Source organism: Amblyomma americanum, chromosome 4, assembly GCF_052857255.1.
Source record: "Amblyomma americanum isolate KBUSLIRL-KWMA chromosome 4, ASM5285725v1, whole genome shotgun sequence".
NCBI lineage: Eukaryota > Metazoa > Arthropoda > Arachnida > Ixodida > Ixodidae > Amblyomma > Amblyomma americanum.
In genome coordinates this window covers 37,580,030-37,724,208 of record NC_135500.1, presented here as the reverse complement: position 1 = coordinate 37,724,208, position 144,179 = coordinate 37,580,030, and the positions used below count along the sequence as shown (strand labels likewise).

The following is a 144,179-nucleotide window of genomic DNA, read 5'->3' as shown; positions in this document are numbered from 1 at the left end:
AGGGATTCCGCAATTACATAAAGAACCAGAACGTGCAAAAGATCCATGACTCTAGAGATAGACTATACAACGAGCGCCGCTTCGGCGGGAACGCAGAATCCCCAGGAATAGCTAACGCTAATATTCACAATAATACCAACGCCCCAATATGGCCGGAGGCAACAAATTAGAAATTTGGCAATGGAACTGCAGGGGCTACAGGCATAAACAGGGGCTCCTGCAACAATTCATCAATCACAAAGGTACGATGCCAGACCTAATACTATTACAAGAAACCTTCACCACTCCGACACTTAGGGGCTACACGTGTTTGGAGAGAGGCAAGGTCGCAACCCTCATAAGCAACAAGATAGTCACCATAGCACACGACGAGATTAAGGACACAAACATCGAACACACAATAACGGAGATCATTCCGAAGAAGAAGAGGAAAGCGAAAAGCACTTTCGTAATTAACGTATATAGTTCACCAAAACAGAGGAACGGAGAGTTTATAAAGCTCTTCGCCGAAGCTAAAAAACTAGTGGGACAAAACACGCTAGTCGTAGCAGGAGACTTCAATGCCAAGAGTCCACAGTGGGGTTACGCGAAAGACGACAAAAAGGGCAGAGAGATTAGCACTGCGGCAGAAAACGTAGGATGCGAGCTCCTAACCGATGAAGCCCAACCAACCAGAATAGGAAACAGCGTCAGTGTAGACACCTGCCCTGACCTAACCTTCGTAAAGAATGCCAGAAACGTGGAATGGGAAAATACGCTCGAGAATCTTGGGAGCGATCACTACATTCTACGCCTGCAACTGGAGGCAGAACATACGAAAAGGAAGATCGGCACAGCCAAGCTAACGGACTGGGACGCTTTTCGAGAACACTGCAGAGGGATGAGCGGCGACATAACCTCCCCGGAGGAATGGAGCCACCAGCTAAAACAGATCCAAGAGATGTACACCCGAGAAGTGGACAGGACCGAGGAAGCACCGGAGGTAGATAGGCGGCTGCTTAGTCTATGGGAAGCAAGGCGCGGTCTCACCAAACGATGGAAAAAACAGAAACTCAATAAGAAACTCAAGAGGAAGATTGCGGAGATCAGTAAGAAGGCGGAAGAGTACGCTACACAACTGGCTAGACAGGGGTGGCAACAATTCACAGACTCGCTGAAGGGCACCCTCAGTACAGCCAGAACGTGGCAAATACTCAGAAGCCTGATGGATCCCAGAAAGAGCAAACGGGAAAGCAGCAATTCTATCCAAAGATTCATACACCAGTATCAAGGAACGGACGAGCAGATGCTCGAAGAGGTTCGCAAGAAATGCTACGGAACGGGAGAACCGGAGGGATACCACGGTGAATACCGAGGCGAAGAAAACCCGAACATGGATCGACCCATCTCTAGGGAAGAGGTCATTGAGGCAATTAGATCAGCCACCAAGAACACAGCAGCGGGAGCAGATCGAGTACGGAACTCCCTCATTAGAAACCTCAGCGACGAAGCGATAGACCAGCTAGTCCGCTACTTAAACAAATTATGGCAAGAAGGGAGAGTCCCGGCGGCATGGAAACACGCCGTCGTAGTGATGATCCCCAAACACGGCAAGAAAATCCAAATCGATAACCTGAGGCCGATCTCTCTCACATCGTGCCTGGGCAAACTCTACGAGAAGATAGTCACCAAACGCATCCAACAACACCTGGAGAGCGAAAAGTACTACCCAAACTCAATGTTCGGGTTCAGAGCCAACCTCTCGACGCAAGATGTCCTGCTACAGCTCGAGAAGGAGGTCTTAGAAACTATGCCAAGAAAAGGCGAAAACGTGGTCATGGCGCTCGATGTCAAAGGAGCCTTCGACAACGTAAGCCACGAGGCCATCATGGAAGGTCTCATCAACGCGAACTGCGGGAAGAGAACACACGATTACGTGAAGGACTTCCTTTCAAACAGAACGGCAACAGTAGGCCTAGGAGAACTAAGGAGCGATATCTTTGCAACGCCTAGCAGAGGTACGCCCCAAGGCTCCGTAATCTCGCCCGTATTATTCAACCTGGCGATGATTGGCCTAGCAAGAAAACTCGAGCAAATCCAGGGAGTCCGACACGCGATGTACGCGGACGACATCACGGTCTGGGCTACCGGAGGGACCTTAGAAGAAAAGCAAGCCGCACTGCAAGAAGCGGCAAGATGCGTAGAAGACTACGTGACAGCTAGAGGCCTCAACTGTTCTACAGAAAAGTCTGAACTCCTGAGAGTGGGCCGACACCAGACTGAGGCGAAACTGGAAGTCTCTCTCGAAGGACAACTCATACCGGAATGCAAAATGATCCGCATCCTCGGCATGTGGCTGCAGGGTAGTAGGAAATGCGACCACACGATTTCCCTACTCAAGAAATCAACAGAAAGTGTCAGCAGAATGATAAGCAGAGTCTCTCAAAGAAGACATGGGATGAAAGAAGAAGACACCCTAAGATTGGTCAACAGCCTCATTGTAAGCAGAGTTACGTACTCGCTTCCCTTCCACGTAAGGACCAAAACGTCTAATGAAGAAATCGAAACCATTCTAAGGAAAGCATACAAGACAGCATTACACCTGTCAAGAAACACACCCAACGAAAAGCTCATGCAGCTTGGCGTCAACAACACCTTCCTAGAACTGGTGGAAGCGCAACGAAAATCGCAAATTAAAAGACTAGGAGGGACCTACACTGGGAGAGCACTGCTCGACAGAATAGGCTGCGAATACATCGACACAAAGCGGTACGAAGACATGCCTACCGAAATAAGGAAAACATTTTATGTCAGACCCATACCAAAGAACATGGACACCAGGCTCCACGAAGGCAGAAGGAAGGCCAGGGCAGAACACATTGAAAGAACACTAGCGGGGAAGGATAACACCTTCTACACGGACGCAACCGCTATGGAAGTAGCGAGCGGCAGAAGCAAATACATAGGTACGGCAGTGGTAGTAAACAAAGATGGGGAACTAACCTCCGGGGCATCCACGGAAATCTGGAGTATAACGGACGCCGAGGAGTTAGCCGTGGCGCTGGCGGCAGCAAAAGGATATAGGGAGAACAAATCATTGAATATTCTCACGGACTCAAAAGAGACCTGTCGAAATTATACGAAGGGCAGAATTAGCAAAGCTGCTCTTAAGGTGCTCAGAGAGTGCAACCTCTCAGAGAGCATAACAGTCCAACATAATTTAATCTGGATACCTGCGCACGAGGGCATAAGGGGCAATGAGGCGGCGGATGGTCTAGCTCGAGCTTTTTGTTTCCGAGTCGGACAGCAGCAGGAGAGCCGTGGTCTGAGCGCCATGATCCTCGGGGAGAGCTATTCAGAACTACTCCAACATCACAGAGGGGTGAGATATAAATATCCGCCCCCGCATAAAGCACTAACAAAGGAGGAGGCAACAGATTGGCGTAGATTACAAACAGGTTCCTTCCCCAACCTCTTTATATACAACAAGATGTTCCCAACGGAATATAGGGGCACATGCCCGTGGTGCGGGGCCACACCCACACTATTTCACATAACATGGGAATGCGAACGAAACAACGCATTCCGAGAACACAAACCCCCGAGTGCGGAGCACTGGGAGAGCCGGCTCGTCAGCTGCGAGCTCGCCGTCCAAAAGAGGATGGTAGAGCACGCACGGGATGCAGCCAAACTCAGTGGAGCCTTGGACTGAGGGACCACCCTTTGCTGAAGAAGCTTTCCCTGCAGCGCAGCGTGAAGACAGCGACACGCGAAGCAAGCAAGAAGACTTCTGATCGCCTAAATACTTATGATTCAATAAAAGTTTTCCTATCCTATCCTATCCTATCGCTCTGCAGAACCGGCGCGCACGTGAAAAACACGTGCTACTGTTTCGTGCGCGCATCGTGTTCATCGAAAATGGAGAAAGCAGTATTCAACGAGGCCCTTATCACGGAAGTGGAGAGGCGTCGCGTCCTGTGGGATATACGCGACCGCCTCTTCTGCTCTGTAGTAAGCGCCCGACACTCCATTTTCTATGTCGAGTTGTAAACAAGCAGCGGCCTCTTGACATGCAGAAAGTACATAGTCGCAGTTTCGCACACACTCTTCCTGCTTGAAATTAAGCTTGATAAATATACTTCGGAAAAAAAATGTCGTCGTGTAATTACACTTAGATTATTTCTATTGCAGTGTTGTGTAAGTTTAAGGGCATATTACATATGCGGTAGCAGGGACAATTCATGTCGTTGGGAGTTACGTTGTCTGGCGACCCGGAAAACGCGCCGCGAAGGCGCCGCTCCCCTTTTTACGTGCGGGTGCTCGCGCGTTGACGGCAACGCGGGCGTCCACCGCGCGTCGCGTTTTTCGCTGGCGGAAAACGCGCCATGCGGTTCCGCCTTTACGTTTCGGCTACGACGCGCGGTATAGCCGGCGCGGATGCAACGGACGCCGGGGCTTCGTTCAAAGCGGCGGTCATCTGGACCCGTTCAGTGCTGCCGTAACGCCTCCCGCCAAGCGCGTCCAGGCAGGTTTCAATGCCACGTGTCGTCGTGTGTGCGTGTGTGTGTGTGTGCATGTTGGTGCCCACCCTTGTCAAAGCGCGGCAGCCGGGGAGAGGAGCTCCCCAACTGGGAGGCGAGGAGGTCTGACCGGCGCCGGCCCGGCAGACGCGCACGTCACGTCTGAACATGTTCGAGCGTCGCCGTATCGGACGCCTCATCCCAAGCCGTTCCTTCTTGCCCTCGACTCCGTGGGTATAAAGGGAGCTGCCCCGGACGCCAACGAGAGACTTCGATTTCTTCCTTCGAGTAACGTGGTCGCCCTGACCGGCTGCTCTTTTGCGATGCCAGAATAAACAAGTTGTTCTGTTGCCAGTCGACTCATCCTTTGCCGGGACCTTCGGATGTTTCCAGCTTTGCCCCAGGCCGCCAGGCCAACGCTACCCTTGGGGCTTGCAACCCATTTGCAAGTTTGCTTCCCTTTACATATTGGGCAATGCAGCCGTATTTTTTATTTATTGATACTGTCAGCCGTAAGGCCGTTACAGGGTGGATGCATACAATTGAATACGTACACACAGCCATGCAACACATGTCGTAGGCATTTCCAAATGCGTCGCACTGAACGCCAGACGGCTGCAGCAACGCACCCCGCGTAGGAAGCCGGTTTGTTTACACTTCCACGGCCGGTCTCGAGTGGCGCGCGACCCTTTCAATATGTTTCGCGACACCGCCGCCAGGGGATGGGCGCATGCGCAGTCGCGTCGTGAAAAGGGCGGATTCCCGCTACGACGTCGGTTATTCTTCATGTTTCCCCATCTCGCCACTACGTGACGGTAGCAAAGGTAGCGCGAGTCGAGTTTCGTTTTCGAAAGCAGCACTCTTGTTGAAGCTACATGTCATGATATTTGAAGCATTAAAGAATAGAGCTTCAGTTATTTAGAAACTCTATGTATTAAACCCAAGTTTAAATATTCCTGAGTGCCAGAAGGCCAAATATTTCACGACATGTTGCACTAGATGTGCCGATCGCATCGCTACATGTAGGCTATCATCGTCTCTCGAAGAATTCTTCGGTGAATTCCACGGGTACCACGGGGGTGCAGCTTCGTCCTGCCACTTGAACGATAAGCCGCGCACTGGATTCGAAAGGCGCAGCGATGACCGTGAGGTGCGGACGCGTGTATCGACCAGGTAGCGGGGACATTAATTCAGGCGAATCTTCCTCAGGAACAAAGGCCTCAGAGAACACTGCCTAATATAAGGCTGGTTCGTGCCTTCATCAGAAGGATAGCTATGCCACTTTCTCAATCCTGGCGAAGCAAAAAAGTTCGAGATAATGATAAGAACGTCATTCAGAAGGGCTTTAGGCATCCCCCCCCCCAACTCCTCGACAGAGAAGCTTCTAGCTATGGGAATGCATAATACCTGGGAAGAGATTGCCAAAGCGGTCGGGGGGGGGGGGGGGGGGGGGGGGGCAGATCTGGCGGCTCAACTCCACTGTAGCGGGTCGAAAAATACTACAACAACAACGGCTTATGTCAGGAGGTTCTTCCTATCTCGCTGAACCCCTAGAGCTTGAGTCGCGGGAACTATTCATAATTGCACCGATTCATCATCACCATCATCATCATTATATTGGGGGAGGGGGGGGGGGGGGCTTTGAGCGTGGGGCTGGGCAAATACTATCTGCAATTGCAATATACGGCTGGTTGGGACTTTCGTGGCTTTAAGTACTTCGGCAGATATGCTATCAGGACCGGGGCTAGTTGGTAATTTCAGCTTGTCGACAAGCTTTTCTATACCTTCCGCAGTGACTGTAATGGGCGGCAGCCGTGAAAAACTGGTACCAGGAAAGTTCGAAATATTATCTTTCGGCTCACGGGTAAAACCTGACGAAAAATACGAGTTCATTACATCGGATCGTTCGTCTGGCAGCACATTTGAACCATTCTAGTTAGAAAGGGATATGTTGTGCGTATGATTACTGACCGAGGAAAGAAGATTCCAAAACTTTTGGGGTTTTTTGTTCATTATGTGCAGAAGATCCTAGTGGAAGAAGTTTCTTTTGGACTGCTTCAGTAGGCGTGCATAATCTTTGAGACACGTGAAATATTTTTCCCACCTGACGGCTGAGTTGGATTGTTCAGCAATGCGAAAAAGGCGTTTTTTTTCTTACGTGAAAGCCTCTTTAGGGTACCACTGAACCATGGCTTCAGTCGCCACGAATGGAAATGACTGGGACACGGGTTTCAATTAATGTCGAAAGTTTCTGCTTGAATAATAACCAATTTTGGTTGACAGTTCTTGAAGAAGCAATCTGTTGGAAAGTGTGGAAGTTGTCCAGTTCGGCGTTTATAAGAGGGAAATTTGCCCTCTTTTAATCGCGGATAACTTTAGTGGAAGGATAGCGAAGCGGCTTCGGCACTGCTACATTAAATCACATTAGGCTGTGATCGCTGAGACCGTTTGTAGAAGACATGGAGTGGTTCATTTCTGGATTCGAAACAAAGACCAGGTCAAGCGTGTTGCTGATCCTAGTTGGCATGTTAACGTTAAACAAAAGTGCAAGATCAATTAATTCTTTGGATTGGCGAGAAGTGGCGGTTAAATTATCCCAAACAATGTCTGGGTAATTATTGAAATCGCCACAAAATATAGAATTTGCTCTGGGAAAGCGGTTGTTTAAGTCGAGAAGTACCGAGTGCAGTTCATTGACGAAGGAAAGACCACAATCAAGTGTTCGATACCACGCGAGGAGTATGATAGAGCTTCCAGGAAGGGATATGTTTACGCTGAGGATTTCATGATAACTTTCAATATCAATAGTAAATGAAGGCATGGCTCGATTAACGAAAACTAGGATGCCACCGCATTTGCGTCCCACCCTGTCACGCCTGTGTATTGTCAAAGACACATTATTAAGCAGCTCTTCGAATGAGATATCAGGGGTTCGTCAAGTTTCCGTAAAAATAGCAATATCAGTGAGGTTATCTTCTAGGATGGCTTCGACGCAGTCCGTTTTGGGTAAGTGTAGCAACGGATGTTTGTGAGAACAGCTGATATTTCGTGGTGCGCAGCTGCGCGGGCGCGGTATTGTACCGGCTGATACGATGCAGATTCAGAGGCCTTGAACTATTCAGTGAACGTTAAGATTTTAACTCGTGGACAGATTCCTTAGAATATGCACCCGATTTATGACAAGGAACAAAGAGGGCATGGAGGAAAATTTATTCAAAATAAACTAATGAAAGACCCTCCTGAAGAATCCGCCTATTGAGATGCTGCCTCAGGGCTAGAAGGGGCCGCGGTCATAGCACTGGTAGATGGGAACCACTCCCAGAAGGTAACTGGATCGTTACTACGCGCAACGCTTAAATAACTTAAGAGGCTGCGATAGCATGTGCAAGTACTATAGAGCCAAAACTATTCTCTCAGACAATAAGGCGGCTGTTAGGAACTTCGGCAAAGGCCTAATTTCTAAGCAGGCGGCCAGTCTACTGAGGAAGCACCCGTTCAACCGGGAATTTTCTGTCATCTGGGTTCCAGCTCATAAGGGTCTACCAGACAATGAGGCTGCCCATCGCCTCGCCTTACTCGAGATGTATACACCCGAGCGGCCGTAGAGACCCCGCTACCCGGAGACAACAATCTATGAAACACAAGAAGGGCTGTATACGCAACGTGCAAGAAACGTCTACAAAAGTATACGGTAATGTCTAGAAGATACCTATTTTCAGATGTTCTGCAGACAATGAGGCAAAACGAGGTGTCATATGCCTGCTAATGCTCCGCCAAAAATTTGGAAATGGCTACTTATATGAAGTCTATAGACTCAAGATCAGTATGCTATATACTTAAAACCCTCTAAAACAAACAGTGGGATTTAATTAGGTTTAGTGCTCATGCTTTTAAGAGCGTGAGCTCTTACTCATCAAGATTCGAGATTTCGTGGGGTTTGCTACCACCCTGATATCACGCCGCCATCTGTGGCAGCAACTATCATCATGTTTCGAGATTTCGTGGGGTACGCTATCGATGGATGGATGGAAGGTAGGAGCGTCCCCTTTCAAACGGGGCGGTGGAAGCTGCCACCATGCTCAGTTTTTTCCTTTATTTTTGTTTAACTCTGCTGTAAGTTGTTAATAAAATTCGCCATTTTCTTTAAAATACGTCTTCCTACACTTTTAAACTTATGTCACCTAGCTCTCTGCTTTTGAGCCACCAATCCTCCAATCGCTTTTTTGCTAATTTCCACCGCAGATTTATTTATATGACTATTGTTATCTCTAAACCCTAGGGCCTCAGGAAGAGTGAGTGTGCCTGCATCGACAGCGGGATGGATGCCATCACATCTTAGAACGAGGTGTTCGATTGTTTGTACAGATTTACCACACACAGCACGTACATACATGTGTCATCACCTTCGTTGAATTTCTTTCTGTAGCTGCGCGTTTTAAGGCACCCTGACCTAGCTTCAAAGAGGAGGGCACTGCCTCTTGAGTTGTCATAAAACGTTTCCTTCCTGATCTGCCTTTTCCAGCATTGATATAGTTCTACACTATGCTTCTTTTTCATTGACTCTATTCAATTTTTACCTTCGACGTTTTTAACCTGTCGTTTAATGCTCTTTCTTTCTCCTTCCTCGTCTCTGGCAAACTTACTGGCCAGCTTTCTAGTTCGTTTCCGCCACTGTGAGTCAACGCTGTTTCTGTATAGGTATTTAAATATCTTAGCTGCCCACCTGCTATCGTCCAATTTCCTCAGGCGTTCCTCGCATAGTACTTTACTCTGAGCTTCCCGTGCTTCGAACGTTGTCCAGCCCATATCCTCCTGTACTGCCTCGTTTGTGGTTTTCCCGTGGGCACCTAGTGCCAATCTTTTAACAGTTCTCTGATTTACTTCTAATCGCGACTGAACATCAGCCCTTAAACATAGAACCGCATTCCCGAAAGTAAGCCCCGGCACCATTATTCCTTTCCAAATACCTCTGAGGACTTCATACCTGTTGTACTCCTACAATGCCCTATGTTTCATTATCCCGGCATCTCTTCGCACTTTTGCTATGACAGACTGTTCGTGCTTTTCCGAGTACATATGCCCTTTGTTTACCCATACCGCGAGATATTTATATTCGGCCACTCGGGGCATTTCACGGCGTTGTATTGTAAGCTCCTGGTCAGTTGTATCGTAGAAAATCATTATACCCGACTTAGTTGCGCTAAAACTGAAACCTAGACTGTATCCTTCGTCTCCACAGCAATTCACCAAAGTTTGCAAACCTTCCTGACTATCTCGCCTTCTTTCCATACTTATCATATAAAGCATGAACAGCAGCGGTGATAGAGGACAACCTTGCCTTAATCCTATGTGTACCTCAACAGTTGTTGTACTTCCTTCCCATGTTATTTCAGCTTCATTTTCTTGATACATTTCCTGTAGAAAACCAATTACCTCATGACCGACACCTTCCTCTTTCCTATCCAGTGGTTTACTCCTTTTACTTTTTATTTTTGTACTAATGAGTAGATATAACTGATTATAATCGCACTTTTCCATGGGATGTGTCTCTATTGCTTCCTCTATGCCGGCCGCTATTTGCGCTATTTGTTCGTCATTTAATTTTGCGTACTCTTTTTGACTCCCCTTCATTTCTCTTTTGAGCAGGGCTCCAAACTGTAGACTAATACGCTTATGATCACTACCGAGGCTGTACTTCCCCTCATCGTATATTCCCATTATTGCGAGCTTGCTATACATCCCCTGCGAGATTAGGCAGTAGTCAATGGCCGTTTGCCTGTTATGGGATTCATACGTGATTTGTCCCTCACACTTACCCCCGTATTCACAAACCGACCTTTACCTTCCCTTTCGAGGTCCTTACCTTTACGGCTCCTTTCCGGGTTTCAGAAACCAACCTTACTCTTAACCAGCCGTCCTTTCGGCCTCGGAAAGAGCGTGTCGCAAAGGTAGCCCCTGGCCTACCTTTAGCAGCTCCTTTCGTCAATTCAACATGGAAACCGAGTACGGTCGACGACCGCTTTTCTGATTTATCAAGTTCACAGAGTTAATGGAAGAAATCGATCAGGTGCCCCATCGCGCGAAGCCAGCACGGCGAGTGCTGAGGGATCGCCAGTGCCCGATGGAGCTGTCCGACGATGAGCTTCTCGCGAGGTGCCGCCTTTCGAGGCCTGCCGTGCTGGAACTCTTGTCTGTGCTGCCGCTGCACCGCTGCCCTAACGGACGAGGTTGCCCTGTGCCGCTGCGACTGCTTACCACCCTTCGCTTTTACGATGCGGGAACTTTCCAAGTTGTTGCCGGCTACCCTGTCGATGTATCTTTACCGGTGGTATCGATTGTATCCGCCGTAATCGTAGCAACATTGTTTCCGGCAATGGTCAAGTTTCCCTAAACCGAAGATATGCAAAAACTAAAGCAGGAGAGACATGTGCGAAAACTTCGGCGGTGCGCCGCGCTGGTCGCCGCTTGCGAACTGCCGCCCCACTGCAAGCAGGGAAACACCGATCGGCAAGCATCGATGCGCAGCTCGGCTCAAGCGCCGCCCACGGCCGGTGTCACGCTTTGAAGTTCGCACCAGAAAAGACAAAACATCTATATTATCAGAAAGACTGCCTGCTATCGTCGAGCAGCGACAAAGCATGCCTGAGCAAGTAGCCAGCTTTCGGCTACAGCACCACCCGCGCGCACACCGCGCTACGAACTGCGTCCGGCTGCCCTGATCGCCGCTTCGCATCAATGCAGCAGCGCACAGCGCTTCGGAAGTCGCCTGCGCTGTAATAATGGCGCACTATTTATATCACTGTGCTGTGAACAGCTACATCTCGCAATAAACTAAAAATATGGTCGATTTGCACGACGCCTTCGGCACCGGAGCTGGCGGACGCCAAGCGAGCCGGACCGCAACAGCGGGCCAACGGAAGCTGCGAGGCGGTTCTCGCAAGAAATTTACTCGCATCTCAGTTGACACTTTTACCAGCAACTCAGTAGTGGCCAGTACTCCACAAAAATGATACATTGTTGACATTTTTCTATTCCATGTTTTATTATTTACGTCAAGATCAGTTCATTTTTTGACGCCGGCGCACGGGATTCAGCTAGGCCGGCCGGCCAGCCGGCTTGGTGTACCTCACGTTCGCACCAGAAAAAACAAAACAGCCATGCTATCGGAAAGTCTGTCTGCAATATTCGAGCAATGACAGCATGCCTGCGCAAGAGACCACCTTCCGGCAGCGACACCGCCTGCGGGCGTGCCGGGCGACGGACTACGCTGCTTCCTGACTGCCTTGCTCGTCGCTAAGCCTAGCTAGTTTCGCATCGATGCCGCAGCTAAGGTGGCTAGAGGGGGCAGGTGTGAAAACCTGCCGGGGAAGCATGGCCCCGCAGCGCGCCGATGCCGTGTGGCGGCGCTGACGGCAGAGGCGCGGTAAGGCGCGCAGCCGAAATGAGCGCATCGCGTAGGCTAAATTTTTGCCACTGAGGCGAAAATGAGCCCGTTTCGCTTACCGCAAGTTTTCTGCGAGTGTCAAAGGATGAATCTTTACCATAAATTAATGTTTTGTGAACTCACATAATTATTCCCGTGAAATATGCTGCTTCACAAGCGCAGTTTGCATTGCGTAGCTGGACTGAAGCGCGTATTGTGCGTGCTCATTTCGAGACGATGCCCAGGATGTGAGCGACGCCGTAGTGGAAGCTTTCGGAATGTTTTCAACCACCTGGGTTTATTTAACGTGCACTGACTCTGTGCGTTGCGCCGCTATCGAAACGCAGCCACTACGGCGAGAAGAGCACGTTGTAACGCGTGCCGTAGGACCTCGCAACTGCAGTCGCATTGGCTGGAAGCGCCCCAATAATAATAATAATAATAATAATAATCTTTATTAAGCACCCAAAAATCAGTACAGAAAAAAACGGGCCCATCTAAGCCAATGATGGCTTGTGTGACGTGGCCCGGCATCGTCAGCTAAGCGATGTGGTTACAGTATATATGTACATATTTAAAACCAGCAAAGAAAAGAAAATAAGAGCGATAAGCACAGATCAAGTCTCCAGGCATCGAAACAAAAGCATGATCACTACAAACTGCAACAAGCAAAAGGAAAATAAGAGCATACATATGCATTACAACATGCGTACCAAACTCTTCAATTGAGACCGAGAGTCCACAGAAAAATAATCGTCTGACAAATTATTAAATATCCTGGGGACATACACGCAGCATCTTCCTGCTCCGTATCTAGTAGATACGCGTGGTACCACCAAGCGCGTTTCTTTGCGCAGCAGTCGCGGGGAGACGTGCGGATGCTTGAATTCATCCGTCCAGAAATGACGCAGCACAACCGTAGAAATGAGTAAAGATTGAAAGGACGGGAAACCGAGAACATGAAAAATGTCTTTGTTTGATGGTGTCACGCGATTATACGCCACACTTTTTAATGTATTTTTAAGAGGTTATCAAATCTGTCCTGCCAACGCTGGGAGCAGAAAGCGAAAACCGTTATACCATACCTTAAGGTGCTGTATGCAAGGGAATGTACTATCATTTCTTTAGTCTGAAACGGCACCAAACTTTTAATGTTAAAGAGTAAACATGCGACAGATCTTAGTTTGGAGCAAACATGCGCACCATGATTATGCCACGACAAGTCACTATCGAAATGAATACCGAGATACTTAACTGAGTTTGTATTTTCGACAGGCGTACACTTACAGGATAGGCAGTCTTGGGTATGAAGGTATACTGGAATGACCGTGGTTCCAATCTTCAAGGGATTTTTGAAGCATACAATTTTTGTCTTTTTTTGATGGACGGTGAATTTGTTTTTAAAAAGCCAAACCATACCTTCATGCACCGATTGCTGCAGATATTCAATTGCCTTTTTGTAGTTAATATGCTTCGTTAGAAGGACGATATCGTCCGCATACTGGTACACTTTACCATTTGGGATTACTGAAATGAAATCGTTCACAAATATGTTAAAGAGAAGAGGCGATAAAATTGACCCTTGAGGGACACCGGCACCAAGGGATAATTTGCTGCTATAGTATTTGGTACCTACAACAACCATTTGTGACCTATCAGTGAGATGCTTTTGAAGTATAGTATAGAACGGGCCCCTAAAACCAGTAAGATATAATTTGCGAAATAATATGTCCTGGCAAACTGAGTCGAAGGCTTTGGAAACGTCTAGAAACAAGGCACAGCTAAATAGATTGTGTTCAAAAGCAGAATACAAATCATCTGCAAATTCTTCCAGGAGCGAAATTGTACCCCTGCCTTGCACGAAACCAAATTGTCGGTCAGACAAAACTGAAAACTTTTGAATGAAAGAAGTCATAACCTCAAGCAAAAATTTTTCTATAACCTGAGATAATGCGGGCAAAATAGATATGGGCCGATAGTTCTCAACAATAGATTTCTTTCCTGCCTTATGCAGTGGTCTAACTAAAGCAGTTTTTAGATTTTGTGGAAAAGTTCCAGTATCTAGGAAGCCATTTAGCATGAAAAGCAGAATATCTGAAAGCGCCTCAAAGTTCCTTCTCAGCAAGCTTACAGATATGCCATCTACTCCAGGTGGTTTATTCGTTGGAAAACTGAAAATGATCCGGGCAAGGTCAGGTTTCGAAAACCGCGGTAAAAATGCAGATGCTGCCAAAGAATCACCGAGCGTCACATCTTGCCGAGGCTTAGATAAAGCCTCTGTTGAAGCCTGACTGAAGAAATGATTGAACAAGTCAGCTGTTTCGACAGGGTTTCCTGGAAAATGTTCTATCACAGATTTTGCAGTCTCGGATTTCCCTCTGAGATGGTTTATCAGCGACCAGGTTTTGCTAGCACTTTTGGACGATTGATTAAATTTGTGTAAGAAAAAGCGACGTTTTGGAGCGCGGAGAAGAGCAACTACTTTATTTCTTGCAATCTTATATTCTAATTGGAGGTCCTTATTGTTAAGTGTGCGTTTACTTTTTTTCCAAAGCCAATCTCTGTGAGATATGGCGTTCATAATATCGGAATTAATCCATGCATAACTTTTCCTGCACTTTTTATTCCTGAAAAGAGTGCAGGACCGTTCAAAATGTGCTAGACGCTCACAAAAACTATCGTACATTTGGTCTGGGGGGCCTACCGTCAATCAACGAAGACCAGGTGAAATTCACAATGAGACTGTCAAGTTTCTTTTGATCCACAAACGTAATCTGAAATTCTGACGTGGTTCTGACCTTATCACTTGAATACTGCGTGCCGACGAACGATACACTTAGGGATACACGGCAAGCGACAACATAGTGGTCAGATAATCTATGAGTGATAACACAAGACGTGAGCGAATTATTAGGTGCTCGAACCGCAATATGGTCTAAGCAAGATGTCACAAAACGGCCATTCAACATTTCCTCTCTTGTCGGGGCAATCACAGTTGACGTGAAACCATAAGATGCCAAAACGGATAAATAATCTGATGCTAAGGTATTTGTTGGTCATAGGATGTTAATATTGAAATCCCCTGCCAGGCAAACTTGATCCACTGATGACCAGCTCTTCAATGCTTCTTCCAGTTCCAACACAAAACGAGTAGCGCTATTACTTGGGGGCCGGTATACCGCTAACAATAACAGTTCATAATTTACGCAATGAACCTTTACGGCGAGGCATTCTGCATGCCTGAACGCAAAGTCTACCGATGATGTGTCATATTTTGAATTAATGAATATAGCAATGCCGCCGCCTCTACGGTTAGTCCGTGTTATGCTGCAACACCTGTACCCATTTAACGAGAACGTATGTAGGAAATATTCTGACATATTGATTTCTGTGACCACAAAAGCATCTACAAAATCATGCAAAGATTCAGCTAGCGCTTTAAATTCATCCCCGTATTTACGTAGACTCCTAATGTTTATGTTCACAAGTATAAAATCACGTGGTGACGTGCGTCCAAAAGATTTCTTGAATGAGGTGAAATCAGATAATTACTGAAAGTAGCTGCCATTCTGCTTAAGCAATTCTTTTAATGTCAGCTTCCCGGATCACACGAATGAGAGAGGCATTTGAATCCTTTTTTGCGTAGATTTTTCCGCCTTTCACCCAGCAGTACTTGAATCATTTTTCTTTCGCTGCCATGCGCGTGCGCCAGAACAGGTCCCGATTCATCTTGGCTAGATTGTCGTTGAAGAAAAGGTTCAGGTCTGAATCAGTCACACATAACTGTCGCAGTTTCTTACGCGCATCGAACCACGCCTCTTTCGCTGATACTGTCGAGAAACGGATAAGCACGGTTTGGTTTTCTTTTTTGCTAGGCAGCAATAATTGGTTTTGGGGGAAAGGAAATGGCGCAGTATCTGTCTCATATATCGTTGTACACCTTAACCGCGCCGTAAGGGAAGGGATAAAAAAGTGAGTGAAAGAAGAAGAGGTGCCGTAGTGGAGGGCTCCGCAATAATTTCGACCACCTGGGGATCTTTAACGTGCACTTACATCGCACAGCACACGGGCACCTTAGCGTTTTGCCTCCATAAAAACACAGCCGCCGCGGTCAGGTTCGAACCCGGGAACTCCGGATCAGTAGCCGAGCGCCGCCCCAACACACAAACCAGTTTTTGTCGCCGCTTGCGAGCCTGTAGCATGTATGCCATCTTGACGCTCATGTAGGCTGTAAGCAATCTCCGACGATTCTAGACAGCGAAGCAACACATCTGGCCATGAAATTGTTGATTTACAACTGAAGGCCCCATTTCAACAAGCTGCATACCAGAATTGGCTCCCTTCTGGAACCAGCAGACCCCAGCTCAAAACTAGAAGGCTTAGACCAGTAGAAGAAGAAAGGGAATTTTAATGAAAGAAAGGCGGAGAGGTCGGCCGGTGGTAACAGGGCCCTGGCCTGCTACTCCACACAGGGGAAAGGGAAGAGGAGGAAAAGGAAAGTGTGAATGAAGGCTGATGATGGCATAATACAATGAGTTTCACGGGTGATGTCTATGCACACGCACACACACACACACACAACACTGGCTGGCGCTCGCATCGCGGTTACTGGACACACATAAAACTCAAAACTGGTGTCTGCAACACAACACCGACACATGTCATTAACCATGTAGGTTGTGCACAGGCGGTCACAAACGAGTATCCAGGCCTGTTTCACACAAAAAGTTGAGCAGGGCTTTTGTCACACGCCACCAATCAGAACGTCTCGTCCTTGCGCCCAGAAGAGTTTCCTCAGAGAGAGGGCGAGAGTCCAGGTTTTTCACGGTCGCCTCCAATGTTGTTCTCTCAGAAGTATACTTCGGGCACACGCAAAGAAGGTGTCCAATAGTCTCTGGTGTGTTGCACTGTGCGCAATTTGGGTTACTTTCGATGCCGATCTTGTGAAGATAGTGTTTGGTGTAGGCAACGCCAAGCCGTAGCCGATGGAGTAAAGTCCCATGACGTCGCACCACCACAGATGGGAAATGTAATCGTGAGCCAGCGTCAAGCTTACACACGCGGTCCTGTTGATGACTCGGATCATGCCAGTGCGACTGCATTGCCGCCTGCATTAAATGCGCCAACAAGGCTCCAATGTCTGATCTTGAAAAGGCTATCTCAATGAAAACACCATCACTATGTGCCATCCGAGCCTCGGCGTCAGCACGCTCGTTTCCCGCTATGCCGCAATGGCTCGGTATCCATTGAAACTTTATGATATGGCCGCGGTGGAAAGCCTCGGCTAACAAAAGCACAATCTGTTGAACCAGCTGCTCGCATGCTCTTGGTTTTAGATAAGTTTGTACGACCTGTAATGCCGATCTCGAGTCGCAGAATATAGTCCATTGCTGCGCTGGCTGGTGACCAATATAAAGGACGGCTTCTCGTATGGCTGCCAATTCGGTTGCCGTAGAGGACGTTTTGTGCATGAGCCTGAAACGGTGACATGAGGCATTTCCTGGCACTATCACCGCTGCAGCTGAAGAAGTGGTCGTAACGGATCCGTCCACGAAAACATGCTGGGTGTTAGTATACATAGATGTAATGTATGACAGCGCCAGCTGTTTCAGTCCGACTGTTGGAATGTGCGTTTTCTTTGTTATCCCTGGGATTGTTGTCCGTATAGATGGTTTTGGTACTGCCCAAAGTGGCACCATTGGGTGCCCTAGCTACAGTGATCATTTCAACCAGCAGCAAACCAGGTCTACGGCTTCCTCCTGGGACCAGATGAAACCATTAGAAAGCAGAACCCTATTAACAAATTTTCACCGGGGGGGGGGGGGGGACTTTTGCAGAATTTGATCTACAACACACAAGGTTTCAGTGTTTTCCGTTTCTTCTCACTATCCTCATACTCTTAAGCAAGAACTGAATCCTTGTGAGGCAATAAAAACGTACACCTGATGCTGTCGGCGCAACAGAATGCTCAGAACAACCAATTTTTGGCACATCACCAATTGACTGTAGAATATCTGCCGCAGCTTCGGCATGCAAGAGCGTTCGGCTGAACGAAAGTTTGTTTTCCAGGACGTCGACAAGATCTTAAAATGAGTCTGACGAATGTAAAAGGCCCCCAAGGTCCAACTCGTTATAGTTGCCTCAGCTGGAAGTTGTTTAGGTATGTTGCCTTTACCACAGAGACATGCTGTTCTGCTGGGACTCCGGAAGTTTCTTTTTTCGAGTGGTGGGCAGGTCTTCGAGTTTTTAGTTGTTTGTCTGTTTATTCCATCTTTTATTTAAATTTTTAATTATTTTATTTCGTTTTTGTTAATATTATCATATTTCGCTGTTCAAAAGCATATTTGTAATGCGTATAAAACCTGAATTGAAATGGGCAACTTTACATATATATAGAAATGTACAGATGAGGAGTGATCGACTGCATTAAAAAAGTTTGTTCATACTTTTTCAATGCTAGTAATCATGCTCATGAACAGAGCTCAGTCAATTAACTATTTCTGCTGGGACATGACTGGTTTAGGTTACTGATATTAAACGTTTTAAGGCTGGGTATGAAGCGAACGAGCTCAGCCTCATTGTGCTTTACATTGAAAACGTCCTGAAATTGAAGCGTTTTTCAGAAATCTGATTTGAGTGCAAGAAGTTGGGGACTTGGGGAAGGAGGGGGGCTGCTGCCCCCTCTGGAGAAATGCTGCGGGGCAACCGCCCCCCCCCCTTTCCTGTTCCGGAGTCCCTGGAGCTTCTGCAGGCTTCACAATGAGTTGTCAAAACACCCTTCTGAGCCACATAGCCTGCAATGTAATATATCAGCCGCGCATCGCTGTGTCGCTCAGCATAGCTGTGATGGCCTACAGCCACTTCCACTTTTTCCGCGGCCACTTTTGCTGTTGAAGGCATCTCGCCCTCGCATAAAAAAAACGCTGCTATAGACACTCCAATACAGGCGACAAAACGAACTGAACTGACTAAAACTGCAACGACGTGTGCAAGGCCGACGCGGCTGAGCGGCGGAGCTTACATCGCCGCTAGTTGCAGCACCGCATTCCCCCTGGCGGCATCGGTGCACAGAAGGAACACTCGCGGCCGAGGGAAAGCGCCGCGATCTTCACACCATCCACTCTAGCCCCCCTACCGCAGCTGAGGGCGCTTCGGAACAGGCCAGCGCTATAATAAAAATACTCTCGTGACCCCTTCACTGTGAACCCGTCCCATAATAAAATAAAGATATGCACGATTTCCGCGACGCCTTCAGCAGTGGATCGTGCAGAAGCCAAGGCCGAGCCGCACAAGGCAGCAGCAGCAGCAAAGCGGCTTTGGGATGAAATTTCCTCGTATCGTAGTTGTCACTTCTACCAGCATCTCCGTATTGGCCAACAATCCTCAGAAAAGGTACATTTCTGAAGCTCAGCTCAAAACAACAAACGCGCACAAGCACAAGACACCACGATCGAGGCACACGAAAATAAACAAACACCGACGTCGACTCAACAAAGCTTCTTGTATCGACGGCTGCCTATCACTGTGGCTAGACCAAGAGGAAACATGCGTAAAAATTTGAGTCAGGCTAGTTAATATCGTCTACTGAATTATTATGACCGCTCCAGTATATGTTTAACTGCTTTCTATAGTATACAAAACAAGTTATCAGTACATCCACTGGTGCGACAAGCATTATTATTTCTTTAGCCTCGTTACCATACCTCTTACTTCTGGGGGTAAGGGCACTTTCTGTAAGCTGCCGAAAGGTGGCTTTCTGAGACACAGCTTGGCCTTTCCCTTACCTTTCACTTTCAGTAACTTTTGTGAAAGGCGCCCTTCGCGTTAAGGTAAGGTAAAGGTAAGGCCAGTTTGTGAATACGGGGGTTAGTTTCTCTATTTACAATAGCTGGGTTGTGTCGCTTACAGAAGTCTAGCGTCCACTTCCCGTTACAATCGGTGTATCCATCCATATCCTCGAAGTGACCATTCATGTCCCCCAGCTGAATAACATCGGCGCCTTCTCCAAACTGCTTTATATCGTCATTGAGACACTACTAGATCCGTGTTCTCTTGCCTGCATTATGTGCCCTGTCCCTAAACAAACTACTCCTAGCCATGTCCTTTTACCGGCAATTGTATCTGATACCCAGACATGTTCTTTGCCAGCTGACTTTATTCTTTGCCAATATGTTCCTTGATGTATCAGCATACCTACTCCTCCTCCTCCCTTCCTCTCCGTTGTTATGTTGCTCCCTTCCGAGACTTAGCCATGAATAAATGGTGGGTCTTCTAGATCCCCGAGATTTGTCTCGCATAGCGCGTATACACCTACTTCTTCTACCATTAACTGCTGTTCTATCTCTAACCACTTCGCTCTCTTACCACCGCCTTGCATGTTTATGTACCTGATCCTGGTGTTAAATTAGCTTTTGTGTATAAAGCACATATTCGTTCCGCTATATATACTCTGACAAGGGGCACCCATCCGTGGACAGTTGTGTACCTAATTCGGTAGGCAAATAAAACCCTACGGGTGTTGGTATAGAAATAAAAACACAATTAAATAATAGGTAAACATTGCACACATGCAATTACTAATTGAAGCGTTCCATATCGCACCGCAAGCCGAATATTCTAGGCCCACCTTGACCCCCCTCACGAACCAAATTCCGTTTGAGACGTATCCTAAGGGGGTGTAACTCGACAATGGTAGACGTGCATCGTAATTTCTCTGACAGATTGCGCTAGGCGTCGATCACTCCGCTAAGTGGAAAAGTTATGTTACTTTTCCGAACCGCTCAGGGTTTGCTTCACTGGTCCCGCTGGATGCGGAAAGACTTTCTTTTTACGCATGGCCAATAAAGCTGACGCTCGTTACATCAACGTCTTCCAGACGGTGGCGGCCTTTTATTTTAGAACTGTAGATTTTGTTGGCTCAGATATGTGAAGTACAGCTCGAACTGCAAAGGGCGGGCAGCTGCCCTTTGCAGCATAAATACACATGCAAATGAGGCAAGAAAACCAGCTTCATCAGTTTCTGCCATAGTTTCAACAGTTCATCAGTTTCTGCCAGCGGTGTGCGTGGAGCTTGGAACCATGCAGCATAGTCGTAGAAATTGTCTCGCGCTGTACTACGTACGGTACGTCCTACGTGTACTCTATAGTGCTCTTATTACTCTTATTGTATACTGACTTCGAAGAAGAATGCTATTTGCAACGTTCGTTGCGTGGACATTCCTGCTGCCCTAATGGCCGTGCGCAATTATCCTATGTTAATTGGCGCTGAGTCATGTACATGACCAGCTCGGTCGTCATTGTAATCACCGAAATAAAAGATGTATAAAAATACATATTGGACTTAGGTTCACTGCGGCGTTAGTTCACATCTACAGACTGTTTGTGTTAAGTACTTGGACATACATACAAAGATAAGTTCAGAACAATTGCTGTTAAAAAAACTCGCTAAAACGTTCCCAAGTAAACTTCTCTTCAGAGAAATTTTTCAAACGTTGCGTGGAAAACTTATATTAAGAGAAGTTTTTAAAATGTTTGTGAATAAACCTCTTTTGTCAGTAGGTTTTTAAAACATTTGTGGAGAAACCTCGATTGCTGAGATGTTTTTAAACGTTTCAATCTAGAGTTACACGTTGCTAGATGTTTGAAGCTATTTGAAGACGTTTTATAGAAGTTATGTGTTTCGGTGGAAAGACCCCTTCATCACATACAAGAAGCTCTCTGAGACTCCCAGACTATGCCGAAGGATATATCAACCACCAGATAGGTCCCTAATTCCCTCAGAATGTAGGGCATGGCGAAAAATTCAGGCCAGTCGCCTCTTCCCTTATGGTACTCTGCATAATGAGCTTACAGGCGACTCAGAGTGTTGATATCTCTGCAACGTACCTCTGAGTCAAAATCATCTAATCTGGCAATGCCCCGAATCTGCAGGAGCCAAACAGGCATTATCCCCTTGATCAAGTTGCCTGGGAGTCCTACATCCGCAGCCCAAATGCGGATGTACAAAAGATTGTCCTACGCCTGGCGGAGGCGGCTTACTCCAAGACATTTGCGGTCACGGCGCAGAAGGGCCGGCAGGAGGGAGGCCCTCCCTCCGGCGGAGCCCCTGCCCCGATGTGCATGTCGGTGTAAATAAAGTCTTCTCTCTCTCTCGCTCGGACGCACAGCTTCTAGCGCTACGCTTTAGGCACTTGTCTAACTGCGTTTTAGAGCGAAAGCTCTACGGTTCCATTTCTTGAAGGTCATGTCAGGATGCAAACAACCTTGGGCGGCAGTGGAGCGCAAAATAAAAAAACGAGAATAATAAATTGAAATAAAATAACCACTAAATAGAACAACAATAAAACAAAACAAATGAACAATATTATACAAAAATAAAAATGAATAAGAGAACAAAACTAAATAACAACATAAATACAAGTAAATATTTTTAGAAAGAAATGTGTAAAGAATTCCAGACAGAATTGCCGAGAAGCAGCTTTCACTCTGCGTTAAATGATCCCCGAAAAGGGTATTTGAGGTTGCCTATAATACGCTTGCATTAAGTAGAGTAAAAGCCACCGAGTGTTCATGCTGCGTAAAGCACCTCAAATGCGAACCGATCATTTACAATTTTTTTTAGCCGTCGCGGTGGCTCAGTGGTTATAGCGTTAGGCTGCTGACCGAACTAGGGCTCGATCCCGGCCGCGGTGGTCGAATTTCGATGGAGGCGAAATTCTTGAGCCCTGTGTACTGCGCGATGACTGCGCGAGGCGGTCGAAATTTCCGGAACTCTTCATTACAGCGTCCCTCATAGCCTGAGTCGCTTTGGGACGTTAAACCCTCCATGGACCATAAACAATGTACTTTTCAAAATTCGCAATTCCACGCCTCGCGGCGGCCTGCGGTGCCGAGCTTTCGTCTCAATCCTCGCGCAACGCGTCACGCAGCGCTCGTTACATCGGCAATGGGTCTAGCAACGCTGACGTGAGCAGCGGACGGCTGTCATTGGTTCGCCGCGACGTCCCTTTCTGACGTCACGCAGATACCATGGCAGCGGCTGGAAGCTGTGTCCCCCCCCCCTCTCCAGCCCCTGCCAGCGACCGGCGGAGGGAGGGTACCGAATAGGTGGGCAAAATTGAAAACTTGTTTTTTCGGGAAAGAAAATGGCGCAGTATCTGTCTGGCATCTCGGCGGACACCTGAACCACGCTGTAAGGGAAGGACGGAATGAGGGAGGGACTGAGAGAAGAATGAAAAAAAGACGTGCCATAGTGGAGGTCTCCAGAGTCATTTCGACCACCTAGGGATCTTAAACATGTACTGACATCACACAGCACACCGGCGCCTTTGCGTTTCGCCCCCATCGAAACGCTGCCGCTGCGGTCGGGTTCGAACCCGGGTACTCCGGATCAGCAGCCGAGTGCCCTCACCACTGAGCCACCGCGGCGGGTTACAGAGTGGGCGGGGCCGGCGGACAGTTTAGCGTGCGAAAAGTTACAAGAGAAAAAGGCGTGAAGACGCGTAAATTCAAATTTTCACCACATATAACTCAGTTTCAACAAAACGCATTAAAAAGAATTCTTGCTGGAGGATATTTGTGAAGCGGCGTCCTTCAAAATCTTAAAGATAGTAGGATACAACATAAAAAAAACAGCAGTTGTTAACACTGGGCCACGATCCGCGGCGTACTGTATCACTCCTAGCCAGTCACAAAAGTAAACGAAATCAGCTGTTCAATGTTTGACTTTATTAAACAAGCCAGCTACCAAATTCTAGAGCTCATAACTTTTTTCTCGTAATCAGCTTCTTGTTTAGGTGACAAAAAGGTTTTAACAACGGACTATTTTTTTTTTGTCGTGGAGGAATTCTGTGCGCCGGTCCTGATTGTGGGCGGAGCTTCAATGCAGACTAAATTAAGTTGTATCCGACCATAGGCATACCGGAACTTTATTCGGAGCTCAGTGAATTAAAACTCGCTTGTAAATGTTTTCAATGCTTTAAAATGGTGCCAAGAAGCAATCCCACTAAGTATGAGCCTTCGAAACTGGGCAAGAAATTTATTATGAATTTTTAAAAACTGTATTTATTAAAATTCGCGAGCTGATTGGTGTGATTGTAATGACCGATTTTGGAACTCATATCGTGAAAATAGACGTCACTAGTTCAGTGACGTCGGCAGGCCACCACACGCACAACATATGGGCGACCACCGGAGTCACGGCAGTAGCGAGGTAGAGCAAGCAGCGTGTCCCCAACACTGGGTAGAGGGAAATGTCATGGTAGGCGCCGTTGTGCCATTCGAACCCTTCAGCACCGCAGAATCTTACGGGGAGGCGTTGTTGGGAGCGCGCAAGAAGTGCCCGGCTCCGGCGTACAACCTCAACGGAGAGCAGGCCACCACGCTCAGACGACTGCAAACAGACACCTACCCAAGCAGAGCCATATATCAAACAGTGAGGCCGAATGGATACCTGAAAGAGTGCGTGTGGTGTGGGGGCTACTCCACGACGTACGTTGATCGTCCCCTGGGGCTGTGAAAAAAGCCCTTTACTACCGAGATAACTAGCCCTAGTCTGGAGCATTGGGAGTTCTTCCTAACGGTGGTGAAGAGAGCGAAAGAGAGTAAAAAGGGAGACGTACAGGACAGGTGCTGACTCGCAACTGAAATTTTATTAGGTGGAAAGGATCAAAGAAACACAAAAACGCTTTTTCTGCGCATACCCAGGCGTCATACACTCACAAAAACGAGAACACACACCCTCACATGGGAATGACACAACTCAAGTGACACGCTGGCAGAGAAACGTGATTTCCTTCTCATGCAGCAAAACAGAAGGCTTACTCAAACACTGGTGGTCTAACTTGTGGGGACCTGCCCTGCCGCCCCCTGTGTTTGCTTTCCCGCGAGGCACCGCGCAGCGGCAGTCTCACCTCGATAATGAACGCATTCCCTTTTCAGTTACATTAACTGGCAAGAGAGGGCGTAAGCATCGCTGCGCGGGAGACTGCCAAAGCCCGCGCGCGGGAGAGGGGGCATGGGGCACTTCGGCTGGGATCGTCGGCGCGAGCGGACGTGTCGCTCGCGGCTCCGCTCTTCTAGTGTTCCTACGCTCTTCGCCGGAGGGGCGAGGAAGCGACGGGGAGACAGGCTCCCGTACTCGTCCCGTCCGGCCTTCGGAGTATATATCCCTTGCCCTAGCGCGGGCGAACATTCGCTCGGAACCTTGCTGGTGAGTCGGACGACCTTGATCCATTAGCGTACCTTGTTGCTAGCTGGCGTTATTGTTGCTGTAGCAATAAACGCCTGTTTGTGTCAGCCAGAGTGTCGTTCCATCGTTCTCTCAGAGCAAGATCCGCCGTGGTTGGCGTGCGCTCGGTAGCGTACGCGATCACGGGGTGGGGTCCGGGCGGCTTTGAACCGTGTCAGCCGCGATTGAATGGGGAAAACGTACTTATCTCCCAAAGTCAACCCCACAAACTTCGCGATGTGAAAAGCTTCCAGTTTCGCGGGACACCTTGTCGCGGTGCTTGAAAACAATACGCGTGTCTTGCAGTATTGGTGAGCAGTCTCTCTTCACTTCATATCCTCGACAGTGTCCTACCACGGTTTTGACCCATACGAATTCTACATTTAGTAGAGTGGAGAGCTGGGCGAGTCGGTACATGATTGAAGAAGGGAACCAGTGCAAAAGACGAAGACACGATCACATTTATACCCTTCAGTTATCAACCAAGCTTGCGCACACATGACAGATTAACAAGACAAGGTAAATAGCAGCATCACATACAACCGCGTGAGTTCATAAATCTAATTTCTTTATCAAATAGACTAACCGTCGTGTCACTGTCACACATAGATGTCTTTGATTAACGATATGGTATGCCTCTAGAATTTCACGTTGGCTCTTAGTTTTACTGCGTCCAAAAATCGTAGTCTTCTTGAAGAGCGGAATGCATTTGTGCCTTCTGCAATGTTTTGACAAATTCGCCCCGTCATCTGTGCGTCATCGCCCCGTCATTCTCCATGCACCTCTTGTGCTCTCGTAAACGCACATGCAATCACCGGCCTGTTTGGCCCACGTAAACCCTGTTGTAAGACAACGGAATGATGTACACAGCGCCAACCTTGCACTCGACAAGCTTGCATTTGTGCCGTGCACCACAACCAGATTTTATGGCGCCCCCATCTTGCGCTTTCCTTTGTGCAATCGAGCAAACACGTTACAATTTATTAGGAGCACTGAAAAGGACCTTAACATCAAACCTAGAGGCAACATTCTTAAGCTCATGCGCGAACTTACGTACGCATACGGAAGAACACCCAATTTCCGTTCCTGAGCAACTTGCTGCCTGTCCACGTGATGCTTCTTACATTTACTTGGCAAGGAATGACGCACAGAAAGTAGCATCAGAGAATCCAGCTTGGCGGAGACGATATTCTGGCATGCATGATAAAACTGTTCTTCAATTCATGTGAGCAAGCGGCCAGACAGGACGTTGCTATTGCCCTCTTCATCATTTGTAATGGCCGGACTCAAAGCTTAACAATGGCTTAACTGACCTGGAATTGTAACGCCAGCAGATGTGGATATTCTGGAACAACCGACTGACGTCGAGGTACTGAAGCGCACCGGCCTCTGGAAATTCCGTAGTGAACGTCATCAATTCCGTAGTGTCACCTCCTAACGGAGTCCGACCCAAGCACGCAGGTTATGCTGGTGACGAGGGCCAGGGTGGCGGCGGAAGACCAACGGGATCCTGGAATAGGGAAGAAGACCAACCACTGAAGATGCAAATCTATCTCTGCCACACCCCCTGTGCCCTAATTCCTCGAATCCGAAATAAATGTCTGTGTTACTACTTTCCTATTTTTCTTTTACTGCATGATAATGCGGCATGGATTTACGTTGCTGCTGGCTGTCGTGAATGGTTTCTGAGCATATACTATAAGCAAATGACAAACAACGGTCGGTTCATGCGTTGCATTCAGTTGTGCTAAAGACGTGAGCAGTGGCGCAAATCGCGGGCGGGACAGGAGGGTCCTGATCACCCCTTCTCTCAGGGGGGGTCACAGCATGCGGGCGTCCCCCTGAGATTCGTCTTAGGGCTGCTCGGTCAGCATCGATGATACAAGCAACACACGCAATAAGGGAAAGCCGCGGGAGTGAGGCCTCTTCCCTTGCACTGAATGGCTCAAGAGAATCAGGCGTTCAAAAAACAATGGTGTCATAACTGTATATGCCCACAGTGAACGGACTTGCCATGACTACGTGTGATTGTGTTTAGTTTAGCTTCAAACCTTTTCTGGCATCTGGTCAGTCTGTGATTGAGACAGAAATGTTAAAGGGTAGGTCTGCGCGTTCGTGGGTTAGCACCGCACAGGCCCTAGATGCTTTTGTTCGGATTTGGCGAGTGTTTTAACAGTGCGCGAGACAGGCGCTGATAGACGCAACTCTTGCCTGCGGCATACCTAAATCTACCTCGTATACCAGCTGGCCATCTTTATTTAAAGAAAGGAAATAAGTAAAATACATTGAGCAATGCCTGTCGCCGTCCCTTTCAGTTTCTTAAAACGTCCGGTCCGATTAGAAAATTGCGAATGTTCCTTCCATCACCTCGCGACCACGCGTCCTATGCGCCAGAAATGAAGGAACATGGAGGCTGTGATTGTTGAACGAGAGCGATGCATGGCTGAATGCTGAAGAAATAGCACAGCCGCTGAACTCGAACGCTTAAACAGCCCAACACAGGCTTTAGATTCGAGGAAAGCTGCAAAATATAACTTTACGCTCGGCGCTAGAGGTCTGCACAGGTCAGTATGTAGACCAGGCGTGGACCTACTCGTCGCTACTTCGGACCAGACTCTGAGCCCGACCGCAGCCCGCTATCAGTCTCAATGACCGGACCGGCCCTGCGCTCATTCGGCCGTGCCCGTGCATAATAATAATAATTGGTTTTGGGGGAAAGGAAATGGCGCAGTATCTGTCTCATATATCGGCTGACACCTGAACCGCGCCGTATGGGAAGGGATAAAGGAGGGAGGGAAAGCAGAAAGGAAGGAAGAGGTGCCGTAGTGGAGGGCTCCGGAATAATTTCGACCACCTGGGGATCTTTAACGTGCACTGACATCGCACAGCACACGGGCGCCTTAGCGTTTTTCCTCCATAAAAACGCAGCCGCCGCGGACGGGTTCGAACCCGGGTGCCCGTGCAAGCCCGTTTGCTTTTCATGACGAAACTTCGCTCTTAAAAAAAGATAAATGCATTAGCAAAATAAAAAGAAAATGAGAATCGGTTTTGGGGGGAAAGGAAATGGCGTAGTATCTGTCTCACATATCGGCGGACACCTGAACCGTGCCGTAAGGGAAGGGATAAAGGAGGAACTGATAGAAGAGAGGAAGAAAGAGGTGCCGTAGTGGAGGGCTCCGGAATAATTTCGACCACCTGGGGATCTTTAATAATAATAATTGGTTTTGGGGAAAGGAAAATGGCGCAGTATCTGTCTCATATATCGTTGGACACCTGAACCGCGCCGTCAGGGAGGGAGTGAAAGACGAAAGGAAGAAGGAGATGCCATAGTGGAGGGATCCGGAATAATCCGTCTTTCATTTTCCTGTGCTGCCACCTCGCGTTCAACGCTGGAAGGTCACTGGCAGGGGACTGCGCGCCCAACCCGGCCGGACTGAGTGCCGCTGTGGAGCACGTTTTGTTGGAATCTGTCAACGATGGCGTGTCCTGGGCAGCACCTGGTACCTGGAGAATTTCTAGGGTTGACTGATGGCTTGGTGCGAAGTAAGAGGCAGGCTGTAGTGCCCACCGAAGAGCAAATTCTTCAGTATCTCCGATCATCCGGCATGCGATGCGAACACCAGCAAGCAAGGACCGCCGCTTCAGAGATGAAGGCTACATTCGGAACATAATTTTCAATGAAATACCCCCGATCAGTGACGTTGGCGTTTTCCGATGTATATGCCTGGCATTCATGAAAGGTGGATACTACATCGTGCACGCCGTAGTACAGAAAACGACTGGGCACAACAGTCTTCACAAGCAATCGTTGTGCTCAAGCGCTGCAGAATAGCTACACGAGCAATCAAAGCACAAGCGTTCTCTCAACAAAGCAGCTCTGCTAGCATTTCACTGTATTTTCCCACAACACACCGCTGCATATGTTAAACAAACATGCGCGTCCATAAGACGAGCGCGAGAGGCGCACATTAATCCATTCCGGCGATACCACGCAGAGCTCTTCATCATGGATATGATTCGAACACACGCATAACGCACCTTCTTCTTCTGCCTCTTAATACATGGCACATACCCACACGGGGGGATTGGCCAGGGTGTAGTGGCATTAACAAGGAAATTTCCATAGGAGATTATGACAAAATTTTAGCACCATGCGCAAATGCTCTCGTAGCTTCTTTTTCGTTGCTCGCTCCATCGCGCGTTGAAAGCGGCTCACAACACTTGCCCATTTGGCCTTCTTGCTTGAGAAAGCAAAAAGCGTCGGAACGAAGCCTGGGTGCCGCGGTGACATTCGAGGCCTTCCTGCCCATGAATAAAACACTTCGTGATAGACTGCACACGCATTTAAACACAGTACCTCGTCCGTACCTGTCACAAAGAGATTCCCGCACAGTCTTGACGTGCTTGACGGTGCCCAAGGGCGGCACGATCGTCGAGCCGGCGAACTGCTTTTATCCACGCTTCGCGTCGAAGGCTCTCCCGGGAAGCGCTCGGAAAGCGAAAAAATCCGAGTTTACTACCCTTTAAATATTGGGCATTGCAACACATTTCGTAGGTATCGCCAAATGCGTAGCGCTGAACGCCCGATGGCTGAAGCAACGCACCCCGCGTAGGAAGTTGGTTTGTTTACACTTCCACGACCGGTCTCGAGTGGAGCGAGCGACCCTTCCAATATGTTTCGCGACACCGCCGCCAGGGGATGGGCGCATGCGCAGTCGCGTCGTGAAAAAGGCGGATTTCGACCACCTGGGGATCTTTAACTTGCACTGACTTCGCACAGCACACGAGCGCCTTAGCGTTTTTCCTCCATAAAAACGCAGCCGCCGTGGTCGGGTTCGAACCCAGCACTGACATCGCACAGCCCACGGGCGCCTTAGCGTTTTTCCTCCATAAAAACGCAGCCGCCGCGGTCGGGTTCGAACAAGGGAACTCCAGATCAGTAGTAGCCGAGCGCCCTAACCACTGAGCCACCGCGGCGGGTGCCTTTGCGTTTCTCCTCCATCGAAACGCTGCCGCCGCGGTTGGGTTCGAACTCATTAACAAGCAGTAAACAGACATCTGTGCAGCAGCTGAAAAAAATTGCAGAAAGCAAGAATCGCAACATCGGGTTCATACCAGCAACGATTGTCTGCTGGGCACAACCGAAACAAAAAAAAACCGTGTTATAAAAATAGCACTGGATGCCATCCTTTTCAGTGGCTCGTAAGAACTTATACTTTAGGAGCGAAATTTAAAAAAACATAACGGATTTAGCGCAAGTGTCACCTGTTCTCCTCGTACGCGCACTAGGACGCTTAGCGTCCAAACGCACTATGAGCGCATTGTTCCGGATTTAGCTTTAATTTAAGCTTTAAGCAGTCAAAACAGTCAAGCAGCGCAGAAATATATGGCGGGTCCAGACGTGCAGATTGACGATGGAGGTTGTTTTTCGCGAAGCCGCGCGTTTAGTTCGCGCCGTCGGGCGAAAATCACAGACTTGCCGCCGTAAAAACGCTCCACGTATTCCGTCCGTGGACAGGTATATATCCAGAAGGTGGGTCCCTGACTGGTCCGCGGACCGGTCACGAGGGGTTGACCGCGCGTGGCCGGGCCTGCTGGCCGGCGACAGCATCCACACGATGGACCAAAAGAGCAGGCTACAATGCGGGCCAAGTGATATGCTCCCAACGCCAAAGCTCTGTGCTCCGCTTGCAGCAGTGCTCTTCTCATGGCCCGTTCACTCTTCGGCACTAGGCAGAGTACATGACACAAGCTTATGGTCCGACAATCATCCTAGTATTTCAATATCTGCTGATGCAGAAGGAAAAGGTCAATAACAAAAACTAGATCAAGTATTGACCTGGAGTGACATTGAAGCGAGTGGTTGGGCGGACGAGCTGGTTAAGGTTAAGTCTGAATATAATGCCTGACAGAGCGTTAGCATAAAGTGTTCTCGAGATTTTGGATTTCCAGTCTAGCTCCAGAAAATTTAAGTCGTCGGCCATAATAATTTTGTTACTTTATATGTGCCTCAGAGTTTGGAGGCCCATAGAAAGCACCTACGTGTGCGATGCATCAATTTATATTTATTTTGCACCAAACGCTTTAGACATTAGACACATCAGGCAAAACCGCGAAGGATATCTTAAAATTCAAGAGAATAGTGACACCACCGCCTCTCGACGCTCTGTCTTTGCGCAGAATTGCGAGCCTGCGAGACAACTTCATTATCTAATACGTGTGGGTCAAGCCACGTTTCAGAAATAGTGAGACATCTGGACTTAATGCAAGCAAAAAAGCTTCCAGGCAATCTACTTTATTCACAAGGCTTAGTGCGTTGTTGAAGGTGGGTATCGGGGTCGCTGCTCGACGAAACCGCGGTCAAGACGACGCCCGCTCTGAGCAAGATAGGAGTGCCGCTAAGTGAAGGGGTTCGTTAGTGGTGAAAGAAGACTGCATTTTTTTACATATTTACAAGCGTCAAGATCAAAAGTGAGCTGATTCAACTGCACTCGCCGTCGAATTTTATAGCGTTCTTCTTCCCTAAATTCCCAAGGGTGAGGGCGCCATCGCCGGGGCGGGAGTGGCCTGAAACTTTCACGCACGCACAAACTCGCACCCCCGCACATGTGGACACGACCCCGTCACATGTTGAGCCCGAGAGAGGGAGGATGCCGTCGGGTTCACGTCGACTGCGGTAGGTGATGTTATCTGGCCAGTCGAATGTTCTCACGTTCCACCGGCACCTGTTTTTCATTACATGGCAACCGACGCCCAAGGCCGGATCGCAAGGTCGGGAAAAGAGGCCGAAAGTGGTCCATTGTCCTTACAGATGCTTGCGATGGTTGGGGATGATGACCGCCAGCCCACCGCGGTGCTCGGCACGCCTAAGAACCACCGGAAACGAGGCCCTTTTGTCACCCGACTTAGTCACGGCGACTGGGGAAGATAATGTCCGCTTGCTTGCAGCGGCGGCATTGGATACTTCAGAAACGGGTTGTGTCCAAACTTCAGCCCTCTGCTCCTTCGGATCCCACATCACGACCGGGCAAAGCTCGGTGATTGAAACCAGCTCACACCTGGGTCCTCTCCGTGTGGTCCTTGACGACGGGCCTGGGAGCGATCACCATCGAGTTGCTCGGAGCCGCCCAGTAGAAACATGTGCTGGCTGCCAAAAGCGAGACTTGCTGCCGCCGTTGCTAATAGCAAGACTTGCTGTCGCTGTGCCTATATAATAGCGTTTAAACAGAGAAGGGTTATTTTTGGTGTGATAGCGTAACTCTGCGTTATGGGCTGGATTCTTCGTCGTTTTTTGGTTTTACCTCAAATATGTCTTCGCGTTGGGTATTCCTCTCAAAAAGGCGGCCGGCTACGCGAACTTTAGCGTAAGTCATAATTACTTCTTCTTTCCGGTCACGTCTTTCTTTTGTTCTATTCCGTAGTTTTTTCTGATGTCTGGATTGATCATCACGTGAGAAATCTTCTCCACTTGAGTATTCAGAATTTCTAAATTTTTTGCAGTTTTTAAGCATTTTTTTTATCCCTGTGTCATGCAGCTTAGAAATCACTGGTCTGGTATAAGTCTGGTCGTCTCGTTTCGGTCTACCAATGCGATGAATTCTTTCTAACCCTACAACGTCAACTTCAAAATGTCATTCAGGATTCCATTTGCATCTGCGTCATGAGGAGTTTCAGAGAACTCTGATTCAGGTTCACTCACACCGTAAATATAATCAGGTAAGACCAACGACTCCTATTTTCGAGTTCATCAACTTTTTTTGCCATAACTTCGTACCTCTCGATTTCGGCCACCTTCTTCACACACTTTGATACTTGTTTCTCAAGCACGCCAATTTTGTCAAATTTTTGTCTATCGCGGACAGCTTTTGGTTGGTTACTGTTCCCCCTTTTAATTCTTCTATGCAAGCTGCCATTGCCTTCAGTTGGGCTTCAAGGGAAAGGTCTGGACCCGGGTTTGATCAAATATCTCCACTGAGAAGCAGTAAAAATCGTAAGTTGGCAAGCATTTCATGGAAACTTGAAGTCACTATGCAAAGTCACAGCGTTCCGCAAGGTCACAGCCTATTGTGCACGCCAGAAGTTTTCAAGAAGTGGAGCAGTACCTTGAAGGCCATCTTCACCGCCGACGATCGCCGCGGCCAGTGACCGAGAATCTTCATTTCTGTCAGATGGGCTCCCTGGATCTAGACGCTCCGTCGCACGGAAGAGAGACTACCTTTAGGCACTGTATGCAGGTCATTCGCAAAGAATGTGGGCTGTAGTCTCGTCGCACCTGCAGATGGCACATGCAGGGCAATCAGCCATACCGATTAAGAAAGAGTAGTGCCTTTTGATAGGTACACAAAGCCACAGGCGACACAGCAATGTTTATTCACGTCGTGGTAGGCCGAATGAAAGCCGGAGCTTCAGATCTGGGTCCAAGGTTTTTCAACGCTCGACGATGGTTCGATGATGTCTTTATCGAGCATCTTGTCAACCTACTGCTGTATGACGTGTCGTTCTGCGATGGACACTCTATAGGGATGTCTGTGAAGAGGAGCGGCATCACCGGTGTTTATGCGATGCTTCACGACAAAGGTTCGAGACAACAGGCGACCATCAGTCGAAGACGTCGCGAAAAAAAGATAGTAGTCAGCGCAGGTCTTGGGTTTGCACAGGTGACAGGTCAGAAGCGATAATTTTGCCTTGCTCGTCGGTTGGGGTGACGTAGACAAGGGGCGGTGAGTAGAGGGTGAGACGCATGCAGTAGAGAACGACATTAAAGGGGCTGCGAAACACCGCTTGAACGGATGCCGGTTACACTTCAGGTAGATTCTTTATGTCGCACAGATGCTGACTTAAAAAGAATTACGAGAATGGATGCATAGGAACGGGAGTTATTCAATGAAGAAATTTCAAAATACAAGCAAACAAAATGCTCCCTCAACTCTATTTTCGCGCAGCTTCCCATTCCCATTGACGACACACTGTGCGACCAATCAAAACAGCCTATCTTAGCACGTGGCGGAAGTTTACACTCCATTGTTCCCTGTTCTCTATAACTCGTTCATGCCAAGGCTGGCGGCGCCGTTTGCATGGTCACAACAACCATGTGAACGCCCAGCTGACCCAGCGATGCTTCCCCGTCACATCGACGGCGCAGAAGGGAACCCTGATCAGTGACGTTCCATTACTTATAGATCCCAACTCGAGCGCGAGATACTGCGACGGTGTGACAGCCTACGCAAAATATAAGACACATTTCGCATAGCGCGTACCGCTACTGCTTACCGCCAGCCATCGCCCCTAGCACGCTGGTTGGTCACGGCGAGCAAAGAGCCCGCGCTGTTGACGGGAACGTGGCGCCATCTGGCGCCGCCGCCCGGTGATCCTCCACAAGCTGATGATGCGCACTGTCTGCTAAATGTGAACTGAACGCATCATTCCTTGGGACCGAAACGAACGCTTATAGAGTGCAACGGCTCGATCGGATCAACTCCGCAAAGCCGCCCTCAGATACATAGAGTACCCATAAGTGTTAGTGCTAGGTCGTAGGGTGTTTACAGAGAGGCGCAAAGTCCGTCGATGCAAAAAGTAGCCAGAGCCTCTAGTGGTGTATTTTGTTTTACTTGCTTTACACTGCTTTTATCTAGGGCAAACAAGTTGGGTTTGTTAATGTAATATAGAACACAAAAACTCGACAAAACGTATGTCTAGTTATTAACACAATTTCTAGTATATTTACTCTTTGTCCAATCATAAAGCTCGCCCTCCGTGATGTCACATCCGATGCTAAAAACCGCCACTGTATGGTGACACCGTCAGCGCCAAGAATTTGTTTTTGCTAGCTAATTAAAATTTTAAAAACAGGAGTATACGCGGTACGACCGATGCTAATAGCATCACTATAACTCATTCTATGCAAGCAGCGGGGAAAACAATGCACTGAAAATGTGTTTTGGGGCCCCTCTAAGAGGCGGCGCCGGGGGTCGGACGCGCAAACTCGACTGTAAAGAGACGGGGCACAAGTGCAGGCAGCGACTCTGCAGGAAGAGGAAGGCCAAGCTCAACCACACTTGTGGCGCTGTCACAGGCACGTAGCCAGGATTTTTTTCCGGACGGGAGGGGAGCAACCTAAGGTAATTTTTTTAAGTGGACGGGGTGTTGGGGGGGGGGGGGGGGGGGGGATGAGATCATGACAAGTATGGGACTCACGAGTGAATAACGCCCAGTGGTCGCCACAGAGGCGCGTACGCCTACAAACAGAAATGAAGTAATGTGCAGCTGACGTGTGTGCCTTTCAGACACACCTCTCCTTTTGGCCAACAAAAAACCACACCAAATGAAACCGCCTAGGAAAGAAACGTAGCAAGCACATTGCCAAGAACATGTACACCGCAAACGAAAATGCAAAATAAAATTTTTATTACTGTTTTGTTTAAATAGTTTTGAATGATTTAACAGAAAGCTATATTTGCAGAATGGGTATCACAGCTCTTCTGGATCTCTCGTTTATTTTTCGACAAAGTTGAGGGCCAAAACCGAGTCGTATTGCTCTTTCTGAAGTTGTTTAACGATGCGTGGCCGCGGGTACTGTAAAACCGCGTATGGCGCTGGACGCTGCGGTCCTAGACGTACTGCACCCAGCGCGGGAGGTTAGAAAAACACCCACATAAGCACAAAACGTTCTGCGCCAACCACAAAAGGTTAGAAAACAGCCACATAAGCACAGCAGAGAAGTGGCTGTTTTGGGCAGCTCGACTGACAACTGCAGAAGCGTAATTAAAAGCACATATGGAATCATTCTCTCACTTCGGCGGAGTTTTCACTGCTTTCTTTTTAAACTAGAAGATTCTGGTCCACAAATAATTTCACATGTAAAGATTAAATTTATCCATTCTTGATTTTCCTTGCGCATTGGCTGTGGCTTCGGCTAACTCTGTTGGTCGATCGCTTAATGTCTGAACACCTTGCGACTCTTGTTTACCATGGCTAATTTGCACGAGAAGGTGTGTAAAATTACGAAAAAAAACAGACGAGGTACGAGCGATATATTTTAGTGCTCATGCATTTGACGGTTTTTGTACGACTTCATGACAGATGGTGAACTGCACGTTCCTATTTTCCAGCTTGTTCAACCTATATCAAGGCTACAACCCGAGGGTGCGGAAGCGCCACTGTGGGCCGCCACTCGAGGAAATAATTAAACGAAAGGAAAGTTAAACGCAAGTGTCATGGAGCTGTATCTCACCGGTACTCACCTATGGGGCAGAAACATCGAGGCTATATAAATGAGTTAAGCTCAAGTTAAGGACAACGCAGCGAGCTATGGGAAGTAAACTGATAGGTGGGTGTAGCGTTAAGAGACCGGAAGGGGACAGAGTGGGTGAGGGAACAAACGCGGATTGATGACGTCCTAATCGAAATGAAGAGGAAGAAAAGGGCTTGGGCTGGGCATGTAATGCGAAGGCAAGATAACCACTGGTCCTTAAAGGGCCACAGAAAGGGGTGTTTGAGCTTGGCTTTAAAATGCGTGCACTATGTAGAGTACAGGCCACCGAGCGTCCATGCCGTGTACGAGACATTAAAAGCGAGCGGGAAATTTACATTACATTTCTAAAAATTCCCGCTTTCGCACTTCGCCGCGACGCGTGGTGCCGGACTTCCGCGCGAAAACCTGGAAGACGACAACACGTCTTGCAAATGACGTCAGCAGCCGGGGGTTATCATTGGTTCACAGTTCCAAATTCTTTCAGACGTCACGCGCTACCGCGGCCGCAGCCACTCCGCGCGCTCCGCATCCGGCGGAGATAAGGGAGGGGCCGAGCAATACCACCTAGACTAGCTCAAGGCCTCCGCACGCGTCCGTGACGTCACACACAGCAGATGGGCCTGGAAGTCAGCTTCACCCCACGCGGTTTTTCCGGCTGCCCCTCGGGCACCCATTTCTCAAAATACTGCGTGTTTTGTGCCAGCGCAATATTAGTATTTAACGGTTTCTGATTAGAATAGGTATTCTTCAGGAACAGGCGGGAACGCGAAATAATCGACGCCTTCGCTATGCATGTTGCTCCAGATAAGCAATGTGTCAGCTCCGCTTCGGTGCTGTTAGGGAGAACTGAATTAAACTACCTCAAGATAAGTTCGGCTGTTGTAAAGGCACGTGTTGTTCGTTTCTATTTTATTCTATTTCTTTCTTTATATCGCTCTTGTCAGTGCGGTGCGGTCTTCCCTCTTCTGCGCATGATTTGACGTTAACATGTGTATATATATTCATGTTTCTTCATAGAATAAACAGTTGCTAGAAAGCGCTTTGTCCTGTTTGTTCGTCCCTTCTGGTATTTTGACAGCGCTTATCATCCCCCTCAAGAATGCATTTCCAACTAGCCCCAGTTGTAGCTCCTTTGACTTTTTTTTAATTCTTCCTAGTCAGTTGTCTTGCATCCATAAAATGATTACACTATTCACTTCCCACTCATAACCACTTCAGTAAAAATCGAACATTCCCCTATGCTTTCCTTGGTTGCATTGACTGTCAGCTTCCTTCATATGTTATTCTATACTACTTCACGTTGCACGGATGTTTCACAACAAACCAGCAAGATTTCTAAATAAAGTTGCAACGAATACAGTGAATAAAGAGTTTATTTAAGCACTTCACACTCACACGCACATACACAAAGAATATAGCTGTCACCAAGTTGTGTGATTTGGTGAGATGCGCACACAAGAATCCAGTACAATTTGTTCAGTGCCATACTGTATGAAACAGGAACAAACATACCCATTTGCATTTACATGTCCATCATACAGAAGGGAAAAAAATTTGGTACACAAGTTACCACTCACTACAGTTCTATCAAATGTTCTATAGCTGCAGTTGCTAAGTATGAAAAGAACATGTACAGATTATAAAGTGCCTAATACAAAGCTATCTTTATAATGTAATCAGGTGTGCAAGAAAGGTCCGCATCTCAGAAACACTTGCCATTAAACGATACAGTCATCAATCCTCAACTCTTTAGAGTTTGCATTTTTCGCTGCCCCTTCGACACTGTTGTGTTGTTTTTCGTTTTGCACAGATTATTTAACAGCGTGTTGGCAGCAGCAATCAAAATATGGTGCATGACTTTTTATGGCGATTGACCAGAATCACACGTATCAAGGTCTCCAGAATCGTGGAGAATGGTTGACACAAGAGAAACAAGGGCCTCCTTCTGATTTGGAAGAGCCAGAAATTTGGATGCATACTGCTCACTCCTCAATTTGTCAAGGACTATTTCTGTATAAAGTACAGCGTTCACTACAACATCTCGTGGAAACTTTAATCCTCCTCTTGTCATGCCTGAAATGAGCAGTGTGTCATCATAGTCCAAACTGGTGTTATCCAGGACGAGATTGTCGTTGCACGACATACACATGAGCTTTTTCAGTGTTGCATGGGCACAGTATCCCGCAACATACGTAACAGCGGGAATCATCGACGATTTTTTTGCTACATCAGCATTGGTCACTGCTATACTGAACTGTGCACAAAGTGATTCAACACTTATGACGGAGATCGGTTCTGCAATAATGTCAAGATCAGGCATGTCCAGTACTTTTTGAAGCCTTAGCTTGTTCTCAGATTCATAAATCTGCCTGATCGAGACATGGTATTGGGCTCCGGATAGCTGGCGATACTTCCCGAATCTATCCTCAAGGCAATCTGTTTGAAATTTTTCAAGGAGCACATACCGAAATCCCAGCTCTTCCAGGCAGTATAAAGCGATCTCATGCAGAGCGTGGCTCGTGTGGCCAAAAGCCATGCGAGTTTCTTTCGTCAGGTGGCCAGCATCGTGTCTGAGGCTAGCCCAGTAGTCTAGGCACTCTGGTATTTTCCTCAAAAATTCAAGCTACCACTCACTACAGTTCTATCAAATGTTCTATAGCTGCAGTTGCTAAGTATGAAAAGAACATGTACAGATTATAAAGTGCCTTAATACAAAGCTATCTTTATAATGTAATCAGGTGTGCAAGAAAGGTCCGCTATCTCAGAAACACTTGCCATTAAACGATACAGTCATCAATCCTCAACTCAACTCCTTCTTGGCGTCTTTACATTCACTATTCGCCACCATGTCAAAATGGTGTTTATGAAATCTGCTGTTCCTTTAGCATGTTGTACAGCGGAACATTGCAGTGCAGCTGCTGTCGATTCATTAAAAATCCTGAGAGCAAGCTTAACGCTCTGGCGCTCCATAGTTGATGGGTTCAGTGCTTTCAGTGAGAGTGTTGGTGCCAGCTTTAAAAGGTTATTTTGCTCAGCCTCATGCAGATCACACAAAGATTTAAATGATGCCGTAAGAATAGGTGGCTTTGGGTCATTGCTGCTTGGATCAGGGTAATATATACACTTTCCACTGTTTCTCTGGTTTAGCCAATTGTTCCTAATTGACTTCAAAAGGTGCACATGGTCCAAAATGAAAAACAGTGGACGAGGGGAACCAGCTGGGTGTGTGTAAACTATACTGGCTTTGGGGGGGCTAGCAAAAAATGTCATGGCTTTCCGATTGATAGCATTGTTGTCTGAAACAACAGCTAGTACCTTAAATCCAAATGACTCAAGGTCAGTAATGAGCTTGTGCAAAAATAGATGCAGTGCTTTTGCATCTATCTGTGCGACTGGCAAAATGTGAACAACATTCTTGTTGCTTGACAAAAGGCTTTGTAGCATGAACACATATGCTGTTTTAGCCGGATCGGAACTATTGGCTGCGGCACCTGTAACGAAGCCTGCTTTGTACTCAAAATAGGTTTGAAGATGGATCTCATCCATCATTAATGTCACCGTGCGCTCATGCTCGGCCATTGCTTGCAATACAGTTTTAGCATAGTTCAAGAAACAAGGATCTTGCTGTTCAAGTGCTGGATTCATGTGATATGACGAACACAGTCGTCGAATAGTGTCTGGGTGCGGCAGCTTAATTTTAAGCGAGCTTCTGATGAACCTGTATGCATGTGGAGAAATGGTATACAGCAGACCTGAAAACACGAGTACATCTGGTGGATATCGAGGCACATTTTTCAAAACAAGCTCGACTTGGCTTCGCACAAATTTCAGTACCTGTAAGCTCCACCCATGATGTTCTTGGAGCTCATAATCCTTGTTCACCTCATCCAGGAGCATTAGTACAGTTGCGAGAAGCTGGTGTTCCTTTTTGCTGCCACTAGCACAACTCTGCAGCTTTTCAACAGACTGCAGCACTTTATCAAGCTCCCTTAAATCCTTCATTTGTGACGGCACACATTCGTCTCCAAGATTGTGGAGACGGGACCCTCCAAGAAACACCTGAACAGACAGGTCGTCTAAAACCACCACTGATGAACGCACTGCGGGAGCTTGGTCGAGGGAGAGCTCCAGGAACAAAACCTTTGCCTGCGTAGTGACCACAGTCCAGAAGTCAGAAGTCCTAAGCTTCGGAAGGGCAGAACACAGCTCCCCAAAACTGCAAATTTTGTTCCTGCGATCTTCTTCCTCTTGAGCAGCAACAGAAAGCTCTATCGCTTTTCTCAGTGACGCTGCCTCGAGTCGGGCCTTCTTTTCTGCAGGAGCTTCTCGCGAAGATGGTGGCTGAGAGAGATATTTCGGGCAGCCGGGAAACACACTCGGGACAGCAGCTGGCTTCAGGCGGACACGCTGCAGCGGAACTTCGATAACGTTTCCAGTGTTCTCGTCCGTGTACGTTGCAATCCTGACGAAGTCACTCGTTTGAAAGTGTTTTTCACACACCTAAAAACAAAGTAAAACCACAAGTCCATTAGGTTTGGGCGACAGGCTTACAAAATTCGGCAAGCGAAATAACTGGGAAATAAAACTCCGCAAGCGAAGTAATAAGAAAGTGAAGAAAAAGTCCCCTCTCCGAAGCAAGCCATAAAAAAAATGTCGTGTGAAGCACAATACCAAGGAAAAGGAGCAGCGCAAAAGCATGCAACCACAAGAGAAGAAAGGACAAGACACGGCACAAAACGCGAAAACAGCGCTCGTGTCTTGTCCTTTCTTGCGTGGTTGCATGCTTTTGCGCTGCTCCTTTTCCTTGGTTCAAAATGCACTAACTAGGCTAAAAAGAAGTTTTACTGAAGCAAAAAGCTTAAGGCAAGCATCCTGAAAAACAGCACCAAAAGCGACGCTTACCACAGTGTGCTTGGTTGGCACAAAATCTTCGCGAGAAATAGCCTTTGTCCATGCTGCCCTTTGCGTCTCGTTGGCAGGAAACTTGTAGACGCGGACACTCGGACCACCATCATAATTTGATCTGCAACCTGGGGTGCAGCAGCAGCCAGGCATTTCAGAACTGAGGCTACGCAGGTTCAAACACGCAAACGAAGCCTCTGCAGTTGAAAAAGCTTGCACAGTTCTTGAGCTCTTCCGTGAAAACGCGACACATTCAAGTCAGCTAGCACCATGACCATGGCTGCGTTCCAATAGTCCCAAGTAGACGGCTACTTAGACGTCTAGCCGGACAGCCGCCATCTTGAGACGCGTTCCATTTCTCGGCGAAGCAGTCTCATAAGACTGCTTCGCCGAAGTCCACATCGATGCAGGCTAACTTGCTGTCTAAAGATGGCGGAGCTGATGTACGCGGATGAGCGAGTCGTGCTCTTGCGGGCGTCGGACTGTACACGGAGTATAGGAAAGGAAAAATGTGAGTCATTCCATTATGTTATTTGGTACGCAAACTTGTGGCTAATTAATCTTCGTGGACGTGCGATTCCTAGCAGTGAATCGCGCAGGAGAAAATCGTGCACTTGAGAGCTTTGCTACAGCAGCGGACGCTGTAGGTCTGTTTACGTGATCCGGCATCTGACGATGCCGGATCCTAATACCTTGATTTTAGAGAATACTCGTCGCTGTCGTTGGTTTCCTCGACGGGCGTTAAGACTGCTGGCGTGACGGTTAACAAATGTGTTCTTCTCTTGCTGTGTTAGTGGCATCAACTCTTTAGCGTGCATTATTTTTTATCTCTACACTCTCAGAACAAATACACCGGCATGTTGCGAATTGATTTTAGTCTTTGCAGGATTAAAGATCGCTGCTGTATTTAGGTCTCTCGCTGTCTCCGAGTGCCACGTACGGCAGACAGCAGGTTTAATGTCACGTATGTGTTTTCCTGTTGCAGTGTATATTAGCCGTATCGCATTTCGCGCATATTGATTACAGTCTTTCGTATTCTTTCTTATGTTTACAGGGCCGTTTGGACGAGCACGTTCGAGGAGCATGTACAGTTTAGCATCAATGATAAAAGAATAATCGCATAACTCTTTAGCGTCGTCTTTGGAGAGCGGCCCCGTCTGCTACAAGTAGACTAACCGATAGGCACATCCACCAGTCCGGTTTACGCGCAAAGTCATTGCAGAAGAAATGTGTAAACTTGTTGAAAACACGTTTTTAATTATCGTTATTGCTCAGTTTGTGAAAAATAGTAGTACAACTGTTCATAAGCTTTAGTTGCATTATTATGCCGCGAGGCGGCGTGAGCAGTAGACAAGTTCCAATACATGGACATGTAGACTGCTTCCTAGACGTCACACTAGACGTCTAGAGTATTGGAACGCAGCCCATGTGCGTACTGGTTGTCTCAGTGTTCGCAACCAACTTAGGATGCGGACTGGCATTAGCTTTCAAGCGCAAGTAGAGTTTGATATTAAACATTGTTAAAGCCGCAGTTGACAGCAAGAATGCAAGGCTTAACACATTTATTTTTGCAATATTTCAAACTATAAACTCGTTAATATAAGCGTGGCAAAAATAAGAAAAGAGCTTTCTTGAGTTTTATTTGAAGCGACAAGAAAATAGCCAAGTTCGAGCCAAGCCAGGATAATTCCAAATCCGATCGAGGGAACAGAATTTTTCCGCTTAGTCAGTTTTCTCCCAGATGGCGCCACGTCAACCTGCTGCGCGCTGCATCTCTTAGCAGTGACGTAGACGCTTGGCGAGGAGGTCATGCGGGGGCCTTGTAAAGTTATCTAGGTGGTATTGGGCCGAGCGAGTGGGGCCGGCGGAGGAGCGCCGCCGTTTTGTCGTGCGAGAGAGGGAAAGGCGCGAAGACGCGGAAGTTCAAATTTCCTCTGCGTACAACTCAGCTTCCACAAAATGCATTAAAATATATCTGGCTGGAGGATAATTATGAACCGTCGTCTTATAACATCCAAGACATATCGCACCTGTATTGAGGTCCCCTTTCTGGGCCTTTGAGAGTAACGGAGGGGGGTCCAAAAGAATTAAGGCAAGGGTAGCAGGGAGCGGCAGAAAGTTGGGTGGGTGGATGAGACCAAGATGACTGCGGGGATAGGCTGGCCGCAGCTGGCGAAGGACAGGGTTAATTGAAGAGACACGGGAGAGGTCTTTGCCCTTCAGTGGGCGCAGTCAGGCTGATGATGATGATGATGATGATGATGATTTTTTTACGGGCTGTAACATTTGTGCTCTAATGAACCATGACAAGCGTCAGCCCTTACCTTCGGCATTTTGGTAAAGAAGCTTGTTATTTTCCAGAGATGCACCTTGGCGCTTCCTTGCCTTCAAACCGTGCTCTTCTCTCGTCAAGAAAGCGTACCAGCGACAAGAAAGGCCCGTGCAAACGACGAACCATGCCGTTGTCGCATAAACACCTTCTCTTCATAGGCGGCGCGCACGCCGCTCTCATCAGACCTATAAATCATTATTAGCTGCTTGAAAATTCATCGTCATGTTTCTCACATAGCCAGCTGTGATGAGCTTGGCGAACAGTTCAGGCAGCAAAACTGGTATTTAAACACATGGTAGTTTTTCGGGCTAACAGGCGAAAAATCTTCGCTCCACTCCATTTCTAAAAACATAAATGGGATGTTCTCCTCCTCTGTCATAACATATTAGCAAACGCACGTTTCCACCTAGGAAACAACAATAAAAGAACAAAACAAGCGCACCTGAACTGCTGAACGCGGCCTTGCGCAAGTTTGCTCGAGAACCACTTTCCAATCAAAAGGTCCGGCGGTGCTTCACTTTTTGCTAGACAAGTGGCGCTCCCTTTTCCGTGCAAATCAGAGGGTACAGGGTCATATGGGATGGGCGTCGTTCGAAAGCAGAGAAGCTAGCAGTAAGATAGCATTTCAGGAGCGATTGAAAAAATGGGGGAAGAGCAGTGGGCTAGGAAAGTTTTCAGATGCCTGTACATAAGGAATGTTGACACGAAATAGAGAAAGCGAACTAGAAAATTGACAAGCAAATATCTGGACTGTAGTAGGGGGGGGCGCAACTCAGAAATTACTGGTTAAGAAAAAAGTTGAAGAAACAGAGAGAGCTCTGTGGAAAACGGATGCTGACGAAATCGGCACTGGGAACATACAAGATCTTTAAGCCGGAAAATGCCAAAGAAAATATCTATGATAATTGTAGGGGAAGTTCTTTGTTGTTTGAGGCCAGGACGGGAGTTTTGCGGAGTAGGATATATAGAGTCAGGTACCACGTAATAGACACGTTGTGCGTTGCGTGCGGAGAGGAGGAGGAAACGGCTGAACACTTGATAGTTTCCTGTAAAGGGCTTCCCCCTACAGCGGAAAGCAGTGGGGCTGATTTATCCCAGGCATTGGGGTTAAGGACAGTGAAGGGAAAGTAGATTTTAAGCGGGTAGAAGTAATCAAGCGAAGGTTGTCTGATTGATGGCTAAAATCAAGACAAGAGAAAAATTTCATAAGTCATGGCTAGGTGGCTTGAGCCACCACCCGATTCAAAGGGTTCAGGCTTATCCATCCATCCATCCATCCATCCATCAATCCGTCCGTCCGTCCGTCCGTCCGTCCGTCCGTCCGTCCGTCCGTCCGTCCGTCCGTCCGTCCGTCCGTCCGTCCGTCCGTCCGTCCATCCATCCATCCATCCATCCATCCATCCATCCATCCATCGGTGCGGACGATTGTTTCGGGGCTCTTCGGATTACGCGTGGTGGCCGGAACAGGACGGACGGACGACTGTGAGAGCGCCGTAACTACGACAAATAGATGAGTTTTTTCCTTTAATATTTTGAGAGTTTATATTTAGGCTAGTTTAAACGTAGGCTAGTTAGGTGAAGTGCGAGCGAAATAGCAGGTCAGAGACCTGACGGCCGGGTCTATTTTGGCTGGCAGCTATAGATTTGCAGGGCTCATTTGTGAGTTAACTAGTTTAGACAGGTAGTTAGCATTCCATTTATAGGTGACCAGCTTTTGCGGTAGGCAGAATTTTATTTGAGCACGTGGTTGCAAGTGTTTTTTTCTAGCATTTTTTGGTAGCACTAATAGAGTACTGCTAACACGGTAAAGCAACTGAAGGTTAAATGCAAGGAGTGTGAGGCGTCGATGATTTTGAAGAAAACGCGGTTCTAATCTGTAGAGGATGCCGAAGGCGCGGATTTTATGTGCAAATGCTGCGTATTAAGTGCACGGCGGGACAGGGCTGACGAAACGAACACCAGCCTAGCGTTACGTATCGATGCTCTAGAAGAGCTACAGGTAGAGAGGGCAGAGGAGCGCAAACTCCAAGAGCAGCTTAGTGATTTGTTGGACGCAAAAATGGCTGGCACCGTCATGCGAGGTCACATTGGCGGACATTAGAGAGCCAGCCACGTGGATGGGACTTGCACTGGCATGGACAGCAATAAAAAAGTAGGTCAGGCGGGTTCAGACAGGAACAGCTAGCACACGTGGCAGCTAGGAAGTCTGGAGGAGATGCAGAGGAGGGAAACACGCTGCCGCAAGGAATGAAGTCATAGTCACTGATAAGAGGCAGCATAATCTGGAAGTTAGGAGGGAGTACGAGAATACCCTAGTACTTATCAGTGGAGACTCAAACATGAGGAGATGCAAAAAAACCGTAATGGAGGGTGTAAAGGGAGATTTTGGGGCATTCCCAGGCAGGACAATGGACGCAGTACTGAGAGAGACAAAAAGCGAACGTTCTGAGAATGTTGCAGAGCGTAATTTGGTAGTGGTAGCGGTGGAGCTAAATGATGTCCTGAATGGTGAAGCCGCAAAAGTAGTGCAAAAATTAGCGGAGGGAATTGACGATTTAAGGGCGATAGCACAGCAAGTGCAGATCGTGGTGTGCACAGTGCCGGAGGTGCAAGGAAAGAACAGAGAAGTTGCCAGCGACGTTGAGGCTGTTAATCGACAGATATGGAAGTTAAGCCAAGAGAAAGGCTTTTAAGTGGCAGGCATAAACAAGAAAGTGCATAGAGCAGGCTTTGGCGGAGTCTTTACACGATATGGCATACATTTGAATGGAAGGCTAGGTGCCGAGACCGGCTGGCGCCTGGCAGGCCGGGCAGTAGGTTTTTTGGGGGATCCACTGCGGCCCAGGGCGCAGGGGTAGGTAGAAGCAAAGTGGAATGTGGCTAGAAATAGAACAGCAGTTAAAGGACGAGGCAGTAGGTGTACACGCGCTGTGCGGGACACATCTCAGGGATCTAGAAGATCCACCATTGTTTATCGATGGCTACTTCTGCGAAGGGAGCAACAGAACAACAACGGAGAGGAAGGGAGGAGGGCTAGGTATGCTGATACATCAAGGAACAAATTGGCAAAGAATAAAGTCAACTTGCGTAGAACATGTCTGGGTATCGGGTACAATTGCCGGTAAAACGACATGGCTAGGAGTAGGTTATTTAGGGACAGGGGACAAATGCTTGCAAGAAAACAAGGATCTTTTTAAGAGTCTCAATGACGACATAAAGCAGTTTGGAGAAGGCGCCAACATTATTCGGCTGGGTGCAGTGGCGTGTCAGAAATTTTGTTTCGGGGGGTCTCATGTTGCAGCGCGGCCTCCTCATAGAATTTGTGGAAGGATCAAACGCAACAATAGTAACTGCATGGCCATTGCCATTTACAATGTCATTGTGTATCAGATAACGCTACGCATTATCTAGACAAGTAAAATATGTATTTTTAAAAATAAAAGAATATATTCGTATGTCTTAAAAAACGTGGCAGACATGATTAAAAAACATAAAACTGAGCAGGGGACAAGACACAGGAGAGAAGCAAACAGGACGAGCTCGTCCTATTTGCTTCTCTTCTGTGTCTTGTCGCCTGCTCAGTTTTATGTCTTGTAATTATGTCATACGAACTACCCTCTTATCGTTCACTCGCGGCAGACATAAGTGATACCAGTGCTTCCGTGTTCTTGCGTATTTAATAAGTAAAGAAAATATCACACGAAGTCTAGCACTACATCGGTCCGGAACCAGCAAAGCAGTGCATGCCACTGATATGAAAAACGTAAAGGACATGAAATGAGCAAGTAGAGGACAAATATTTTAATGAATGTTTGTCGTTCAAGAACCTTTACATTTTTGTACATATGCAACAGCCAGGGAGAAATCTAAATGGCACTGTCCTTCGTTCCAGTGTACTGCGCAGCAGCAGCTGTCACCGGTCATTTATTGCGAGTAATTGCACCGAAATTTTAGTCGCAACAGCGACCCATCGATAGGCCCTTGAAAGTTTGTGCTCGGATGGGAGCCCTTACGCTGCATTACTCCAGGTGCATGGGCGTTGCCACGAAATCCAACACGAGTTAGCAATGTTCGCGCCAAAATGTCTTTTCTAGTCTGAAAAAGACACCGTAGGTGACAAAACCCAGAATAACTTCCGGCGTCGGTGGGTTTTTTTTTTTTTTGCTCAGCGTTGCGTGACAGTTCGCAAAAATTTCGGGGGGGGGGGGAGGCTGAAGCCCCATAAGCCCCCCCCCCCCCCCGGCTACACCCCTGGTTGGGTGACAGGAATGGCCCCATCGAGGATCTGGATGGATACACAGATTGTAAAGGGAAGTTGATGCTAGACTTCTGCGAGCGACACCACCTAGCTATTATAAATAGAGGAACTAAGTGTGAGGGATAAATCACGTGGGAATCCCGTAACAGGCAAACGACCATTGACTACTGCTTAATGTCGCAGGGAATGTATATCAACCTCGCAATAATGGAAATAGACGAAGAGGGGAAGTACAGCCTTGGAAGTGATCATAAGCGTATTAGAATACAGTTGGGAGCCCTGCTCAAAAAAGTAATGCGGGGAAGTATAAATGAGTACGGAAAATTAAATGACGAACAGGTAGTGCAAATAGCGGCCGGCATAGAGGAAGCAATAAACATCCCATGAAAAGTGGGATATAATCAGTTAGATCTACTAATTAGAACAAAATAAAAGAAGTAAACGGAGTAAACTGCTGGAGAGGAAACAGGAAGCCACGAAGTTGGTGGAATAAGGAAATTCGTGATGTAATAAGAACACAGCACACTACTAATACAGCACACACAGCACAGCACAGCGCAGCACAGTAATAAGAGCACAGCACAGTAATAAGCACAGCGTCACGAACAACCAGCGGAACCATCCAGGCACAGATCAGAGACCGCGTTCGGTCAAGAGCACGCACGAGCGAACGAGCGTTCGGCGCTCGAGCTTCGCAGTGTTCGGCGCTTCTCGTCGTCTTCTTCGTTGAGCGCCAGCCTCTGAAGATTCTAAAGCCTGTGTCCAGTCTTACAATTCCCCCCGGGCGAAAGGGCGCCAACCTGGCGGCCTAGGGTGATGTGACGACGGCGAGGTCGTAGTAAGGTTTGAGGCGGGTCGTGTGGACAACTTCGCGGCCTCGGCGGCGATGATCAGGGGATGGCGTAAGAGGTTCGATGAGGTAATCGACGGGGGATGTCTGCTGAAGAATACGGTAGGGTCCCTGGTACTTGCTAACAAGTTTGGAGGAAAGGCCGGGACCCGAGGAGGGTACCCAGAGCCAGACCAAAGAGTCAGGAAGGTAAGCGGGAGGAAGTGCAGGGGGATCACGGGTGCTTTTCTGCTGCTGCTGGGCGTGAGAAGTGAAGGACCGGGCAAGCTGTCGGCATTCTTCGGCATAAGTTGTGGCTTGAGAAAGAGTTGTAAATTCGGAAGCATCAGGGCGGTAAGGTAGAATGGTGTTCATTGTGCAAGAAGGCTCATGGCCGTACAGCAGAAAGTACGGAGAGAAGCCGGTGGTGGCTTGAGCAGCGGAGATATAAGCGTATGTGACAAAAGGGAGAACGCGGTCCCAGTTACAATAATCGGAAGCAACATACATGGCCAGCATGTCGCCGAGGGTGCGATTAAAACGCTAAACCATGCCATTTGTCTGGGGATGGTAGGCGGAGCTGGTGCGTTGAACAATGTTGCATCCCTGAAGGAAAGCTTCTACAACTTCTGAGAGGAAGGCCGGACCTCTATCACTGAGCAGCTCTTTGGGTGCACCATGGCGAAGAATGATGCGATGAAGAGTGAAGGATGCAATGTCGTGGGCTGCAGCGGATGGTAAAGGCGATGTTTCAGCGTAATGTGTAAGGTGGTCGATGGCAACGATGATCCAGCGGTTCCCGTTTGATGTGCTGGGAAGAGGGCCGTAGAGGTCGATGCCAACACGCTCGAAGGGCTGTACTGGGCAAGGCAGCGGCTGCATAGGAGCGGCGGGTCGGCGAGGTGGATGTTTTCGTCGCTGGCATGCGGTGCAGGACTGAACGAACTGGCGCACGTAACGGGACATCCCACGCCAGTAGTTCCGCTGTCGTAGACGGGTGAAAGCCTTAAAGAATCCGGCATGGGCACACTGGGGATCATCGTGGTAGGAAGAGCAAATCAAGGAGCGCAGATGTGTCGGAATGACGAGAAGCCACTTGCGACCATCCGGGAGATAGTTGCGGCGGTAAAGGAGCTCGTCTCGGATGGCGAAATGGTGGGACTGACGACGGAGAGCACGGGAAGGAGGTCGAGACGATTGGCCAGATAGGAGATCAAAAAGGCAAGTGATCCACGGGTCTTTGCGTTGCTCGGAAGCCATATCAGCGAACTCAAACTTCAAAGAAGGCAGGGCGGATATACAAGGCGCTGCTTCAGATGGTACAGGGGAACGTGAGAGGGCGTCAGCATCGGCATGTTTGCGGCTGGAACAATAGATAACGCGAATGTCATACTCTTGGAGTCGCAGAGCCCATCGCGCCAGTCGACCAGAGGGATCTTTCAAAGAGGACAGCCAGCAGAGGGCGTGGTGATCGGTGACAACGTCAAAAGGGCGCCCGTACAGGTAGGGGCGAAATTTGACGATCGCGCAAAGGATGGCTAAACACTCCTTCTCGGTGACAGAAAAGTTGGATTCAACTTTAGTGAGTGTCCGGCTAGCGTAAGCAACAACGTATTCGTCAAAGCCTTGTTTGCGTTGAGCGAGTACTGCAATGAGGCCGACGCCGCTGGCATCGGTGTGGAGTTCCGTCGGAGAACGAGGGCCGAAGTGACGCAGAATTGGTGGAGTGGTGAGGAGGCGACGGAGTGTCGTAAACGCTTCATCACAGGCTGGCGACCAGGCCGAAAGGTCGTGGCTGGAAAGGAGCTTGTTCAGGGGGTCGACGATAGTGGCAAAATTTGCGGACAAAGCGGCGGAAGTAGGAGCAGAGGCCTACGAAGCTGCGGAGGTCTTTTACAGAAGTGGCTTTGGAAATTCGACCACAGCTCGCAACTTGGCCGGATCCGGGAGAACGCCATCCTTCGACACGACATGTCCGAGAATGGTGAGATGCCGAGCTCCGAAGCGGCACTTTTTCAAATTAAGTTGGAGGCCAGCGGCGGCCAGGCAGCGAAGAACAGTCTCGAGGCGCTGGAGGTGAGACGGAAAGTCCGGGGAAAAGATTACAACGTCGTCTAGATAACAAAGGCATGTGTGCCATTTGAGCCCTCGTAGTATGTTGTCCATCATGCGCTCGAATGTGGCGGGTGCATTGCAGAGGCCGAAGGGCATGACATTAAATTCATAGATCCCGTCGGGTATGACGAATGCAGTTTTTGGGCGATCGGCCTCCGCCATCGGCACCTGCCCTTTACCGGAGCGCAAGTCCAATGAAGAAAAGAACTCAGAGCCCTGCAGGCAGTCAAGGGCATCGTCGATACGGGGGAGAGGGTAAACGTCCTTGCGTGTAATCTTATTCAGACGACGGCAGTCCACGCAGAAACGGATGAAACCGTCTTTTTTCTTGACCAGAACCACTGGCGATGCCCACGGGCTGTGCGACGGTTGTCACACGTGACGCTAGAGCATGTCGGCCACCTGGGCGTCAATGATGCTGCGCTCAGCGGCTGACACGCGGTACGGACGTTGGCGCAAAAGGGGCATGGGTTCCAGTGTCAATACAGTGGGTAACGGTGGTGGTGCGCCCCAAGGAAGGTTGCTGGTAGTCAAACGAAGCTTGAAAACACTCCAGAACGGCGACAAGCTGGTCTCGTTGGGTAGGCGTCAGGGCGGCGTCGACGGAACGGTGAAAAATATCTACATACGACTGATTCGTGATGGGAAAAGCCGTAATGGCGCTGACGTGAAGGCCGGCCGCGCTATCGACGAGGGGGTATGCGGAGGCGGGATCGAGAACGGCAACGCTACCAAGCGATTGGCCACGGAGTAAAGTGGTAGGGCAGGAGAACGGGTTGGCCACATAAATAGCGCTGGAGCCACGAACAATTGTCAGCACAGCATGAGGCAGCAAAACAGACTTCTTATCAGCGCATCGTAAAGAGGGGGTATAAGTCACAGTTGTATCTGAGAGCACAGCACAAGAAAGAGGGACCAGCACTGAAGAGAAAGGTGGAACGTCTGTGTCCTCTGAGACGACCACAGTAGCGGCAGCAGCACCGGTTACGTCCAAGGGGGCGTCACTGTAGGGCGACAGGTCAAGCTGAGCACGGGCGCAGTCAATAACGGCGTGATGTGAGGAGAGGAAGTCCCAACCAAGGATAACGTCGTGAGAGGAGCAGGCGAGGACGATGAACTCGATTGTGTAGGGAACGTTCCCGATGAGCAGGCGGGCGGTTCAGGCGGCTAACGGTTGAATGCCCTGAGCGCTGGCCGTGCGGAGAGAAACGGAAGGAAGGGGCGTCGTCACTTTTTTGAGTGCGACAGAGGGTGTGACTGAGAACCGAAACGGCTGAGCCAGTGTCAACAAGTGCTTCGACGGCGACTCCCTCAACGAAAACGGTAATAATCTTGGCAGGCGCAGAAACAGGTCTTGAGTGAGCCGGTGGTGACGCAGTTCTTGCCTCCGGAACTGCGGTGGTTAGTTTTCCACGTGGACGGCGGGTTGGCGACGGAGCATTGGAGAATGGGAACGACGGCCAGGAGACGGCGAGCGGTGGGAGCGGGGATGATAACTAGGAGAAGAATCCGGAGGCGGCAAGTGTGACGAAGGCGAGGAAGACGGCGGAAGGTCGTACGTCGGCTAACGCCTATAATCGTAGGGACGGTAGTCACGACTGTGACACAAACGAGCCACGTGATCAGCGACGCCATAGGCATAGCAAATAGGGCGGTTGTCTTGTGTGCGCCAGGGGTTGAGTGGCTGCGGCTGTGATCGGGGGCGGGCAACCGGACGGTAAGGTCGGGTTGCAGGTCACTGGGGTTCTAACTGCCGGGTAGGTGGCCTGTGACAGGGGCAGCAGGTGAGGGCCGCGACCGCACCACGGTATCGGCGTACGTCAGAGGAGCCGCGATCAGGGGTGGCTGAGAAGGAGGTGGCAGGACTTCAGCGACCTGCTCATCGATAACACGCTGTAGGTTGGGAGCGAGGGACGGCGCAGGCGTAGGTGGGCAGGTAGACAAGGATAGCTGGCGTGTTACTTCCTCACGTACAAACTGCTGGATGCTCTGGAGGAGCGACTGTTGGTCCAGAGGACCGTCCCCTGGGAGAGCCAAGTTGCAAAGTGCGGCGTCCTGAAAGCCTGCACGCCGGGTAGAAAGGCGCTGTTTGCGCAGCTCATCGAAGCTTTGGCAGTAGCCGATGACACCGGAGACAGTCTGGGGATCTTTGGCGACGAGCATCTGGAAGGCATCATCCTCAATGCCTTTCATAATGTGTCTGATCTTGTCGGCCTCGCTCATAGAAGGGTTGACACGCTTGCAGAGGTCGACGACATCTTCTATACAACTGGTGAAGTTTTCACCGGTTTGCTGGGCCCGACTTCTCAAGCGTTGCTCGGCGCGAAGCTTTCGCACTGCGGGACGGCCAAAGACTTCTGTCAGACTGGTTTTTAGAGCTGCCCAGCTTGAGATGTCAGCCTCGTGGTTTCGAAACCAGAGATTGGCTAGGTCGCTCAGATAAAAGATAACATTGGTGAGCTTGACGCCATCGTCCCACTTGTTGTATGCGCTTACGCGTTCATAGGAGGCCAACCAATCCTCCACATCCGTGCCATCTGTGCCGCTGAAGATGGTCGGGTCACGCTGCCGCGCGGCGCCGGAACAGAAGACAGCCGACGGAAGCGGTGAAGCGGTTTGGGTGACGGTCTCAGGCATTGCAGAGGTGGTAGGCAATGCGTGGGTGCGAAGCTCCAGGGCGAGGGATCGTTGGCACCTCCACCACTTGTAATAAGAACACAGCACACACAGCACAGCACAGTAATAAGAGCACAGCACAGTAATAAGCACAGTGTCACGAACAACCAGCGGAACCGTCCAGGCACAGATCAGAGACCGCGTTCGGTCCAGAGCACGCACGAGCGACAGAGCGTTCGGCGCTCGAGCTTCGCAGTGTTCGGCGCTTCTCGTCGTCTTCTTCGTTGAGCGCAAGCCTCTGAAGATTCTAAAGCCCGTGTCCAGTCTTACAGGGAGGCCATCGAACGACGGTTGGCATCACAGGAACACAGAGAAGCAAAGAGGGCGCAGTTATCTGAAGAGGAAATAGGCCAAAAATGGGAATCATATCGATAAAAGAAACAGTAAGTGAAGGTCCTCGTCCAGGCTAAAATAAGCAGGCCTCTGATCGCTGGCTAGCTTAAGTTTGCGATGCAACAAAAGGTGGGCCAAGAAAATTCTGGAACCATATATAATCCTTCTGAGTAAAGCGAATCACAGAAAGCAGGAACAGATTAACGATGCTGAGGGAAAATGTTTAGAGCGAGATGACGCTGTGAACTACATTTCATCAGTTATTGCTGAGTCATATAAGAAAGACGATAGGATAATCGCCCCAAATGAGGGAGCAACACAGGATTGCACAATAGTAAACAGCTTAGAACATAGCAATCTTAACTGGAAAAAGGCGGCAGCAAATATTCCAGAATGCATGTCCGCAGCGATAGACGAAATTCCAATAAAGTTAATCCTTGAACTTGGCCCAATAGGCAAGGAAACACTGATAAAGAATTGGAGGCAGCTATAACAAATAAGCAAATTCCGCACAGCTGGAAACAGAGTAAAATGAATTTGTTTTATAAAGGGAAAGGCGATAAGACGAACATAAAATCCTTCCGACCGATTACGATACCATCGCTTATATACAGGCAGGCGATACAGGCGGTGAAATTAAAAATGCATTCATGGCTAGAAAGTAATAGAGTACTCGGAGAACTTCAGAACGGGTTAAGAAGGGGTAGGTACTTAGATGATGCACTGTTCGTGCTTACCCACTGCATAGAAATAGCTAAGGCGGAAAACAGACCTCTGTATTTGGCCTTCCTGGACATAAGCGGGGCATACGAGAACACGAGCAGGGAACTCCATTGGAACATATTAAAAGATGAAGGTATCGGTCATGAGGTAATTGATTTTCTAGAGGAAATATATCGAGAAAATGAAGTTGAAACAACATGGGAAGAAATAATGAGTACAATAACTGTCGAGGTACATAAAGGATTAAGGCAAGGTTGTCCTCTATCACCTCTGCTGTTCATGCTTTTTTATGATAAGTATGGAAAGAAGACTACAAGGAAACAATCTAGGTTATAATCTGTCGTAAAGATTAGGTGGAAACGTTGCTGAGCAACGACTACCGGGTTTAATGTATGTGGACGACATTGTACTGTTAGCAGATAGCCAGGAAGATTTGCAAACTACGGTTAATTGCTGTGGAGACGAAGGAGACACTCTAGGTTGTAGTGTTAGTGCAAGTAAGTCAGGTGTGATGATTTCCTACATTACAACTGATCAGGAGATTACAATACAAGGTCATGAAATACCGCGAGTGGCCGAATAGAAATATCTGGGGGTGTGGGCAGACGACGAGCAGATATGTACGCGGAAAAGCACGAGCAGTCTCTTATAGCAAAAGGGCGAACAGATGCTGGGATAACGAAACATAGAGCACTGTGGGGGTACAAGAGGTATGAAGTACAGAGGTATTTGGAAACGAATAACGGTGCCGGGGCTTACTTTTCGGAATGCGGTTCTGTGCTTAAGGGCAGAAGTTCAGTCGTGATTAGAAGTAAATCAGTGAACTGTTGGAAGATTAGCACAAGGTGCCCACGGGAAAACCACAAACGAGGCAGTACAGGGGGATATGGGTTGGGCATCGTTCTAAGCCCGGGAAGCTCAGCGTAAAATTCTATATGAAGAACGACTGAGGAAATTGGGCGATAACAGGTGGGCAGCTAAGGTATTTAAATACCTATACAGAAAGAGCGTTGACTAACACTAGCGGAAAAGAACTCGGACACGGAAGGTAAAAATTGGATAAATTCAATAGAAAAGAAACACTGTAGAACTATATCGGTACTGGAAAAGTCAGATGAAGAAGAAAGCGTTTTATGATAACTCAAGAGGCAGTGCCCTACTCTTTGAAGCTAGGTGAGGGTGTCTTAGAACGCGCCGCTACAAAAAGAAATTTAACAAAGATGAAATACATGACAGTATAACTTCATAGCAGACATCCAATCTGTTCGCAGCTCTCCAGTGGGATGACGATGAGTAGCCGGAGCTCCCTGAGCACACCTGGCATGATCCTTCAGCTCAGCAGCCTTCTAACGATACTGTGCGAAAAGAACGCCTCGGAAAACAGCCAACAAAGCAGCGCAGTGTGCGCGAACTACCGCAGGACGATATGGCCGCAGTCGACGAACAAATCGCAAGTCTTTTAGCGGAGGTCACCAAGCTCCGGCAACACCGTGAACTGCTCGCTCGACGTAGTCGTGCAGCGGAAGCATCCGCCACATCTATAAATAGCGCAGCAACATCGCCTTCCTGCCGCCCACCAGTGTCATTTCCTGCCGCCTCTTTCCAGATTACCGCAATGCCACTGGACAACTCGGCGACTTCTTTGCTCCGGTTCATGGTCAACCAGTTGTTCAACCTGACGTCTGTGATTCTCAGCGCTTGGGCTAGTAAGCAGAAATGGGAAGTTCCAGTCGTGCTGGTGTGCTGCAGTGGAACTGCTGAGGCAATTCCACGAAGGTGGGAGAGCTCAAGACCCGACTACAAATTCGCAAGCTCCAGGTATGGGCTATGTTGCTACAGGAAACAAACGCCTTGCCATCGATTCAAGGCTTCAGTGCCTACATGTCTCCTTCAATGATAGAACGTCGTGTACAAACTGCTGCTCCCCTGGGAAAGGCGGCGGTGTATGTGGACTCACGTTTTTCGCATGTACGCATTGCTCTCGAAAACTGGTACACATCGTACCAAGAAGTAGTGGCAGTGGCTGCGAAATTTAAGAAGGGAACCGTTGTGGTCGTTTCATTTTATGTTAGACCAGCCGGTGGTGCTTCCTCCTGTATTGATCTTGGCTGGTTAATAAGTGATAAGTGTGCGCCGGCAGTATTCCGGGTGTCCGACTTTAGTCGGAGGTGACTTTAACGCCCCTCACCAGGATTGGGGTACCCCACTTCGAGCCCTCGTGGCAGGCGTGTGCGCGACACCTTCACGGATGCCCAATTTGTGCTGCTTGACCATCCTGCGACAGTAACATGGCCAGTGCGTCAAAGTCGCCGTGCTTCCTATACTTGACGTGGTGGTCGGGTCCGGGTACTACCTCCTGGCACATGGAGCCAGACTGCTGGGGAAGTGATCATCACCCTATCATCATCGGTCTTCACACCTCACATTTCCGACCTTTACGCTACAAATGTTCTGTGATCAACTGGGACAGTTTTCGCTCCTGTCTTGACCATCTCTCCTCAGATTCTTCGCCAATTCTTGTTGAGCGCATACAAACAGCGCTCAACGGTGCTACGGCTACCACCTGGACTGATGTTGGTCGATCGGCTCCAGACCTCGCCCTTCTTAACTTGTGGGCGGCACGCCGTTAAGCCGAGCTGGCTGCTACTCGAGACCCTACTTCGTCGCAGGCATGTGCGCGACTGCACTATCTTATAGCTAAGGCACGCAAATATGAACGCGACCTCTCTCGACGGCAGTGGCTTGCGTAGTGCGAACAACTTTCTGCAAAATCCTCGACTTCCTCTCTCTGGAGAGCATTCCGTACAATGGAACACGGTCGCCGTTCGACTGACGCAGCAGCAACCGCATGCTTCGCGGCTAACTTGCCGCCAGATTTTACCAAAGAAGCAGCGCGAAAGTTTTTCCCAAAATACGATGCTGTGCCTTCTTCAGTCGCTAGTTTAAATATGGCAGGCATCCCAGCGCATGTATATCAAATGGCGTCTGGTGTCGACACAGATGGAATTGCGTGTCCGCTCTCTATGCCTGAGTTGCTGGCTGCAATAGATGATACGAAACGGAAAACAGCGCCCGGCCCGGACAATATTCAGTACGAGGTGTACAAGAACCTGAGTAGCGCTGCACTCCCTCAACTACTAGACACCATAAACAAAGTATAGCTGGATAGCGTCGTACCCGAGAGCTGGAAATTCGCTGTCGTGATTCCTATCCCGTAACCAGGAAAGCCTCCGACAGGCCTTGCAAACTTGCGACCTTTCTCTTACTCCTACGCTGTGCAAGCTGGAGGAGAAAACGCTAGCCACACGATTGTCGTGGTGGCTAGAGCAGCACAGTTTTTATCACCCCGTACAAATTGGCTTTCGTCCATATATTGGTACAGAGGATGGGTTGGCTGTCTTGGCATCTGCAGTTTTGTCATCTACTCGCAGCCGCAATGTGCGAACCGTTTTAGCAATGGACGTTGAAAAGGCATATGACAACATCAGTCATGCAGCCATTCTGAACTCCATTGACATGCTTCGTCTCCCTCTGAGAGTGCGTAGTTTTGTCGAATCATTTTTGGAAGCAGAAAATTTGCAATACTCCTCAGCGGCGAAGCGGTCGGATCATTCATTCCGCTCTGCAGCATGCCCCAGGGATCAGTATTGTCGCCGACGTTATTTAATATTGCTTTCATCCCACTGGCTTGGCGCTTACATGACATCCGTGGCATAAAATTTCTTCAGTACGCTGATGACATCACGGTGTGGAGTACTCACCAAGATCTCCGTACTCAGGAGCATGCCCTTCAATCTGCCTTGGATGTTACCTCTAATTACTCATCATCCATCGGACTTCAGCTATTGGTGCGTAAAACAACATACACGTCAGTCGCCAGCCGCTGGGGATGCCGTAAACTTGCCGCAAGTCCAATCCGTCTTAGTCTATCAGGCACCCCACTACAGGAAAGTCCGAGTGAAACAATCCTTGGCTTAATGATTCACCAATTAGGATCACCGACTGCATCGCTGTTTTGTCGTCGTGCTGTTTTTTTTTTCCTGCGCTCTTCTGTCGTCGTGCTGTTTTGTCGCTGTGCCGTTCTGCCGCTGTGCCGTTTTGTCCGGCGTTCCGTTTTGACGCGTGCTGTTTTTTCCCTGCGCTGTTTTGCCGCCATGCTGTTTTTTCCCTGCGCTATTTAGTCGCTGCGCTGTTTTTGCCCTGCGCTATTTTGTCACTGCGCTGTTTTTTGTGCGCTATTTTGTCGCACGCTGTTCTGTCGTGTGCTGTTCTTTCGTGTCCCCCTCAATACCATTGATGAGATGGTGCAGCAGCGCCATGATGCGCGCAGCCTTAAGGCCAGTCTATCGCACTCCACGCATGCACTGAGGACTTATGCAAAGTCACACTCCATTCCTAGCCGCCAACGCCAGTTCTTCCCCCATGGAAGTTTTGTACTGCTCAGCGACAACAATCCAACAGATAATCGCCGACCAACATCTGCTAATTCGACATCGTTGCTTCACCAGAAATTTGAGGAACAAGATGCTTGCCTGCCTGAAGGATCCATTGTTGTCTACGTAGACGCAACCATACAAGACTGCAAAGCAACAACACCTATCTACTGCCCGTGCAGACCTGCCCTGAATCAAACCTCTTGGTTTCAGCTTACGGAGCCCCCTTCGTCCTTTTGCGCTGAGCTCGTTGCAGTTCAAGAAGCACTCTGCTCCATGGCCGACATAAGTATGCTCCCTGCGGCCCGCGTTGTCATCCGCACTGACGCCCTTCAAGTTGTCCGGTTGCTACGCTGTGTTAGCCGCTGTCCAACGATATGCCAGGACATCCACCGGCACGCGGCCCGCATCCCGCAGCCAGTATGTATTGAGTGGGTCCCACCGGTTCTGCTGACCGCTCAAAGTCAGGCAGACGTAGCGACCCGCATTGCGAATCCAGACTCATCACTGCCTCGGCTCCTTCATTTCGACAATTTTACCCTCCTTTCATCAAGAAAGAACTACTCCGGCGCCGCACACGTGCTCTCATCCCTCCGTGTGCGGTAACCCTTCCCCGCGGTCTTACCCGTGCAGAGGAGGTTGCGCTTAGGAGGATCCGGGTCGGGGTTGCCCTCATACCAGCCGTCACTCGGAAGTGGCCTCAGTACCGAGATTTGTTTCCTCGACCAGGGTGTCCGATTGAAGCCGACATTCATCACTTGCCGTGGGACTGCCCAGCTCTCAAGCCTACAAGGATCCGGCACCTGAATGTAGCGGGTGTTTCACCAAGCAACCCTGCTTCATACATTGCCTGGACGCAGGGACCGTACCATCGTTCTCTACTGGAGTTCATCAAATCAGCCAGCCTTTTTCCATTCATTTAATCACTACTACATATTTCATCACACCTTCACCCATTATTGATGCCCTGCGGTCATAAATTTCGCTATAAAAAAACAAAGAAGATGACTCATGTGCTGTGTGTGGTAAATCTGTAGAAGCAATCGAACACCTCATACTAAAATCTGATGGTATCCATCTCGATGTCAATGCAGGCACAGTCACTCTTCCTGAAGCCCGAGGGTTTAGAGATAACAATAGTCATGTAAATAAATCTGCGGTGGAAATTAGCAAAAAGCGATTGGAAGATTGGTGGCTCAAAAGCAGAGAGGAGACGTAAGGCTTAAGGTTAAAAGTGCACGAAGACGTATCTAAATAATATGGCGAATTTTAATAACTTACAACACAGTTAAACAAAAATAAAGGAGAAAAAAGCTGGGCGTGGTGGCAACTGCCATCACCCCATTGCAGAGGGGACGCTCCGTCCGTCCGTCCGTCCGTCCGTCCGTCCGTCCGTCCGTCCGTCCGTCCGTCCATCCGTCCGTCCGTCCGTCCGTCCGTCCATCCATCCATCCATCCATCCATCCATCCATCCATCCATCCATCCATCCATCCATCCATCCATCCATTCCGAGCACGTGCCGGCTGTGAGAGCTGAAGAAGCAGACGAAGAGCGACCTGCAAGCTGCTTGCTGCCTGGCGTTGCCTTTCGACTTCCGTCCGCGGTGAGACATGAGCCGCACGGGCCTTTAGCGGTGAGTTCTGAACGCACGGTAGAGCGCGCATCGTCAATGTAATCAGTGAGTCTTGTCCTGCAGCACTTCTGAAAAATAAGGAACGCCTCTCCGTGGCTTCGTTTAGTGCCCTGCGTGGGCCGGGGGAAAGGAACACATGACTCACAATACCTGCCCAAACCTTGTTCGGGATGTATTGCCGCAGACGATCCAGCGTTGTATTTTGTTGGCTGCTGTTGTACAGCATGCATTCCTGTGGAGCTTCGCGGCAGCTCGAGTAAAAGGCCTTCACAAAATCCTGCTCGGAGACCGATAGCTCTAACAGCTTCAAACACATGACGCGATGAACTTTTTTATTTATGGTTTATGTGGGTTTAACGTCCAAAAGCAACTCGGGCTATAAAGGGACGCCGCAGTGAAGACTTCCGGTAATTTCCACCACTTCCGGCCCTTTCCGTGCAATGACATCGCACGGAACACGGACCGCTAGAATTTCCCCTCCATTGAAATTCGGTGGGGTTCGAAGCCGCGTCTTTCTGGCCAGCAGCCGAGCACCATAACCACTGAGCCACCGCAGCGGCGCGAGGAGCTGTTACATGAGGCGTACGGTGCAGCGCATATTGAAACGCGAGCCCAATCATGAGGCTGCTATAATGAAACCAAGAGTACTGCACAGTCTGCAACCACCGAAGTGCGTTTCTCCCGTCCTTTATGATCCTTTCCGACGTCTGCATGCAATGTTGCAAAGCGTTGGTCCCATAAAATACTGCTTTACTTTTTTTATGAGGATAGCGCGCTTAGCTTTCCCGCATTGGTTTCACAATGCGCCCTAGCAACACTATTCCCGCAGTTAAGAACACGGGATTGGCAGTGTACTTCTCTTCTGTTTGCTGCATATTTAAGACCCATTTTCGCAGGAAGTACAAAACGTACCACATTCAAGCCTTTTTTATAAACACGATAACAAAACTCACGTTCTGGAGAGAATCCGGCGTCAGCGTTGTGAGTGAAAAGGCAGGTGGCCCCCTTTTCACCTAGGTCACATGACTTTGTATGCCGTCATCACAACCTGCCTACCTTGGCAGGTAAATCAATGACTGGTCGCGAGAAGTCGCTCCCTCCATGGGTCTCACAAGCCCCGCCGGTGGCTGTGGGCAGCGGGGCATCGCTTAACCGCTGCACCACTGCACCATGAGTGGTATGAGAACTCCCCGCAATCTATGAATGCAAAGCAGAGAATAACCGTGGCTACCAAATGATACGCAAAAAGGGCCCCATGCCTCTGAAGGGACCCACCCTTAACGCTATCGTCATCCCCTTAACCCGGGCTCTGAAACACCTTCTGAGGAGAGCACATCAAGTAGCTAAATCGCTTAATAGTGTTGTCGTGAGCAACTGAGCCAAATAATACACTTCTAGACACAGCGGAGAACCCACAATCACGCTCGAAAGTTGGATAGCCCCTTCTGGTGACTTATTCATTTTCGAACCCTCCTCCATCGCACGCTCCTGCGTAAGCCAGTCAGGAGATGGCTATTGGTCCGATTCTTTTTGACGTCAGGCAGCTACCGTGGCCGCGACGAGTCAGCCTCGTCGGTCCGGTGGGTCAGGAGCTCCGGGGGGATTTCCTGCACGCATCGGATGTGAGGCAGGCTGAGGAGCGCTGACTTTCCAGTGTGCAAAAAAAAAAGTGACGAGAGGAAGACGTTAACTCGGGCCTCAAGCCATGATGCTATCACTGAATGGGAGCGCTGCACGTAATCTGTTAATTGGGAAATGTGTATTATAAGCAAGGCCTTCTTTTGTGCGCGCTCCCAGAAAGCGTGGTTCTGTTTATTGTTGGCACTGGATTCGCCGTGGAGGCACTTCTTAAGAAGCTTTAGTTGTGTTAGCCGCTCGAAAACTGTCTATACCGTGAATGAACTGATTTGGATAGCATTCGTGCACTAAAGGCTCTTTATAGTCATCTGCCTCCTGCACGTCTTGTCGGGGTGTTTCGAACAGAGCCCGTGGCAGTGGTCGTGGTCCATATACGGCATGTGAAAACGTGTGGCCCATTCAGCCTTACGCATCTTTTCTATGCCTGCAACCGAAAACAACCTAAAAGCTTTCAAAATACCCACATAGGGATGACGAAATCACGCGCCGCTCCTGACACGAGATGGAAAAGCACAGAGCCAAACGTGTCAGCGTCTAATGTAACATAATAAAAAAAACAATAGCGCTATACGGACGAGGACGAAGAGAGACTGGCGCGCTTCCTTTCTTATCTCGTTCTTTTTTACAACGCAAGGAAACCAGCCAGCCCAACTTTCCGCCCTGACTTCGACGTATATCGATCGTTCCAATACGAATGGGAACAGCCTGTTTGCCCAAAAAGACGATTTTTTGCTGTTTTTCCGGTACAGATGAAAATGACTTTTGGAAAACAAGAAAGTGCGCCATTGTCACGCATAATTATGGAGTGATCACTGAGTGCTCGAATTTTGTCCCCTTTTATTTTGGAGGGACCTGTAGCTTCTTTTTACGCCTCACTGCCTTTTGCTGGGCTTAGAAACACCACCAATTTCGCTTTTGACAGAAAACTTAAGCAGAAATTCAAGCAAAGGCAAGCTCCAAAGCTAACAGGCAAACCGGGCAGTTCTGGCTCAACTATGGGACATAAAATGCGTGCGGATCATTGGCTGGTGTAAGGTAGGTTTCGGCACGCGATATTGATAGAAAATTGGGGTTTTTTTTCAGTTTTGTCTTACCCAGCGTCCTTAATTGAAAGGAGACCTGCGCAGCGATTACGGCAGCATTTTTTAAGACTGTTTTTTGTGAACTTTTACGGCTAATAATCATGCTACATAAAGAGCATTCGGTTTCTCTTCCTACTCTGCATAATCCCTCTCTCTCTGCCACAGCCGTCATTGAGCTGCGAAGACAATGAGAAGGCGTGCCCTCCTGTTCTGGCCCTCCTGGTGTGCGCCACCGCGACCGCGCGTGGCGCCGTGGTGATCGTCGCAGTGTTCGTGCTGTCTTACATGCTGTCCTCGGGAGCAGGCGCTTCCACACGACCTCAGTACATCGTCAATCTCGCCTGTTTGAACCAGGACTACTTTCAGATCGAAGGGCTGCTCACTGCAACCCTAAACACCAGCGTCGATCCGTGCCACGACTTCAAGGCCTGCGTCACTTCGCGCTCTTTGCCCGACCAGTCTGGCCCGGTGTCGAGCAGTGGAGGTACAAGTGGCACGTCAAGTACCTCTGGATGCGCAGCATCGCCGACGAGATTCGGCAGGGCCACCGCCTCCCTGCTCCGCTTGGCAGCCTGGTCACCTCGTCGTTCCGGGCCTGCGCAAAGAGGAGCCAGGAGAACGCTGACGAGACGCGCCGGTTGTTCAGGCAGCTCATGTGCAACCTGAGCGTGCCGTGGCCCGAGGTGCCGCCCAGAGACGTGGACCCATTCGAAGTCCACCTCAATCTGTGCGTCCGCTGGAACATGACACTCCGGTTCGACGTGCAGCTCCTTGCTAGCAACCTGATCGGGGGCCGAAAGACGGTTTACATCGGCCCCAGCGTGTACGCCAAGTTCTGGGCCAGTCAGTACCGCTTGATGCACAGCGCCTCCGCGGTGCAGAGGTACATTGTCCATTACTTGGCGTACTTCTACGACGATAATGCATGCAGCAAGGCCGACATTATCGATTACAACGCAGTATTCAACTTCACAAAGCGCGTGGTGTTCTTGCTGGCGAACGTCTACAAGGGCCCGGCCTCGACATTCTTCACGTTTGATTCGACTGCGAAGGCGCTTGGTCAACCAACGGATCGGTCGCTGTCGTTGATCAACGGACACTTCTACCCGGAGGTCATGTTCCTGCACGAACACATAGTCATCGAGAAGAAAAGGGGCACGACTGCCACTTCGCGCAACATCGTCGCCAACCACGACCCCACAGTGGTCCTCAGTCACCTCGGCTGGCGGTGCTCCAGATATACGCACCCATAGCGGATGCAGTTTTTTAACCAGAGGTACGGCAGCGAGGAAGTGGCGGATCTTCTGCGGCCGGCTCTTCTGCGAGACCAAGGTGGAGAGCTCTTTCAAGATCTTCCTCCTCTCCAGCTTCGCCTCGCTGTTCTTTCCGCAGCAGGTGCGGCAACGCATCGACGAACTCTTCGACAACGTCCGTAACATGACGGCCATCTAGTACGAAGAGTCGCACTTACCGCTACAGGCGAAGGCTCGAGTGATGGAGGTGATCCGAGGAATGCGTATCAACCTGTGGCCGAGCGCCAAGTACCGGTCACCCGCGGAACTCGAACTTGTCTACACCTCGTACTTCACCAACAAGACGACCACTCTGGACCATTCAATCACCGAACGCCGGGCCAACGCCGAACTAATCGGAAGCGATGCGTACTTCGAGGACAAGCAGCTTCCGCACTCGCTCGCCAAGGACTCGGTCTACTACGACAGCCTGTTGAACACCGTCTCCATGTCGCTGCTGGTCGCTCGCAGGCTGTTCTACTACCACAATGGTATCCGGGCGGTAAACTACGGGGGTTTGGGAGCTGCCTTCGCCAAGTCCGTGCTCTAAGGGCTCACCAACGAGCCCTAATTATGAAACGTGGGCGCCACAGAGGAGAATGGCACAAGTGACGGGACTTCACGACCATGTGGCCTCCACCTTGGCAACCCGAGTTTCCTGCCAGCCTTTCGGGCGTTTCAGACGCACAGGCGCGACGCGCCCAGTGTCCGCGGCCTCTCGCCTAAGAGCTGTTCTTCATCAGCTACTGCCACACGCAGAGTCGCCTTCTGCCGGCCTTCGACTGCAACGCGGTGGTGCGCGGAGCGCTGAGTTTTGCGTCCGCGTTTCGCTGTAAGCATTGGGTCCCGCATGAATCCCTGACGCAGTGGACTGGTCGCCTACACCGCTGGCGGTCTTGCTTTGGATTGGTTTTAGTCCGTGCGATAATTACCAGTGACACCCACATTTGCCCCTCGTTACTGGCACCGGCGCTTAGGGCATACTACGAGGATCGTTCTTTTTATTTATTTTAAGTAGACATCCCCAGATGTGTGTTTACGTATGAAACTAAACTGCGATTTTCATGCCGCACACTCTGCTCCAATTTGTTTTCTGTTGAAAGCGCAGCCATAGAATTGGAATCGGTAAATGGGGTATGGAACGTAATATTCCACAGATATAGCTGAAAATGGCTTTCTGCTGATATACGTAATCAGGAGCTGCCGTCCGTTGCATATACCGCATGCTCAAGTTCCGCAGTCCTGCAAAAGTTGCGAAAAATGCCATTTTCGCTCTTCGCTTCGCTGCTTTGCCTTCGTCGACACATATGCACTTCAATGGTTTTACGGAAGCTGACTGAAACGAAACTGCCTCTGCTAACGCCAAACATTTAGTGACTTTCACCATTTGGCAAACAAAGACTGCTGGTTTAAATGCGTTGATTGTTAGCGGCTCATCTGAACTCGAGATAACGTCTTTGCTTGTATTATGCTTTTTTCTCTACAACCCTGGAGGCGGGAAAAGTTTTGTCGATCTTTGGACGAGCTAATCGTTTACCTCTCGTGGCGACTTCCACGTAGATGGGTTCTACTGAAGTCATCGACAAGTTTTTAAAATGGAAAAAATGAACATTGTTTTCTTGCTGACTTGAGACCATCGTCTGCCTCATATCAGTTCACCTGCATCACGATTGCATGGAAACTGAACTTAGAACGTATTTTTTAACCCGAGAGCGTTAGTACCGCCACGTCGGAAAAAAATTGTCCTGCGTTGGCACCGGCGTGTGCGACCGTTTAAAGCCGGAGCAACCGGCCGCTCCAGCAACCTAGGTCGGCCACGTAGGTCACGTGACCTTGTGGCGTCATCACAACCTGCCCACCAGATTGTAAGCAAAGTAACCACCGTGGCAGTCAAATGACTGACCGCGGGTCGCACAAGCGCCCCGGTGGCAGCACCCGCCATCGCAAGGCAGTAGCGCATCGCTTAACCGCTGCACCATTGTGGCAAGTGTGGTATGAGGATTCCCGGGGATCTGTGATGTAAAGTCGGGAATTCCCAATTCCGCATATGTGGGCATTAAACCATGATTGATATCGCGTCATAGCGGAGCTTACATATGTCCTCCTTAGTTTTTTTTTATTTGTTCCTTGCCGAGCGATGGTGAAAGTTTCAAACATGACAATTCAGTTTAAATATTTTCGCCGATTAAGAAAAACCAGAGAGGCTGACATGCGCTTTTTTCACCTGCAAATAAGTGTTACGTCGGCAATTACCTAGGACCACGGGGGAAGTGTCTTTAAACTTCATCGTTTAAAGACACTTCCCCCGTGGTCCTATTGCCAGCTCACGGACCATCGCCCCACTGTTTCCCCGTCGGTATCCGCAGCGTATCTGCCTGATGGGTGCATATTATACACGGATGCATCACATGCTGCAGAGAGGGAAGTTACTGCTGTGTATAGTCCATCTCATCCGCATCTCAACTCTCGCGCGACGTATACTGCGGATACGTGCACTCCCCTGGCATTGGAACTTCAAGCCATTTACAATGCCATTGCTTCCCTTCCGCTCGTTCCAACATTCAATACAGTTCACATTTACACCGACTCCCGCGCCGCCCTTAAACAGCTTAAGGCTGTTCGACGAACGTTCCAGATCTCACAATCTATTCATGTGCTCTGCGCAAAGTATCCATGTCCTGTGCGCATACACTGGATTCGCGGCCATGCCTAGGATCCACATAACATTCAAGCGGATGCTATCACTTATCTTCATACATTAGACGATCCGCCACCTTCCCCTCTTCCCCCAGATCCGTTCCTGTCCCACGTTTCCGATTCCGAAGTTCTGCGCCAGCGAACACGCGCTCTAATTCCTCTGTGTTCGCACCCTCTCCCCCGTAGTCTTACTCGGCAGGAGGAGGTATCCGTGCGCCGGATTCGGGCAGGGGCGGCTCTGACACCATCTGCCCGTCATCGGTGGCGTGCCAAAGATCTGCCACTACCTGACAGGTGCCCTCACTGTGGCGCTGCACCGGACATATGTGATATGCGGCACTTGTGGACGTGCCCAGCGACGGCTGCTATCAGAAAACGGCTCCTCAGGGAGGTGGGCCTGCGGTGGAACCGCGAAAGTGACTTCGTGAAGTGGACAATGGACAACCGTTTCATTAGCAACCTCTGCGACTACCTCAGCGCAACGGTTCTTCACTCCTTCTTTTAACTTTCAATCCCGTGCATTCCTTTCCCCCCTTTCCTTTTTCAACTTATGCCTCATGGCACACTTCTCGAATAAAAAAAAAATTACCTAGCGCCGCCATGCAAACGATGTGGGCCGTCAGGTGGCGGGCGGCTACAGTGGCTGGATGGCAATGATTGGGGATGGCAAAGCCCCCAATGCATGGCGATTAAGCAGAATGAAGATGATATTGTAACCTGCAACGCAAAGGAGAATCACCAGAGCAGAGACGAAAAACTGCGGCGTTCCCTAAGTGGTTCTAGCGCGTGAGCGACAGGCAACCAACTTCTGACTCTACTAATGCATGCGCTAGTTCTGCTTCTACAGTGGTACGTATCACAGCCCCCTCTTCTGCAGCATCGACACGATGCGGCTAGGAGGAGCGAAAGGGTAGGACACAGCTGCAGTGAACCGCTGTTCAGTCAGGTAGGCCTGTCGTGGTAAGGCTTCTTGCGAACAACGTGCACGACTTCGGTTCGGTGCGACCGGCGCGATGAGCAAGCCGCGGGGCGGGAAAGGGGGACAAAGCTGACATAAACAACTGCCGTCCCATAACAGGGTGGTGATGCAGATTATAAACCACAGACTGCAGGCTTGAATGGAGAACGAGGGGGTGCTAAGGGAGCTACAGAATGGGTTCCGGAAACAAAGGATGTTGGAGGACAATCTATTTTCATTGACTCAGTGTATAGAGATTGCTGAAAAGGAACACCGGAGGCCCCTATGGCTGGCATTTCTGTATATCAGGGGAGCCTACGAGAACGTTATTCAAGAGGATTTGTGGGATATACTGGGGAAAATTGAATATGGAAGATGGAGTAATTAATCTTTTAAAAGATATATATGAAGGTAACAGGGTGCTTATAAAATGGGGAAAATGTATCAGGGCCTATAGAGATACAGCGGGGGCTTAGGCAAGGATGTCCTCTGTCTCCTTTCTTGTTCATGTTGTTCCATCCATTCATCCATCCGTCCGTCCGTCCATCCGTTATCCGTCCGTCCGTTATCCGTCCGTCCGTCCGTCCGTCCATGCATACATCCATCCATCCGTCCGTCCATCCGCCCGTCCACGGATAAGCAGCTTGGCCGGAACTGCCAATGTTCATGATTCGGTCATTTTGGCACCGTGTATCCGTGTCTATAAAATTAGTTTGGCATTTGTAACAGCTGGCGACGCGGATGGGATCTACACTCCGCACCTGAGAATGTCGGGGTAATTGCGGCGGCACCGGCTTCACCTGACAGCCAGTAGTTGCAGAGCTTCCTCGGATTGCTTAATTCTTACCAGAGTTTTCTGCCGATTTTGTCGAACGGTGCTACACGCATTCCACATTTTAATCAAGAAATGAATCTCATGGCACTAGCAACAAGAAGTAGCATTTGCGAAAAGTAAGCAGTCAATGACACCTGCAGGCGTGTTGATTTATTAGAACACCAAGTTACCCCTGTCAGTTATGACCCCAGTTACGATCCCAAGTTACTGCCGTATGACATTAGAAATGTGCTGAGACATCGGTTGAAGTCGGTGGGGTTTTTTTTTTTTTGGACGTCCCCTAAATGCCAATTACGGGCAGTGCATAGGGGGTTGAAAAAAATCCTATAAAGCTATCCTAACACATAGCATTGTGAACCACAAAACAAGAAAACTTGTGCAAAACGCGTTCCGATTAACTAAGTACAGAAGTGAATAAAGAGGAGGGTTGAAACGTGCACTCAACAAGGTATTCTAGAATCCTTGGTACAAGTAGAAAAGAACACAATTCTGACACAGTCTGTTAAAAGAGTGTAGACACCTAATTTTGGTGACACGTTTACATCCTTACACAGGTGTGCAAGACATTACTATGCATGGATCACCACGTAGTATTTGCCTATGATGGGTAAATAATTTGCATTCAAATTTTTTTCTCTTATGCTCTTTTGGTTTCAGTTTCAGCCTCTCTGCGACGTCAGGGTTGCGTTTAGGTCTCGTGAGGCAAACAAAAATTTCAATATAATCGCTGCTTCTTCATTCATTGTCATTCCAGCTATCGCGGCAGGCTGGATTTAGCGTCTTAGCGAATTAAATCGACGAAGCAGCGACTATATCGCAGTTTCTTCATGGCTCGCGTGATCCGAACGAAACTTTGACGTCACAGCTGCGTTCGGCTGTTGAAACCGAAACAACATGAGAGAGAAATTCCATTATAAATTTTTGAGCTGTAGTAGGCGACTACCACGTGGTAATCCATATATGCTAATGCCTTACGCGTCACTACAACGAAGAACACACTCAAGAAAAAATTAGGCCTCTGTACTCCTTTAAGAGTGAGCACGCGATGAGCACCTCGTTTGCTTGCAAAAGCGCCGCAATGGTACTCGAACACACTTCCTGCTGGTAGCTTATTCCAATGGTAAACGGCAAATGACGTACATACATGTCTGGTACCATCGAGCGATCTTGGGCTGTACCTTAAAGGTCTAAACGGGGAGACATGCGATGGGCCAGTTTGATATCGGATTCTGTGTATGGCGAAGGATTGTTATAAAATCTGCAAAAGTGAGATAGCAGAGAAACAAGTCTTCGCTTTTCAAGTAAGCATACATTTAAAGAAGATTTAATATTTTAATGCTGGAGTAGCGACAGTACTTCCTCGTGGTAAACCTAGCGACCTTATTCTGCAGGGATCCGAGCTTTCCGGTGAGGTATGCTTGATGCGGGTTCCACATGATATCGGCGCCGAAAATACTATATGCTGAGTGTTTGGTCGCCTGACTGAAAGTTACGTCTAAATAAACGTATAGGGTCTTAGACGCTTTGGTGGTTATGCAGTCAATGTGTTTTTGTCATGTCAAGTCTGAATAAATGTGAACTCCTAGCTATCTTACTTCAGGAATGGCCACGTTATTGATAGAATAAGAGGAGGGCTCAGTGACTCCAGTCGTTGTAAATGGCATAGCTCACTATGTTGGAAGCGTTTATCTTCATTTGCAATCATTCGCACCACTTAGAGGTTTCGGCAAGGTCCAACTACAAAGTATAATTAGTATCATGAGAGTCAGTGATCTTTCTGTAAACTACACAGTCTTCGGCAAAGAGTGCAATAGTAGAAGTAGGTTTGTTGTTGCTTATATATGATTGTTGTTGCTTAATATAAAGATGACCGGACAAAGCAATCTTGAGGTAGGCCTTACATGGGTTAGCGCGGAGCAAGATCCATTGGCAGGAACCAAATTCTGTCCACTAGTTAAAAAGTTTACAGTCCTGTTCAAAACATTCCTGTTTATGCTAAGATTAGTCTGTTTCACTGCAAGACGAGTGCGAGCAACATTTTCGAACGTTTTCGCCAATACGACATCAATTCTTGTTAGGTGATGTACACCGTTGTGAAAGTCGGCTATGGGTTCAAATAACTGTGACTCGCAGCAACAATCACGCAAGAACCCGTGCTCGTTTTGAAAAATGAGGTTGTGGTGATGCAGGTACAGTCGTGCCCCGTTAATATGGACATTTTGGCTCCCAAGGGAAACTACACATAAATCGAGTCGTCCTTATATTACGAAAAACAAAAAATGTTAAAGAACACTTTCTGATAAGATATGCTTCTGCGAGTACTGGCCGGTAGTGAAGTGGAAATTAGATTACTTTTTTTAAGGTCGAAGTGCGCATTATCCTAGTAGCCATTATATTTTAACATATAACCAACAATTCTGGACAAAAGCATTTTTGTACGGGAAAGAGTTTATGAACAATTTTTTTCATATGGTATAAAATTTCACTATAAGAATCAATATATCCGTAGATTGCCCGACGACAGTCTTGCATTTTTTTCTGTCAGAAGATCGTAAAAAGCTTTCCCAATTTGTTTGCTATGGCATATATGTCCTAATTGTTCGAGGAGATCGATGGAAATTAACACTTTGAAAGATTTTGCTGCATATCTGAAGAATGGGTCATTAGCTTCAATATTTCCAGAACAGTATCTTACAATTTCCCAATTTTCAATTTTTTTTTTACATGTAGTGTGCTGCCGTGTGGTGCACTATAGTCGTCGATGAGACGCGTAATGGTGGATCATGGTGTGATGGCGTATCTCTATACTGGATGGTTCTACGTAAGATGGAACAAAGGGTGGGTGGTCGACCTCTTAAATTAACTTCAAGTATTTATATATTGTTTTCTCATGTCTCGAAGCAAGAGTTTCGCAATTGGTTTTGCCCCGCAAATTTTTTTCCCTATACTGAAAATTATTATTGACGAAGCGGTGGAGTTCCACGTTTACATGTTGTGCCATTTCGGCTAGCTTTGGCTGTGAATTGTATAAAATATATTAATGTTAGGTACGTGAAAATTGTGTGAGTAAAGATGTGGATGGTTTTATTCGTGCTCAGTTATTTTTATCCGTCTGAAAGGTATAGATTTTTTAACTTAAAATTTGTCGAATTCCGCCTTGGTAATGTTTTTCTCTCTATTTTGCAGGTATTTACCTCAAAAAGGGCTCGCGGCAGAGCGACAGTAATTATTCGTTATGTTCTATGCAAACTGATCTATCAAACTGATGAAGTTCATATTTATGTGGCTTTTCAATAAAGAGATATGATGACGCTAACTTCAAGAAGGCACGCAACAATGGAAACTTTTGACGGCAATACAATGAAATAAATATTTTTTTTAACTTTTTCCGCAAATGTCAGCTTTAACAATCATTAAAAATATGCTGCATAATTTTGTTTCTTTGGTATTTACGGCCCCTCTAATGAGACCCTTGCGCAAGGATTGGCAAACCATAATAATAGAGGAGCGCGTATCTAAACAGGACAACAGGAGGAACACAGAACGACATGAGCGCTAACCACAGCATGAAATGGGAAAGAGCGTTCAGGTCAGCTGATACAGGCTATACACTCAGCCTTTCGCTGGTTGCCATAGATTTAGATAGGTGAGCTCTTTTTCTGAAAGTGCCAGTGATGCCACGCTCACACACTTGTTGCTCGCACGTGAAATATTCAGAACTTCAATAATATTTCTGACAAGCTTATCATTGTGGCGGTTGATAATTTGGCTCCTTTTAAAAAGGGGCATGCACGGCATTGGAAGGCCCCGTTTCTTAGACTGGATCTTCCATTGGCGGCAGTGCTGGCTCAGGTGGCCCGATTTGCTCTCATTAACATTGTAGTCATGTTCTTTTAACCTGCTATTTACACATCTACCTGTTTGCCTAATATACTAATGACCACAAGACAACAGTACACGATAGATAACACCATCTTCACAAGTGACAAACTGTTTCTGATGGTCAATTAAACATCTTTTTTTTTTCTTTCGTTACCGCACGGATTTGTCTTCTTGCAAAGCATAGACAGTTTTATAGGCGCTGAAAATACAACTTCAACGCCTGCTCGTTTTCCTATTTTCTTAAGGTTGTGGGAGGTCTGATGAATGTAAGGGACGACAGCTACTTTCTGTGAAACGGGATACACAGGAAAACTTGTTCCAGTTGTCGTTTTGTTAGTGTGTAGCGCGTTATTCACACCAAATGTACAACCAACTAGCGCGCATTGCTGCCTTGCTTAATTAACCGTGTCCGACAGGAGCCGGCCCCCTTAGGAAAGAGCTTGCCGCAGGTGTAGCCCGCGGTGCCGCACGAATCGCCTATGTGCCGCTTGCAATACGTACTGTTGCACCACAGTGCGGAATAACAGCGGACTTGCGTTTCCTCCCAGCCAGTTCCCACGGGTGGACACTGCAACGAGTGCCTCCACTTGTTACGTGCTGTACAACTTTTCCCATCTTTAATAAATGTGCCACGTATTGCGATGGCCACCGTCTGGTGAAGGGACGGACCTTAGGGGATTTAAGGAGCGTGCTGAGTGAGAATGAACGCTCTGGGCCTTGGCGACAGGGCTCATCCAATCGCTGGACGCATGAGCGCTTAATTTTTTGACTGTTCGGTTTTCTGCATAATGTAAATAAGTTTCTTCAATGTGCCAGTAAACCAGCTTGTTTTCGTTTCCCAAACTTCAAGTTCCATCTTTCCTCAGCCCGAAGGCTCCGACACGCCACCCAACGGAGCCAGGGTTCGAGGTAGCCCCGGCGTCCACGACACTTGCAAGGGGCTGTGTAGCGCCGGTGCTCCGCCATCGGTGATGTGTTTGAATGTAAGGGCCAGATATTCAGATTGGAAGTAGGCTTCCAAGAAGAGGAAGATAGCCCGGGAGAGAGTGCGCGGGCGGCCTGATCTGCGTGTTCGTTTGCCTGGAGTCCCTGGTGGCCGTGGGCACAAATCAGGTTACGTTGAGTTGGATCTAAGGATTGACAGCTAGACTGCAGTATGCGCTAGCCAAGCGGTGGAGCCCATCTCAGCTCATATTTCCGACAGGCCCCTCGCGGGTGATGTGTTTCGACTTGGGATTAGTTAGAGCCAGAGCAATGGCAATTTCCTCCGCGTGTGTTGCGTCGTAGGCTTGGAAAGTGAACCCGTTAACTGTGTTTTTGTTGTGTACAACTGCGGCCGTGTACAGCCCCCGTGGTGTGGGCCGGCAACGTCCACGTAATACACGTGCTTTTGGTGACCATAGTACAGAATCCACGTTCTAAATCAGTTAGGCTGGAGGGGAGCCCGGTGGGCACAATACTCCATAGCGGTTGTCGGATATTCACTTCCGACGGAAATTAGCCAGAACGGTACACAGTAAAAAAAAATTTTCCATCCTTAAAGGTATAACGCTAATGACTGCACCTTTTCCACACCCTTATTTTTTATTATTTTTTAAGGATGCGCTGAGCACGTTAGCACCTTTAGTGCACCCTTCAAAGGTGCACGGGTGCAAGAGCGTTGTAGCTCCTTCGGGTGCAAGGATACGGAAGGGTGTACTAGTGTTCTTTGACTTGTCGAACAACATTACAGTAGTTCAATAAAGCGCGCATTTAAAATGATGTGAGCTATTCGAGCTTTCCATCAAATGACGGCTGCAGCCTTAATGCGAGCAGCCATGACTGCGATTTGCGCTCCCATAATGTAATAATTAACTGAATCCTTTCAGCTAAAGTACAAAGCATCACTGAATCCAGAGTCCAAATAGGGACTCGCTGAAATGGCGTATATAAACTATAGGAGAAAGTATGCGCGTCATAACAAGTAAGTATTGCGAGCATCAGTGCATGGTGTCTTCTGTGTTGAACTCTGTCACCTCATAGCTTTGTATGAGTCATTCCAGGGACGCTTGTGCTTGTTTATGTTCCTCTGGCAAAGATACATGGCATATTATAGCATCGTGTTACTGTGCGAGCAGGTTTGCTGAAAGTTGGCCTCCTTTAGCATGCTTTCTTTTCTCTTTCTTGAATGTATTCAGAAAAAACACGCCGTGAACATCATGCGAACAACATAAATGTGTCTTCACAGCAAAAAGGTTCAGAAATGGCGTGAAAGACACATCTGGTATTATAATTATAGTTGGGGATTCCGTAGCTTTAGTGCACAGTTAGACATGTCATCGGCAATTTTTCGTAGAGAATGTCTTCCAACCAAGAGTGCACCCCTCCCCCTCCCGCCCCCCCCCCAAAAAAAAAAAACCATCAGCGTCTTTTAAAGCAGTCAAAACCTATGAAGCTCTAAAGCAGTCGGAAAAAGGGCGCAAGTTTAATGATTAATATGGGTGTGACAAGCATACTTTGCACCCTTTTGGGAGGGTGCAAGGGTGCGAGTTATATACACGGAAATGCACACCTAAAGGTGCAATTTTTTTTTACAGTGTACTAGTGTTTCGCTCTTACTTTGTTGCTCACGTGCGTCTCATGACGACAAGGTATACAGCCCTGAGCGAGTGTTTTGTGCTGATTACCTTTCCAAGCACAATGCGCTCATTGCAAAGAAGTCAAATTTTTGCAGTGTTACCGACCTAGACATGAACGTTCTGAAGCAACTTCTAATATCCGAAAGATCTGCGAGTGTTAGTTAAGAAGGACGACTTGTGCTACCCGTGCCTTCTCAACTTTTGCAATGAAATATCTTCACGGAACGCACAATTGAGCAATGACATTTTTACGCCCCCTGAAGAAGAAATCGACGCCATCAACCGGAGCATTGCGACCATCAACGTGTCCCCGTTGAAACCATCCGCCTTGTTGAAACCGCCAGTGCATATGAGGGACAGGCCTGATTACATCAACAGGAAACAAAGTGTGGGTAGAAGGTGGTAACTGAAAACATTCGCTGCAAGACACGCCTGGCGTACAGCAAATATGACGCATTCGGAAATTCAGCCAAAGTGCTCCTTGGGCGCGCAGTGGACTGAAAGCTTTCAGCTAGGGAACCTGCCCTGCTCAGGGGGCGTGCCTAAGTCTAAAACCCCTCAATGAAGCTAAAGTAACGCAAAGCTTTGAACTTTCCGGCTTCCCTGCTCAGGGGGCGTGCCTAAGTCTAAAACCCCTCAATGAAGCAAAAGTAACGCAAAGCTTTGAACTTTCCGGCTTCCCTCCTCTCCTAGCGCGCCACCGGATAATCGAGCCTCCCATTGGCCGAGGCGCCGTGGTCACGTGTTAGCACGCGCTTTTTTGCTCCGCAGCAGACGCCGGCGCCATTGTCGGGGGAAGGAATCGCGCTTCGTTGACTTTCTGTGTAACAGTTTTGGCGGGAAATGTTTTTCCATCTTTGACGGCGTCAACGCGTTGCGGCGATGCTGAGCTTCTGTTGCGCGTATGGATTCAACAACGAAGGAGGCAGTGGGAAAAGATTTTCTGTAATTCCGTCCGGAAAAGGCAACGCGGCTCGCCGAAAGGTTTGGCTGCACAGGATCGGCCGGGCAAACTTCGATAATGTGCTGTAAATACGGGGGAACCACAATGCGCATTTCCCAAAAATAAACAACCTTGGTTCACCGACAACCCCAGTCTTTTTGAAACGAATGGTTTCATCTCTTCATAAGCCACCCGCTCGGGCCATTGTCCCGTTACCACGTGAAGAACTCCCCGTAAGGTGTGGTCACGTGATATTTCTCGCGCAATATTCGAGTTTGTTACTGGAAAAGTCTCGCACCGAAGTGCGTAGCAAGCGGTTACTTCGTCGTCCTCTTCCTTCTCGCCACTCCCGGGCAGCGGTAGACGCGACAGACAGTCTGCCTCTACGTTGCTTTCCCCTGAACGATAGACTACATCGTAACGGTAGGCTGACAGCGTAATTGCCCACCTCTGCCAACGCGCAGCGGCAATGCTTGGTATTGCTGTTTTGGGACCGTGTATCGTCTGTAAGGGCTTGTGATCTGTTACCAAGCTGAACTGTCTGCCATAAATATAGTAATGGAACTTCTTAATTCCGAAGACTAAGGCTAGCGCTTCCCACTCTAACTGGCTATAGTTCCGTTCACTGGGCGATAATGTGCGTGATGCAAACATGATCGGCCGCCTGGAACCATCTTGTTCCACTTTCGATAAGACGGCACCCAGCCCATAGGATGAGGCATCGCACACTACCTGAAGCTGGGCTTCTGAATCGCAATGCACCGGCGCTTTTGTTAGGGCCTTTTTATCTTTTTAAACGCTATGTCGCACTGTTCATTCCGCACCCACGGCGCATTCTTGCACAGCAGCCGATTCAGTAGGAGTATGACTGTTGACAACTCTGGCAAACATTTTCCGTAGTATGTTACCATGCCCGTAAATGTTCTCAGCTGTTTTTTATCGGCTGGGAAGGGGGCTTCTAATACGGCCTTTACCTTCTCTGGTGATGCTGCAATTCCTTGTTTACTGGCCACATGACCCAGGAACTGCAATTCTGGTTTCAAAAATCCACACTTCTCTAGCATAATTCACACTCCCCTTTCGTGCAACCGGTTTAGTAACGCATCCAGGTTCACTAGGTGCTCTTTTTCGTTCCGGACAGTGACGAGAATATCATCTAGGTAGCATATTACACCTTTCAATCCCTTTAACATGTCCATTATCTTTCGAAAAATCGCCGGTGCACATGCCACAACAAAAGCTAAGCGATTTACTGCATACAGTCCTTTGTGCGTATTGAGGGTGAGGTACTCGCGCGAAACCTTATCCATCACGACTTGCTGATACGCTCTACTCAGGTCAATCTTCGAGAACACCTGCCCTTCCGAAAGTGTGGCCAATATTTCTGCGGTCTTGGGTAAGGGGTAGTTGTCAATGTTTAAGCAAGGGTTCAAAGAGCAAGCTTGCAATAATGGAAATAGACGAAGAGGGGAAGTACAGCCTGGGAAGTGATCGTAAGCGTATTAGTATACAGTTGGGATTCCTGCTTAAAAGACAAATGCGGGGAAGTCAAAAAGAAAACGCAAAATTAAATTACTAACAAATAGCTCTAATAGCGGCTGGCATAGAGGAAGCAATAGAGAAACGTCGCATGGAAAAGTGGGATTATCCTCAGAACTACTCATTAGTAAAAAATAAAAGAAGTAAAAGGAGTAAACCGCTGCAGAGTAAAGATAAAGCCCCGAAGTTGGTGGAATAAGGAAATTAGGGAGGCCACCGAACAACGACGGTTGGCATCACGGGAACACAGAGAAGCAAAGAGGGCGCAGTTATCTGAAGAGGAAATAGGCCAAAAATGGGATCTTATCGAAAAAAAGAAACAGCAAGTGCAGGTCCTCGTCCAGGCTAAAATAAAGCAGTCTTCTGATCGCTGGCTGGCTGAAGTTGGCGATGCAACTAAAGGAAAGGGGGGGGGGGGGGGGGGGGAAGAAAATTTTTTAACCATGTAAGCTGTCTGGGTAAAGCGAATCAAAGAAAGCAGGAACAGATTCACGATGCTTAGGCAAAATGTTTAGGGGAGATGATGCTGTGAACCACATTGCATCAGTTATAGCTGAGTCATTTAGGAAAGCCAATAGGATAATCGCCCCAAATGAGGGGGCAACACAGGATAGCACAATAGAAAACACCTTAGAACTGACAAATCTTAACTGGGAAAAGGCGGCAGCAAATATTCCAGAATGCATGTCCGCAGCGATAGACGAAATTCTAATAAAGTTAATCCTTGAACTTCCAACGAACCACTAAGAGCACTGAACTCGCACAGTACGCGGGCCTCTAGAATTTCTTCTCCATCGAAATTCGACCGCCGCAGACGGGATCGAACCTGCGTCTTTCGGGTCAGCAGCTGAGTGCCATAACCACTGAGCCACCGGGGCGGCTTGCATACTGTGAGGAAAATAAACGTACCGTGAACTGTGGACGTTTCAGCCTTTCGTCACTTTCGGAACCTTCGCAGTGCGGCGAAAAAAAAACAACAACAGATATGTGTAATGACCGACGCGTTAAACTAGTTCAAACGCGCGTTAAACCGATTGCCGCGCATAAACAGAACAGCCGGTATACGCTTGCATGTTAATTACAGTTAGTACCAGTTGATGCAAGCAAAAAACCAGTTGGTGCCTTAAAGTACAAAACAGTCTTGCTATTGTTACTTTCTACGCTCAGGACGCGTTCATACGCAGCCCGCACTGATCTTGTGGTGATGCTGTGCAACAAGCGATGTCGCAGCGCAAATGAGTGAACAAACGATGCAGGCATGCATGGCAAAAGTGTGTGTGTGTGTGGGGGGGGGGGGGGGGAGAGGAATTTGGAACCGGAAGTAGCTGGCAGACGATTTTCCCGTGGTTCTTTGTGCTCACTTCGGCAACGCACCTCACATGGCACCTCACCTAATTTGTTCACTTTAAATCAAAACTCTTCATAAGATTGCTATACAAAGCTCATAAATTTTATAAAAACGTCCTTTATGTTCTTTATTCGATCACGTGACTGCCATGTGACGAGCTGGCTAGCTTGTATTTCGCTGACGCAGATTTGAATCGGTCCGAGCGGAGAGACCGGCGAGGCGCTGTTGTCCCTGTCACGCTATCAACGCCTGAACGCTGTCCTGCGTGCCTGCTCTTTTCTGCGAGCGCTGCTTCCGTATTATTTTGTAGCTGTTGCGCCAATTGGTGTGCTGTAAAGTAATTTCATTGTCTTGTTTTGGCGTCGTTGCGCATTCTGACTGGTTGACCGCTGCTACTGCTCATTGTATTCGCGTGCTCTCTTCTCGTGCGGTCGCGCCGTTGTGCGTCCTTTGCTTTAAGTTCTTGTTTTAAGTTTGTTTTCATTGCTGTGATCTTTGTATCTGTCGCTGTCGTGCCCTCATTTGAATGGAAGGATCAAGTTCACCGCCTGCTGAATCACCAGCAGAAGATAAGCATCTGTGCCCTGTGTGCCATGCTAAATTTGCTTTTGAGAAATCCCAAAGAAGGCATGTGCGAAATAAGCATCCCGAAGCTGCGAGCTCATCGAATCGTGAGAAAACTTATGCGTGTGATCTCTGTTCTAATGTTTTTCTCCACCGTCGTGAATTGTTGCAGCATCACGAGCAGGAGCATGGGTTCGTGACGAGACGCAGCACTCTTGAGTTCTCTTCCAGGGCAGGTGAGAAAGGTGCACGTGTTCTTGGCGTTTTTGTTTGTGCACGCACGCTCAAAGGAATATATGTTAGCTTGTGTACAGACGAGCAGGTTTGCCTCGACCGCTCGCGCTGGGTTCTGCAGAGCATAAAGGTGTGGTTTTTGTAGAAAATTGGTTTAAAAAGGAAGCGTGAAGCATTTGTAACTGTTCAATGGCATCAAGCGGCGTCCTAAAGGGGCACACTGTTTGAGGCACAGCCTGTTTGCATGAGATTGTGGCTGCAGCTTTTAGCGGCGTTGCATATCTGGCTCTCGCTGTTTCAGGGAATCTCTGGTCATCTTATGATGACATGCATTCATAAGTTCATAAAATTTTCTCTTATGTCTTATTTATAACTCTTTGCTTTCTGGTTTGTGCTTGCTTGCATATAAAACTTGTACCAGCTTTTAGCAACGCTGTTCTTGTCACACTTATTGCAAGGTAACTATTACATTAGCAAGTGTACTCTACATAAGGTTCTAGGACCTGCATTTCCGGCAAAAGGAAGAGCAGTGCCATTGGCTCGCTTCGGTGCTAATGGCTCTAGTGTGCCACATTGCCACTTCACTGGCCATACTGGTGCCAGGTTTGAATGTCTTCTTTGTGATGGTGTGTGCGCTGACAGACGGACAAAAATATGTAGACAGGTCAAAAAAAGGTTGCTAAAGGCATTCCTGCATTAAAATGGGTTAGACAGCCACCTGCATAGCTTGGTTCGTACAGAAATATATGCGACATATGGAGGTCAAGGGTTTGGATTGCACAGGAAGCCTGTGACAGAGCCACCACTGTTGCTCATTGCTTCCCCAAAAGCCCAAAAGACACTGGTTTGATCCCAGCCGCAGCGGTCAATGGAGGCGAAATGCTAGAGGCCCTTGTAATGTGCAATACCATTGCACATTAAAGAACCCCATGTGGTCGAAGTTATCCGAGCCCTCTACTACAGCATCCCTCGTACACTAAGTCGCTTTGGGACGTTAGACCACGTAAAACCAGACCCAGCATATTGTTCTATTTTCTCTTTTTGTTGAATCATCTTTCATTCAGAAAATGATTGCACTTGTAATATACACGAGTATCTGTACCCATCTTCAGAGTAATAGCTTTGTTGATTATCAGCACGGCTTTAGATCCTGCATGTCTTGTGTTATGCAACCTAATGAATTCTCCGAAGGCGTATTCAGTTCAAATGATAAGTCCGCAGGGGGAATGCATTCTGCTTTATTTTCAGAATGCATTCGTTAAAGCTTGCTATGCTGCCTCTATTATAAATTATCACCTCTTCGCTTACCGCGTAATCTATACTTCTTTGGCTCTAAAACTGGTACACTGACTATCCGCAGAAAGCGGTGATAAAGGGTGTCAAAGCAGCCACCGTGCTCTTGTCCTCTGGAGTACCTCAGGGCTCTATTCTAGGCCCCCACTTTAATCAGTGATATTGTTTCTGGTATAGCATAAAAAATTAGACTGTACATGGATGACTGTGTTCATATAGAGAGATAGTTGATTCAGACACCTTACCCTTACAAACTGACCTTGGTAACACGTGCTTTTGGAGTCAGAAGTGGGTCATATCCCTGAGTTTCTTTAGGTTTTGTTATAGCTGTTTACCTGAAAGTGGCACCCTGTGCAGTCAGCAGTATTGCAATCAAGGGAAAACCTGGGGGTTTTCCTAACATTTTGAGAATTAGTGACTGCACCACATCTCCAGCGCAACAAAATGTTCAGAATACCAAGGGGAATTATTTTAAATCAGCAAAATGCGACCGAAACTTGGCACAAGGCCAGGAACAAGGCTGTGGATGGCGTTGCAGACACTTGTACGCATTCTGAAGGGCAGAAATAGCGACTGGAAGTGCAGACTCAGTTTATAAAATGCCGAAGATGACCTAATAAAAGCCTCATAAGTACTTGCTCATGCTGGGAGCAGGCAGTAATGTGCAATTAATGGTTGTGAAAGTGAAATGCAGTGTTGTCTGCAGAAACTGCTTGAACCAAGGCTATGAAATCTGCAGACCTTAAAATCAATTTGTGCAGGAATGAACTGCGTGTCACGTCAGCTCCCATACTAGGTGGAAATCATCAGGGTGGGGAGGAAGGCCAGTAGTAAATGTTTCATCGGAATACCTGAATCTCAAAAAACCCCTCAAACTGCCCTTTAAAGGACTAAGACACATAAGTTTTGCTTGCATGCTTTCTTTCAAATGAAGCGATAGACATTAGAATACATGGATCACTGCATAGCATTCGCCTACAACCACTAAGCAATTTATAGTTGATTTTCTTTTCTCGTGCTGTTTCAGTTTCATTACATGAGCCGAACAATGACTGTGACATGACATTAGGTCATATGAGGCATGAGAAAAGGCATTATACTGTATTTACTTGCATAATTTGTGCACTCTTTTTTGTAATGTAAGGCCACAAAAAAGGCGTGTGCAAATTGCACGGAGATTTCGCTGACACATCCTAAAACACTTCACAAAAGTCGTAATGCGCAATGTGTACCCTATATTGCTGCATATATGTCAACCCCATAGCTTGCGCTTCTTGCTAGAAAAAAAAGAAAAGTTGATTGAAAATACAGGTCGACGCCTAATACCCCTTCCCCTGAGATGGCATGACGGCGCATGGGCAGCTCGAAGTAATAAATGCCCGACAGTACACTCACAAAGCCAGCAGTCAGAGGCAAATGGATATAAAAGGCACTAAAACGGCACCCTTGTGTGTGCCCAACGTGTGGAGTGCCTTTAAGTCAGTTCAGTGGCGGCTTCGCTTTCACTTTTATTTAGTTTTTTTAGGTTTCTGGAAATAAACAGTTTCAGTCACAGACAATATAGCCACAAATTAGGCCCGCAGACATAAAAATACACGTGGACTCTTTGATCTATATATCACTCCATTGATGGCAGAGTGGCAAGCCGCCACGTGACTGGCTGATGCGTTGGTTCACTCTTCCTACCTACAAGTTAAAAAAAAAAAAGCGGGAGACGGAACGCTTAATCTGATTTAATTAGGGCAATCGGCCGCTCAGGACAATAATTTGAAGTTTCTAAGCATGCCCGGGATGTGTAGATATAGTTCCTGTAGTAAAAATTCAAGTTCAGATGCCTCTTTAGTGCACCTTTAAATGTTGACCTACGGTTGAACTCATCCATGAATGCCATCGACCAAGTGTGAGCGCTGCAGTGATGACTGCAAGCCTGCTCGTACAAGCGGGGTGCCGGGGTCATCCGATGAGCAGCAAGGTCACCGGGCATCCGTCCTTGTCCCGTGGCAGGCACCCAAAATTAGCGTGCCGGGAGGGTGTTGTTCGTACTGACGCGCCTTTGTTGGAAGGTAGGGGGCTGCAAACTGCTCGCCGGAGACTCCGCAGCTCGATGACTCACGGCCGCAAGGCAGCTGGCAGGAACCCATACAATGGCAGCAGGCCGGGGCAGCTTCTCTCGAACTCTGCATATCGCTCCTATAATCTCCAAAAGTATTAATCAAAGGCAATCGAGACTGCACAAACTGACCATTTAGTAAAATGCGGAGCAATGCGAGTGCCAAACAATTCTATCCGGCACCGCCTAAATGCTCGGTTCATTTGAACATAGCTGGCTCTCTTCGGTCGAAGCACATTAGCGGTTCGCTTTCCGGCATGGTGATGTTAAGCTCACTTGAACTGCATTAGCGTCTCTTGTTCCAAGAAATTATCAATTCGCTTCACAGCTGAAAAAAATACCAAGTTCGTTTGAACAAAGTCAGCTTTCTATAGTTGAGCGAGGCTTCTCGGTTCTAGTGAGTTCTATATGAAACAAGCAAACCTGTTCGCGCGTGCTTGTGCCACGGTACGACTGTGTCCTCCCAAAAGCGACAGGCAGCTCCTGAAGAGTCTCAGGCCTACCTGCTGTGACACTTGCCGGTGCCAACAAATGGCCAAGGACAGTAGCTAGAACACAACGCCATGAGGAGATACATTTATGCCAAAGTGATCCTACTCGCTCACTGCCATACCAGCAACTTCTGAGCGAACGACGCCCACCACTTCTCGTAGTGTTGGTGTGCCCCGGTGTTTTTCCGGAAAACACGGCTGCAATGCAGATAGCAGATTACGGCACCCGGCTCCCATAGCCAAAGAGACAGAACAGGGAATATTTACAACTATAAATAAGAGAAATCAGGCCACCCCTCAGGCTTCCGCATTCACTCGCTTCTGGCTTGCTGTTCTCTGTGGACGGCTCGGTCTCACTCTCCATGTGTGGACCTTGCAGGTTCACCTTCCACAGGTGTATAAATGAAGTGCTCATCAAAAGCGTAGCATGCACGGCAATTCTCTCATGCTGCTATTCCGCTCATCTCGCTATCAAGAAAGCATCTTAGTCTTACTAGCAACTCCGAACTCTGGTCAGGCCTAGCGCTGTTCCAAATCCAGGCGGGCACTCCATGAACCAAACTGACAGTTGTCCCTCGTCTCCAGAGCTTGCCATTTGTTGGGTTGCCATTGTGGAAATATTGGGGGGAGGTCAGCCTTCTGCCCTCGCACTAACACTTTGCGGATGTGGCGTTTCCGCTCACTAACCGCGGAGAGGTTCGTGCTCGAGGGAACTAATGGAAGGGACAACGAAGCGTGAACGCTCATGTGCTATTTATTACACTTGCAATTAATAGACAGAGCGAGCCAGCTAGCTATAGAACATCAACAAGGCATCCCTCAGAAATAGAAGGCTACGTAAGAAGGGCTTTCGACTTAACCGGCTGGGGCAGGGGCACGACTTCGAAGGCATTGGCGGCAAACATTTGTATGCACCGACAATGGTGGCCAGGTGTTGCCATGTGCGCCGCATTCTTGGGGCAGCGCCATTCCCGAGCATTTGCTGGGGAAGGTGACGAGAGCACGCGTTTGCTGCGCTCACTTCGCTGCCTGGAACCAGAAGTCTAGTGGCAAGGCACAACAGATCGTGCGCCTGCCACGGAAGGTGACGAGAGCGTGCGGCTGCAACCGCTCGTGACGCTGGCCGGATCCCAAAGAGACTCTCACCGGCTCCGCGGAGTTCTGCTTAGCCTTCGAGGTGGCGCTCCCGTCGCTGTTTCCGCTTCCCCCAAGAACATAGGCTCCATAGGCTTCAGCACTGAAGTGAACTAAAGCGAACCAGCAATTACATGTTTTTTCATGCCTTGCATTATATATAACCATACTTTGACATCACAGCCATCGTTTGGCTGCTGAAACCAAAACAGCATGACAGAAAAATTCGATTATAAATTATTTAGCGGTCACAGGCGAATACCACTTGGTGATTCATGTATATCAGTGCGTTCTGTATCACTGTAGAGAAGAAAATGTGCCACAGAAATTAGACGTTCATACTCCTCTATACTTGTCTCATGCCGCTGCGGTGGCTGGGTGGTTATGGCGCTCGGCTGCTGGCCCGAAAGATGCGGCTTCGATTCTGGCCGCGGTGGTCGAATTTCGATGGAGGCGAAATTCTAGAGGCCAGTGTACTGTGCGATGTCAGTGCACGTTAAAGAACCCCAGGTGGTCAAAATTCTCGGAGCCCTTCACTACGGCGTCTCATAGCCTGAGTCGCTTTGGGATGTTAAACCCCCATAAACCAACCAAACCTATACTCTTCTCGTCACTTTTGTGCGCTGAAGTGTCGGCGCTCCTTTGCCGGCCCCACCCGCTCTGCCTCTCCAACAGCTGCCAACCCGTGCGGGAGTTCCTGGGGGGGGGGGGGGGGGGGGGGGGGGGGGGGGAGTGCTTCCGGTTGCGGCCGTGATAGCTATGTGACATCAAAAAGAGTTGGCACGGCAAGCCAATGATATCCATTTGCTGCTGACGTAATAAGTACTGTTCCTTGACACGCAGCGCTGGTCGCCCAAGGCGTAGAAGTGCGAATTTTTTTGTTATATTGTAAATGATCGGCTCGCTTTTGAGGTGTTGAATATGGCATGAACGCTCAGTGGTCTATACTGTACATAATGCAAGCATATTATAGCCAGCCTCGAAACACCTTTTTTAAGGACTGTTTAAGGTAGTCTGAGCAATTGTTCAGCAGGTGTGTGCCGCGCAGAGAGAGTGATTAACTTCTGCTTTTTGCTCAGAGCCTACAGCTGGCTACCTTAAGTCTTGAACGTCAAATATATCGTTGTAAACATAGCCAATCAAATGCACTCACTGTAGTATCTCGGCATTAAATATGTGCATTTTTTTTTGTAGAATTTCAAGCCTGGAAGGAAAAGACTGAAAGGGAGGAGCAAGTACAGTTCATCGCAACCAGAGGGGCGACGCGTTTGTCCTCGGGTGCGACAAAGAGGTACCTAGAGTGCCACCGTTCAGGAGTATCGGTGCAGTCTGGACAAGGTAAACGGCAGCCAAAGGCAGTGGGCAGTGTAAAATGCAACAAACATTGCTTTGCAACTATGGTTGTTACTCAAGATGGCGACAAGGTAAACGTTGAGTACCAGGCCGAGCACTATGGCCACGAGAAAAGTGTGGCACACCTGCGCTTGTCCGCCACTGAAGTGGATGCCATAGCACAAAAGCTCAGTATAGGAGTTCCCATTAGAAGGATTCTTGCAGATGCACACTCATCTGAATTGGACAGGCTCCGTACTTTGACCACGAAAGATATATATAACATTAAGTACAAATACCGAATTGGAAGTGAGCAAAGAGACCCCGAAGAGACCCAGGCACTTCTCGACAGCATCCAGGCTGATGTAATCCCTGAGCCGCAAATTAGCGGTCTTGAAAACATCCGTACTCTGCTTGGAGCTGCTTTACAAGACTTAGCAAATAAGGAATCAGGTGATCCAGCACTGCTAGAGCTTGCAGTAAAGAAAGCCTATGAGATAAGACTGCTGGTAAAGCAATTTCCGGACAAGCAACCGTCTGTAGCAAAGCCCATTGCTGCCAACAAAACTCTGGAAAAGCAGCCAGGTTATTAGCGCAAGAGGCACCGTACCTCTCCTTCCGCATGCTTTCCAGCTCGTGCACTTTTGCAGCAGGAGTTAAAAACGCCAGTTGCTGGAAGATGTAGAGATTCCTGTCATTCACACTGGCAGTGACCATGAATTCCTACAACAAGGTATACAGTTCAGAGAGTCATAGCTCTCGTGTAATTATCAGGCACAGTGAAGGAAGCAGATATGGTGTTGGTCTCCATCATTACTCAACTGGATGCGACTTGTACTGTAGCATAATATTTTTCAGAGTTCCTTGTACTATATGCAATCAAATCGCGAGCCTACAAAAGCAATTTTTGAGCACCATTTCTGAATGTTTGGATTTCCTCGTGCATAAAACTTGCAGTCCAATTAGTTTTTTCTGAAACTACTGCATAATGCACTTCATTCAGGGTTGCTGGCAACAATGATGGTTTGTCATCAGTGTGATGGATGCCATATTGTGAAATGGGACCTGAGACGCATTTCTGGCCCACCATAAGTAGACTGGATGGTGTACATGCGATGTGCCTCCATTGTTTCCTGTATGGGTTGCCAGGGTGGATCACGTATTGTGCAGAAGCACAGTAATGATGCATTGCAGCTCTGGATTTTACATGGTGGTCTGCTCTGAATGGTAACTATTGCCACAGTGTTAGCCATTTACTGGTGCCGCCATGCGGTGGGACAGCACCCACTGGTCTTCTTGGTCTCCCCCGGCTCGTGCGTTCGTTCGCTGAGTGTGTCTGCCTGGCTAGTCCTGGTGTGCCCTTCTGCCCCTTCTGCCGGCTTTCAGTGACATTTTGGTGGAGGTGCAGGGTAATTTCCCAATGCACGAAGAGCTCCCGGGACCCTCCGACTGTGCTTCCACTGCGGTGAAGCCGGCCACATATTGCGCCACTGCCCATATCCTCAGGTGGGCCTGCGAAGGTTTTCACCAGACGCACCCCAGCCACGCTTTGGTGAATGACCCCGTGACATCGAGCAGTACCTGTCAGCCAGCGTCCCCCCTGCGCCTTCGCCACAGCGCCCGTCCAGGTCGCCATCGCCCCGTCGGTTCTCTTCCCCAGGTCGCCAGCCGTCCATCCGGCAGTCCCGTAGTCCACGCCAGGAAAACTGAAGACAGCGACCTCTGGGGGTAGGGCCGCCGTTGCTCCGCAATTCGAACAAGATCCTCTGCTTGCCGACTTGACCCTTCAACCCGATCTTCCAGCTGCTCCAACCCCCTTCCGACGCCCAGAACAGCCTCTGCTCGACGCCCCATTTCTACGAACACCTCGACCCTCCTCTCTGGAACCTTCCACTGCGCGTGTTCCAAAAAATGAGGTTGTTTCAGCCGAATACCAGTCCTCGCTGACAACCACCATGTGACTGCCCTCGTCGATACCGGCGCAGATTTCTCAGTTATGAGTCGTGGTCTTGCTACTCTCTTGCGAAAAGTGCTGACACCCTGGCACGGAACTCAAATTCGGACCGCTGGCGGTCACGTGGTGATGCCGCTCGGCGTCTGCACCGCTAGGATTGAGATTCGCGGTATCATCTTGACTGGTTGCTTCGCTGTGCTGACTGAGTGCTCCAAGGACCTGATCCTCGGTCTCGATTTTCTTCGCGAAAATGGGGCTGTCATCGACCTCCGCGAACTCATGGTGACATTCTCCACCCCATGCACCGTAGCCGACGACAGTGCGCCAGGAAGACCCGTTTTTCGCGTGTCCAGCTACCACGTCACTCTACCACCGCGTGCCAGCTTATTTGTTACAGTGGACTGCGACAACCCCCGCGCGTCCAACGGCATCGCAGAAGCAAACCTGTCTTTACTGCTTAGCCAACAAGTCTGCATCGCACGGGGCGTCGTTGCCCTGCAGAACCAGCGAACTGAGCTTCTGGTTACGAACTTTAGCGCCGAATACCGCCACTTGGCGAACAATATAGCCATCGCCTATTTCGATGAAATTAGCGAGCCCGCCACCCACTGCGCGTTGTCAACGTCCAGGGACACCCCTCCAGGAGGACCTAGTCGGACAGTTAAGGCTGACGTGAACCTGATTTGAACACTGATCAGCATCGCCGCTTGCAAACCATCCTTGACTCTTTTCATGACTGCTTTGCGACCACCTCTAATGTCAGGCAGACGTCCATAACGAAATATCGCATCATAGTTGATGACAGTGAGCGGCCTATTCGTCAACACCCCTATCTAGTGTCGGCGAGAGAACGTGAGGCGATACGACTGCAGGTGGACGAAATGCTCCAGGATGATATCATACAGCCGTCTACAAGCCCATGGGCTTCGCCCGTTATGCTGGTCACCAAAAAGGACTGGACACCGAGATTTTGTCGACTATCGAAGACTTAACAAAATTACCAAAAAGGACGTTTACTCGTTACCTCGAATCGACGACTCTTTCAACCGGCCTGCGTCATGCCCACTACTTTTCTTCTCTTGATCTCCGCAGCGGGTACTGGCAGATTGAGGTAGATGAACGGGATTGTGAGAAGACAGCGTTCGTTACTCCCGACGGGTTGTACGAGTTCAAGGTGCTCCCCTTCTGCTTGTGTTCCGCTCCTGCCACCTTTCAAAGAATGATGGACACTGACCTCGTTGGCCTCAAATGGCAGTCCTGCCTCGTCTACACCTTGATGATGTCATTTTTTCTGCCACCTACGACGAACATCCCAAGTGCTTGAATGCAGTACTGGAGGCCATACGATCAGCTGGCCTCTCGCTCAAACCAGAAATGTCACTTTGCATTCCAACGGCTGAAGTTTCTGGGCCGTATCGTGAGCGCTGAACGTGTTAGCCCTGACCCCGACTAGACGGCTGCCGTCTCTGCGTTTCCGACCCCCCTGATAAGCGTGCTGTGCGTCGTTTTTTTGGGTCCCCGCGCCTACTACCGACGTTTTGTGCGAGACTTCTCCCGACTAGCCGAGCCTCTAACCCACTTGACAAAGGACGACCAACCTTTCATCTTGGCCCAAGAACAGCAGACGGCCTTCGACGACCTCAAGAACCGCCTCCAAACTACACCCATTCTTGGCCACTTCGACAAGGAGGCGGACACGGAACTACACACTGATGCCAGCAACGTTGGTCTGGGTGCCATCCTCGTTCAGTGGCAAGATGGTGTTGAGCGCGTGATTGCTTATGCAAGCCGCACTCTGTCGCGATCTGAAGCGAATTATTCTACCACGGAAAAGGAGTGCCTTGCTGTCGTTTGGGCGGGAACGAAATTTCGCCCATACTTGTATGGTCGCCCATTTGGAGTCGTGAGCTATCACCACTCGCTTTGTTGGCTCGCGAACCTTAAAGACCCATCGGGGAGGCTGGCGCGTTGGAGTCTCCGCTTGCAAGAATTCGATGTTACTATCGTGTACTAGTCTGGCTACAAACACAGCGACCCAGACTGCCTGTCCCGTGCTCCTCTCCCGTACACCATTGCTGACACGGAAGACAATCCCGCTTTTCTTGGCGGTTTAACCACGTCCGTCCTTGCTCAACAACAGCGAGATGACGCCGAGCTACAACCCCTCATAGAGTACCTCGAAGGTCGCACCTCGTCGCCGCCCCGCTTCTTCACATGCGGGCTATCGTCGTTCTGCTTGCGTGGTGGCATCCTCTACAAGAGAAACTATGATCCCACGGACACTCCGTACCTGCTAGTGGTCCCAGTGGTGCTTTGAGACGAAGTTCTGCACGCATGCCACGACGACCTTTCTTCCGGCCACCTCGGCTTTTTTCGCACGTTGGCACGGATACGGCAGAAGTATTACTGGCCCCGTCTTGCTACAGTTGTCCAGCACTACGTTAAGTTTTGCCGCAAGCGCCAACGTCGGAAGACGCCACCTGTGAAGCCGGCCGGCTTATTGAAACCCATTGATCCGCCTCGAATCCCTTTCCACCAGGTCGGCATGGACTTTCTGGGACCATTTCCGACATCATCATTTGGCAACAGGTACATTATAGTTGCCACCACATCATCTTTTACATCAGCCCTTACTAAGGAAGTTATGCGTCTCAATGGCACCAGTCACCGTCAAATCACTGCCTACCATCCTCAAACAAATGGACTGACTGAGCGACTCAATAAGACCATTGCCGATATGCTTTCCATGTACGTCGACACCGACCATAAGAACTGGGACCAGATCCTGCCTTACATCACGTTCGCATATAACACTGCTTTTCAAGAGACGACGGGCTTCACGCTGTTCTGTTTGGTGCACGGTCGTGAAGCCACGACTATGCTGGACGCAATGTTACTGCCAGACGTTGCACGTCGCTCCGTCGCTGGCGCTGAAGAGTTCGTTTGGCACGCAGAAGCCGCTCGCCAGCTAGCTAGACAGCGAACCCATACCCAGCAGGAAAGCGACGCTCAACGTTACAACCTTCATCACCGGGCGGTGCTTTACCACCCTGGCGATCAAGTTTGGGTTTGCACCCCAATCTGTCTGCGGGGTCGCTCCGAAAAACTTCTGCACCGCTACTTCGGCCCCTACGAGGTACTGCACAAACTTAGTGATGTTAACTACGAAGTGCTCCCGCAAGAGTCTGTTCGCTCCTCCAGGTGGCATCCGAAATCGTCCACGTTGCCAGGATGAAGCCCTACCACGCCCGCTAGGACTTATTCTGCCAAGTCCGGCTCCACAGACTTTATTCCGGATTTCTGTGATTCCGCACCATCGGGGCGATGCCCTTTCCAAGAGGAGGGGCATTGCCACAGTGTTAGCCATTTACTGGCGCCGCCATACGGTGGGACAGCACACGCTGGTCTTCTTTGTCTTCCCCGGCTCGTGCGTTCGTTCGCTGAGTGTGTCTGCCTGGCTAGTCCTGGTGTGCCCTCCTGCCCCTTCTGCCGGCTTTCGGTGACACTATTCATGGTGTGTGTTGTTCCACTAGTCTCCAGGCATTCCTTTGAGTGCTGCCTGGTATTGTCTACAGTGCAACTTAGTGGTGTGCTTTGGTGGTCTGGGAGCATGGATGGTGCGGGAGTGAGAGGTGCCTCCATAGATTCCTTTGTGTGTGTGCTGGCTGTGTAAATCAAGTTTTGTGCAGGATGAAATAATGGTGCATTGCAGTTTTAGATTTCACACAGCGGAGGTCTGCTTCGGATGGTAGCTATTCCTTATGATGCTATCTAATAAACCACAAGATCGCCATGTACAACTCCTAGATGCTGATGGAGAACCAATCAAAAGCGATGACTGTGCGACCGCGCTCAACAATTACTTTACGTCAGTTTTTTCCGCTGCTAACGTTACTGCTAATGAACACATTCCAGAAATCTCTCTCAGAAATGCCTAAAATCGAAATTAACCCTGATGGTGTATCACAGCTTATTGCCTCTGAAAATATCTACATCTGCCGGCTGTGATCAAATTAACAGTAAGCTACTAAAAAATACCATTTCATTGTCTAGCCAGGTACTGCATCTAATTTTTACGCAATCCTTAGATACCGGGGTTGTCCCTGACGATTGGAAAAATGCTCAAATTACACCCATATTTAAAGCGGATGACCGCACGTGCCCTAACAACTATCGTCCCATTTCCCTCACTAGTATACCGTCTAAACTACTTGAGCACATTATTTTTTCCAATCTTATGACCCACCTAGAATCAATGAACTTTTTCTATCCGAATCAACACGGCTTCCGGAAGCAGCTGTCATGTGAGACCCAGCTCGCCGAATTCACCCACGACATTCTACAATACTTAGATAACCTTGTCCAGATCGACGCTATCTTTCTCGACTTTTCAAAAGCATTTGATCGTGTTTCCCATAATCTTCTTCTTTTTAAGTTGTCATCGCTCGGCATTCCACAAACTTTGCTCTCCTGGCTAGAGCAGTTCCTTAAAGGACGTAAGCAGTTCACCTGTGTTAATAACTGTCGCTCAGCTTTTTCCGACGTAACATCCGGCGTACCTCAAGGTGCAGGCTTATCACCTCTTTTATTCCTCATCTACATCAATGACCTACCGATCAACATAAAATCAACGCTACGTTTATTCGCAGATGACTGCGTAATTTACAGCCCCATCCACGGCGCTAGCGCCATTGCCGCTCTTCAACAGGATCTAACCACTATCTCAGCGTGGTGTGACAAATGGCACATGCCTCTTAATCTAAATAAATGCCAATCCATATCATTCTCTCGCAAAAACACAGTTATTGATAGCACTTACAACATAAAATCGGTCGCCGTCACGAGAACATCATCTTATAAATACCTAGGAGTACACATCACATCATCGCTGTCATGGACAACACACATTCAGACCATCTGTTCCAAAGCATCACGCACACTTGGTTTTCTCCGGCGCAATCTAAAATCTGCATCACCTGAAGTAAAAAAGTTGGCATACATAACATTCATACGTCCTAAATTGGAGTACGCGTCATCTGTCTGGCATCCATCACAATCGTATCTCATTTCAGACCTTGAAGCCATTCAAAATCGCGCCGCCCGTTTTATTACATCGCAGTACTCAAGAAATACCAGCGTAACATTACTAAAACGATCCCTCGGCCTTCAAACACTAGCAACTCGCCGTGTTATTTCCAGTCTATGCCTCTTTCACTCTTTCTTTTATCGCTCATCAAGACATTTGTTGCTGCAGCCACCCCCCCGTACGTCATCCCGCCTAAACCACAGTAACCCAATCGCACGCATTAAAACCCGCACCTCCGCAATGAGCAGTTCATTTTTTCCCGGCGCCATAGTGCTCTGGAATGGCCTTCCCGACAACGTAATAACGTGCTCCGATCGCCGCCTTTTCCGCGAGAAACTGGCTAATCACTTCTCATAAACATATTCATACTGCGACACCGAAGTGCCAACTGCTCCTTGTTTTCTTTTTGTATGTTTATTTCTTGCTTTTAGTTTGTACATTATTGTACACTTTTTTGGTACCCCGTGTATTTTTCCCCCTTTCTTTCTTTTGTGTTCTCTGCTACAACCCTCCAACCTGTATGTACGCCCCCCCTTATGTAATGCCTTCGGGCCTTTAAGGGACAAATAAATGAAATGAAATGATGTGTATTTGTACACTAGTCATCTCCAGGGCTTTCCGTGAGTGCTGCCTGGAGCTGTGTACATTGTAACCTATAGGTATGATTTGGTAGGCTGAAATCCTGGATGGTACCGGAAAGAGAGAAAACCTCCATGGCTTCCTTGCCGTATGTGCCGCCTGGGTGTAATATAGTTTTGTGCAGCATAAAATAATGGTGCAGTAGTATGCTCTGAACCGTAGGTAGCCATGGTGTGTGCCAGGAATTGCCATGAGTACTGCCTGGAATTGTGTATAGTGTAACCTAGTGGTGTGCTCCACTAGGCCGGAAAACATGGATGGTGCGTGTGCAAGCTCACTACCATAGCTTCCCAAAACATGGATGGTGCGTGTGCAAGCTCACTACCATAGCTTCCCGTATGGGCTGCCTTGGTATAATCAAGTTTTGTTCAGCATAACTACTGGTGCAGTGTGGCTCAAGATTTTATACTGCAATAGTGCTCTGAACCTTAGGTATTCGTTGTGTGTGTTGCTCCAACAGTCCATTTCCAGGTCTTGCCGTACGTGCTGCCTGGAATTATGTATAGTGTAACCTAGTGGTGTGCTCTGCTAGGCTGGAAACGTGGATGGTGGGTGTGCGAGCGCACCTCCATACCTTGCTGTGTGGTCTGCCTGGGTATAATCAAGTTTTGCGCAGCATAAGTACTGGTGCAGGGTGGCTCAAGATTTTATACTGCAGTAGTGCTCTGAACCTTAGGTATTCGTTGTGTGTGTTGCTCCAACAGTCCATTTCCAGGTCTTGCCGTACGTGCTGCCTGGAATTATGTATAGTGTAACCTAGTGGTGTGCTCTGCTAGGCTGGAAACGTGGATGGTGGGTGTGCGAGCGCACCTCCATACCTTGCTGTGTGGTCTGCCTGGGTATAATCAAGTTTTGCGCAGCATAAGTACTGGTGCAGGGTGGCTCAAGATTTTATACTGCAATAGTGCTCTGAACCTTAGGTATTCGTTGTGTGTGTTGCTCCAACAGTCCATTTCCAGGTCTTGCCGTGCGTGCTGCCTGGAATTATGTATAGTGTAACCTAGTGGTGTGCTCTGCTAGGCTGGAAACGTGGATGGTGGGTGTGCGAGCGCACCTCCATACCTTGCTGTGTGGTCTGCCTGGGTATAATCAAGTTTTGCGCAGCATAAGTACTGGTGCAGGGTGGCTCAAGATTTTATACTGCAGTAGTGCTCTGAACCTTAGGTATTCGTTGTGTGTGTTGCTCCAACAGTCCATTTCCAGGTCTTGCCGTACGTGCTGCCTGGAATTATGTATAGTGTAACCTAGTGGTGTGCTCTGCTAGGCTGGAAACGTGGATGGTGGGTGTGCGAGCGCACCTCCATACCTTGCTGTGTGGTCTGCCTGGGTATAATCAAGTTTCGCGCAGCATAAGTACTGGTGCAGGGTGGCTCAAGATTTTATACTGCAGTAGTGCTCTGAACCTTAGGTATTCGTTGTGTGTGTTGCTCCAACAGTCCATTTCCAGGTCTTGCCGTACGTGCTGCCTGGAATTATGTATAGTGTAACCTAGTGGTGTGCTCTGCTAGGCTGGAAACGTGGATGGTGGGTGTGCGAGCGCACCTCCATACCTTGCTGTGTGGTCTGCCTGGGTATAATCAAGTTTTGCGCAGCATAAGTACTGGTGCAGGGTGGCTCAAGATTTTATACTGCAGTAGTGCTCTGAACCTTAGGTATTCGTTGTGTGTGTTGCTCCAACAGTCCATTTCCAGGTCTTGCCGTACGTGCTGCCTGGAATTATGTATAGTGTAACCTAGTGGTGTGCTCTGCTAGGCTGGAAACGTGGATGGTGGGTGTGCGAGCGCACCTCCATACCTTGCTGTGTGGTCTGCCTGGGTATAATCAAGTTTTGCGCAGCATAAGTACTGGTGCAGGGTGGCTCAAGATTTTATACTGCAGTAGTGCTCTGAACCTTAGGTATTCGTTGTGTGTGTTGCTCCAACAGTCCATTTTCAGGTCTTGCCGTACGTGCTGCCTGGAATTATGTATAGTGTAACCTAGTGGTGTGCTCTGCTAGGCTGGAAACGTGGATGGTGGGTGTGCGAGCGCACCTCCATACCTTGCTGTGTGGTCTGCCTGGGTATAATCAAGTTTTGCGCAGCATAAGTACTGGTGCAGGGTGGCTCAAGATTTTATACTGCAGTAGTGCTCTGAACCTTAGGTATTCGTTGTGTGTGTTGCTCCAACAGTCCATTTCCAGGTCTTGCCGTACGTGCTGCCTGGAATTATGTATAGTGTAACCTAGTGGTGTGCTCTGCTAGGCTGGAAACGTGGATGGTGGGTGTGCGAGCGCACCTCCATACCTTGCTGTGTGGTCTGCCTGGGTATAATCAAGTTTTGCGCAGCATAAGTACTGGTGCAGGGTGGCTCAAGATTTTATACTGCAGTAGTGCTCTGAGCCTTAGGTACTCGTTGTGTGTGTTGCTCCAACAGTCCATCTCCAGGTCTTGCCGTGCGTGCTGCCTGGAATTATGTATAGTGTAACATAGTGATGTGCTCTGCTAGGCTGGAAACATGGATGGTGGGTGTGCGAGCGCACCTCCATACCTTGCTGTATGGGCTGCCTGAGTATAATCAAGTTTTGTGCAGCATTAGTAATGTTACAGTGTGGCTCTGGATTTTCTACTGCAATAGTGCTCTGAACCTTAGGTATTCGTTGTGTGTGTTGCTCCAACAGTCCATCTCCAAATCTTGCCGTACGTGCTGCCTGGAATTATGTATAATGTAACCTAGTGGTGTGCTCTGGTAGGCTGGAAACATGGGTGTTGTGTGAGTGAGCGCACCTCCATAGCTTGCCGTGTGGGCTGTCTGGGTATAATTTTGTCTTGTGCAGCCTAAATAATGCTGCAGTGTGGTTCTAAATTTTATACAGCAGTGGCATGCTTTGAATTCACGGTGCAATGTGGGTCTAGGTTTTATACTGCAGTGGTGTGCTCTCTAAATGGTGTGCTTTTGATATCAGTAGGAGTCTGGCACAGCCAGATGCATGATTCTGCGTCTGGCTGTGCGGGACCCCGTTTTTCTCTCGGCAGAACCTGGCTGCTAGAGAGCGCGTCTCCCAGGTGGCGGATAGGGAGGCTTCCACCAAACAAGTCAAGTTCAGTATCAGCGCATTAGTGGTTACACGGGAAAGTATTTACACGACTGTAGGTCGACCTATTTTTTTCATTTGAATATCCGAAATGGGAGGTAGACTTACAATTGAAAACAAAGCATGTGATTATAAATAAAGGCGAGACAAATGATATATCAATATATCAGTGTGGTTTCATTCTTGCTGCTTGGCTCCATCACATCCCTCTTGGTGCTGGCCTTGAGCACCTGCTCTGTCGATGTGCAGAACCAGCATCCCCTCCTCATGCGTGGTGGCAGATTGCGGCTACTGATAATCGACAGTGGCCCGATAATGCTATGGCGTTCTACTCTTAAAAGGCGAAGCTTAAGCATCCTTTAACTTCTTTCTTTTTTACATTCAACTGCGCTCTCGGCTCTCAAGGGAGTGTCAATAATCGGTGGAAGGGTTGCTTTTCCAATCATGGCGGCACCGCCATTCTGAATGGCAGGAGTGCTGGGGAGTGTCGGTAGCTGACTGAAGAGCTGACACCGTTCACGCATAGTTTCGCTTGGCTTTGACGCGTTTGACGACTGCCTGACACTTTGTGTCACAAATATCCTGCAGCAAGAATTATTTTAATGCGTTTTGTGGAAGATGAATTTTACGCCATCAAAATTTGAGCTTCTTTGTCTTCGCATCTTTCCCTCTCCTATCAATTTTCGCACGCCAAAGCGTCGGCGCTCCTTCGCTGGCCCCACCCACTCAACTCCTTCCCTACCTCCACCAGCTGCCGGCATGCTCCGAGTAACTGCGGCCGTGGTAGCTGCGTGACGTCTGAAAGGATTTGGCTCAGTGAGCCAGTGGTAGCCCGCCAGAAGCGGACATCACTTGCACGGCGTGACGTCGTATGCCAGGTTTCACGAGAGAGCCCGGCACCGAGCGCCGCTGCGAGGTGCGGAAGCAAGAATTTTTAAAAATGTTTTGTAAATTTCTCGCTTGCTTTTGAAGTCTCATACGTGGCGTGAATGCTCGATGGCCTGTACTTTATGTAGTGCAAGCATTTTAAACCAAGCTCGAACACCCTTTTCTATGGCCTTTTAATGTGGTGCTTCATCAATTATTATTTGTGCTCCGGGTCCTATAAGCGTCCTGCACTCGTTCATGGCTACATTCAAGATGGCTGTTATTTGCGCAGAAGAAACGAACTGCGCACTGGACTGCAAGTTCGGCGTCTCTGAACGGGTGTACGGGTGTGGCGGCTGCAGTGAGGCAAAATTTTCAGCTGTTCCACATGATTTGGTGGTGCGGCTGTTTGCGAAGTGCAGGATTTTGCTGGACGACGACATTTGAACGATGTGATGCGGGACCGCAGCAGCGATCATGATGACAGTGCTAATGAGGACCATGGCACAAGTGTGGATGAGTAGTCCAGTGACTAATACATTTTAGGTTTGAAATGTGCCCACGGCCGCGTGCGGCAGCCGATAGCAGCTGAGGATAAGCGGTAGCGGCGGCCGGATAATGCTATCGCGTTCTGCTATTAATGGTGAAACTTAAGCGACCTGCAGGTTTTTTTTTAGACATGTGATATGCGGGGGTCGACTTGCAATCGTGCAAATACAGTAATTATTGATTCCTTAAAAGCAGGCTAAAAGACAAATCCAAATGATTTTTAAGTTGCTATGCCTTTGTTTGGTAGGAGTGGTGCTTGCACCCGCGGACCAACAGGTGCTTCAGATTGAGAACTTCAGGTCACCACACTCACTTACTAGACTGGACCTTCACAGGGAACGATGGAAGCTAGCAAGGAAGAAGCCTATCAGTGAGTTAGCTGTAAAAGGGAAAGCAAAGGAGTGATCTCTCTGCACAACAGATATTTGGCTTTAGCCGAGTAAGGCGACCTTAGTGTTCAGGAAATCAATGATAATCTCTGATATCATTACAAAGTGCACAATAGAAGGAGGTGTTAGGATATTTAGACAGGATACCGGAAAACTATTTCAGGAGACAAAAGGTATTGTTCAGAAGCGCCAAAGCATGAAAGCCTCTAACCAACAGAAAGAACAGAACTGGCAGAGCTATCAAAATTAATAAACGCAATCAAGTATCGTAAGGAAGTATCATATGGAGAGGATCACGCAGGCTCTATAGAATGGAAGCAGCCTTAAAGCGGTCAAAAGGAAACTAGGAATACACTGAGTTCCTTTTTCATCCAGCTTAATAACCCGCTGCAGTGCCTTACCCAACAGCATAGTTCTGTGGGTGGTATATGTCTTGGTCCGCAAAACACCCGTCCTGGCCTCAAACAACAAAGAGCTTCCCCTACGATTATCATAGATATTTTCTTTGGCAATTTCCTGCTTAAACATCCTGTATGTTCCCAGCACTGATTTCGTCAGCATCTCTCTTTTCCACAGAGCTCTCTCTGTTTCCTTAACCTTTTTTTTAACCAATAATTGCTGATTTGCCCCCCTACTGCTGTCCAGATATTTGCTTGTCAATTTTCTAGTTCGCTTTCTCCTTTTCGCGTCAACATTCTTTATATACAGGTATCTGAAAGCTTTCCTAGCCCACTGCTTTTCCCCGATTTTTCTCAATCGCTCCTCAAATGCTATCTTACTGCTAGCTTCTCTGCTCTCGAACGACGCCCATCTCGTATCACCCTGTACCCCCTGATTTGGAGCTGTGGCAAAGCAGCGCTATCTATGTTGTAGAGATAAAAGTAAATGCGAATAGCTTGCGCTGAGGTATGATAGGTGGTGTTATGACTATGTTCGGTTTGGGTTTATGTGCCGTGGCTTTGGTAATTTTGGTGACCTGAGGTTCTTTAACATGCACTGACATTGCACAGTGGTTTTGGATTTGAATTTGGAGGATTGGCAGACGAAACCTTTGAAGACGTCAACTGGTCTGAACGCGGAGCCCAGTGATAACGCAACGGTTTCGCCCCTGAGGGCGGCAGCATGGGTGCAATCCTTTGCGACCTCTTCAGGCTTCAGACAGGCAGGCAGCGGCGACCGGACCTGCGTGCGTCATGTTTTGTGCTGGTCTCAACCATTGCGATGTCACAACGGCCAATTCAGGGAGCAGTGTTATTTCAGCCCGTTCGTGATCTCTTAGGATGGTGGATGGGCTGTTTTGAGGGGCCTCCTGGAGACTCCAAATGATTTGTCCGACGGGCGATGACGTTCCGTGGACTTCCTGGCAGTGCTGCAACATATTGTCGCGGTAAACTCCTAAAGGTGAAGTTTAAGCGTTTTCCAGTTTTTTTTTGTCCGTATTTTGTCCTCCTAAATTGAAATCCCTAGTTCCTCTTTATTTTATATCTTTAGCGTTTACAATTTGCAGTGCTTGTGCTCATTCTGCCTGTGTTTTAGGCGTGGATTTATACTTATGTAATGGCCTCGGGCCTTTGAGGACAAAATACAGTAGCTGAGCAGTTCTTCGGACATTGTTGAGGAACCGTCACGCATGTCATAGGAACACGTATATATTTGTGACTAATATTTCGGACACTTGGAAGCCCGAAAGTTAGATTTTTCGGACTAATATACGCACCGACAATACTGTGGTGGCTGGTTTTGGATTGAAAGTTTATTTTCTCTGCTTAAAATAGGCGTGAGCAGACCACGCTGTCCCGACCAACCGGTGCTTTGCTTCTGTGAAAGGTGCCATCTTGAATTCAAACTGCGTCAATTGTACAGACTGACTTGGTTAGTTTTGGCTATGGGTTCCTCATTATTGCCTTTGTAGTTAATGGCACGCTCCTTGTTGCCATCAAGGTGGCCTACAAAGCATAGCGCATTTATTTATTTATTTACTTAAGTACCCTAAGGGCCCAGCTGGGCTTTACATGGGGGGGAGCAGATAACTAAATGCACAAGGGTTCATTTCGTACATAATACAAATATAGAAAAACAAAAATAAAGAACACAGTGTAGATTATAACACTACGTTGGTGTTATACATGGTGGGCATGGTGCGGTGTGCAACGAACAAAATAATATGTACATGTACAAGGCAAAGCACAGGTACAAGGTGGCAGGTTCAAACAGACTGCAATCCTGCTCTTGATTAAAGAAATTTTAGTAACGATGAACGGAAAGATGATTTGGTTATAGCCACAATGCTACCAGGTAAAGCATTCCACTCCCTTATGGCCATGACTAATGGGGAATTCCAATATTTCTTTGTGCGGGCTAAATAGACCTCTCCCTCGTGTAAACGTGACACATGTGCAGCGACTGCAGCACTCTCCGACCTAGCGGCGATAGGCAAAATAGCTCTTCCTCGGCTTACCTCCAACAATGCGTTTGAACGTGCAACCGAACGGATGGAGTTGTCCGAGTATGCGAAGTCGTTGACTGAAATTGTCTGCCAGCGGTATGTTAAGTTGTTAGTTGATGGGGACAGCACGCTGAACCCTTCGTTTTGAAGGACTAGAAAAATGACCCCAAGTTGTGGCCAAACTTTCGTTTTGGTGGTGTATACGTTAACCTTGTTCATACGCCTGGCCCTTACACCATGGAGAGCCTCAAGTGCTATCTGTCGTTGAAGGCGTATGTTCTTGCAGTGGAAGGGCATGTGCGCCAAGTTTTGACTGCTGACCTTGATTTAATTCTTTCGTTACCACGCCACTAGGCATCGATCACCGGTGATCGAAAAATTCAAACTGCTACGACAGCATGACTGTGGCCGTTACAGACTTGCTGAGCCATCTCGTTTGTTGTTCACATATTGAACTTTCATTTCCTGCTTAACTTGTATTTTTTCCGCAAGTTGGTAATTTTTTAAATGCACTTGAAGTTGAGGGTGTGGCGTCGAACGCTCTGGCCAAAGTGTCAGTCCGGAATGGTGCACGCTCGAAACAACCCAGCTGCACGCAATTCTGCTGCGTCTACGGCATTTATTTTTTATGCATCGAGTAGCAGGGGCTCCGACAGTGATGTTGCATCGTCAGATTTTGTTTTGAAGCTAGAAATGCACAACCAGATCTTGGAAAGTTGGCCTGTTTATTTTCTTGTTCTCGGTGAGTTTGCTCGAACCGGAGCACTCCTGTGGAGCCGCTACGGTGATGTTGCACAATCTGGTTTGTTCTTCATAAACTACAGTTTCATTTTCTGTGTATAATTTTCTCATGAGACGCGAATTTTTGAAATGCCCTTGAAATGGAGGCTACGGCGTAGGGCGCTCCCAGCGCAGAAACGGTGCGCGCTCGCAAAAACCCTACTGCATGCGATTCTACCGTATTGGCAGCATTTATTTTCGATGCATCGAGCAGCAGGGTCTCTGACGATGATATCACTTCGTCGGATTTTGGTTCGGGCGGCCAAAACTCCGGAAACAGAGCTCGGAACGTTGGCCTGTTTTGCTTTCGGTTTCTGATACGCCTGTGTGGGCGGAGTGCTGCTATGCAGCATATGAAGGCTCTACAGTGATACAGTGCCATGTGGTTTATTTTTCCGAAACTAATTTCATTTTTTGTGTAGATTGCAATTTCCCCACGAGGCACGAATTTTTGCAATGCCCTTGAAGCGGAGGCTACGGTGTAGGCTGCTCCAAGCATGGTGTCGAGCGCGGGGAGGTGTGCACTCACAAAAACCCCCGCTGCATGCGATTCTACTGCATCAGCAGCAGATATTTTCGACGCATTGAGCATCAGGACGTCTGATGATAGGATTTTGGTTCAGACGCTGAAAATGCGCAACGGAACTCAGAATGTTGGTCTGTTAGTTGCATTTGTATAATAATTGTTTGTATAATTTTTCTCGATTTTTCCTGAAATGATATTAGTTACAGTTCGTATTTTTAAAAAGCGCGCTTATCAAGCTTTATTTTGGCACATAAAATAATACTTCCAATTGTTTTTTTGTCAGACTATAACAATCATATCAAGGACACACTGAAATCAGACTTTTCAAAGAGGGTAAAGAAAAAACTCTAGCTCAAAAAGTATTTGAGTTATAACTTTTATATTTTAGTGCCAAGTTATAGAAAGAATTTGAATGGTTTTGTAATTGCTAGAATTTTTTAATAAATTATTTTGGAGAGATATTGTCATGTAAATACAAATTTTGTGTTCCTCTCTAATTTTTTATCAAAATATTTAACCCAAGTATTTCTGTTGAAATAAATTTGATTAGAAACCACATTCCATTCCTATCATTTTTGTGCATTTTGTATAATTTTACCTATCGTACTTTGTTTTAGAAAAAGCCGCCGCGGGGGCTGAGTGGTTATGGCACTCGGCTTCTGTCCCGAAAGATGCTGGTTCGATCCCGGCCGGGGCGGTCGAATTTCGATGGAGGCAAAATTCTAGAGGCCCGTGTGCTGTGCGATGTCAGTGCACGTTAAAGAACTCTCAAGTGGTCGAAATTTCCGGAGCCCTTCACCACGGCATCTCTCGTACTCATAGCCTGAGTCGCTTTGGGACGTTAGACCCCTATAAACCAAACCTTTTTTTAGAAAAATGTTTGTCCAAGACCTATGAAAAACAGTTTTTTCCCGTGTGATGCCGTTGCAAAGGACCAACGGCAAGCCATACGAAGCTTAGGTGCTTTTGCAGGATGACGGAACTGTTCAGGCAGAAAGATAAATGCATGCAACAGTTTCGAAGTGCATTACACCCAAAGCATGACATCAGAATATTGTCCACGTGTGAAGTCTGCATGTGAATTTTATGCTCATAGTCTGTATGAGATAATATGTAATGTGCTGCTCTGATGTGCCTGTGTGCGAAAGATGAATGGTTGTAGTAGAGGGAGTGGAACAACGATAGGTGAAAGAATTTTCATTGTATATTGATGTCCAGAAGATTTAGAGATTGTTTTATTGCAGAAACTCTCTGGTATGGGGAGTACAACGGTAGAATAAAGTGTGCTGCTTTATTTTGCACTGATTCTATAGAGCTGGATAGGCATCTTGGTGGGGGTGCCATACTACCAAACAATATTCTAATGATGCCGGAATTAGAGATGTGTAGGCTTGTAGCTTGGTATCAGGGTTATCTGGAGACAGACGACGTTTAAGAAGACCTAATTTTTTCGAAGATTTGCTAGTCATATATTCTATGTGGCTTACCAATTTAGGTCCGGGGAAAGAACAACGCCTTAATATTTAAAAGTTGATGAGCACACAATGACACTGTTATTTATAATACAGTGGCTTACTGGAGTTTTACAGAGTGCAGAGAAAGTCATCTGTTTAGTTTTATCGGTGTTTATTTCCATCTGCCAAACACTGCACCAAGTACTTAACCTATCTAGATCTGTTTGCAAGGCAACAACGTCATTAGGATGAGCTACTTCCCTATAAAGGTTACAGTCATCAGTGATAGCTACTTCCCTATAAATGACGCAGTCATCAGCGAAGAGATATGAAGGAGCTAATGTCTGTCGCAATGTCATTAATATAAATTATACACTGAAGTAGGCCTAAGAAGTATCTTTGCGGTACACCTGATTTAACATGTTTAGTTTCAGATATGTTATTCGCAGATATTGATTGTTGCCTGTTAGCTAAAAATTCTTCTATCCGCTTAGTAGTATTATGATCAAGTTGCAAGTTATACACCTTTTCGTTAAGGTGCTTGTGGGCTACCCGATCAAAGGCTATAGAGAAGTTGATAAAAATGGCATCAATGTACAAGGCGCTCTGAATTGCACGATGAAGATCCGTTACTGATTCAGATAATTGGGTCTGACATTAATGAAACTATGCTGATTTTCAAGTAGCAGGTCATTTGCATTAAGCTCTTCCTTGATGTGGGTAAGTATTATGTGTTCCAGTTGTTTACAGCACACTGACATCAAAGAAATTGGCCGATAGTTGCTGGGATTGGTAATATCCTTAGACTTAAATATTGGTATAATGTGTGCAGTTCGCCAGTTGTCTGGAAAGCAGCTTTGTTCAGAGATTGCTGGAATAAAAGCGATAACAAAAATGCGGACACGTTAGAGGTTAGCTTTAGAAGTTTAGTACTTATGCCATCAGTACCGGGGCTAGAACTTAATGGAAGCCTGTCTATCGCACGAAGAACCCCATCTGTTGTGATAGTGATAGGATTAAAATGATAAGCAATGAACGGAACCGAAGGCTGAATGTACTCAGGGATAGGTGAATTGTCTGTAAATACTTCGCTGAAATGATTGTTTAGCTGTTCCGCACTTGCTTCTATGGGGACAAAAATTCCATTGATGTCCTTTAGTGTTATTAACTTGCTTGCATCATTAGGATTAATGACACACTAGAATTTTTCTGGGTTTGTTTTTAACAGGCTTAGAAGCGAATGATTAAAAAAGTAATCCTTTGCTTCTTTTGTACTTTTTCTGCAACAGCTGACAGTACCTTACACCTCTGCCAATCACGGGACACATTAGCCTGAGTAGCCTTTCTGTATGCCCCTTCTGTTTAGATGCTTCCCGATTTCCTTCGTCAACCATCATCATTATCATCAGCCTGACTACGCCCACTGAAGGGCAAAGGCCTCTCCTATGTCTCTCCAATTAACCCTGTCCTTTGCCAGCTGCGCTCACCGTATGCCTGCAAACTTCTTAATCTCATCCGCCCTCCTAACTTTCTAATGTCCCCTGCTACGCTTGCCTTCTCTTGGAATCCACTTTGTTACTTGAAAAAAATGCGAAATAAATTGAATTGAATATTGAATCATTTCAAGGTAAAAGAGCTTTCCTTAAAGGGTGATGTTTTCCATTCTTATGTTTTTTGCCTATCTTAGAGTGGAACAGCTTAGTGTCCAAGTACTGTTCATACATTATCCAATGGTGCTTTCAATGAGTAGTCTGTTTCCTTTTTAAACATTTTTAACTCCTTGCTGTAATGTCCTATGGGGTGGTGCAAGTAACTCTTAAATAAAAATTAAATATTGATGTTCAGAGAAGTAACCACCTTTTTTTTTTATTATTCTGTGGACACTAGGTAAGCTCCAAGTCATCAAAGGGGGCTCACTGTACACAACATCAAAAGAGTCATTATGCATTGGAGAAAAGGAGCAAGCACATAAACCAAGCATGGAAAGCAGGTCTCTAAGTGAGAGAAGCTTGCACTTTCAGAGGCACTATCACCTATGTTTAGGACCCACCAGATGACAAATTGCAGAAAATATGTTGATGCCACATCGAGCTCAGATTAGAAACAGAGCAGTGGATGCAATAATAATAATGACTACTGTTTCACTCTGAACAGTTTAGTTAGGGAAGGTTGTGCTTAGTGGAATTTTTCCATTCCTGTGTCCAATGTTAAGATAAGACAGCAAGTATATGCCATCATAAAACTGTTTGCAACAGTGTCTAAAGGAAATGATCTTACAGCCCAGTGCACTGTTCTAGGTTACCTGACACTTCGTCACTTCAGCTCCTTTATTTCAGTTTCGCCTAATCAATCATGCGGCGCCACCCGTAACCTCAGCTTTCATGAGAGGTGTGAGGTAGATATGAACGTTTGACGATTCAGCAATTTGAAAAAAAAAATGTGCCACAACCCAAGACGAAGAATGGGCAAAATGAGCATGGACTGTCGTGACAATTTTTGCAGAAAACCACAAAAATATACGCTGAAAACCTACATCATGCAAAACCACTCCGGCAGGAACTTTACAGCATCTCCGCTAAGAGAAAAGACTCAACGAAGCGGTGGTTACCAACAGTCAAACAAAAGTACCAGCAGGAATATTGGCTTGCTTATTGTGAAAGGCCAGGAATTTTACGCACTGCCAGTGACACTCACCTATTCGCACAAATGCAGGCCTGGCTACCGTTACTACAATACAATTTGGGGGGCGTCTCCAGCATATGTTTCCAACAGCTGGACAACATTGCATTTGTCGGGAACGGGCGTGGGCAACACTGAACTTGGCTGCAGCGGCGTCTGTTTTGACAACATTGCACTTGTCGGGAACGGGCATAGGCAACATTGGACTTGTCTGCACCGGGCGTTTCCAGTTCGCTTCTCTTCATGTTGGCTCGTTTGAATTGACAGTTTATTTCTCGATCGCTTTTGTGCCGTTTTTAAATAATGTTTATACTTGGAGTTATAGGTTAGTAGCGTGGAATAGCAGGTGACGGGTTCGAAGTTTGAGTGGTTTTTGGTGCATCCAATCGGGTATTTCTGATCACCTAAACCGATGGGCGCAGCTCACGAGGGCTCCGACGGCTATGGGCCGGCTTTCACAAGGGCAGGCGACCTTGATGTGAATCGGTTTACTAGTGTTAGTGCGCGGTGCCTTCGTGTGTGCTGAAGTCCGTTGGCGACTAATTTGAACTGCCGATCCGCTCTCAAAAGGAGTAGGGGTGCGGATGTGCGTGCGACAATTTATGGGTGTGAGCGCTGCGACGCGATGAGTTAGGAGTGAGTGAACGACACCCCCTTTCTCCCGCCACCACCTTTTTTGCCATGGGGCGTCGTGGCCAGACGAGGGAGACCACTGAGGAAGACTCTGCGCTCAAGGAGTGGGTCCAGTGTACGACATGCAAATCGTGGCTCGTTTTGGAGGACACGCCGTACGACACCGTGCACGAAGCTCGGGAAGTCCCTGCTTTCAAGTGCCACCATTGCATAAGGATGAACGTTTTGCGGGATGAGCTCACTACCTACGCGGCTAAAGAGAAAGAAAACTGGAAGCTGGAGATCGCCAACCTCGAAGCGCGGTTGGACGCCGAACTCACCGCGATTGAGGTGAAAAGAAGCAGCCTAAAGGCGGAGCTTGAGGCGGAGAGAAGAAAGAGGACTGCTCTGGAAGAACAAGTAGTTGAACTAAGGCAGACGCTGAGCGAGCTGTGTTCGGGGAGAACTCGTGTGTGGCAGCCAGCCGCGGTCGAACCAATGGCCGGGGAGCCGGTGGGCACCCTAAAGGAGCAAATGCCAGGACAGCCCGCACCAGAGCCATGCAGAAGTGGAAAAGAGAATGCAAGTGAAGTTGAAGAGGAGGAGGCCAGGAGCTTAGCCGATACTACCCAACCTGTCACAGGAGGAAGCACCCAAACAACAGCAAAGTATATCCAGCAGCAGCGCCACCAAACACTTGAAGTACGAGGCTCAGAGTATAGACCCCCAAATGAGGGGGCGAAACATGGGAGCCCACATGGACAGGAAAGGAAAGACCGAAGTGTTTTCCTATATGGGGATCACAACGCCTACCGTATGAAGCCCGCTATACTACAGGCTTCAAACTGGCACAAGAGAGTACATATCAAGACAGAGGCAGACGCAGCCCTCCAAAAGGCCTGTGAGGCCCTCAATGATGCAACGGATGTCTGGCAGGTGCAGGAGGCCCTGGTCGTACTACATGCTGGGATAAATGATGCAAGAAAGGAGTATTGGCCAGCGGAGGATGCCTTTCAGAAAGTGAAAGGCCACCTGGATACGTGGCTGCAGCGGGCTCCACAGCACCACTTCATAGTATACGGTCTCCCCCAGACGGCGACCATCCCTACTGGGCTTGCAGTGTGGAATGAAGGAATGAAAAACGTATGCAAGAACCTTGGACATCGAGTGGAGTTCATACCAACGACATGGGCGGTTGAGCAGCAACAGGACGTGTTGTACACCGAGCGAGCAGCAAATGAACTTGGGCGGCGACTCTGGAATAGAGCCTGCTCTTTTTTAGGAATCTACCGTTCCAACAAAGGCAGAAGAGGGCCCAACCCAGGAGTACACCCTGCAACCCCCTTTATAGAGGCCCTGGGCCAGACACTGCTGCAAATGATGGGGGGGGGATTTTCTACCTCAACATGCAAGGGGGTCGACGGGAGCAAAAGTGGGAAGAACTTTACAACAATCTACAGAAGCAAGAAATCATAGTCGCAGGGCTTGTCGAAACACATCTACGCAATGAAGAAACTCCACCACAAAACAGACTATATATGGGAAGGCTTAAACCGCCTAGATGGAGAAAAGAGGGGTGGTGGCCTAGGCTTTCTATACAGGATTGGTTCCAATTGGGAGAGGATTCCAGGGCCATGTCAGGAACACATGTGGCTGACAGGAAATTTGGGCGCTCGCAAGATAGCACTGGGCCTGGTTTACCTGTGAACGGGACAGGGGGCGTATCAGAAAAACGCCGATACTCTGAAGTGTCTAGAGACCGATATAGCTGCCATGAGCAATATGCCAGTTATTATTGTAGGGGACTTCAATGCCCACATCGAGGATCTAGATGGTGTGACGGACAGAATGGGCAACTTCGACTATGCACAAGAAGACCAGCAGCATAGACTATTGCTTAATAGTACATGCCTTTCTGCCTCAGCTTCAAGAGATGGTGATTGATTAAGAAGGCTCCCAAAGCATTGGAAGCGACCACAACAGCTTTGTGCTGTCATTTGGAAGAAAGGGTCATACACATGTTGACAGGGCACAGCCAGAACATCGAAATCATTTGACGACAAAAATTGATGACATTGTGGCACTGCTGGAGAGCGAGACGGAGGGTGTAGATGTGCAATCATATGAAGACTTTGAACTCTGGGTAAAAAAGGCAATAGCTTCAGTAAAAGCTAGCCGGCCAATCTAGAAGTACTCCAGGAGACATAGACCTAAAGCATGGTGGGACAAAGAGGTGTCCAATGCCCTAAAGCAACGTAATGTCGCTTGTAAAGAGCTTCGACATGCCACACTGCGGGGCACACCTGAAATAATAGGCTGTGGGAGGCATACATTGAGGCGAAAAAGCATATGGCTGCTTTGGTACAACAGAAGATGCTGGCAGTTAACAGAAAGCTCCTCCATGAAATGAAATCAGCTGGCAGAGATGGCCCAGCGAAATTCTGGCGATATATCCAGACACTTCAGCCAGTGGCTAAAGCTGACACGGTAACCCTGCAAGAAACTACCACAGAGGAGGAGTACGTGGAAGCAGCCTGCCTGCCTGGGCTACATTGAAACACATATGGCCCACCAGTTCCAATCCCTGATAGGCCAGGATAGTGCAGCACTACCACCCGCAAACCCACCTGCCGGATCGGGTTGTGACACAGTCATAGAGGGGGAGCTGAAGCGAGCACTGCGACACATGGCGGGAAGCTCGGCAGCAGGGCTGGATGGCATACCACCATTACTAATAAAAAAGATGGAGAAAAGAACACGGGAACAGCTCAGGGACGCCTTGAACGATGTAATGACCACAGGCACTGCTCCACCAGGGTGGCGGTGCTCAATGATATGGCTGGTACTAAAGAGGAGGAGACAAGGCCCTCTTGAAAAGCTATAGACCCATTGCGGTAACATCTCCTTTGTATCACTTGCTGTGCCACATTCTGCGAGCTCGCATACAGAGATGGGCGGAAGGTGCTCAAATTCTGGGCGAACTGCAGAATGGCTTTCGACCCAATCGCCGACTGGAAGACCTTTTCGTTGTGACATCTTCAATTGAGATCGCTGCCAAAGAGAAGCGAAAGCTGGTACTGGGCTTTCTGGATATAGCCCAGGCATACGACTCGGTGGAGCACAATAAAATGTGGGAGCTCGGTCCTGGAGGCACAGGCTATCCCAGAACCGTTACTACACATGGTGAAGGCTTTATACACTGAAACCCAGGCTGTGATCCACTGGGGGGCCTCAACCACCAGGCCAATCAGAGTATCTAGGGGATTGCGCCAGGGCTGCCCTATGTCGCCGATCCTGTTCATGTTGTTTATCTCGGGGATGGAGCAGCGCCTTGTGGAGAGCAGAGTTCGGTTCAGCCTCACCTACATGAAGGATGGCGCCACTCGTACTCGCAGGCTACCAGCCCTCCTGTACGCAGACGATATAGTACTGCTTGCGGACAGCACGGGAGATCTCCAGAGCCTCCTAGATATATGCTCATCTGGGGGCGATGGCCTCGGGCTCCGTTTCAACGCCGCGAAGTCTGCAGCAGTCAGGTTCCCGCCGGAGGCGTCCGAGGACAGTGGGCAAGAGACCCCACCCCTGCATCTTCAGAACAGCAGTGTCGTTTGGTTGCCGTCCTACAGATACCTGGGAATAGAAATCTCGGCGGGCCGAAACTATGTACAGGATTTCGAGAAGCAACTTCGGACGAAGGCCATCAGACGACGGGCTTTCCTGAGCTCACGCGCCTTATGGGCTTTCAACCGCTTTGAAGTGACCCGATCGCTATGGAAGGCGGTGGCGGTGCCAGGCCTTACCTTGGGCAACGCAGTCAACTGTTTATCCTCCTTGACTAGCCACGATTTGGAGACGCGTCAGAGAGAGGTGGGACGAATGGCCGCTCACGGCAGTGTGCCGAACGAGGCGGTACAGGGTGATCTGGGGTGGTCCTCTTTTGAGGCACGGGAAGCCGTAGCCAAACTGAGCTACAAGCACCGCCTTAGCGAAATGCAGAACGGCCGCTGGGCGCGGGAAGTGTTCAAGTAGGTCCACCTGAGGTGTGTCTACACCAAGTGGGCCCGTCGCACCAAGAGTCTGGCAGATAAATACAGAGTGGTGGGCCCCCCCCCCCCCCCACTTCAAGTTTCCAGCCCAACGGACGGCAAAAGATCCGAGAGCAAGTGCGATGCGAGGAGCAGCGTCGTTGGCAGCAGACGGGCCGCGAGAAGCCAGCCCTGGCCGTTTACCAACAAGGGAAATCGAAGGTCGAGAAAGAGCCCCTATATGATAACACTAGGGGCAGTGGACTGTTGTGCGAAGCTAGGAGCGGTGTGCTCCGCACCCGATGTCTTCGAGCAAAGTACACGGAGGGTATGAGCACGACGTGTGAACTTTGCGGAGACGCTGACGAAACCATCGAGCACATCGTGTTGGAATGTGCAGGCCTCCACCCGTTGGTTTCGGATGCACAGGACAATTCCTCAGTAGGCCCCATGCCACCTGACGCGATCAGCAGTAGCTCTATGCGATCAGCGGACCCAACAGCCTCGGGGCACTAGCGATGGCACTCGGTTTTCGCCGACCCGACGAGCCACCGCAATGGAAGCTGGTTGAGCGAACCAAGTGACGTTTGGAACATTGGTGGCGCACACGACACGGTCACGCTCCTTGAAGGCTCAGGGGACCAAAACGTGCCATGAGCGTGTGTTAGGTGTTTTTATTCTTTAATTTTTATTTTTTGTTACCTTCTTGGCTTGATCCGGTTTTTAGTGCAGTTGATCTCCCGATACAAAGAGATAGCCAGTATCATCATCATCAGCTAGCAAACGGAAACACGCGTCCTGATGACTGGCGCACACTGCCTGTATGGTCTGTGGCTGGCCGAGAGTGGTGCGTCTCCCGGGGGCTCCTCAGGGGGCGGGATTATGCAAGCTTAACCGGCGGCACGGGGCTGAATCGCTGCCCGCGATCAACTTCCTTTCATAGACGCACGCCGCGTCTGTCTGTTACTAGCACCAAAGCAGGCATTCACATACACTGAGTTCCTCGCACAAATTTCCTCCTCCTCCGTACAAACTCACTCCTTCTCCCGTTCCGGTCTGGTCTTCCTATTGGCTAGGAGCAATCGTCTGTTCTGGGAGGTTCTCGATTTTTTCTTTCGCCTCGTCGACACCAGCTCGAGAACGAATGGGAGAGGGCGACACATAGCGCGGGCGAAGTTACGTGCCCTCCGTCGCCTCTGAATCATCTTTTTCTACTTCGTTCTGGATGGTTGGGCGGCCAGTCTGACCTACTTTTTCCGTCGAGCGCGCGCAAGGGTGCGCAGCCACTAGGCAGGAATGGGCCCTGGAGACAGGCCTTTGTGTCCAGCTCTCCAACTTCCCCCTTCACTCTTCCACAACCCTAGCCCGAACAGTGAACATTCCATGCCCCACTGCACGCGGACAAAAGCCCGTGTGACGTCTTCCTTCCTTTCCTGCCTAGGCTCTGCCATCAGACTCATCATGTGCTATCGGACTCATCCTCCCCCGCCCAATTAAATTACCATCACGATAAAGAAAAGTCAAATGGGAAGCACTGTTGGGTACTGCATCACATCCTTTCTATGAGAAGGATAGCGGCGGAACTATTTGACAGGTGGAGGGTGGCATGGTGGTGACGAGGGGCAAGAGAGATTTAGGTCCAAATCCCACATTACATGTTTTAGGTGTTTCCCCCTTGCCCCTCCTCTCCAGACAGCACTAGACAGATGGACTGACAGGAAACCACGAAACTCTTTCAAGCAAACGCACCTCGCTTTGTAAGAAAGAGTGCCCCGCCGGGGTGGCTGGGGATTCCTGTTTTTGCTGCTCGACAAGCTCTCCCCGAATGATCAGGCTAAACGCATGCTGTTACATTAGGCGGGGAGCGGGGGGGGGGGGGTCCGCTGCTCGTTCTGGTTTTCTCGCTTCAAACATGTTGCTCGAAGTTCCGTTGCTCATGGTTCCATATACTAAGCAGGTTAGAATAAATGGGCCTCCTTCTCCTACTAGTTGTCCGAGGTGAGGCCCTGGGCTGCAGCCCCCTTAGCTCCCCCCCATTCTTAATTCAGCGCTGTCCATCTCCATGCAATAGCCGGCAACATGAATTTCGTTGCGTCGCCTTAAAGTGCTGCGGCATATTTTTAAAGCCTGGCTAAAGTTAGGTTAAGCCTCGAAAACCTCTGGGTGTATGTTGATCTCATCTATGTCATTTCATGTCTAGGTTACAAACAAAGCAGCAGCACAGAAGACGAAGGCGCAAAAGCCAGAAACTCCGTTTCAAAAAAGGCAGTTAGGCTACTTGTTTTCAAACGAAGATGCTGCCGTATGTGAAGACGACGCAAGTTGTACAATAAAGCGACTCAGGAAGGAGAATCGAGACCTTGAAGAAAGAGTTGCCAGGCGAGAAAAGGCCCTCTGCAGCAAAATTTTTCAAGCAGGTTTGTTTCATTTTCTTTATTTTCAGTTTGTCGGCACCATAGAATTCTTCCAAGATAATCGACTTAAGTGCAGACAAATATCCGTCTGGAATGATAGACCCGTATTCTTTGCCAGTTCTTTTTGTTATGCTTTGCATATACCATGAAGGATTTTGCAACTGTTTTTCACTCCAGATGAAGAGGTGGCAACAGCAGACTGGTGGAAATATGCTGCAACCACCCACAAGCAGCCAGCCCGAACAGCTAGCAGTGGGCAGCCAGCCCCGAGTGCAACCTCAAGCAGCCAGTCTTCTTGCGGACCAGTTTCAAATGGGATGGTGCATGTGTACAGAATGAGACAAAAGAAGCAGGAGCTGTTGCAGAGGGACCAGTGCCTTTTGCCAGGACTGGCGATGAGGTAATAATGAAGCCCTATATATATGCAGTGATTTTTATAACCTTTACAGATTTTTATTATTAAAATTGCAAAAGATACATCAGTGCGGTCTAATGAGCTAGATCGTACAGCAAGGCAGACATTATGTACCTGTGACTTGGACCAATACTTAGACGAATAATTAACTTCAATTAGCCATTTTAAAGTTTTATTTTAGGGGCAAGGCTATATTACAAAATTGATGGCTGCCAGCATCGAAGAAGAGTCCTGCTTTTGAATTTTCTTTAACGCCAACGTGTTTCCAAATATCGACCGTCAAAAATATGCATTTGAAAGCTTGTTAAGTTGGCTTTCCAGTATTCCATAAATATAAAATGGCTCTGTCCTGTCGCACTTCTTTGCTTCAAATACAGGCAGGCACAGTTTCTGCATTTTATGATGCAGAGGAAGCTAACTGATTTCGGCAACAACACCACTCGCAGTGGCGCCATTTTTTTTTTTTTTTTGCTTAAGTAATGCGGGAAAGCCAACTCAACAAGCTTGAAAACCATATTTTCGACGCTTGCATTTCAAACCACATTTCCGATAAAAAAAATTTAAAAACAGGGCTCACCTTCGTTGTTGACAGCCATCAGTTTCGTAATATAACCTTGCCCCCTAAAATAAAAAAGAAAAAGTTTCTTATTTAATTACAATTAAGTCTATAATTGATTCATATGAGATACATAATGTCCGCCTTACTGCACAATCGAGCCCAACAGGCCGCACCAACGTATAGCTCATAGTTTTTAAAATAAAAATCTAAAAGAAAAAACTATGCTAATGACTAAATTGCTTTTAATTCTTTTAGTCAACCGGCCATTGCTGAAAGAAAAGTTAAGATTTGGATCAGCTTATTATAATGGTACTTTACAGTCCTCATGTAGACTAATTTCTTATATCAATGTGAACTATAAAACTGCCTTCCACTGAGTGGTCAATTTTTATGGTCACCTCAAAGTTTCTGGATAGGTGCATACCATTACTGGTAATAACACTTATAGTGGTGGCACAACGTTTGAAATTGCTGCGCATAACATTGCAACCTAAATTGTATTGCATAGAAGCCACATTAATGTGGTCTTTATTTGTAGAGCACCTTATTATTGCTAATGATTTGCATAATTAATATAGTGTCCGCATTAATCACTATCTGTAAAACATAATGTACCAGTATTACATGCACGCACTCCTGATAGATGGCGGCGCTAGATAAGAAAGCTTACAGTTACTATAGAGCCTATATAGTAACTCCAAGAAAGCTGGAGTTAAAGAAAGTTGTGGCTGGTTCATCAATGGAGCGCTTGTCTTTTCATTAGCCGCATTCTGGCCGCCTGCAAATCTTGCGTTTTCAACTCATTGTTAGGCCGTGACTTTTGACGTTTCTTAAAAAATTAATATTGTCATGGCCATCATGTCAAAATAGTTCTTCTCACATGCATATACTTTACTTATATCACTCGATAGCGTATACAGCTCGTTCGGTCGAAAAAGCCGTCGGCGTAGTCTACACCTCGTGTCGGAAATAATTGGAGGCTGCGTAAAAAAAATCGTATCATGCCAACCGTTTGCAACAGAATGTTCCGGATGGCGTCATACAATCCAACGTTTCGTGGAGCATAAACTTACTAGTTAAGAAGCCTAGCTCGCAGCAGGGATTCGAACCGGCGACCTGTAATGGGGGCTGCGTAAAAAAATCGTATGATAATTGGTGGTTCTATAGTGATTGATGATTGTTTTGTGTGCGGTAGGCGATGACGAGTTAATTAAATCATAATTATTTGATTAATTAAAGAAGTGAAAAATAAAATAAATGGAAAATTCAAAGGTACAAAAATGCTCAGAACGAAAAGCCAATGCTTGATGACACTAAGAAGATTTACAGTGTGTAACTGATCAATTATTAATTGAAACAATTGAAAAAAATGAAAAGTGCTTTCAAAGGTGCCAAACACCTCAGAATGGAAAGCCTAAGCCACTACGCCGGAGCTTTAGTGTTCTCTCCAATTTTCTTCCTTTTTTCTCTCACTTCCAGCTTTCTCCCTACCCTTACAGGGCGGTTTGGGTGCCCACTGAGCTATGTGAGACAGTTACTGCACCATTTCCTTTACTAAAAAAAAAACAATTTTCAATTTTTTTAGCTGTACCTGGGCCATGGTGTTTCGCTACCTAAAGCTACATACGATCATTTGATGGGGCGGCTGAAGGACACACTTTTTGTCCGCGACGCCTCCGTGAAAATTTTTGAAGCGAAAAGCTTCGCTACGCGGGTCAGAACCGAGCTTCGCGTGAGCCGCACTGGTGCGTTATGCGCATGCGCGAAAACGATTGACGTCACGCGCCGCGCAGGTGGTCGCATAACGATCCCTGCACGCCAACGAGAGAAGGAACAGGTGGCCAGGTGGATACTTCTCCTGACCTCACCCTCAGCAGAAACATTACTAAGGCAACCTGGGCCACCACAGGGCAAACCCTAGGTAGCGACCACAGCATCATATCTTTCTCATTAGGAAAGGGCATCACGGTGAGGAAATATAAGAATCCAGCCATCACAGAGTGGGATAAATTTGGGGCCCTAAGGGAAGCAGAGCACATGGGTAGCATAACCGATATGTGCGAGTGGACCACCCTGCTGAAGAAACACGTAGAGGACACTGCAGTTGAAGTAGAGGACAAGGACGCCCCAGAAAACGTGGACAGCAGACTCCTCAATCTTTTTAAGCGGAAAGCGACCCTCAAGGAGTGGAAAATGAAAAATAAGAAAGACAGGAGGATAACCAGGGACTTAAGCAGACTTAACAGGGAAATAGAAAAGCATTCCTTTCAGATATGCGAGCAAAACTGGCTAAGCGCTTGTGACCAGATGGAAAAGGGAATGAGCCTCGCAAGGACGTGGAATATAATTAGACATTTGTTAGACCCAGACAAAACCAAATCAGAAGCAAGAGTTAGACAAACGAAAGTCAGACACAGTTTCAATGGCACAGATGATCAACTGTGCGAGCGTCTCGCAGAAATATATATCGACCAGGAACCGGCTGGACCTCTGCCAGAATATGGTGGCGAGGACAACCCGGAGCTGGATGCATCAATTACGGAAGCGGAGGTGCGTGCTGCTTTATGCAATCTAAAGACGAAGTCGGCACCCGGCTCAGATGGGATTCGTAACCAGGTACTTAAAAACCTTGATGATGCATCCGTCACGAACCTCACGGCCTACATTGGGAAAGCATGGGAAACCGGAAAGATTCCCAAAGCCTGGAAACAGGCAGGTGTAGTATTTATACCAAAACCGGGGAAACCCGAGAAACTCAATAGTTTGCGACCAATCTCCCTTACATCCTGCGTGGGTAAGGTAATGGAGCATGTAGTGCTAAACAGACTTTCCAGGCATATGGAGTACAATAACAAATGGCCATATGAGATGGTTGGCTTCAGGCCAGGGTTAAGCACTCAGGATATAATGCTAAGACTAGAGCAGGATATCCTCAAGAACCGTTCACATGAGTTGAAAGTTATCTTAGGCCTAGACCTAACTAAAGCATTTGATAATGTTAGGCATGAAGCTATACTTCGAGGCATACAGGAAGCAAACCTAGGCCTACGAATATGCAGCTACATAAAAGACTTCCTCACAGACAGGGAGGCAATACTGAAGTTTCAGGATGCAAAATCAGCACCAATCAAAATAGGGGGGTCTGGCACGCCACAAGGGGCAGTACTATCCCCATTTGTTTTCAATATAGCAATGAGAGGGCTCCCACCCCTCCTCAACAAAATTAGCAACCTCAAATTCAGCTTGTACGCAGATGATATAAATCTTTGGATCAGCGAACCTGGTACATTCGAGGCAAGAGATAAGCTACAGCAAGCTGCGAACATCATTGTTGAATATTCCAAAGAGAGAGGGCTAGCCTGCTCTCCTCAGAAATCAGAGGTTCTAGTGTACACTAAAGGCATATACGTATGGACCTAAGCCGGACATAAACATCATAGTTGAGGGGCGCAGGGTTCCCAGAGTTGAGGAAATCAGAATCCTTGGTTTCTTCATCAATTCCAAAGGCAATAACGCTAGCACAATAAAGAAACTAGAGCAGTATACAGATAAGATAGCAGGGTTAATCAGAAGGATAGCCACCAAAGGAAGGGGGTTGAAAGAGCGTAACTTGCTCAGGCTCACGCAGGCCTTCATCACAAGCAGGATCTGCTATGCCACCCCCTACATGGAACTTAACAAAGGGGAGGTAGACAGACTGAATATAATCATTAGGAAAAGTGTAAAAAGAGCCCTCAGTCTACCCGTAAATACCTCCACTGAAGAACTTGAAAAAATGGGGGTTCATAACACATGGGCGGAGCTTAAGGATGCAGTTAGAATTTCACAGCTTGAGCGACTTAGCAAAACCCGGACAGGTAGCAAAATTATGGCATGGGTGGGGGTACAGCCTGACAGCAAAATAGAAGGCAAAGTAGAGATACCTCTCGACGTCAGGTCCAAAATCAAAATTCCCCGCATACCAAAACACATGCACCCTCAGTTCAACAAAGATAGAAGACAACATAGGGCCAAGGCTATGGTTAAAAAGTTCAGAGAGCTGCCTGCCGAGGAGGTAGCATACGTAGATGCCGCTGGGGGACCAGAGGCGGCTGTGGTTTCGGCCGTTGTAAACGGTCAGGGAAAACCCCTGATCACAGCCTCAGTCAGAACCCAGAACACAGAAACTGCTGAAGAAGTGGCGGTGGCGCTCGCCATGGCAGGATCTAATGCAGGATACATTCCTTGCGACAGTAAGTCCGCTCTCAGAAACTTTAGTAAGGGCTTGGTCTCTTGGGAAGCCAAACACATTCTGGACAGCATGCCAAAACACAGGTTCGCTCCACTATTCTGGATACCAGCACATGAGGAAATAGTTGGTAACGAGGCCGCTCACCTGCTAGCCCGAGTAACCTACATCCAGGCAGCAGCGGAGCAACCTATCTATAATAATCTTAAGGATGCCCCAATCACATACAAGGAAATTACGGATAATTACAAATTAGAAAGAATATACCCTCCTCCGGACGTATCCCTTAGTCACAAAGAGGCTTACATCTGGAGGAGGATCCAGGCAGGGGTATACATATCGCCAGCCAAAATTGCTAAAAACCCAGATGACGAAAAATGCATCGACTGTGGGGCAAGGGGTACGCTAAACCACAAACAAGACATAACTAGTTTTGAAGCCTGAGAGCCGCTGCTGCGGAGCGAGGACCCCAACGCGCAGCGCAAAGCAACCCGCATGGCGGCTGAGGCCGTGAAGCATCAGCTACATCGTCCTCAGCCGACGGCATCTCCTCCTGATCGGGCTTACGCTTCGGCCAAGCCTTACAGGGGGTAGGGAGACCACCATCTGCCGGAAATGAAGTTTTTCTGAACTGAACTGGTCGCTCCTCGCCGCCACCGACTCTGTCGCCTGACCTTCCGGCGCACCCGCGCTACTGCATAGGTGCGTCATGTGTATGAGCAAGGAGGCTATATAATGCGCTTGCCAGAGAATAGGCGTTCGCACTCGACATGGAAGGGAAGGAGAGTGTGGCTGCTGCTAGACTACGCAGAAAAGCTGAGAAACTAAATTCGTCCGATCCAGAAGTACTCGCTTGGGAGTTGGCTGCACAACAGCGAAAAAATGATAAAGACAAAGCTAAAGGTGCAGCCGAAACGCCTGAACAACGGGAAATACGCCTTGCTAAACGACGTTGGAAAGAAGCCAAAAAGTGTGTCTTGGCCGCATCTTCAGCCAGCAGCAGCCAAGCGAGTGAGGAAGAGGAAACAAGAGAGTCAGAAGAGGAAAATCCCAAGACTTGCTGTTACAACGACCACTTGGTACGACTTAGTGAAAGTGCGAGTGCGACTAGGGTGTTTTCGACAGACTTTGTGAACAACTCATTTGGCCATGTTCGTGATGTGTGCGAAAGTCTGGCACTTGCGAGATTTGACGCCGGTAAGTAACAGTATGCGTGAGACGTTAAGTTTAGCGTCTGTCGAGTTTAGTGGAACCGTGGCTAGGGTGTGCGCATCGTGCAAGGGATCTCTGGTGAAACAGAAAAGAGAAACTGCAAGACAATGGGTCCAACAATAATAAATAAAGAAGTTTAATTGTGTCGCTTCTGTGTCTTACTCGTAAACATATGCCATTGAGTAATCAAGTCTACGCCTATAGATAAACAATGTATACAATACCAGCTAAGCTACGAAGCATAATCATGATGTCAAACCAAGCATAACTGAAGCTTTTCGCTTGTACATCCAGGCTTAACCAGAGCTAAGCCACTGCCTAATTTTTTTTCGAGTGAAGGCCTCACGGGACATAGCTAGCGTGACCGGCGCTTCTTGTAATAGGACAAAAGCTGAAGCAAAGCCAGCCTTGGATCGAGAAAAATATGCTGCACTTGATGGTATGTGTACCACCATGTTATTTGTGAATATTAATGGTGTAAATGATGTGCATCCTGTATCATAAATGCTAAATGCTATCAAAGAAAGCCAAAAAATAAAGGGCATGCATCTCCATCGCTACCCAATTTTGGAAGTAAACTGCGTGCGCCGACATCATTTCTGTGACGGATCACAGGTGCTAGGCTACACTGTCATTCAATTCAACACTAAAATCACGCAGTCCTTTTTCGTGCAGACTTAACAAGCATAAAGAGAGTGGCAGGAATTTTTTTAAGTACCTTTTCTCTAGCAATAAATGCATTTTTTGCTCTATAGAAGGTTCAACGTACCCAGAAAAGGACAAAGAATCAACAACAATTGGATTTAGTTTTGTCTTTGGAATCTCTTTAAGCACGTATTTCATTAAATCTTGGTGTGCGGTTCATGAAGCTATTCGAAGAAAAATGTGCGCCCTGACTACTGACAAAATTATCTAACCCCAGTGCTTCTGTTTTTCTTCTGACAGCATTTTTTATGCACTATCTCTTGGGGATCTGCAGCCCTCAAGAGTCCCAGCAGCGGCACCGTGCCCTTGCTGGGATCGTCGCTGGAAATTGCTGATGTGACTAAGGGATTCAAGAAGGCTGTCTAAGTAATTATTGAGTGCCGGTTTCAATTTACTAAAATTTCATAATTCATAATACGATTCAAATTTCATAATAAGATGGAGGGAGCAATAACATTTATGTCATGCTACCACCAAAAGAATTCTGAATGGCAATGCTGATAATTAATGCTCATTATTATGTGCGTTTCTGATAAAATGTAAAACAGTTATAATTTCCCTTCAGACTTTTTCAGGTACATTCAGCAGGAACGAGGACTGCAGCTGTGGCCCAATTAAATCAGCACAAACCTTTTGAACATCGCGTTCCCAAAACAAAACATGCGTATTTTATTTACCTGTACTGCAGATGCTGCTATGCCATGCTTTTGTGCAGGTATTTTATATAGGCCTCATACACCAGTAGGCATATGGGCTGATGCACAATAGATCAATAATGCATCTATAAAACCAATACACCAGCAGACCTATCAGACCAGCAAGCTAGTAGATCTAACAGACCAATACACCAGCTGACCTAGAAGGCCAATAAGCTACCTGAACTATAAGACAAGTACGCCAACAGGCTTATAAGGCCAATAAGCTACCCAGCCTGTAAGACCAATACTCTGGTTCACCAATAGCTGTCAATAATCTGATACGCTATTGGTTTAAAATAGGTTTTTTTTCTGGGGACAGTAATCAGGGAGATGGGGAAGTTCCTCAAGTGCGATGTGATGGATGTATACCCGGTGATTTACGGAGACGGGAACTCCCCCCACCCCTTCTACCCGGATGTCATCCATTATACCAAGCCAGCGAGGAGGAAATGACTGAACACTTGATACATTTCTGTAACGGGCTTTACTCTGCAGTGGAAAGCAGCAGATCTGACTTATTCAAAGCATTGGGGTTTAAGGACAGTGAAGGAAAAGTAGATTTTAAGCGGGCAGAAGTAACCAAGCGAAGGTTATCTGATTGGTGTCTAAAATCAAGACAAGAGTAACATTTCACAAGTCATGGCTTGGTGGCTTGAACCACCGCCCGTTTTTTTTTTTCAGTTTATTTGTTTCATTCTGATTTACAGAAACCGGAGCAAAGGCAGGAAGCCTGATAAAGGCCTAAAGGCCTCTGCTCCGTATGCAGTCAGCAGACAGGCATCCGAAACATACAATTGATTCCCTTTTTAGGGGACAAAAGATAAAAACAAGCAACACTGAAAGGCCATAAATGCTAGCAAAAAACAAACAAACTATATATTGAACTACATATAGAAGTACAATTGCGAACAACTGATTCCCTCTTTAGGGGACAAAAGGGATAAAACAAGCAACACAAGGGCCATAAATGCTAGCAAAAAACGAAAAATAAACCAAATCAATTCAATGTTTTCTTCGAATATTACATTCTTAAGGATCTTTTTGGGAATTGGTTTGCTGAAATCAAGTAGTTTTTCAAAGCGATTTAGTAGAGACGGTATTTGGAACTATACGTTTGCCTACCGTAGTTTGTCCTGACTATAGGAATTTTTCTATGTGTGCGGAAGCAGCACTCTGCAGCGGGGTTTGCCGCGCTGTAAAGTTTCTGGTTCTGAACATGTTGCAAGAGCCTATAACAGTATAATTGGTTAGCCTTTATCAGGGAATACTTTCTGAATAACGGATCTGTCGGTAAATATTGTGGTTGCCCGCGGTAGTTTTCAAATATGCGCAGGACTCGTTTCTGTAGAGTAATCAGCTTTTGAAAATTGCCCTGCGTGGTTGTTCCCCAGATTAGCGAGCAATAAGAGATTCTGAAGTAGAAAAGCGTATAATATAGCGAGGTTCTAAGCCATTGTGGTAATTAGTTTATAAAGACAGTCTACTGCCTTACTTAACTCGACCGCCAGTTTCGACACGTGAACAAATTCCATGACAAAGTGTCCTGAAACCACACACCCAAAAATTTTTGTACCTTAATTGCTCAGACTGACACCGTGAAAATTAAGCTCAATATTAGTGGTAATTGGTTTATTTATGGGTGCGAATATCATATACTTTGTCTTGCTTGTATTCAGCTGCAAGTTATTCTTGTTAAGCTAGCCCTAAAGGAGTTTCAAGTAATAATTAGCATCATATTGGATTTGAATAAGTGAGTCTATCACGAAAAAATGTTAGTATCGTCTGCGCACATAATTATTTTCGGAGAGTTTGGTATGCTGCAACGATTATTTACATAGATTAAAAACAGCAGCGGCCCGAGAATGGTCCTTTAGGGCACACCATTCTTTACTTTGGCATATGAAGAAGCTTCTTGATTAACGCTGACGTATTGATACCGGTCGGATAAGTAGCTGTGCATTAAATCTAGAGCGATTCCACGCACCCCATACGTATTTAGTTTAGATAAGAGAATGGTGGGAGGCACAGAATCGAATGCTTTCTTCAAGTCAAGAAATAAGCCAAGTGTATAAAGTCAACGCTCGAAATTATTGATTATGTGATGTTTGATGTCTATAATGCTAGTTACGACGATTGTTTTTTTTTTCGAAACCCGTAATGCATGTCATTTACTACATTATATTTATTGAAAAAAATTTCCAGCCTATTGTTCAAAGCACTTTCAAACACTTTGGATATGACGGCAATACAGATATAGGTCTGTAGTTATTGACTGCTTGTTCATTACCACCTTTAAAAATTGGACAAACGCGTGCTATTTTTAAATATTCAGGAAAAACTTTAATTTCAAACATTCTGTTGATAATATGGGATAAAATTGGAGATATTATATCTGAGACATATTTTATAGATACAGGTTTTATGTCGTCGAAACCAGCAGCAACATTGTTTTTTATCTTGCTTACCAGTCGTTCTACTTCAACTGGAGTAACTGGGATTAAATGTATAGAATTTACAACACCAGGCTCCTGTAGCACAAGTTCTTCCGCGTGAGCTACATTCGTGCTGATGTTCTCACAACTATTCAGAAAATAATCTTTGAGTGCAGATGCGGCTTCTTTCCCGTTTACCAAACCTTACGGCATTATAACGCTTACAATTGGACTTGTATTTCCACGACTAATGTTTTTAACCTCAGCCCAAATCTTTCTGGGATCGTTTCTTATTCTTGGGAACAGTTTTTCATAATAGGTTAGTCTTGCTTTCCTAACCTCGCTGCTAACTTCATTTCTGTATTTCTTGAAAGCAGCAAACGTGCTCAAGTCCCGAGATTTTACAAAAGCGTGATACATATTGTTTTTCTTGTTGTCTTTTTTAACTTGGAAGAAGTAATCTATGGTTTGCGATTTTTTTGTTTCCAGGTCTATCTTGCCGTAATGGAAATGCGTCATCATAACATAGGATCAGTTTATCAAAAAACAAGTTGTACGCGCTGTTTGGGTTGCATTCGTGTAGTACAGGACTCCAGTCTGTGGCCTCGACAAGGGAACGAAACTTCTGTAGCGCTCGGTCACTGATAGCGCGGTAACAACGTTTCTCTTGCAGTTTACGTTTTCTGTGTGTGTGCGGGATGAAGCAGAAAGTCAGAAGATTATCGCTTATCTCTAGCGATAGCAGTCCAGCGATACTGTCAGGCATATTCATGACATAAATATCAAGCAGTGTTGCAGTTTATGCTGTTAACCTTGTACGTTTCGTGATCACATTTCCACATGCAAATGAAGCCACGAGCTCATTCAGGTTTTTGCATGGAACATTATCAGATAACATGTTGATGTTTATGTCACCCATTACCACAAACCGAAAACCTGAACTGCTTATGTAAGAGCGCATGTCATCCAGGAAGTCAAAGAAATGCAGTTTGTTACCTGTTGGAGGCCTATAAATGGCAACGACAAAAACTGCATCTAGACGAACCATTATACTTTCGAAATGGCTATTTATTTAGAGGATGCTTGAATTACTTAATACCTTGCTGGCTGCTTAACGTAGACAGCCACACCGCCTCCTCGGCCACAAGACCGCACTAACCTGTTGTACACATAATTCTCAAAATAAGGAGAATTATCTTTTGAGAGCCATGTTTCCGTGAATAGCAGCATGTCAAATCCAATTTCCAGTGATTCAGCCTCATCCATCCGTCCATCCATCCACCACCCACCCACCTACCATCCATTCCGTCCATCCATCCACCCACCCGTCCATCCACCCATCCATCCATCCATCTATCCATCCATTCAGAGGGATGGCAGCTTGGGAAGAGGATGGGCCGTAATGCACCGGCTTTTTTAGAGGCACACAAGATACCCCTGCAGGCCAAGGGGTAAGAACTTGACAAATCTGAGAGGAAGGGGGGCAGGACGAGGGCACGGCTAACAAAAAGGGAGCAATCTCCAAGTGTTGGGATCACGAACATGCAAGGGGAAAAAAGCCGTATTAAATGGGACGAAATCGAAGGACAACTAATTTTGGGCTATATGGGGTTGCTGAAACTCACCTGAGAGACATGGAAGAACCGCCACACATTGCAGGTTACACTTGGGTAGGGTGTAACAAAAAACGGAAAGACCGTAAAGGAGGACGCCTAGGGGTATTAGTAAAGGAGTAAGACTGGGAAATGGTGAGAGGATTGCAAGGAGCATCTATGGCCACAGGGCATAGTGGGGAGTCTAAAGACAGTACTAGGGTTTGTATACCTTAAAACGGAATGATTTGAGAAAGAATATAGGGCATTTTGAATGTATGTCTAAAGATGTCTGGGAGTTAGGCTCGCATTGGGAAATAATCATCTTGGGCGATATATAAATGTCATTTGTAATGCTCTGAAAGAGCTACAGATGCAGTGGTGAAGATGTTAGGAGAATTTTGCGATGGTCATGATCTAGTAATGGTTAACACAGAATTAAAATGCGAGGGGAACTCTTACTCGACTATTGCCTAATGTTACACAAACTGTGACAGGTTAGGAGGCATGGAAATTGATGAAGAAAGGTATGAAAAGCCCGGGGAGGGAGCACAGAATTAAAATTACATTTGGTAGCACAATATTTGCACTAGAAACTCAAGCGAGGGAAGGTAAACTTAACCTCCCCGATACACAGCTACAGTAAGTGTCGAAACGCATTGACGACGTATCGAAGCAGCCGAATAGGGAGTTGACATAGGATGACCTAGTGGTGGTTTTTCAAAGGGAGCTGGAGAAGAGCCAAATCAAAAAGGAAAGAAGGAAGGGAAAACACCAACCAAAATAGCTGGCGGCCATAGCATGATGACAAGAGGGAGCTAGGGAACACAGATTAGCAAAGAAAAGGGTAACCACACCAGGTGAAGTAAATTCAGAATGGAAAAGGGAGGTGCGGGCATTAATTCAAGCCAAAATAGAAAGGCAGGAGCCCACTGGATGATGGAGATAAATAAGGAAGATAGAAATGCTGCACAGACTTTTTGGGAGCACATAATGTGACAGGGCAAGAGGACAGAGGGAATCCAACACTCTCTGACCTCACAGGAGGGGGAAGAGAGTAGAGGGAGAGGAAGCACAGGAATATATCAGACAAGCACTCGAGGCAGCATTTGCAGAGCCTGAGGGGAACAAAATATAAGAGAGCAATGACGGCAATAGGGAACGGGAGGAAGAGCTCAGGGAGAATGGGACAGAATAAAAAGGCAAGGTTCCCATCGGAACAACAGGACCAGATGGCATACTTATCTTTACACACTAGGCCAAAAAAGCAAATTGAAATTACAACAGATCATTGAAAAAATTATAGGGGGAGGAGACGTACCAAAAGATTGCAAATTGAGCAGAATGTGGATAATATACAAAGGTAAGGGAAACAAGGAGAAAATTAAATCTTGCCGACCAATTAGGGTTACATAAGTTATATACAGGCTAGCAATGCAGATGGTGAAAATGAGAATGGAAGAATGGGCAGAGTATGTGAGGAGGTCTTAGAAGAGCTGCAAAATGGTTGGAGGACAATTTATTCGTTATAACTCGGTGTACAGAGATAGCAGAGGGAAGTCGGAGGCCTCTATAGATAGCAATTTTATACAGTAAGGGGGCATATGACAATGTGAATCAGGAAAATATTTGGGGCCAGTTGAAGGGATATGGTTCAGATGGAAATCTGGTCGAATTTCTACAACGTGTATATTCAGAAAATGAAGGGTTGGTAAAATGAGAGGGAGAAGCTACAAAACCAGTTAAAATTAAAAGTGGGCTAACACAGTGCTGTCCATTATCACCCCACTTTTCATGATATACATGAGTTACATGGAAAAGAGGTTTAAAGAGAGGTAAGAGTTGATGTGAGTTTTATGCAGGAAGGGGGGGGGGGGGGGGGGGGCAGAAGGTAAATCAGTCTGGCTGGACTGATGTACGCGGACGACATTGTATACTGCTAGCAGACAAGCGAGATAGATTGCAGGAACTAGTGAAGATCTGTGGTGAGGAGGGTGACAAGTTAGGACTTCATTTCAGTAGAGAGAAGTCTGGGATAATGATATATAATGATGAGAGGGGAGACCCGTTGGAAATACAAAACACTAAGATTGACCACATGAAGAATGATAAGTATCTAGGCATATGGCTAAATGAAGGGAAAAATATCTGGAAGAGCACGAAAGGATACTGAAGGACAAAGGGAAAAGAAATTCAGACATGAAACAGAGCACTATGGAATTATAATAGGTATGAGGTGGTGCCATAATTCCCTGGTACCAGGCCTCACATTCAGAAATTCAGTCCTGTGCATGAAATAAGAACAATCAGCTCCAGAAATCAAAGAAGTGTAGGAAGGCTAGCCTTGGGTGCACATAAGCATGCACACTCCGAATGAGGGAGTCCAGGGAGATACGGGCTGCGTGTTATTCGAGGTTTGAGAGGTCTGAAATATGATCACAGACTAACCAAAATGGAAGAAACAAAGTGGGCAAAAAGGTGTAGAAGTACCTACACATGAAAAGTATTAATACAAAATGAACGAAGAGAGCCCAAAAGCTAAGAACGAAGTACCTACGGGTGATGGGTCGTCATCATCAGCACCCTGACTGCGCCCACTGCAGGGCAAAGGCCTCTCCCATGTCTCTGCAATTAACTCTGTCCTGTGCCAGCTGCGCCCACCGTATTCCTGCAAACTTCCTAATCTCATCTGCCCACCTAAACTTTATGCAGCCCCCCTTCTGCACTTGCCTTCTCTGGGAATCTGTGGCAGGAGGTCCACATTTATTTGACGTCCCGCTAGTCGCGGCTGGTGAGCCGGGGGAGCGCGATGTTGACGTTGCTGGCCTGGTCGGTTGCTGAAAGTGTTCTGGACTGCGCGAGTTAGGTCTCGCTCCGAGCTTCGTCTTCATCAGCGCCGCTACATATCCTACCCCCCTAGCGCGATGCGCGATAAAGGAAAAAAAATGAAGAGAGTTATGTACAAGGCCAGTGGAGGGCCTGGAGATATGGGTGAGCACATAATGTGCAGGGAGAAGCGAAGGTCGAAGTTCCGAGTGTGGGCGCCGGCGTTGGGTTCAGGCCTCAGGAGGGCGGACAAGGCTGAAGGGCGGTGGCCGAGGAAGGGCCACGGGGCAGTAGGATGAAATCATAATATGGGTGTCCCAGTAGGCACAGGCGAACGGCACACTGCTCACGTGAGGAATGGCGCGCTGGGAGGTGACCCATAAAGAATCACTGTTGAAAGCCGAAGTGTCTCGGTGGCAGGAGTTTTTGGGAGATGGAAAGGAGACACTGTTGTGCGCGGAAGTTTCAGGTGAAAGGGGCAGCGCTGAGCTGGACTGAGGCACAGAGCACGGGTGATGGGAAGCAGAGCTCGGATGAAGTCAAAGCATCTTGGCTTGCAGAAGGCCAGAGTGCTGAACTGCGCCACTGCGGCTGCTCAGGTGTCCAAGCGCAGGGAAAGCGGATGTGGTACCGAGGGCAGAAGGGCACTGTGTGTCGAGCTCACAAGGGGACTGTGCAGTAGCATGTGCACCGGAATGCACAACACAGGTCGGTGGGACAACTGAGGTCGACACAGCGCTCTTGGCATCGGCCGGGCGCCAGTGCCCGCCAGCGGCATGATCGGCGCCCGGGGGTTACGGAGGCGTGGAATGAAACAGAAGAGTCCGAATCGACGCTGGGGCGCGCGGGTCGTGGGGCATCCCTGTAGGCAGTGGTAGAGGCGCTTGAAGGAGCGGGTGGAGCAAGCTTGGGAGAGACCACAGTGTACGATGAGGCAGCTGATTGGGAAGGGTGGCAAGAGGCCGACGCGTGCTCGCGTGGCACTTGCCGAACCATGGGTGGGAGCTCATTCGGTGGCGGCGATAGCCGACACATTGGTGTAGGGAGCGGCTCCGGTGCATAAATTGGCGGAGGGAAAACCGAAGCAGCTCGGGTCAGGAATGCGGCCAGGGGGGGTGAGTCGAGTGACGCCGCAGCTGCTGAGTCGGGAACAGGAGCGTAGAGAGTCGGTGGGAGCTCCAAGCCAAAATACGCCGTCGGGCCCTTCTTGAATTCGGCGTATATGTCGGCGCCAGGAGGCGGCAATTGCAGCTGTGCCAGGAGACCGGGTGGAAGTTCGCGGCTGGCGTGCTGATAGCGCAGCAGCTGGCTGGACACGTTGTTGACATGAAAGTGCGAGTACAGCAGCGCCAGCCACAAAACGGGGTCCCTGGCATAAAAAGCGGGCAGGCCGGGCAGCCGAGGAAGGTAGGGGCGTTGATATGGCTGAAGGAGCTCACCGGATGTGATGGGAGGTGCGTACATGGCGGCGAGAGGCTGCCGAAAGCTGGGTGCGAACTGCGGCCGTGCAGCGGCAAGGCAGGACGGGCAGGAGCGGTGAGCCGGTGGGAGCGGCGTTGCGTGCGTCGGGGCTGTCGTCCGGTGTCACCAGGATGTGGTAGGAGGTCCACATTTATTTGGCGTCCCGGTAGCCGCGGCTGGTGAGCCGGCGGAGCGGGATGCTGACGTTGCTGGCCTGGTCGGTTGCTGAAAGTGTTGTTATTGTTATCCTATCAAAAGATGGCACATACCCACACTGGGGGATCGGCCAAGAATCGGGTGGCTATTCACCTGAACGCAGTTAATAAAAAGGAAAAGCACGTGGGAGCGCAACACCGGTGAATTCTTCCTCATGAACAGAAAAGGGATGAGAGTTTTGATTTCAAAATTATAAGAATAATAATAAAGAGAGGGATTAAATAATAATGATTAAGTCAAAATGTAATAATTGATAAAAAAGAAAAGTTTGGAACACTTAGCAAGGCAGTCGGTGAGATTCTATCAGGAAATTTAGAACAGCGGTACAAACAGATCTGTGGCTGAACCCAAATGTGGTGGCGCCAAATGATAGCAAGAGCGGCTGCTCAAACTAAGGCCAAGATGCTGCAAGGGCTCCTCCAGCAACCTTTTTCTCAGAGAGTTGAATCGGCCACAATACAGCCAGAAATGTTCTATAGATTCAGGCTCACGGCAAAACGCACAAATTTTCCTGTTCCAATGATATTTAAGGTGCTCATAATCCGCCGATGTTAAAAGTGTTGTGTCTTGCGTGCTTAAAAACGCACGTCGCCAAAATCTAGATGCTGTAATATAGGCTGTAGCCGGGATGATTGGCAACACGGGGCCGCTGAGGGAAGCCTTTGCGAGATTGTCAGCAATCTCATTTACTGTCACACTGCTGTGACCGGGAACCCATACTAAATGAACAAGGCTCAAATGCGGAGGAAGTAGGGATAAGAAAGTTGTTAAAATGGGACCGTCAACATGTGCAGCGAGGGACGAACACAAAGATAAAGAATCAGTAATTACTGCAACTGCTGTAACAGAGGGGCCTAGCTTGCGTAGAGCAAGTACTGCTGCTAGAAACTCTGCTTGAAAAATAGGGGTGAAATCTGGAAGGCACAGTGAAAAGGACCAGTCTAAATGCGAGCAAAATATTCCCACACCTGCTTTTTCATTGCATTGCGATGCGTCAGTGGCTATTGCTATATCTGTAGGTAGGGTCCTCAGATGATCTTCTAGAAGACCATTTAGAATACTCGGTGGCAAAAGTTTTGCATTTTTGGGGAATATGTCGTCGAAAACAATGTGGATAGCGGGCCCATTGCGAAGCGCAGGAAGGATATCATAAATGTTTACATCTAAAGGCTGAAGTAATCTTTGCACAAACACTACCTGAGGGGAATTGAAACGAGACCAGGGGACACCAAAAAAGGAGGTCGGCTGACAACAGAAAATGCTTTGGGAACGGTGGAAATGGTATTCATAGATCCTGAGGTAAGTTTGCACAGTTAAAAATTCAAGTCGTGATAAGAGAGGCGGAATGCGGGCTTCAGGGTACAGCACATTGATAGCCACAAATTTTGGAAAGCCGGGGCACATGCGAAGTGCTTCCCTCTCTAAAAGGATGAAGTTTATATGTAGCCGAGCCTGAAAACAACACTGATCCAAATTCTAAAATTGGCCTGACATACACAGTGTGGATCATTAATAGCGCATCTCTGCGCATGCCGTACCGGTGATGACATAATCTCCGTAACATGCCCACGGCACGAGCCCCTTTCGCCGCGACATGGTCAATGTGAGGTCGCCAGGTGAGTTTGTTGTCATTAATGACCCCTAGGTATTTTAGGGATTGAACCTGCTGTATTATTTTTAACTGGCAAGTGAGAGAGACCACTACAGGAGTGAATAGAGGGAAAACAAGAGTGGCGCACTTGCCAACATTTAACTTCAGGTGTAATGCGCTCAACCAGTGCTCAAGTGTATTCAAATATGACTGCAACAGACCATACAGGGAATGTATATCGGGTGCAGCAGCAAAAAACGCAATGTCGTCCGCATAGACGTAAGTGCGTACATGGCGGTGGAGAGTGATTGAGCTCAGCAGAATATTAAAGAGCACAGGAGAAAGTGTTCTGGACTGCGCGAGCCAGGTCGCGCTCCGAGCTTCGTCTTCATCAGCGCCGCAGGCAATACCAGCGCCGCTACAAATCCACTCCGTTACCCTTAAGGACCAGCAGTTATATTGCCTTCGCTTTACATGCACTGCCCAAGTCCATTTCTTCCTCTTGATTTCATCCAGGATGGCATTAACCCGCGTTTGTTGCCTCACCCACTCCTCCCGCTTCCAGTCTCTTAACGCCTATCATTTTTCTTTCCATAACTCGCTGCGCTTCCCTAACTTAAGCTGAACCTTTTTCGTTAGCCTCCATGTTTCTGCCCCATAGGTGAAGAATAGTAAGATACAGCTATTGTATACTTGTCTCTTGAGGGGTATTGGTAATCTGCCATACATGATCTGAAAGAACCTGCCACATGCGCTCCACCCCATTCTTATTCTTCCAGCTATTTCATTCTCGTGTTCCGGATCTGCAGTCACTACGTGCCCTAAGAAAACGTATTCCCTTCCTACTTTCAGCACCTTACTACCAATTGTGAACTGCTGTTCCCATTTGAGGGTGTTGAACATTACATTAGTTTTCTGCATGTTAATTTGTAGACCCACTGTACTGCTCTCCTTATCTAACGCAGTGATCATGCTTTGAAGTTCATCTCCTGAATGGCTTAGCAAGGCAATGTCATCAGCGAATTGCAGGTTACTTAAGCATTCTCCGTTAGCTCTTATCCCCAACTGTTCCCAATTCAGGCTTCGAAATACCTCCTGTAAACAGGCAGTGAATAGCAATGTCAAGATTGTGTCTTTCTCCCTGAACACCCTTCCTTATTGGAATTTTATTGCTGACTTTATGGAGGACTGTGGTAGCTGTGAAGTCGGTATAGGTATCTTCCAGTATTTTCACATAAGGCTGTTCTACACCCTGATTCCACAATGTCTGCATGGCTGCAGACCACTGAGCCAAATGCTTTCTCGAAATCAAAAGGCTATGTATAGGGGTTGGTCATATTCGCATTTCTCTATCACCTGATTGATAGTGTGAACATGGTCTATTGTGGAGTATCCCTTATGAAAGCCTGCCTGATCATTTGGTTGATTAAACTCTAATGTTCTTCTGACTCTGTTAGCGATTACTTTAGTAAACAACTTGTAGGCAATTGATAGTAAGCTGATCGGTCTCTAATTTTTTAACTCATTGACGTCTCCTTCCTCATGAATTAAGATGATGTTAGTGCTTTTCTAAGCTTCTGGTATGCTCGCGGGCATAAGGCACTGCGTACACAGGGTGGCATACACAGGTTTTTCTTGCACTATCTCCCCTCCCTCCTTCATCAGGTCTGCTGTTACCTGATCCTCACCAGCTGCTTGCCTCTTTTGCATTGCTCCTAAGGCTTTCTTCGCTTCCTCTTTTGTTAATGGCGGGATGTCCGATTGCTGTGCGCTACCCCATCTCTCATTAACGTTCTGATTACATCGGCTACTGTGTAGATTTGTGTAAATCTGTTTGGCTACTTTAACTATCTTATTCACATCCAGTTCTTGGCCCTCTCCTTTTCTTAATTTACATCAATGACTTGCCTAATAATATCTCATCAAACATCCGCTTATTCGCCGACGATTGTGTTATTTACCGTTCTATTAATAGTGCAGCAGATAATAATGTTCTTCAATGGGATCTATTAAGGCTGGAGGAGTGGTGTAGATGGCTGATGGTCTTAAACATTAACAAAACTGCGCTTGTTTCCTTTCACAGACGACAAAATTACCCTACCCCAAATTATCTTCTGAATGGTTCTAGTGTTTTACCCCGCAACTGCATTAAGTATCTTGGTGTTGGCATCTCGGGTACCCTTAACTGGTCTACCCATATAACGCGGATAATTAACAATGTTAACAAAACTCTCGGCTACCTACGTCGTAATTTACGTCTAGCTTCACCAGCAGTTAAATTGCTAGCTTATAAAACATTAATTCGGCCAAAGTTAGAGTACGCATCAGCCATCTGGGAACCCTCTCAACTTAACCTAACCCACTGTGTTGAACTTGCGCAAAATCGCGCCGTTAGATTTATCTACTCAAACTACTTATACTCCACCAGTGTTACCTCCCTGAAAAATAATGCATGCCTACCTAACCTCAACCAGTATTGTTGCAAGGCTATGCTTGTATCACAAAATATATCATAACTTTACTCACAACTGTCCTATCCAACCTGCTCATCGTTCTTCAGCCCGCACAAGCCACCACAAGGCCGTATACCCACCTCCTGCTCGCACCGTGACCCATCTTCATTCCTTCTTCATCCAAACAGCGCGTGACTGGAAAAGTCTTCCCACCAGTACCATCCTTCTTAAAAACCCGGACCATTTCAAGAAAGCCATCGAAACTATTTTCTATTAACACCAGGTTGTTAGCCTACCCCTCATGTAAAGCCCTCAGGGGCCCTTGAGGTATCTATAATAAATAAATAAATAAATATTGTCATTACATTGCCCTCTTTGTCTCTTAACGCATACATCATGTGTCCTCTGGCGATGACAGCGATGGTGTAGAGATAGAGCATCCGCCTCGCGTGGAGGAAGACCGGGGTTTGAATTCTGGTGCCCGCAATTCTCTACCGGGTCTGAAAAGAAAAAATCTCCGCTTGTCGATGGAATTGCATGAGCAGGCCTGGGGTGCGGCCTGATCTCGGTGACCACAACTGACAACGCACTCCGTCACCAGAGCAGAATTTGGCCACCCCTTTGTAGTACTTGGCCACAACCTTCTATGAACAAACCAATTAACCCTCAGTCCTCAGTGGCTGCAGAGCAACTAACCAAGGCGGCGGTCAAACCTGTGACACAGTAGAGGGTGCTAAGAATATCTGGCTCCAGACAGGCCGCCATTGAAAACTGAACCTGGTAACGTTTAGCGCATGAACCTTATCCAGTGAGGCTCGCCTAGCAGTGCTGTTAGAGGAACTAGCGGGTATTAAATGGGATGTCATGCTAGGAGGACAAATGAGGCGCATACAGTACTAGAGAACTGGCACGTACTGTGCTATCGTAGATTAGCAGACGGACGAGAACTAGGTGTGGGATTCCTCATCAATCAGGATATAGCTGGCAACATAGAAGAGCTTTAAAGTATTAACGAGAGGGTGGCAGTTATCGTAATTAGGCTCAATAAGAGGTACAAGCTGAAGGTGGTGCAGGCCTACGCCCCTACATCCAGCCATATGATCAAAGGCGTCAGCAGAATTTTTTGTGGGGGGTGGGGGGAGAAGCGGTATGTTCGCAGCAAAAAAGCACTATTTTCGGAGTAAAATTATTTATTTATAAATAAATAAGTAAAATACACGCATGAAAGAAAAATTACAAACAGCAAATTGATGCATGGCTTGGAGAGATCGATTGGAGTTTATTAACGAACAAACAATTAAAATTAATAAAAAATGCAAAAAGATACTATCACTTCGTGGAGAAGAGTGCTCAGTCTTGCTGCATGCGGGTTCTCGACTCACCTGAATTGATGACCACCACACAGCACATTATGTTCACAAACACGCAACTACAGTCAGTCAGTCAGTCTTCCATGAAAAGCAACTGCAGACGCTTCGGATTTTTCTGGGCGAATTGCGTGATGACACGTGTGATAAAGTCATTTCTGTGCTTCATTACACGCTCTCGGTGCACACTCATCATACAAAGGCCGTCCAGGCTGTCATTTTTCATTGTTGAGCGGAGCCAGGTTTTCACTCCTCATTGTACTGAAGGAGCATTCGACAGTACAGGTAGTAACTGGCAAAGCCAGAGCCACCTCAATGGCTTTCGCAACACCGGGGAAGAATGTCTTGGCCTGAAGTAGAAGCTCGCAGTAAGTTATTTCTGATGGGTCCCCAGTTTTGTTGCACCACATCTACCAAAAGATGGCCTCTTCCTTGAAGTTGTCGATGACGTAAAAGCATTGGAGTTCTTCAGCAAGGGCAGCGAACTCAACACGGCTCAAGTGCTTCATTTTTGATGGATGCAGCTGAAGAAGTTTGAAGCTCCTCTCATTGCTTTCAGAAAAGCAGTGAGCTAAAGAAGCAGTGGGAGAGTCCAGGTACTGCACATATATTGCCACACGGTAGTATTCCTCCGGCGACTTAATCCCGTAGTTGTCTCGGTGGGCCTGACGAGAGACTTGTCTTGGTACAGATATCACCACATTTAAGTGATTGGCTGCCTCCCTTGCTGCATTCATGATGTGATAGAACTCCTCTACAGCGTTTGTCCGGTGGCCGCGAAAAATACGTTGCAGCTCAGTGATGTGGTCATGCACAGAATGGAAGTCCATGGATACACCTTGCAGAACGTTGGTAACTGGTTCGAGCAGAGCGCTGTACTTCGCTACAATACGCAAGCAGACGATGAAAGATGAGCATGTTGTTGCGCAGTAGAGGATGTGAGCTCGTTCTCTAGTTGCAGCGTTCGAGCAAGATTCCGTTGACGCGAGCTCCTAGAGGGCTTCAACTATGGCCACGTAATGCTGAGAGAAGATCCTAATAGACGTATTTTGCAGACAATCTTGTCTCGCACAGCACCAAAATGTTTGGCACCAATTTTCGTCGGAGCACGCTCTCGCGGAAGAAGTTAATGGTTTGTTCGATCATCCCAATTGTGCTTTAAATTTCAGGGACACCGTTCAAATTGTTGATGACGAGATTTAGATTGTGACTTGTGCAGTGGAAAAATAGTGCCTTCGGGAACTGTTTGTGTATTTTGTTCACTCCAGCTCCTTTTCCAGCTATTGTAGAGCATCCATCGTACCCCTGTCCAACGAGGTTCGAAATAATCAGCCCGGCATTCGTCAAAAGCTTCAAGATTGCAGCGGCGATGCAAGCGGAGTTTAATTGCTCCAGCTCTACAATCCCATAAACTGCTGTCCCATAAACGCACACTTCGGCTCACGCCTTGTCAATAAAGCGAACGCCTATATAGACATCTACTCTTTTCCTGAAATGTCTGCAGTTTCGTCAGCACGAACGGAAAAAGCAAACGCTGTGTTAGCTTCGGCAACTATCTGCTCTCGCAGGATGTCGCCGCAGATTGTGATGATCTCGTTCTGGACGCGGACATAAGTGTACTTAGCATTGTCAGCAGAAGAAACAAAGTGCTCCTGAAGTAGAGTATCCAGCTTCTACCTGAAAGTATGCATTCTATGCGCAGCTCCAATATTTTGTTAGGAAGTTTTCTTTATTAGCCATTCGTCACTATCACTCACTAGCCACCCGTTGGTAACGGGTGTATAGGCTCGACACGATATTACCCGTTCGAAGGCGAATGTGTGATTTCCATGCTATACTGTGTGTCGAAGTGTCGAGCTCAAGTGCCGCCCCCGTAGTCCGTCATTGAAATGTGTCAACTTGAGTACCGTCACAATTGGTGGACCCGCACGCTCGTGGGAGGTTGCTTTAACATTTTCGAGAATGTTACATTTATTTTTATTGCTTTTTATATAGTGCTATATAAACGTTAAATATATAACATTGCAAAACATTAGAAAAAGTACATCAAGAACTTACAATTAACTCTCGACTAAAGCAAAAAAAAGTAACGTTATAATTTTTCGATCCTGCTTGGGATCAATATCAGTGGATATGGTGCTAAGATGTGGCGGGGAGTAGCTTACGATTTTTTAGTGCGCGGTAGCAATTGCATCATCTAGCTTGGAATAAGTTTGTCCTTCCTTTCCAAGTTTCTCCTATCATTTTTCTCGTGCCCTGACTTTGTTGATGACCTTTTGTGAATTTTCCAGGTAGCACCAAAACATTATAGCAATGTCACTTTTTGTTTGGTCGAACATTAATTCAATGTTCTTAATGTATTTGTAAGGCCGATGCTTCTTCGGGCCACATTCATTGTTATTAGTGTACGACGCCTACCCCGCAGGAGATAGAGTGGCACCACTCTGCTGGAGAAGAGCCTGCCAAGGATACACCCAAAAGGTTTCTCATTGTACAAAGATGCACGTTCTGGGAAACACGTGGCCGTGTCGGCTCCTCTTGTGGGAAGATGGTCAGAATCATTTACTCGTTGCGGCCGCTGTGGCAATAGGCCTCTCACGCCGGGAGGCACTCAGCCAAATGCACATTCACAATGGTTGCCGGTTCCGAGTGGCCGGCGTACGAATGTATCCTGATTATAGCGTGCGACGAAGGCGAAAACAAGATGCCCTGTGCGCTGTCTGCATCCATGTCGCTATCTCTCTAGAGATCAAAGAAACAGACACCCATCTCAAGACGGCTCGAAACACATGCTCGCCGGTGCTACCCTACCGGTGCCATTGTATGTCTGCAACAGGCCGCCCTTCAGCAGAGCTAAAGATGGCGTCATTTGAAAACGGCCGAACGACGCGTTCCCGGACGCGGCACTTCGCAGGTGCGTCATTCCAAGCCAAACGTCCCAGACGTTGCGCTCGACCAACTCCAATTTGTTCAAGAAAATTCACGGACACTTATCCCAATTTGCGTAATCAAAGCCTGGCGTATTTTTGCCGAAGAAAATTTATTCGCATGGTGAGCGCAATTTGAACATTTAGAAAAGGCGAGAAACTAGTCACTGCTCAATAATTTATTAAAAATTGAATATCTTAGAATACACTCCACAATTTTTTCAGTGATATCTACACAGATTCTGGCTTTCGATATAAATCTGAGTATGCAGCTTTATATAGCAAAAATATTGAAATTGTGAAAATGTTCTATTTTTGTCGTTTTTTTTTTAATATGAACTTCCTCTCGGATATTCAGAAATATCCTTTTTGCTCCTCTAGATGTACAGTATCTAACCAAATGTTACAGGTGACGAAACTGCGAACATAGAAGTAAAAAAAATACTAAAGTTGCGAAAAAGTGCGTGTTGAGCTAAAAACGCCAGTAAATTTCACCCTGAGGTGGTCCTGTTAAAAATACAAACAATAGCGGGTTACGTATAGAACAGTCCATTGCCTTGCATCTCTGAAATTTTAATCGAAGTAATTTTTGTTTTAAGCGAGAAAAGAATTTTTGAATTTGAGCTTTCGCGCCGCAAGCTTCGTCGCGTCTTAACGCCTCTTCACCGCAGAATACGACACATCGCATGGCACGATCCTTATGGCCAGATAGCCGCTTCAGTTTGCCGTCGCTTGCTGTAGTGCATTTTCAGGGATACAGCTAAAGAAGATGTCGCGTGACATTCGGCGGGGGGTGGTATGCAATAGACGAGATCGTTTTCGCTTTTGAAGGTCGAAGTTCGAACAGACCCGCTCTGCTGCGGGAAGCAAGGAGAAGAAAAACGAGGGTATTCAGCGTGCTGTCTCGCATGAACCACGAGGATGGAACGAACAGCCCGCATTGCGGGCGTATCACAAGTGTTTTACTTTGTAGCGATAGCTACATTATGCTAGCATTTCGAGCCTTCAGCGCCGTGGCTACCGTGGCGTTGGTCACGTGGTGCGGAGCAGCTGCTGCTGCCGGCGGCGCGGCGCGCAACAGCTAAAAAAGCTGTGCACATGCGCCGTGTCAAGTGGGACGACGATGAAGGAACGCCCAGCGAAACGAAGGGGCGAAAGACTCACTTTGCAGTTCGACTGAGTGAGTTCCAATCGGCGAGAGCTATCGCGTCATTCCGTGTTTAACCAGAGCTAAACCACAGCCAATTTTTTTCTATCCGAATAAGACCGCGGAGCGCACATGAAGGTGCGAAGTGCGCACCGCTGCGGCGAGTAACCCAAGACTCGCTGGCGGTGAGCGCAACCTGCTAGTGCATAGGCGCGTCGCTCGCATGAAGGTGCGGCACCAGCCTGAAGGCTCGTCTACAGTTGCAGTCGAGTCGCTCTAAGGACGGAAGTTGTTTTCTTCTCATGGACGAACCAGACCCATACAGCAGTTTTGCGGGTCCTGCGCAAATTTCAAATATTCATTACTTCTCTGACGGAGCATCATCGCAGTACAAGAACAAGAGGAATTTCGCAAACCTCTGTCAACACGAAAACGACTTCGGCATTTGCGCTGAGTGGAATTTTTCTGCAACTTCCCATGCAAAGAGTGCTTGTGATGGAGTTGGGGGCACCGTGAAGCGTTTGGCAGCAAGGGCGAGCCTTCAAAGCCCCTTCAACAACAATCATGACACCCTATCAGTTCTGGGCCAAAAATAACATCAAAGGCATTGTGATCTTTTGGGTGCCAATTAAAAGAAAGAGTTGAAGAGAAACGAATTCAGTTCGCTCTAAGGTTCCGTTCAGCGGTCCCTGTCAATTTTTTCATTACTTCAAGCCAACATCACCTTTCAGGCTGCGAGCCATGGATGGCCTTACGTCCTACTCATGTACAGAAGAATTTGTAGTTATAAAGCCCATTTCTGCGCTGGAATATTAAGGCAGAAATCGCACCAATTAAACCAAGACATCACATCGAAAACAATCGGGCATGAGCCTCTGACGGCCGCAAGGGTAACGTACCACGTGGTGCTGCTGCGTCGCGGATTGCTTCAACAGCGGATCGTTCTGGTCATATCCAGATCGGCGTCTCAGAAGGTATTATGCTGGTGCTTACGCCTGTCATGGCGCTGACAAAAATGACACTGCGAGAGGACCACACCGAACTACTAGCTGACTGGAGTATGTCCCGTCCTGGCAGCGTTAAGAAAATCTTTTCTCTCGCATACCTGTTAAGACTACTCAACGTTCCCATGCTTGCCCGCAGCGCAAACCACTCTTGAGAACAAGAACTCTGCGTTTCGTCTGTCCACAGTGTCGTGCTCTGTGGCGAAGAGGCGTTAAGACACGACGCAGCTTGCGGCGCAAGAGATAAAATTCAAAAATTATTTTCTAGCTTAAAACAAAAATTAATTCGATTAAAATTTCAGCAAGGGAAGGCAATAAACCCTTCTATGTAACCTGCTTTTGTTTGTATTTTTACTAGGACCACCTCAGGGTGAAACTGGCGCGTGTTTTTGGCTCAAAACGCACTTTTTTGGAGCTTTAGTATTTTTTAACTACTATGCTTGCAGTGTTGTCGCCTGTAACATTTGTTATAGATACTAGACATCTAGAGAAGCAAAAAGGCTATTTCTGAATTTCCGAGAGGAAGTTCACATTTAAAAAAACGACAAAAATGAAACATTTCTCACAATTCCTTTCAATTTTTTTTAAAATATTTGTGCTATATAAACCTGGGTACTCAGGTTTATATCGAAAGCCAGAATCTGTGCGGATATCACTGATAAAATTGTGGAGCGTAATGTAAAATATTCAATTTTTAACTATTGAGCAGTGCCTAGTTTTTCGCCTTTTCTAAATGTTGAAATTGCGCTCACCATGCGATTAATTTTTTTTTCAGCAAAAATATGCCAGGCTTTGATTACGCACATTGGGATAAGTGTCCGTGAATTTTCTTGAACAAATTGGAGATGGTCGAGCGCAACGTCTGGGACGTTTGGCGTGGAATGACCCAGGTGTGACCCAAAGCATGGAAACGGGGCTGCTTTTACCCTTTCGGCTGAGCGCACCGCCGCCCCTGGCGTGCGGTGCTTTCCCCTACGTTTTCGCCATTGACGCAGCCATCACTAACGGTAGGGTCCCTAGAAATACTTGCTAGTCTGACGTCCGCCGGCTCCGGCGGGGGCTGCTGCTGAATGACCGCCGCGGTGGCGCTGCAAGCAACCGGTGTGCCTTGCCAGCCCCGGCGTCTGCGGTAGACGCGCGCGTTTCGCCCCGCGAAACGAATTCCCTGCGCGTTTTCAGGTGACTTACGTATGCGATTGCACTGTTTTTTTTATTTCAGCTTAGCCGTGGTTTTTCAATGCGCAGTTCAGTCATCAGCGTAGCGACGCAGAGGATTTTTTTTTTTTGCGAACAAATTTTTGTGCGCGTACTCCAGAGTCGAAGGCGATACGAACCCGCTGATTTTTACACCCTATTCTCCTTTCTGAATACTGCTGCCATGCCGTATCATATACCGTCTTCTGAGGAATTTAAATAAAAATACCCTTGCATCAAGAACATTACCCACGATTCTAAACCCCATGACCGTGTGTGCGCGCAACAGAGCGCTATTGACAGCGGCATTTTCATTCATGCTATTGATCCTATCTCAACTTCTACGGACTCTGAAGCTAGAAAAACTGAACACTGGAAACTTCTAGATGCACGCACAATTAAAACATGTAAGATGAGTACCTGAGTCCTGTGCTTTAGGCAAACTGCAGGAACGCATTCCTTAGTGCTTAGGCAACCGAGTTACAGAAGTAATGAACACAAGCATGCATTGTAAGCAGTTCTTCGAATCGCGTGCTTGGTAAAATGGCATTATTAGCCCATGCTATGTAGGTCACAAGTACTGTCAGGGAAAAGATACCCAAGGATCAGTAATGTATAGCACAAAATAAAAATCATTGTTAAACATTTCCATCACTTCGCACTAAAGCTGCCCACATTTTTGTTTGCACCACCTACTGGCATCTTCTCATCTTTAACAGCTTCGGCTGCTCTTTCTTGGCAGCCCTCTCAACATTGATTGACTTCATGTAGAAGCGCAGGCGAAGCAGAATATGGAATTTGATTATGCCATTAACAATTTCACATCCATGTTTCTCACAGGCCAGAGGCGTAAAATGTACATGTGTTAAAATATCAGCGAAGTCAACAATGCTCTTCTCGTTCTTCTTATTCAGACTAAAATAAGTGGTGAAGCTGCCTTCAAGGACGGTGATAATTATGTTCTTCAGGGGGCCAGGCGGATACAGTAAGCCAGCATTATCAAATTTTGCAGTGAAAGCGGCAAACCGATCACTTTCTGTATAGGCACTGCTTTTTCAGTCGTCAAGGCTGACGCACAGTCTGTGCACTGGCTTTTTTTCAGTGGTTTTGTACCCCGAGATATAATAAACTAACATCTCGTGGCTTTTATAGGCAGTAGTATAGTATAGGCAGTGTATTCTCGCTGCACGGCCGCTTCTTAGGCACCGAAACTAAGGAAGTGACCACTTCTGGAGCAGTTTCCCGATGGTGGCAGTTTCGCAAGATTGTAGAATGTGAGTGCATTAACAGTAACCAAAAACAGCGGCATTCGAATGGTCATAGATCCTGATGTTTGCCGAACAATGCTAAATACGCGTTCAAGTCTGTCTTGGCTCAAGTTTGCAGTCATCACCTACTTAAAAACAAGTGTGCTGAGATATGCAACTAAACTAATTAAGTGTGCTCTGAATTGAGACACGGAGTCCCTCTGCTGTGCTGTTGCTCAAAAACCCGCCGATTGGGGCTTTTGCATGAATTTCCCACTTCGTGAGGTGTTCAAGAAACTCCTTTAAAAATGCAAATTCTGGTGACTGCGGGTATAACGCTTCTTTTGGCACACGCGCAGTCATTGTATTAATAACCTTATTCATTCTTTTTACAAAAGATTCAGTGCTTTCCACGAAGTCATAAGAGCGTCCTAATTGGGTGCGATAAATAAAAAGACCTCTAATTGTATCATCACCAAATAGCTGGAATGCTGGAAAACTCTCATTTTCTCAAAAGAATTGGGATTCAGGTACATGCTGGTGATCTTCGGCATGGCTTTAAGCGAAACACTCTGGCTGTCCATTTTCCAAGCTTCTCGGATCGGTTTGAGCGTGCACCCGACCCTCAGGTGCGTTAAAACATTTGCCTACAAATGGCCTACAAATGCATTTCGCACATTTTTAACTAGATAGTGGAAATCCGAGAGAAAGTGCAGATGGCGCATTGAGCTGGCAAGATATGTGGCGCTTGTCACGTTGTCTAGACATGATGCGATCACACTTCCTTAT

At 47.7% G+C, this 144,179-nt stretch overlaps 1 protein-coding gene across 7 annotated transcripts; it reads left to right on the top strand.

Annotated features, from left to right (window-relative positions):
- The first annotated feature begins 79,659 nt into the window (after window positions 1-79,659).
- LOC144127874 (uncharacterized) lies at window positions 79,660-137,303 on the top strand. 7 transcript variants are annotated; one of them, XR_013313596.1, is made up of 7 exons: window positions 79,660-79,805; window positions 80,205-80,268; window positions 86,489-86,632; window positions 113,903-114,119; window positions 114,294-114,516; window positions 121,476-121,601; window positions 124,855-125,493. XR_013313596.1 is itself a non-coding variant. In XM_077660853.1 (2 exons), exons 1-2 carry the CDS (start codon window positions 79,995-79,997, stop codon window positions 87,217-87,219), a joined length of 1,005 nt encoding a protein of 334 aa, XP_077516979.1. In that variant the 5' UTR covers window positions 79,660-79,994; the 3' UTR covers window positions 87,220-103,407. The 7 variants fall into 7 exon arrangements, 1 of the variants encoding a protein (XP_077516979.1); XR_013313597.1 differs by lacking the exons at window positions 121,476-121,601; window positions 124,855-125,493 and adding an exon at window positions 137,152-137,303; XR_013313599.1 differs by lacking the exons at window positions 121,476-121,601; window positions 124,855-125,493 and adding an exon at window positions 134,612-134,869.
- The last annotated feature ends 6,876 nt before the right edge of the window (window positions 137,304-144,179 follow it).

What these genes read in the sequence shown, in the direction of transcription:
- LOC144127874 (XM_077660853.1), top strand. Translation starts at nt 79,995, where the DNA reads ATGGAAGGATCAAGTTCACCGCCTGCTGAATCACCAGCAGAAGATAAG. An exon ending in TGAGTTCTCTTCCAGGGCAG is followed by an intron (nt 80,269 to 86,488) that starts GTGAGAAAGGTG and finishes TTTTTTTTGTAG; the next exon opens with AATTTCAAGCCTGGAAGGAA.